Raw genomic sequence first — 144,179 nt, 5'->3', positions numbered from 1 at the left:
TGATATTTACAGAGAAAGTCGACCCCTAAAAATGAATGTCTTCAACTGAAGACTTTGGCTTTCTGAAGCCTTTGAAAGTGAAGAAATTGGTGTGATGTAGTTTCGTAGTTTCGTTTTTCTCTTTATTGAGTCATAGGAAACACCGTACTGTTAAAGGGGGTCGAGGAAAACTAAGGAAAAGTTACCAAGTGATGCTCATCTAAAAATCCTACACCTACCAATCCTTTCGAGTGAAGCCATTGGAAATCTCATACAGTTCAGTCAATTTCTTCAGTGACAGAGATGAAGATCTTCTGGTCTTTGAGGAATTAGTTCTGACTGAGGAGTTAGGAATTAGCCAGTGCGGATTGCCTACAAGTGAGGAACATGATATCCCTAAGGAATTTGATAGTCAAATTTCTGAACATTGCTGTGCTATGCGCCAGCTGTCCCAAAATATCTATCCACCTAACGGTCATATCATTGAAGGGCATTTATGTCTTATCATGTCAGGCTGCTCCCTAGGCTATAAATAGCGGGCCCCTACAACCACTAGCTGGTTGGCTGCTCCGAGAGAAACTAACACTTGTCATTGAGAGCATCCCATCCTCCGAGGACTTTGAGCGAAAATCATCAAGTGAGGAAAACCCAAACCCAAACACCTACAAACACAAAGTGATTGAGCATCACTGAAGAGATTGTTCCTGTGTGGATCCGACGCTTGTTACCTTTGAAGACTGTGCATCTTCCAGACGGTTAGGCGTCATGGTCTAGAGCATCGAAGAGGAAATTGTGGATTGCCGAGTGACTGAGTTTGTGAAGGTTTGGAAGTGACCTGAAGACTTACCACGAGTGATTGGGCGAGGTTTGTGTGACCTTAGCTCAAGGAGAATACGGTGAGGACTGTATGTTCGGGACTGTGTGTCCTCAGGTTTAAATACCTAGCCGCTCCAACCAGACGTACGACTGTCGCAGCAGTTGGAACTGGTATACCAAATCACCATCTTCACCGAGCTAACTGGTTCTATTTCCTCAACCCTTTCATTTCCTCATTACTGTGTTGTTGTTCTTGATTGTCACTGTTTGAAGACTTTGGCTGAAGACTTTCTCTATTTCCTCAGTTCAATTTCTTCAGTCTGTTTGTCTTCAGCCTGCTTATCCTGTGTTTACGCTTTCTGTACTCTGTGCTTGTTTTCATTTCATCATGATGTCTGTGCTTCTATTCTGTTATGCTTGCATCTGAGTACTTATTCCGCTGCTAGTCATTTGTGACTTAGGGATTTCCTCACCCCAAAATTCCTCAGTGACAAATTTGTAAAAATCGCCTATTCACCCCCCCTCTAGTCGACTTAACGCACTTTCAGGACCAATAAACCTGGACGGAGGTAGTAGTAACAGCATGCAACAGTGTAGTAGTTGTAACAGGAGCAACAGTAAAATAAAGCATAGGTATGGAAGTAGATTGTGTGTTTTGTTCGTATGAGATTCAATATGCAATGGTCATAACATAGAGCAACAATAAATTAGCTTCAATTCATCAATCATTTGTAGACATGCATTGCATAAATAGTTGTACGTGTTTGCGGTAAGAACTTGCATAACATCTATTCTTCTACCCTCCTGTGGCACCGGGATCCTAGTGGAAATTGTAATTAAGACGCTCCTTTTAATATAGATCTGGAACAAAATATTAACGTACGGTGAATACATGTAATCCTCAAGGTAATGTCATCCGCATCGATATCCCATGTATTGTCACTTTGGGGTTTAAGGTTCAGAACGATATCAGGTGCATACAACTTACATGTAAGATGAAGAACACAAATATATTCATGAAAACATAGAGAGTTCGGATGTGAAATCATGGCATTCGGACCCTAGTGACAAGCATTAAGCATAGCAAGGTCATATCAACAACAATCGCATAACATAGTGGATACTAGGCATCAAATACTAACAATCAGACATCGATTACATAAGAAATCTCATCCAATTCGTATCTACCTCAATATGACTACAACGGAATTACTCACACATGGGTGGAAGTATAATAGAATTGTTGTTGGAGAAGGGTTGACGATGACGACGGGGACGAATCCCGCTCTCTGGAGCCAGAAATAGAATCAAGATCAGATCTCCAAAGGAAGAACAAGAGGTGGGGGCGTTTGCGTATCGTGAAAAGTTTGCATGATTTTTCTGGTATATATGTGGATTTATGGTGGTGGAATCGTTGTAAGGCGGTAACTAGGGAGGCCACACGCCCCATGGTGCACCCTAGGGGGCTCCACCTGGTCGTGCCAAGGCCAGGTGACTCCCCTCTGGTCCATTTCCACTCCATAAGTTATTAAATATTCTAAAATAATTCTCCAGAAATCCCCGTCCGATTATGAGCACTTCTATTTCTGCACAAAAAATAACAAGAAGATAGTTTTTTTTGCTGAAAACAATGTTAGCACGGGTTAGTTCCATTCAAATCATGAAAATTCGAGGCGAAAACGACATCAAAAGTGTTTGAAAAAGTAGATCCATTGGAGATGTATCAGCACGATCAACACAATCATTTCTATTTCTGAATAAATGGAAGAAGAAAATAGAAAACTTGTAGACAATTACGCAATGCAAAACCTCCTTGGCGATCTCTTTATGCGTGTGTTTGGCCTCACCGGAGTCCATAGCTCCGGCCAATAGTTGGCATCAGAGCCAGCTTGAACCTGTTGGAAATATGCCTTAGAGGCAATAATAAAATATTATTATTTATTTTCATGTTCATAATTAAGTTTATATTTCTATGCTATAATTGCAATGGTTCTAGTATATGAGTTTTGGAGAAAAACTTAGTTGCATACATGGAAGGATGAACATCAAGTAGATCCCTAGTCTCACCTCTAAGACTAGCTCATGTATTGCAGATGATCTTGTTTTCCTGATCGTGGACATTGTTAAACAAACAAGGACGTTGGCAATAATGGGAACACATTGTTAGATAATGGGGCTGGACAGACCCAACTTATGAAATAACTACGAGATCACATCGTCAACATTGTTGTCGGTAGTTTCATGTTATGTGTTAAAATATAGGGATTTTTACATCTGTGCCCCTGGTTCCTTAGCTCTACTCATTCATCCCCACGCTCTTAACTTTTGCTCACTTTTCCCCACTCCCTTGCCCGAAACCCTCAGAAGAGGTCACAACGGACGTCGCCGTCGGGTCAGTGCTTTGACCGTTAACTCTGACGAGTGGGGCCATGTTGGGGGTGTAGCTGTTCGACAGTTGGGCCATGGTTTCGTTGGGCCGTCCCTTGCATTAAAACGCCTGCGCACGCCGCCACAACAGAAGCCTGCTATGCATGCACCCAACAAGCCTGTCTGCATGCGTCGATGCGCCGACCGAGCCTGCATGCACCGACCGAGCCTGCATGCGCTGATGCGTGCCGCCACGATGCACTGACCGAGCCGATTTCATGCACGCCAGCCGCCATGGATGCAGCGACGGTCGCTGCCGCTGGTTCCTCTCTTCTCGCACGCTTGTCTCCTCGATTTAGAGCATCGTTTTTAACGATCAGTTGCAGCCTTTTCGATCCACTCGCATGTGCACCCGTTTTGCTACGACAAATAAATTGAACAAATATGTTGTGGCTGCATGCACTAGCTAGGTGGCATCATATTTTTGGCTTGTGTAAAAAAAGAAGGGTTCGTTGTGGCTGCATGCACTAGGTGGTTACTAACAAAGCGAGCTCTCTAAGAAAAGAATCAACAAACATGTAGATAGGGCCAACAAGCCCATAGCATGATCACATAGTTGAAACTAGGAAGAACTTCATAATAGAATAGTTAGAAAACTTAATAATATAACTTGATAAAAGGGCCAACAATCCCATAGCATCTCCAACATAGTTCAATCACAACTTAACATAACATAGACTAAAAAAATAGATAGAGGGTTTAGAACCCTAGACGCCGCCTTCTCCACCTCGATCCTCCTCCGGTGCCCTTCACTGCTCCTCCTGGGCATTGTCGATGGGGTACAGAAGAGTGTGCATGTGGGACGCGGTGGGGAAGATGTTGGTGTACTCCGTGAACATGTTGTGGGTGGTGAAAGCGATGAACTCGCAGCCACACCAAAACACCCGGCCAAGGAGGTAGAAGCCGTCGAATGTGTTGGTGAAGTGGACAAGGAGAGCAACCACCACCCCGTTTTGGATGACCTCCTCGACATGGAACATCCTTGGAGATCCCCGCGGGAGGTGGTGGTAGCCGGACGCGAGGAAGAACTCGGTGAAGTTCCTTGCGGTCCTCCACCTTGAGATTGCCCACACACGTAGTGTGCACTCAACGTACACGCCAGGAGGGTAGAGCCTCTCCGGCACGGTGGGTGGGAAGTGGTAGGTTGGTCCGGTGTACTGCATGGCCGAGGATGTGCTAGAAGAAGGAGAAGTGGTCGAAGAGCAAGAAGGGCAGATGGCAGAGAGGATGGGAGATGGATGAGGGATGGTAGAGGCAGAGGGTGGCTTAAATAGCCGTAGTGCTATGTGCTGTTTGGCCATGGCAATAACGGGGTCAAATGTGAAGTAACCCGTTTTCAAACCCACCGCAGCATCGGGAGTGTACACGCGTGGGAAACGGTGGTTTGAAAAAGAAGAAGAAAAAGTAGCTAATTGCACGCGTGGGAATCCGTGGTCATATATATTATATGAACGAAAAGAGACATTTTTTGAATAGTTTGTGGCCATTTTGCATGATAAAAATAAATTTGGCCCTTAAAAATTTGGTCATTTGCTACGCAATTTCAAACGATGCAAAAATCAGAGCAAACGATGCAAAAATCAGAGCAAACGATGCAAAAAACAGAGCCAGCACGTCCACAAAAAACCAGAGAAAACGATGCAAAAAAACGACGCAATTCAACGGCCCAACCAGAGCTTGGTTTCCTTTTGGGCCCACTAACAACGTTTTTTCGCGGAGTCATTGGTGGGCGAGCAGCCGAGCACAACCAATAGGATCGCCTCTCGCGGATCGCCCCACGATCCAACGATGCGGAGCCGTCCTTGTGATCCAACGGCTCGGAGCCTGCACGCAGCCAGCCCACCTAATTCCTTCTAGAAGACCAGATTTGAGGGATGTCGCTTGGCGCGAGGGTATGATCGGATGGCTGATGTTGGGAGCTAGGGTTAGGCGAAACCTCGCGGGGTTTATAGGGGTTTTGAGCTGGTTAACGGGGTTTCGAAGGCTTTGACTGAGCATAACTAATTTAAAACAAATCGAAAAAATATGAAACCTTCGCCGTTCGTGGTTTTATAAGACAATCTAACGAGGAAAAATACTAAACTTGGTCTATGGTCATTTTCATGAAAAACCCTAGCTGGCGTCAAATGAGCACCATTAATTTCAAAAAAATAAAAAAATTAAACCTGCGCACAACGTTGTCTTATGTGACATGTTACCAACCAAAAATCATAAACTTGGTCTATGGTCATTTTCATGAGAAAACCTTCACACATATGAGCTATCATGTACATGATTTCATAGAGTTCAAGGAGAGGAGGTGGTGTTACCTTCTGTTTTTGAAAAATTTAAAAAAAATCAAAAAAATCACCAAAGCTTTATTTTAAAGTGAATAAGAAGGATTTGAAGTTAGTTTTCCATTTTCATAGTTCAAAATGTGTTTTTAATAGTTTTTATATTAAAGCATATGTTTTCAAAAGAAAATATAAAAATATGAAGATTAATTCAAAAATAGTGAGACTTCGAATCTACACTATGGAAAGTGAATATGTGTTAATAAAAACACATTTGGCTCATTTTGAATCTACACTTGATTACAAATGGGCTGTTTACCCTAGCCTGGGAGCTCATTTGGAGCACATTTCTCAAATTCAAATTTATTTGACCTCCTCTAAATCACTTCAAATTTTGCACACATGATCTCCTACACAAACATAGATGGTTTGCAAAGGTTTTACTTGTTTTTGCATTTTCATGAATTTGTACTGTCCAGGTTTGCCAAGGTTTACATGATCTCATTTGGAGCATGCATTTGGTTTCCTACAAAACATGTGTGATCATTGCAGCACCTAAAATCATACTCCCTCCATTCTAATTTACTCGTCGTGGTTTTAGTTCAAATTTGAACTAAAACCACGACGAGTAAATCAGAACAGAGGGAGTAGTTCACAACATCTAAACATAACTAACCATAGATTCATGACAGAAAAATATACCACAGGCAAATTTAAGGACAGACAAATATAGATAGCAACCAGATTACTAGCATAACCAACGAGATTCAGTTCAACAAACCATAACCAACGAGATTCAGTTCAACAAACCAAAAGTAACCCAACAGATAAACTTAAACATTCAGTTCACAGCATCACATCATCGATCACATCACGCCGGAATCAGGGCCTTCGCGAGGGCGGCATGCTGTCCCCTGATCATGTAGTCCTTCCCGCGAATCGCTACATCCTCAGCATGAGACAGAAGGTTAACGAAGCGGCCATCCCTTGGCTTTGGCCTTGTGGTGCAGTAGGGGCAACGCCACTTCTTGGTCTGACGGTTGTAGAAGGAAGCAACTCCCATGGCCTTGATCTTCACCACCTCCTTAGCTGTGAAGGATGCGACGTTGCCCTTGTACACTTCTTCTTTAGAATCATACTGCACACATGAATGAGTCACATTAATACATTATAGATTCATGCATGGATACACTATGTCAAAGGAACTAAATGAACAAGGGATAGGCTTACCTCATATTCAGAATCATCACTAAATGCCCCCTCGTACGGGTCGTAGTCAGCTAGCTTCCTCTTTCTCCCCCCAACCATCATCCTCCTGAATATACAATTACATCCATCACTAGTAGCCAATTGAAAATTTAGATATGCACACATGACACATTGATCATAGGGCTAATATACTTCCAATATCGGAAATGTTTTAGAAGTGGGGTTTTTTTTATTTCTGTTCCCCTTAGCTCTATGCATTCAAAAACCACATCCATCCCTAATATATCAATGTATTATATTTTTACACACAGTGATCAAAAACCCCAGTATGACATTCAAATAACACATTGATCATTGGTCATGCATACACATTGAAGAACAGAGCTAATATAACTACATATTGTGGACAAATTTATATACTAATGAATCAAATAACTTCTTAATCAATGGATTCAATTTGGGCATATGACATTCAAAACCCCAATCTGAGTAGCATTCAAAAAAAATCTAATAAGCATCATAGCATTAAAAACCCCAATCTGTTCACAACATCTAGCAGTTTTGCAATGCATTTATCCAAATCTAAAAACCACAATCATTGCAGCACCTAAAATCATAGTTCACAACATCTAGCATTTTTGCAAAGAATTTATCCAATAAACCCTAGTCCAAAAACCCCCCATCCCCCCAACCCATACAAAAAACCCCGGCCCATCCGTCAAACCAACTACTCTAACCATCTGAACTACCATATGAATCACAATCTAACCAATGCAACTAGGGAGCAACTAACTCTACAAGCTAAGAAAGTGCAAATACCTGCTCCTCCACGGCAGGAGGCGCATCGGGGGTATCGGGATGGACTGTGCCGCTCGATGCTACCTCTTGAGCATGCGTTGGTTTTCCCTTGAAGAGGAAAGGGTGATGCAGCAAAGTAGCGTAAGTATTTCCCTCAGTTTTTGAGAACCAAGGTATCAATCCAGTAGGAGGCCACACGCAAGTCCCTCGTACCTACACAAACAAATAAGAACCTTGCAAGCAACGCGATAAAGGGGTTGTCAATCCCTTCACGACCACTTGCAAAAGTGAGATCTGATAGAGATGATAAGATAATATTTTTGGTATTTTTTATAATAAAGATTGAAAGTAAAGATTGCAAAATAAACGGTAACAGAAATAGCTAGCTGACGGAAGACTAATATGATGGAAAATAGACCCGGGGGGCAGACGCGCGCTCCCTGCCTCGCGGCCTCCTCGATTGTTTCTTGACGTCCACTCCAAGTCCTTTGGATCACATTTGTTGCAAAAATCACTCTCCCGAAGGTTTCATTCCGTTTGGATTCCGTTTGATATTCCTTTTATGCAAAACACTGAAATAGGCAAAAAAACAGCAATTTGCACTAGGCCTTGGGTTAATAGGTTAGTCCCAAAAATAATATAAAAGTGTATAATAAAGCCCATTAAACATCCAAAACAGAATATATAATAGCATGGAACAATCCAAAATTATAGATACGTTGGAGACGTATCACTCGACGCCGTCACCTTCTGCAGCGATGAGGCGGAGCCCGACACATCTGCAGCGGTTGCGAGTTTCCTCGCACCGCCGTGGACGCCGCCGACATCCGCGGTCACCGCGCCTTCACCCTGCAGCTCCACCACATCTCCGGCCGCTGCGCCGGCGTCGCCACGAGCGTCGGCCATCTGACAGATGGAGGCGATGAAGGTGAGGAAGAGGATGCGGTGGGTAAGAGCGAGATGGTGCAGTGGAGGCAGTGGAGGAGAGCGATACGACGCCGGTGGGGAGAGGAAGACGATGCGGCAGGGAGGGGATTTGGGGGGAAATGGTAGGGGCGATGGAGGTGGTTGCCCCTCTTTATATGATGGGACGTTTCAGGCATGTCCTGTTGGGGAACGTAGTAATTTCAAAAAAATTCCTACGCACACGCAAGATCATGGTGATGCATAGCAACGAGAGGGGAGAGTGTTGTCCACGTACCCTCGTAGACCGACAGCGGAAGCGTTATCACAACGCGGTTGATGTAGTCGTACGTCTTCACGATCCGACCGATCAAGTACCGAACGCACGGCACCTCCGAGTTCAGCACACGTTCAGCTCGATGACGTCCCTCGAACTCGGATCCAGCCGAGTGTTGAGGGAGAGTTTCGTCAGCACGACGGCGTGGTGACGATGTTGATGTTCCACCGACGCAGGGCTTCGCCTAAGCTCCGCAACGGTATTATCGAGGTGTAATATGGTGGAGGGGGGCACCGCACACGGCTAAAATATCGTATATCGAGTTGTGTGTCCTTGGGGTGCCCCCCTGCTCCCGTATATAAAGGAGCAAGGAGGAGAGGGCCGGCCAAAGGGGAGGTGGCGCGCCCAAGGGGGGAGTCCTACTCCCACCGGGAGTAGGACTCCTCCTTTCCTTGTGGGAGTAGGAGATGGGAAGGGGGAAGGAGAAAGAAGGAAGGGGGCGCCCCCCTTCCCTAGTCCAATTCGGACCAGACCATGGGGAGGGGCACGACCACCTTTTGAGGCCTTTCTCTCCTTTCCCGTATGGCCCATTAAGGCCCAATACGAATTCCCGTAACTCTCCGGTACTCCGAAAAAGACCCAAATCACTCGGAACCTTTCCGATGTCCGAATATAGTCGTCCAATATATCGATCTTTACGTCTCGACCATTTCGAGACTCCTCGTCATATCCCCGATCTCATCCGGGACTCCGAACTCCTTCGGTACATCAAAACTCAATAAAACTGTCATCGTAACGTTAAGCGTGCGGACCCTACGGGTTCGAGAACTATGTAGACATGACCGAGACACCTCTCCGGTCAATAACCAATAGCGGGACCTGGATGCCCATATTGGCTCCCACATATTCTACGAAGATCTTTATCGGTCAGACCGCATAACAACATAGGTTGTTCCCTTTGTCATCGGTATGTTACTTGCCCGAGATTCGATCGTCGGTATCTCGATACCTAGTTCAATCTCGTTACCGGCAAGTCTCTTTACTCGTTCCGTAATACATCATCCCGCAACTAACTCATTAGTCACAATGCTTGCAAGGCTTATAGTGATGTGCATTACCGAGTGGGCCCAGAGATACCTCTCCGACAATCGGAGTGACAAATCCTAATCTCGAAATACGCCAACCCAACAAGTACCTTTGGAGACACCTGTAGAGCACCTTTATAATCACCCATTTATGTTGTGACGTTTGGTAGCACACAAAGTGTTCCTCCGGTAAACGGGAGTTGCATAATCTCATAGTCATAGGAACATGTATAAGTCATGAAGAAAGCAATAGCAACATACTAAACGATCGAGTGCTAAGCTAACGAAATGGGTCAAGTCAATCACGTCATTCTCCTAATGAGGTGATCCCGTTAATCAAATGACAACTCATGTCTATGGCTAGGAAACATAACCATCTTTGATTAACGAGCTAGTCAAGTAGAGGCATACTAGTGACACTCTGTTTGTCTATGTATTCACACATGTATTATGTTTCCGGTTAATACAATTATAGCATGAATAATAAACATTTATCATGATATAAGGAAATATATAATACTTTATTATTGCCTCTAGGGCATATTTCCTTCAGTCTCCCACTTGCACTAGAGTCAATAATCTAGTTCACATCGCAATGTGATTTAACATCAATAATTCACATCACCATGTGATTAACACCCATAGTTCACATCTCTATGTGACCAACACTCAAAGGGTTTACTAGAGTCAATAATCTAGTTCACATTGCTATGTGATTAACACCCAAAGAGTACTAAGGTGTGATCATGTTTTGATTGTGAGATAATTTTAGTCAACGGGTCTGTCACATTCAAATCCGTAAGTATTTTGCAAATTTCTATGTCTACAATGCTCTGCACGAAGCTACTCTAGCTAATTGCTCCCACTTTCAATATGTATCTAGACCGAGACTTAGAGTCATCTAGATTAGTGTCAAAACTTGCATCGACGTAACCCTTTACGACGAACCTTTTGTCACTTCCATAATCGAGACACATGTCCTTATTCCACTAAGGATAATTTTGACCGCTGTCCAGTGATCTACTCCTAGATCACTATTGTACTCCCTTGCCAAAATCAGTGTAGGGTATACAATAGATCTGGTACACAGCATGGCATACTTTACAGAACCTATGGCCAAGGCATAGGGAATGACTTTCATTCTCTTTCTATCTTCTGCCGTGGTCGGGCTTTTGAGTCTTACTCAATTTCACACCTTGTAACACAGGCAAGAAGTCTTCCTTTGATTGTTCCATTTTGAATCACTTCAAAATCTTGTTAAGGTATGTACTCATTGAAAAAACTTATCAAGCGTCTTGATCTATCTCTATAGATCTTGATGCTCAATATGTAAGCAGCTTCACCGAGGTCTTTCTTTGAAAAACTCCTTTCAAACACTCCTTTATGCTTTGCAGAATAATTCTACATTATTTCCGATCAACAATATGTCATTCACATATACTTATCAGAAATGTTGTAGTGCTCCCACTCACTTTCTTGTAAACACAGGCTTCACCGCAAGTCTATATAAAACTATATCCTTTGATCAACTTATCAAAGCGTATATTCCAACTCTGAGATGCTTGCACCAGTCCATAGATGGATCGCTGGAGCTTGCATATTTTATTAGCACCTTTAGGATTTACAAAACCTTCTGGTTGCATCATATACAACTCTTCTTTAATAAATCCATTAAGGAATCCAGTTTTGTTTATCCATTTGCCAGATTTCATAAAATGCGGCAATTGCTAACATGATTCGGACAGACTTAAGCATAGATACGAGTGAGAAACTCTCATCGTAGTCAACATCTTGAATTTGTCGAAAACCTTTTTGCGACAATTCTAGCTTTGTTGATAGTAACACTACTATCAGCGTCCGTCTTCCTCTTGAAGATCCATTTATTTTTATGGCTCGCCGATCATTGGGTAAGTCAATCAAAGTCCATACTTTGTTCTCATACATGGATCCCATCTCAGATTTCATGGCCTCAAGCCATTTTGCGGAATCTGGGCTCACCATCGCTTCTTCATAATTCGTAGGTTCGTCATGGTCTAGTAACATAACCTCCAGAACAGGATTACCGTACAACTCTGGTGCGGATCTTACTCTGGTTGACCTACGAGGTTTAGTAATAACTTGATCTGAAGTTCCATGATCATCATCATTAACTTCCTCACTAATTGGTATAGGCGTCATAGAAACTGGTTTCTGCGATGAACTACTTTCCAATAAGGGAGCAGGTACAATTACCTCATCAAGTTCTACTTTCCTCCCACTCACTTCTTTCGAGAGAAACTCCTTCTCTAGAAAGGATCCATTCTTAGCAACGAATGTCTTGCCTTCGGATCTGTGATAGAAGGTGTACCCAACTGTCTCCTTTGGGTATTCTATGAAGACACATTTCTCCGATTTGGGTTTGATCTTATCAGGATGAAACTTTTTCACATAAGCATCGCAACCCCAAACTTTAAGAAACGACAACTTTGGTTTCTTGCCAAACCACATTCATAATATGTCGTCTCAACGGATTTAGATGGTACCCTATTTAACGTGAATGCAGATGTCTCTAATGCATAACCCCAAAAACGATAGTGGTAGATCGGTAAGAGACATCATATATCGCACCATATCTAATAAAGTACGGTTACGATGTTCGGACACACCATTACACTGTGGTGTTCCAGGTGGCGTGAGTAGTGAAACTATTTCACATTGTTTTAACTGAAGGCCAAACTCGTAACTCAAATATTTTACCTCTGCGATCATATCGTAGACACTTTCATTTTCCTGTTACGATGATTCTCCACTTCACTCTGAAATTCTTTGAACTTTTCAAATGTTTCAGACTTGTGTTTCATCAAGTAGATATACCCATATCTGCTCAAATCATCTGTGAAGGTCAGAAAATAATGATACCTTCTACGAGCCTCAATATTCATCGAACCACATACATCTGTATGTATGATTTCCAACAAATCTTTTGCTCTCTCCATAGTTCCGGAGAATGGCGTTTCAGTCATCTTGCCCATGAGGCACGGTTCGCAAGCATGAAGTGATTCATAATCAAGTGATTCCAAAATCCCATCAGTATGGAGTTTCTTCATGCGCTTTACACCAATATGACCTAAACGGCAGTGCCACAAATAAGTTGCACTATCATTATTAACTTTGCATCTTTTGGCTTCAATATTATGAATATGTGTATCACTACGATCGAGATCCAACAAACCATTTTCGTTGGTGTGTATGACCATAGAAGGTTTTTATTCATGTAAACAGAACAACAATTGTTCTCTAACTTAAATGAATAACCGTATTGCAATAAACATGATCAAATCATATTCATGCTCAACGCAAACACCAAATAAGACTTATTTAGGTTTAACACTAATCCCGAAAGTACAGGGAGTGTGCGATGATGATCATATCAATCTTGGAACTACTTCCAACACACATCGTCACCTCGCCTTTTTACTAGTCTCTGTTTATTCTGCAACTCCCGTTTCGAGTTACTACTCTTAGCAACTGAACCAGTATCAAATACCGAGGGGTTGCTATAAACACTAGTAAAGTACACATCAATAACATGTATATCCAATATACCTTTGTTCACTTTACCATCCTTCTTATCCACCAAATAGTTGGGGTAGTTCCGCTTCCAGTGACCAGTCCCTTTGCAGTAGAAGCACTTAGTCTCAGGCTTAGGACCAGACTTAGGCTTCTTCACTTGAGCAGCAACTTGCTTGCCGTTCTTCTTGAAGTTCCCCTTCTTCCCTTTGCCCTTTTCTTGAAACTAGTGGTCTCGTCAACCATCAACACTTGATGTTTTTCTTGATTTCTACCTTCGTCGATTTCAGCATCACGAAGAGCTCGGGAATTACTTTCGTCATCCCTTGCATACTGTAGTTCATCACGAAGTTCTACTAACTTGGTGATGGTGACTACAGAATTCTGTCAATCACTATTTTATCTGGAAGATTAACTCCCACTTGATTCAAGCGATTGTAGTACCCAGACAATCTGAGCACATGCTCACTAGTTGAGCGATTCTCCTCCATCTTTTAGCTATAGAACTTGTTGGAGACTTCATATCTCTCAACTCGGGTATTTGCTTGAAATATTAACTTCAACTCCTGGAACATCTCATATGGTCCATGACGTTCAAAATGTCTTTGAAGTCCCGATTCTAAGCCGTTAAGCATGGTGCACTAAACTATAAAGTAGTCATCATATTGAGCTAGCCAAACGTTCATAACGTCTGCATCTGCTCCTGCAATAGGTCTGTCACCTAGCGGTGTATTAAGGTCATAATTCTTCTGTGCAGCAACGAGGATAATCCTCAGATCACGGATCCAATCCGCATCTTTGCTACTAACATCTTTCAACATAATTTTCTCTAGGAACATATCAAAAATAAATACAGGGAAGCAACAACGCAAGCTATTGATCTACAACATAATTTGAAAAATACTATCAGGACTAAGTTCATGATAAATTTAAGTTCAATTAATCATATTACTTAAAAACTCCCACTTAGATAGATATCCCTCTAATCATCTAAGTGATTACGTGATCCAAATCAACTAAACCATGTCCGATCATCACGTGAGATGGAGTAGTTTCAATGGTGAACATCACTATGTTGATCATATCTACTATATGATTCACGCTCGACCTTTCGGTCTCCGTGTTCCGAGGCCATATCTGCATATGCTAGGCTCGTCAAGTTTAACCTGAGTATTCTGCGTGTGCAACTGTTTTGCACCCGTTGTATTTAAACGTAGAGCCTATCACACCCAATCATCACGTGGTGTCTCAGCACGAAGAACTTTTGCAACGGTGCATACTCAGGGAGAACACTTTTATCTTGAAATTTTAGTGAGAGATCATCTTATAATGCTACCGTCAATCAAAGCAAGATAAGATGCATAAAGGATTAACATCACATGCAATCAATATAAGTGATATGATATGGCCATCATCATCTTGTGCTTGTGATCTCCATCTTCGAAGCACCGTGCTCGTGATCTCCATCTCCGAAGAACCGTCATGATCACCATCGTCACCGGCGCGACACCTTGATCTCCATCATAGTATCGTTGTCGTCTCGCCAACTTATTGCTTTTACGACTATCGCTACTGCTTAGTGATAAAGTAAAACTATTACATGGCGATTACAATTCATACAATAAAGCGACAACCATATGGCTCCTGCCAGTTGCCGATAACTCGGTTACAAAACATGATCATCTCATACAACAAATTATATCACATCATGTCTTGACCATATCACATCACAACATGCCCTGCAAAAACAAGTTAGACGTCCTCTACTTTGTTGTTGCAAGTTTTACGTGGCTGCTACGGGCTTAGCAAGAACCGTTCTTACCTACGCATCAAAACCACAACGATAGTTTGTCAAGTTGGTGTTGTTTTAACCTTCGCAAGGACCGGGCGTAGCCACACTCGGTTCAACTAAAGTGAGAGAGACAGACACCCGCCGGTCACCTCTAAGCAACGAGTGCTCGCAACGGTGAAACCAGTCTCGCGTAAGTGTACGCGTAATGTCGGTCCGGGCCGCTTCATCTCATAATATCGCTGAACCAAAGTATGACATACTGGTAAGCAGTATGACTTATATCGCCCACAACTCACTTGTGTTCTACTCGTGCATAGCATCAACGCATAAAACCAGGCTCTGATACCACTGTTGGGGAACGTAGTAATTTCAAAAAATTTCCTACACACACGCAAGATCATGGTGATGCATAGCAATGAGAGGGGAGAGTGTTGTCCACGTACCCTCGTAGACCGACAGAGGAAGCGTTATCACAACGCGGTTGATGTAGTCGTACGTCTTCACGATCCGACCGATCAAGTACCGAACGCACGGCACCTCCGAGTTCAGCACACGTTCAGCTCGATGATGTCCCTCGAAATCCGATCCAGCCAAATGTTGAGGGAGAGTTTCGTCAGCACGATGGCGTGGTGACGATGTTGATGTTCCACCGACGCAGGGATTCGCCTAAGCTCCGCAACGGTATTATCGAGGTGTAATATGGTGGAGGGGGGCACCGCACACGGCTAAAATATCGTATATCGAGTTGTGTGTCCTTGGGGTGCCCCCCTGCCCCTGTATATAAAGGAGCAAGGAGGAGAGGGCCGGCCAAAGGGGAGGTGGCACGCCCAAGGGGGAGTCCTACTCCCACCGGGAGTAGGACTCCTCCTTTCCTTGTAGGAGTAGGAGATGGGAAGGGGGAAGGAGAAAGAAGGAAGGGGGCGCCCCCCTTCCCTAGTCCAATTCGGACCAGACCATGGGGAGGGGCGCGGCCACCTTTTGAGGCCTTTCTCTCCTTTCCCGTATGGCCCATTAAGGCCCAATACGAATTCCCGTAACTCTCCGGTACTCCGAAAAATACCCAAATCACTCGGAACCTTTCCGATGTCCGAATATAGTCGTCCAATATATCGATCTTTACGTCTCGACCATTTCGAGACTCCTCGTCATATCCCCGATCTCATCCGGGACTCCGAACTCCTTCGGTACATCAAAACTCAATAAAACTGTCATCATAACGTTAAGCGTGCGGACCCTACGGGTTCGAGAACTATGTACACATGACCGAGACACCTCTCCCGTCAATAACCAATAGCGGGACCTGGATGCCCATATTGGCTCCCACATATTCTACGAAGATCTTTATCGGTCAGACCGCATAACAACATACGTTGTTGTGACACCCAAAAATTTTTTATTGGGTTTTTCAAACTTTTATTTTTATTTGAGGAGGGTATTTAAAATTTTCTTTTAAAGAACCCACCCTCTCAAAAACTTTCTTTTATGACAAGTGTTTTATTTGGATTCAGCCAAGGCTTGATCTTGGTCTTGGAGGTTTTCCCTTTTTATTTGGACTGAAACCAAAAGCCTTTCACTTGGGAAATCTCTTTTGAAAAATATTTTAAATAGCCCTATGGCATTTTGAAGTGATCTTCTCCTCTTCTCAAATATTCCTCTTGCCATGAGCTAAGTGGAAATCCACTACCATAACCCTTTCCCCATCTTTGGATCATGATACACATCAAATCCAGCAAGTTGAACCTCTCCATATAATTCTTCCCATTTATTTCTTATCAAAAACAATTTCTACCTTCTATCTTGATCCTTGGAGGTTTACAAACGAGCTACCCTTTCTGCTTTGAGTTTTGTCTCCAAACCAATTTCCCTAGCTAGTCCGTTGAACCCTCAACCAAGATCCATGAAGATCCACTGGTCTCCAGTTCAAATTTTTCAAACTATACTTGCTGCAAGTTTGGACCAGATTTGCCAAATTTGATGAAATTCATTCAAATTCTTCTCCTAAAAATCTGAGAAAAATCAGGCAGCCTCTGGGTGCATTGAGAGGTCACCTCACCAAGTCCCAGCTCCAGGAAATTTTTTCTGCTTGCCAAATCATTTCATCGAACACCTGCTGGACACTGTTGCTATCAAGTTCAGTCAAGTTCAGTTAACAGTGTCTGAAACCACTGTCGTTTTCTTCAGTGTTCGATCTCAATCTCGCCAGTGCCCCAGTGTCGCCTTGCTCCCCGTCCCCTTCCCCTTGTTCCTGCGCCGCACGATCCCCTGGAGCCTTGCGGACGTCGGCGACGAGCAGGAGGTGGTGCGCCTCCCCGTGAGCGATGGTAGCGGCGGCTTTGCGGCCGCCAGAGAGGGGCGCAGCGTAGACGGCGCCACCCAGCGCCGCCCAAGCCACCGGAGGCCGCCGCGTGGCCACCCACTCCCCAGTGCGCGCTGCCACCCTCATCGTGAACTGCCAGGCGCGGAGCGCGCTCTCTGCCGCCGCCGTGCCCGTACGGCCACCCCGTCGAGGACCGGCGCCATTACGCCAAGACCGACCAGGATTAGCAGGGGAACGGCACCAGTACACCTCCCTGATGCTGCCCGGCCACTTAAGCTCCCTGCCAAGCCACTGCCTCGCCGTAATTGCTCGCCGGAGCGATCCCGTTCACGGCCACCCCCTCGATCCGCCTATAAATAGAGGCCCCGAGCTTCAACTCGAACCCACACCATCTCTGCACTCCACCTAGACCACGCCAAGCCACTGGAAGAGCCCCGAGGGAGCTTTCTTCCCCAACTCCGGCCGCCGCGACCCGCCACGGGATCCAGCTCGATTCGCTCCCGTGCGTGCACCTCCACCCTTCAACTCTTGCCAGTAGCTTCCCTATGCATCCCCTCTCCTGGCCCGCGCACTAATTCGGAGTTTGCAGCACCCACCGGCGTTCTCCACCATCGCCCGAGCCGCCGTCCGCCGGAGAAAGTGTCGCCGTCGACGTGGTGCTCTCCGTCGGTCGAGTCCACCACCCACCGACGCGGAAGGACACGCTGAAGCTCTTGGTACACTCCGATCTCCCTGTCTCGCCGTGGTTCGACGCCGGCGACCACCGCAGTCTTCGGGCGCCGGCGAACTTTTTAAACCTGACATGTGGACCCACCCTGTCAGCCTCTATTCTCTTCTCCCTCGAAACGTTTTCTGTTGGCGCCTTCGGGCAAATACGTTTTCCCTTTGAGCTGGCGCGTTTCTTTCCGAAGCGTTTTCTGTTTTCTCAGTTAAGTCCCTGGATCTTTTCTGTTTCATCACAGATTAGTCCCTGGACTAAAACACTTATAACTTTTTAATAAAAGATGATTTTTGAGTGATTCTTTTTCTGACAGTCTTATATTTTTGTCTAGTTTTTTGTAGTATTTATTTGGAAGAAATTTGGGACAACTTTTATACACGCGTTGATTTTCACGTTAGTATACGTTTTCTCTATACCGTAGGTTCCGGAAGAGGTGACGGAGCCGCGAACTTCGCCGAGCTAGCCTCCGACTTCTCCGAACCAGGCAAGCATGTTTGAACCTTTGATATGACGGGTGTTTTGCATGTTTGCTTGAATGGTTGTGCATGGCATATGAGTATCGGTGAGCATCTCGTTGCATGTAAGGCAACTATCCGTGTGCTCCAAAGTTACTGTGATCTCTGATGAGAGATGGCCTAGTCATGTGGTGACATGAAAGGCAGTGAGGTGGTATTGTTGTAGCATGCCAGCCTCACGTTGTCCGATAAACTCCGACGTTAATGTGGACTGAGTCACGTTATCGTTCTTCCCCTTTCCGTGCCGCCACATGTTTTCTGCCAAGAATACGGTTTAGTAAGTTGGTAACCTCTTTCCGTGTACACACCAAATAGAGGGGCCGGGATGAGGGTTCCATGGCCCTAGATTAAAGCCAGTCATCTGGTCAGGGGGCATGGGTGTTTCCGGTTGGGACCGAGAGGGGGGCACCCCTTAGAGTGCGCATATATAAATTTGATCCCATGCTACCCGAGGTTGTAGCCTCCCCGTCTCAAGGTTTTTCTTGAACGTTGCCGAGGGTGATTCCTGGCTTCGGAATGTTGAATGGGTGTGTACTGGTTAGATGTGTTTCTTCCAAAACACCGTAAATGGAACTAGTCCCCATGACTACTGAAATCCGTTGGCTGTGGTTAAAGTACAAACTCTGCAGAGTCAAATTCTTTCCGAGTCACCGTACCTATGGTCAAGGACCACGGCCAGTATACCCATATCTATGTCAATCCTCGTGGTAAAATCCCCGGTGAACAAACTTGAGTGGTAAACTTGGTTGAACGTTATTCCTGTGGATGGACTAACCCCTATTGTTATCTCATACCTGATTATTCCCTTGATATGATTTAAATTCTTGAGCTACTGAGATATTAAGTTATGAAGCCCTTTATGTGATGTCGCTCAGACGTCCGACTGTGGCATGCACTGTTATTTATTCTTTCAATATAAGCCCTTTATGTGATGTCGCTCAGACGTCCGACTGTGGCATGCACTGTTATTTATTCTTTCAATATAAGCCCTTTATGTGATGTCGCTCAGACGTCCGACTGTGGCATGCACTGTTATTTATTCTTTCAATATAAGCCCTTTATGTGATGTCGCTCAGACGTCCGACTGTGGCATGCACTGTTATTTATTCTTTCAATATAAGCCCTTTATGTGATGTCGCTCAGACGTCCGACTGTGGCATGCACTGTTATTTATTCTTTTGATATAAGCCCTTTATGTGATGTCGCTCAAACGTCCGACTGTGGCATGCACTGTTATTTATTCTTTCAATATAAGCCCTTTATGTGATGTCGCTCAGGCGTCCGACTGTGGCATGCACTGTTATTTATTCTTTTGATATAAGCCCTTTATGTGATGTCGCTCAGACGTCCGACTGTGGCACGCACTGTCTTTTATATTCTATTATAAGCCCTTTATGTGGTGTCTCCTTGACGCCCGACTGCGGCATTGTTATTCTTGTATTTTCCTCTCGAGGAGTCATTCAGACACTCGTTTGGCCCTCAGTATTTATTTTGGGATTTCGGGAGGACTACCGCCCGACTTCTCTTTATTCTTCCCGTGCATGATTATTCCGTTGTCTAAGTGCACGTGTTATTCTGTTCATATGCATCACGTCTACATTTGTTATATCTTATGTCTGAACTGTCTTGCGAGTACTTTCATAGTACTCACCTGGCTTGTTGATTTGGCCAGATGTTGACGAAGGCGATCTCATGGATGAAGAGTTTGATAGTGAGTCCGACGCCTAGAGGAATCCCAGTCAGACCCGTGCGATCCTGGATATTGGTCACTTGTATCTTATACGCTTCCGCCACCCTCAATGAGTCTCCTCGAGCCTCACTCCGACGCTCGAAGAGCTGTTAGTTCTCAGGAGTCATATCACCCACTTTGCTGTGATATATCCACCACCGCTTTTATTGTGAGTCAGTAGATTTGCCACCCTATCCGCCTTTATGTATTATTGGCGTGTTTGTAATAAATTGTTGAGCAGTCTCCGCTCAACTTTGTATTTATTGAGTACTCCTGGTATTTTTCTTCTGTGATCAAGATTTTGTCTACCAGTAAGAAGGAATTCTTCTCTACTGGTCCGTAAAAGGGATCGGTCTCTCAATAAATATTTTTATTGGAAAACCGGTCGTGACAAGCTTGGTATCAGAGCCAGGCTGACTGTAGGAAGCCACTAGGTGCGATCGCTAATCGGTTATTAGCGTCTTTTGTGCTTTTTCAGCATTTTGCAAATGTAGCTATTTTCTGTTGGTCATCATAAATTTATGACATGACTACTCAGAATTTTTGCCTACTTTTGTAGATGGCTGGCAGCAACTGCGAGACTCGGGTGTTCACTAACGTGCCCGAGGGGTTTGCCAAACTCCTCGTCTCCATCACCAAGCTCGCGATCGGGCCAGCGACTCGTCCGGAGGTCACGCTTTATCAGCACAAGCTCAGCGACGACGTGTCTATGCACCAGGCCGTGGTGCAATTCAAGGGAGGACGTTCTGCGTCTCGCCACTTCTGTTTTGTGGGAAGGTCCATGCCTACAGAGAGGCATGCCATGCAGATGGCTGCCCGCGAGGCGATAGCTCGCCTTCGGGACATTCTTCCTATGATGAAGACTCGTCGCTACCGCTACCTCCCATGCCATGTGCCATATACTTGTCACTATGCATTCGCCTGCCATAGGGGAGAGCGAGATGAAGCCATCGAGATGGTTGTGGAGTATCTCAAGGCTCTGGAGGAATCTTTCGACAGCCTCGTGGACGATCTTGTGGCTGCCCGCATGGACTTAGTTCGGGACGGTCCTGCCAGCAGGAAGGAGCTTCTCCACACGGCACCGCCTCTGACATTCGTCTCATCCTCAGCATCTTATGCACCGGCCATTTTGGCCACTGCTCGCCGTCTGCCTACCACTGAGGAGTTCGACCGAGTCATCGCTCCTACTCCAGTCAGAGCTGCACCGCCTGCCGCACCTGCACTGCCGCCTGTCGCTCCCACACCATCACCGCAGCGCAGTGCTACGCGCCTAGAGCCCGCTAGAGAGGAGGTGGAGGTTGAATCTCCTGCACCGCTGAGTCTTGCCCTCGGCAAGGGAAAGGACACCGTCACCATCTCCGACTGAGTGCGCCGAGTAGCCGCGCGTTATGTCTGCATGTATGTTGTGTTTCATGTGCTTATGCTTGTAGTAGTTGTGTACGCTGCTTTCTGGAGAGCTGTGCTAGCTTTAATAACATGTCAGGAATGTGTACGCACATCCTGAGTGCTGTATCGTGCGTTTGCGTTTTGCGTGTAAGATTCGTGTTTAAGCAGTCATTACTCCGAGAAAAATTGTTTGTATTTTCTTGAAAAAATCTTGAGGTCTTTTAAATTTTTGCGTTTGCAAGATTTTCCTTGTGCGACACAGTTCTTCTTATGAGTTTTGCTAAATAATACCCCAGAGTGGAAAATGTCTCGTCCATGGACTCGTTCCATGCCCAATCAGCCAGAAGAAGTTTATGGGACACAGACCAGCAACAACTTCACACAGGGAAAGTCTAGTCAACAGGACAGCGAAGCGGCCTTATCTCAAGTATGCCGTGTTTTCGAACAGAGCCAGCAACAGCACCAAGAGATGATGAATCACGTCATCAATATGGGGAACCACCGTGAGACCTATCAACCACACTCCAAGTTGTCTGAATTACAGAAGACTCGCCCTCCAACATTTGCTCATACCGATAGGCCACTGGAAGCCGACGATTGGCTTCGTGATATCGAAAGGAAGCTAATTATTGCACAGTGTTCAGATCATGAGAAGGTGCTTTATGCACCCCACTACCTTACTGGAGCAGCTGCAGCATGGTGGGAAAACTTCCTACACATGCACCCCAGTGAACACAACATCACCTGGGAGGAGTTCAAGGAAGGCTTTCGTGGGGCACACATCCCCAGGAGCATCATTAAAATCAAGAAGAGAGAATTTGATGACCTCAAACAAAGAGGCATGTCAGTGACAGAATAAAACGGTCAGTTTACCCAGCTATCTCGTTATGCCTACGACGAGCTCATGACAGAGAACAAGAGGATGGAAAAATTCTTGGACGGCCTAGCACCAGTGTTAAGATGCCAACTGGTTGTACACACTTTCCCGGATTTTAAAACTCTGGTTGACAAGGCCATTACCTTGGAGAATGAGCGCCGCAGCCTGGAGGATATCCGTAAGCGGAAAAGGGACAAGATGACTCTTGCTCGCAACAACCGAAGCAGGACTGAGGCCCCGAGGACTGAAGCAAGGAAATCCACGACTACTGATCTAAGACCAAACAGGCAGTTCCATTCAAGGGACAAGGACTTCACGTACCGTCCAGGGGTCACTTGCTACGCTTGTGGTGAAGAGGGGCACTATGCCAAACAGTGCCCAAAGCCGAGGAACGCGGCCCCCAAGCCAAACAACAGTGGGAACAATCCAGCCCCCAAGCGCAACAATTTCAACCCCAGCAACAACCACAGGAAGGGTCACCTGAACCATGTGACCAGAGAAGAAGCGCAGAATGCCCCAGACATCGTGCTCGGTACGTTCCCTGTCAACACAGTACCTGCCACGGTTTTGTTTGATTCTGGAGCTTCCCATTCGTTCGTTTTGAAGAATTTTGTTTTGCGACATGGTTTTCCGATACTTCCCTTGGAAAAATCTATGATCATAAAGTCCCCCGGGAATAAGCAGATCGCTCAGAGTTACTGCAAAGGAGTAATCATTGAGTTCGAAGGACTACAGTTTCATGCTAACCTCATCGTGTTGGAAAATAAAGGACTGGATGTCATCCTAGGGATGGACTGGTTGACCACCAACAAAGGATTTATTGACTGTTTCAATCGGACCGTGATTCTCACTCACCATCACGGCAAGACGATTAAGGTTACAGCTCAAGAAAGACCACGGTCACGGCAACCAAAATTGAACAAAGTGGACATTTCAGAACTGAGAAAAGTTCCAGTGGTGTGCGAGTTTCCTGACGTATTTCCTGAATAACTACCAGGCATGCCACCAGACCAAGAGATAGAGTTCTGCATTGAGCTAGCACCTGGCACCACTCCCATCTATAAGAAACCTTATAGAATGGCACCCTCAGAATTGATAGAGTTGAAGAAGCAGATAAAGGAATTATTGGACAAAGGATTTATTCGAGCCAGCTCCTCACCATAGGGTTCGCCAGTATTATTCGCCAAGAAAAAGGATGGGACACTGAGACTGTGTATAGACTATCGAGCTCTCAATATGGTCACCATCAAAAACAAATATCCGATGCCACGGATAAATGATTTGTTTGACCAGCTCGCACAAGCCAAGGTGTTCTCAAAAATTGATTTAAGATCGGGATATCATCAACTGAAAGTACGGACAGAAGATATCCCTAAGACAGCATTCACTTCCAGATATGGATTATATGAGTTCACAGTAATGCCGTTTGGATTAACGAACGCCCCCGCCTATTTTGTCCACCTCATGAACAAAGTGTTTATGAAATTCATGGACAAATTTGTAGTGGTGTTCATTGACGATATTCTGGTTTACTCAAGGACACCAGAAGAGCATGCTGAGCATCTCAGAATTGTTTTGGGAGAATTAAGGAAACATCAGTTCTACGCCAAATTTAGCAAGTGTGAATTTTGGCTAAGGCAAGTTGGTTTCCTAGGCCATATATTAACCCAAGAAGGCGTGGCCGTAGATCCAGAAAAGGTCAAAGCCATACTGGACTGGAAGCCACCAACCAACGTAACAGATGTGCGAAGTTTCCTTGGAATGGCTGGATATTACCGGAGATTTATTGAAGGATTCTCCACTGTGGCAAAACCAATGACACAGTTGCTCAAGAAAGACAAGAAGTTTGTATGGACGGAAGCATGCAAGGAAAGCTTCCAAGAACTCAAGAAGAAACTAACGACCGCACCGGTCTTAACTGTGCCAGACATACACAAGAGTTTTGAAGTATATTGTGACGCATATCGGAAAGGCCTCGGATGTGTGCTGATGCAGGATGGCAAAGTTGTCGCGTATGCTTCCAGGCAACTACGGAAGCATGAGGAAAATTATCCAACTCATGACTTGGAGCTAGCCGCAGTCATCCATGCACTCAAAGAGTGGAGGCACTTTCTGTTGGGAAATCGTTGTGAAATATATACGGACCATAAGAGCCTTAAATATATTTTCACGCAGCCAGAGCTAAATTTACGCCAACGACGCTGGTTGGAATTGGTCAAGGACTATGATGTCGGCATTCACTACCATCCAGGGAAGGCAAATGTAGTGGCAGATGCCCTTAGTCGGAACCCCAGCCCGGGCAACGACAGCCCACAAAACTTGAGGCCTGAGTTTCAGCAGGAGTTCGTTAAACTCAACATGGTGTTGGTCTCTGAAGGCACCGTATCGAATCTGGAGATACATCCCACCCTAGTGGAACAAATTAAGGAGGCTCAGCAAGGGCACCCCAGCATCGAAGGAATAAAGAGGAAAATGAGCCTTGGCAAGGCTTCAGAGTTCGTCACAGACAGTAAAGGATTATTATGGTACGGGGACAGACTTTGCGTCCCGAACATTGAGGAACTCAAGCAACAAATCCTAACCGAGAGCCACACCGCTCCATACTCGATCCACCCTGGAGGAACCAAAATTTACAAAGACATTCAGGAAAGATTTTGGTGGCACGGTATGAAAAGGGATATAGCCACATTTATTGCTTGTTGCGATTCATGCCAACGCATCAAAGCCGAGCATCAAAAGCCAGCAGGGCTACTCCAGCCAAACAGGATACCTGAGTGGAAGTGGGATGAGATTGGGATGGATTTCATCGTCGGACTACCTCGATCTCAACGCGGAAATGATGCCATATGGGTCATAACAGATAGGCTAACCAAGGTAGCCCACTTCATTCCCGTAAAGACGACCTACTCCACACAAAGGCTAGCCAAGCTTTATCTCTCCCGTATAGTCTGTCTGCATGGAGTCCCAAATACTATAATATCCGACCGAGGCACTCAATTTGTCTCTAAATTTTGGGATCACTTACAACAAGCTCTGGGCACGCAACTAGCATTCAGTACAGCGTACCACCCTCAGACTAATGGACAAATGGAACGCGTAAACCAAATCTTAGAGGACATGCTGAGAGCCTGTGTGCTCACCTATGGATCCAGTTGGGAAGAAAGTTTGCCGTATGCCGAGTTTGCTTACAACAACAGTTACCAAGCCAGCTTACAAATGGCACCCTTTGAAGCATTATACGGACGGAGGTGTCGTACCCCACTGAATTGGTCAGAAACAGGTGACAGTCGTATCTTCGGCCCAAACATGCTCAAGGAGGCCGAGGAGAAGGTTAGACAGATCAGGGATAGACTCAAGACAGCCCAAAGCCGGCAGAAGAGCTATTATGATCAGAAACATCGTGAGGTCAGCTTTGAACCCGGTAATTTTGTGTACCTGCGAGTGTCTCCTATGAGGGGCCTGCAACGGTTCAAAATTAAAGGGAAGCTAGCCCCGAGATTTATTGGACCATTCTGTGTGATTTCGCGAAGAGGCATAGTAGCCTACCAACTAGACCTACCCAAGGAGCTGTCAGACGTCCATGACGTATTCCACGTCTCGCAATTGAGAAAATGTATGAACAACCCGGAAAAGCATGTATCCCATGAGAGCATTGATGTGCAACCAGATCTCACCTACAGAGAATGGCCAGTAAATATATTGGAAGAGTCTGAACGGAGGACCCGATAGAAAACAACTAAATTTTTCAAAGTTCAGTGGAGCAACCAGACCGAGGATGAAGCTACATGGGAAAGGGAAGATCTTCTTCAGGCAGAGTACCCATATCTATTTGAGGATCAGCAGAAATCTCGAGGACGAGATTTTTCCTAAGGGGGTAGGTGTTGTGACACCCAAAAATTTTTAATTGGATTTTTCAAACTTTTATTTTTATTTGAGGAGGGTATTTAAAATTTTGTTTTAAAGAACCCACCCTCTCAAAAACTTTCTTTTATGACAAGTGTTTTATTTGGATTCACCCAAGGCTTGATCTTGGTCTTGGAGGTTTTTCCTTTTTATTTGGACTGAAACCAAATGCCTTTCACTTGGGAAATCTCTTTTGAAAAATATTTTAAATAGCCCTATGGCATTTTGAAGTGATCTTCTCCTCTTCTCAAATATTCCTCTTGCCATGACCTAAGTGGAAATCCACTACCATAACCCTTTCCCCATCTTTGGATCATGATACACATCAAATCCAGCAAGTTGAACCTCTCTATATAATTTTTCCCATTTATTTCTTATCAAAAACAATTTCTACCTTCTATCTTGATCCTTGGAGGTTTACAAAGGAGCTACCCTTTCTGCTTTGAGTTTTGTCTCCAAACCAATTTCCCTAGCTAGTCCTTTGAACCCTCAACCAAGATCCATGAAGATCCACTGGTCTCCAGTTCAAATTTTTCAAACTATACTTGCTGCAAGTTTGGACCAGATTTGCCAAATTTGATGAAATTCATTCAAATTCTTCTCCTAAAAATCTGAGAAAAATCAGGCAGCCTCTGGGTGCATTGAGAGGTCACCTCACCAAGTCCCAGCTCCAGGAAATTTTTTCTGCTTGCCAAATCATTTCATCGAACACCTGCTGGACACTGTTGCTATCAAGTTCAGTCAAGTTCAGTTAACAGTGTCTGAAACCACTGTCGTTTTCTTCAGTGTTCGATCTCAATCTCGCCAGTGCCCCGGTGTCGCCTTGCTCCCCGTCCCCTTCCCCTTGTTCCTGCGCCGCACGATCCCCTGGAGCCTTGCGGACGTCGGCGACGAGCAGGAGGTGGTGCGCCTCCCCGTGAGCGACGGCAGCGGCGGCTTTGCGGCCGCCAGACAGGGGCGCAGCATAGACGGCGCCACCCAGCGCCGCCCAAGCCACCGGAGGCCGCCGCGTGGCCACCCACTCCCCAGTGCGCGCTGCCACCCTCGTCCTGAACTGCCAGGCGTGGAGCGCGCTCTCTGCCGCCGCCGTGCCCGTACGGCCACCCCGTCGAGGACCGGCGCCATTACGCCAAGACCGACCAGGATTAGCAGGGGAACGGCACCAGTACACCTCCCTGATGCTGCCCGGCCACTTAAGCTCCCTGCCAAGCCACTGCCTCGCCGTAATTGCTCGCCGGAGCGATCCCGTTCACGGCCACCCCCTCGATCCGCCTATAAATAGAGGCCCCGAGCTTCAACTCGAACCCACACCATCTCTGCACTCCACCTAGACCACGCCAAGCCACTGGAAGAGCCCCGAGGGAGCTTTCTTCCCCAACTCCTGCCGCCGCGACCCGCCACGGGATCCAGCTCGATTCGCTCCCGTGCGTGCACCTCCACCCTTCAACTCTTGCCAGTAGCTTCCCTATGCATCCCCTCTCCTGGCCCGCGCTTCAATTCGGAGTTTGCAGCACCCACCGGCGTTCTCCACCATCGCCCGAGCCGCCGTCCGCCGGAGAAAGTGTCGCCGTCGACGTGGTGCTCTCCGTTGGTCGAGTCCACCACCCACCGACGCGGAAGGACACGCTGAAGCTCTTGGTACACTCCGATCTCCCTGTCTCGCCGTGGTTCGACGCCGGCGACCACCGCAGTCTTCGGGCGCCGGCGAACTTTTTAAACCTGACATGTCGACCCCCCCCTGTCAGCCTCTATTCTCTTCTCCCTTGAAACGTTTTCTGTTGGCGCCTTCGGGCAAATACATTTTCCCTTTGAGCTGGCGCGTTTCTTTCCGAAGCGTTTTCTGTTTTCTCAGTTAAGTCCCTGGATCTTTTCTGTTTCATCACAGATTAGTCCCTGGACTAAAACACTTATAACTTTTTAATAAAAGATGATTTTTGAGTGATTCTTTTTCTGACAGTCTTATATTTTTGTCTAGTTTTTTGTAGTATTTATTTGGAAAAAATTTGGGACAACTTTTATACACGCGTTGATTTTCACATTAGTATACGTTTTCTCCATACCGTAGGTTCCGGAAGAGGTGACGGAGCCGCGAACTTCGCCGAGCTAGACTCCGACTTCTCCGAACCAGGCAAGCATGTTTGAAACTTTGATATGACGGGTGTTTTGCATGTTTGCTTGAATGGTTGTGCATGGCATATGAGTATCGGTGAGCATCTCGTTGCATGTAAGGCAACTATCCGTGTGCTCCAAAGTTACTGTGATCTCTGATGAGAGATGGCCTAGTCATGTGGTGACATGAAAGGTAGTGAGGTGGTATTGTTGTAGCATGCCAGCCTCACGTTGCTCGATAAACTCCGACGTTAACGTGGACTGAGTCACGTTATCGTTCTTCCCCTTTCCGTGCCGCCACATGTTTTCTGCCAAGAATACGGTTTAGTAAGTTGGTAACCTCTTTCCGTGTACACACCAAATAGAGGGGCCGGAATGAGGGTTCCATGGCCCTGGATTAAAGCCAGTCATCCGGTCAGGGGGCATGGGTGTTTCCGGTTGGGACCGAGAGGGGGGCACCCCTTAGAGCGCGCGTATATAAATTTGATCCCATGCTACGCGAGGTTGTAGCCTCCCCGTCTCAAGATTTTTCTTGAACGTTGCCGAGGGTGATTCCTGGCTTCGGAATGTTGAATGGGTGTGTACTGGTTAGATGTGTTTCTTCCAAAACACCGTAAACGGAACTAGTCCCTGTGACTACTGAAATCCGTTGGCTGTGGTTAAAGTACAAACTCTGCAGAGTCAAATTCTTTCCGAGTCACCGTACCTATGGTCAAGGACCATGGCCAGTATACCCATATCTATGTCAATCCTCATGGTAAAATCCCCGGTGAACAAACTTGAGTGGTAAACTTGGTTGAACGTTATTCCTGTGGATGGACTAACCCCTATTGTTATCTCATACCTGATTATTCCCTTGATATGATTTAAATTCTTGAGCTACTGAGATATTAAGTTATGAAGCCCTTTATGTGATGTCGCTCAGACGTCCGACTGTGGCATGCACTGTTATTTATTCTTTCAATATAAGCCCTTTATGTGATGTCGCTCAGACGTCCGACTGTGGCATGCACTGTTATTTATTCTTTCAATATAAGCCCTTTATGTGATGTCGCTCAGACGTCCGACTGTGGCATGCACTGTTATTTATTCTTTCAATATAAGCCCTTTATGTGATGTCGCTCAGACGTCTGACTGTGGCATGCACTGTTATTTATTCTTTTGATATAAGCCCTTTATGTGATGTCGCTCAGACGTCCGACTGTGGCATGCACTGTTATTTATTCTTTCAATATAAGCCCTTTATGTGATGTCGCTCAGGCGTCCGACTGTGGCATGCACTGTTATTTATTCTTTTGATATAAGCCCTTTATGTGATGTCGCTCAGACGTCCGACTGTGGCACGCACTGTCTTTTATATTCTATTATACGCCCTTTATGTGGTGTCTCCTTGACGCCCGACTGCGGCATTGTTATTCTTGTATTTTCCTCTCGAGGAGTCATTCAGACACTCGTTTGGCCCTCAGTATTTATTTTGGGATTTCGGGAGGACTACCGCCCGACTTCTCTTTATTCTTCCCGTGCATGATTATTCCGTTGTCTAAGTGCACTTGTTATTCTATTCATATGCATCACGTCTACATTTGTTATATCTTATGTCCGAACTGTCTTGCGAGTACTTTCATAGTACTCACCTGGCTTGTTGATTTGGCCAGATGTTGACGAAGGCGATCTCATGGATGAAGAGTTTGATAGTGAGTCCGACGCCTAGAGGAATCCCAGTCAGTCCCGTGCGATCCTGGATATTGGTCACTTGTATCTTATACGCTTCCGCCACCCTCAATGAGTCTCCTCGAGCCTCACTCCGACGCTCGAAGAGCTGTTAGTTGTCAGGAGTCATATCACCCACTTCGCTGTGATATATCCACCACCGCTTTTATCGTGAGTTAGTAGATTTGCCACCCTATCCGCCTTTATGTATTATTGGCGTGTTTGTAATAAATTGTTGAGCAGTCTCCGCCCAACTTTGTATTATATTCAGTACTCCTGGTATTTTTCTTCTGTGATCAAGATTTTGTCTACCAGTAAGAAGGAATTCTTCTCTACTGGTCCGTAAAAGGGATCGGTCTCTCAATAAATATTTTTATTGGAAAACCGGTCGTGACAGTTGTTCCCTTTGTCATCGGTATGTTACTTGCCCGAGATTCGATCGTCGGTATCTCGATACCTAGTTCAATCTCGTTACCGGCAAGTCTCTTTACTCGTTCCGTAATACATCATCCCGCAACTAACTCATTAGTCACAATGCTTGCAAGGCTTATAGTGATGTGCATTACCGAGTGGGCCCAGAGATACCTCTCCGACAATCGGAGTGACAAGTACCTTTGGAGATACCTGTAGAGCACCTTTATAATCACCCATTTACGTTGTGACGTTTGGTAGCACACAAAGTGTTCCTCCGGTAAACGGGAGTTGCATAATCTCATAGTCATAGGAACATGTATAAGTCATGAAGAAAGCAATAGCAACATACTAAACGATCGAGTGCTAAGCTAACGGAATGGGTCAAGTCAATCACGTCATTCTCCTAATGAGGTGATCCCGTTAATCAAATGACAACTCATGTCTATGTCTAGGAAACATAACCATCTTTGATTAACGAGCTAGTCAAGTAGAGGCATACTAGTGACACTCTGTTTGTCTATGTATTCACACATGTATTATGTTTCCGGTTAATACAATTCTAGCATGAATAATAAACATTTATCATGATATAAGGAAATATATAATACTTTATTATTGCCTCTAGGGCATATTTCCTTCATGTCCATGGACACATGCTACCCCACGACCGCGGTCTTGCATGCGCCCACGTATATGCGGCCCCACTCGTCAGCTAACGGTCAAAGGCATTGACCCGACGGCAACGTCCGTTATAACCTGTTCTAAGGGTTTCGGGCAAGGGAGTGGGGAAAAGTGAGCAAAAGTTAATAGACTGGGGATGAATGAGTAGAGCTAAGGAACCAGGGGCATAGAAATAAAAATCCCTAAAATATACTCACATCCTTAGACCATGAGAATATTGTGGACCTTCATATGAGATGGTTACTTTGGGTTGCAAACGTTACTTGTAAGGGCATCTATGAGGCTGACCCTCAAATGTCTCTGGTATATGTCTGTTTTTATGACGTGGTCTGCGGACATGATGCGGAAGGGAGCCATTCAATGCTAATAACAAAGTATCTGATTGGGAGGAGAAAAACTAGGTGGAGACCATGCATGTGGTGGAATATTTATAATTTAGTGTAGGGTTGGGAGAAGAGAGAGAGGAGAGGGGGCCATGTTGGGAAACGTAGTAGAAAACAAAAAAATCGCCCTATGATCAACAAAGAATACTAAGAAGATGCAATAATGGTTTGGATCAGATCGTTACCGACTCTGAGTTGAGCCAAGAGAAGACGAGTCTGTGTAGATCATACTTAAGGTCCCTCGAACCGTAGATGAATGATCCATCGAACCGCTCACAAATAGTTCCTCGAACGGAAGACCAAAAGCACGACCTCTCCACATTGCAAGCGTACGGTCTTCATGATCCAACAGTGCTTCGCCATCCAGAGCTAATCATCGCCTGAGAATTATAGGGAGGTGATTATAACCATACTAGACTTCTAATTATGAGGATTAGAGATCTAGAACTAGCTCTAATTATATCAACTAGAACTAGAACTAGAGGAGGCTCCAAAACTTGTGTGTTCAAAAGTGCCAAATACCTCTAGTATATATAGGTTGGAGGAGGAGGAGGGGCACCACAAGAGGGGGGAAAGTCCCCCCTCCTTGACTGGCCAAGAGGATGGGGATTCCCATCCAATTCGGCCTCCCCTCTCTTTCCATGGGGAGAGGGGGCGCCACCTATATTGGGCCATTGTGCCCTAATATGTTTTCCACCACTTGGCCTTTTAAGACCCATTGACATTAAATTAAATATAGAAGTCTCCTAACTATTATTAGAGTCTTTTATTATTATTTTAAGAGGTGGCAGTTTTTCCCTAAAAACTACTGCCACGGTAGAGTTTTTGAAAACAACAAGAAGGTTCTACGTTAGTCGAGCCTTTAGGTGGCCGTTCACTTCAACCTTCAGATCAAGGTCAAGCCATCATTCAATCAGCCTTCACTACTACCCCTAGCAGGAGACATGATTGATAACCCACAAGTATAGGTGATCGCAACAGTTTTTGAGGGTAGAGTATTCAACCCAAATTTATAGATTCGACACAAGGGGAGCCAAAGAATATTTGTAAGTATTAGCATCTGAGTTGTAATTTCAACCACACCTGAAGATTAATTATCTGCAGCAAGGTGATCAGTAGCAAAGTAGTATGATAGTTTTGATAATATTAGCAGCAGCAATAGTAACGGTAACAGTGATAGCGCTAGTTTTGTACCAAGTGCAACAGGAACGATAGCAGTAGTAACTTAGCAAGAACAATATAAGATAAATTCGTAGGCATTGGATCGGTAATTTGTTGGATGATATTCCTCATGTGACAGTCATAACCTAGGGCGATACGGCACTAGCTCCAGTTCATAAATATAATGTAGGCATGTATTCCGTAAATAGTCATATGTCCTTATGGAAAGAACTTGCATGACATCTTTTGTCCTACCCTCCCGTGGCAGCGGGGTCCAATTGGAAACTAAGAGATATTAAGGCCTCCTTTTAATAGAGAACCAGAACAAAGCATTAACACACGGTGAATACATGAACTCCTGAAACTACAGTCATCACCGGGAGTGGTCCCGTCTATTGTCACTCCGGGGTTGCCGGATCATAACACGTAGTAGGTGACTATAACTTGCAAGATCGGATCAAGAACATGGATATAATGGCGATAAAATAAATGGTTCAGATCTGAAATCATGGCACCCGGGCCCAAAGTGACAAGCATTAAGCATGGCAAAGTCATAGCAACATCAATCTCAAAACATAGTGGATAATAGGGATCAAGCCTAACAAAACTAACTAGATTACATGATGAATCTCATCCAACTCCTTACCAACTAGCGAGCCTACGAAGGATTTGCTCACTCTCGATGGGGAGCATCATGGAATTGGCGATGGAGAAGGGTTGGTGATGACGAAGATCGAATATCCCCCTCTCCGGAGCCCCAAACGGACTCCAGATCTGGCCTCCCGATGAAGAACAGGAGGTGACGGTGGATCCGTCTCGTGGAACGCGATAATTCTTTCTCCCTGATTTTTTTGGAAGTATGTGATTTTATAGCGTCGGTCTCAGGGTTTGCGGGGCCACCAGGTGGGGACAACCCACCTGGGCGCGCCTAGAGGGGGCGCCCTAGTGGGTTGTGCCCACCCAGGTGCTCCCCTCCGGTGGTTCTTGGCTCCAGAAATTCTCTTTTATTATGTAAAAAATCCTTGCAAAGTTTCGTTCCATTCCGAGAACTTTTATTTTTGCACAAAAACAACACCATGGTAGTTCTGCTGAAAACAACATCAGTCCGAGGTTAGTTTCATTCAAATCATGCAAATTAGAGTCCAAAACAAGAGGAAAAACGTTAGGAAAGGTAGATACGTTGGAGATGTATCAACTCCCCCAAGCTTAAACCTTTGCTTGTCCTCAAGCAATTCAGTTGATAAACTGAAAGTGAAAAAGAAAAACTTTTACGAACTCTTCTGCTCTTCTTTGCATAAATAAGCTTAAACAACACCCAGGTTTTCAGCCAATATTATAACTAACCATGCCGAGAATAACTCTTAAGAATTATATTAACTCATATCAATGACATAATCAGCTAGCGAGCAATATAAGATATCTCAAACAGCAACACGTTATCAAAACAACCATGATATAATATGACAATAGTGGTATCTCGATAGCCCTTTCTGAGACCGCAAAACATAAATGCAGAGCACCTCCAAAGTTCAAGCAGTGACTAAATATTGTAATTCATGGTAGAAAAGATCCAGTCATGATGCACCCAACATTAGCTACACACAATGCATCAGCATGACAACTGTGCTCTCAGATTCTGTCGCTTATTTTAGAAGGTGATGACACAACATAAAAGTAAATAGAAAGTCCCTTCGCAAAGGGAAGCACTTATTTGCAGCGGTGCCAGAGCTTAAGTTTTTAAAACAGAGGTAAATGATATTTTGAGACATGCACCCTTCTTGTTTACTTCACGGCCATCAGTTATCAATATCTTCCATCCTAAGTACGCTAGTGGAGGTTCCCAAGCGATAAAGTAAAGGTTATGACTCCGTAGGAGTTTTTGTTTGATTATTTGAAAGATCAATTCTTTTTGCAGTTTGGGACTGGGCATCCCTATTACCGCCGTTTTCTCGTGCGATGGTGAGTGAATAAACACTCATCCTGAGAATAACCCGCTTAGCATGGAAGATACCGACTACCTCCTGTCGTTCCATGAACGATCTAAGCACACAAAAAGGATATGAAGTTTTTAGAGATGGCACATGCAAATTTACTAGGACGGCAGGGTAATACCGCATATAGGTAGGTATCGTGGACTCATCTGGAATAACTTGGGTTCAAGGTTTTTGATGTACAAGCAGAATTCCCACTTAGTACAGGCGAAGGCTAGCAAATAGGTTGAGAAGTGGCCAGCTAGAGAGCAACAACGGTCATGAACATGCATTATGCTAAGTAACATTGGACACTAGCATGAGTAGGATATGAACACCATGAACATAAATATCATAGAGGCTATGTTGGTTTTGATTTAACTACATGCATGAACATGTGCCAAGTCAAGCCACTCGAACATTCAGAGGAGGATACCATATCATCATACTACATCACAATCATTTTAATGCAATGTTGATATCCAAGATAAATCATTATCCACTCCTAGCTACTTATGCATGGCATGAGAAACTATAATCTCTAATTTTCATTGCAAACATGTTTAATCATAATGGGCTGAATCATGGATACTAGGTTAAACATATTTACAAAAATAGAACAAGTCGAGTTCATACCCGTTTCTCTCTGCCACGGCCAGTTCATCAAATATCGTCATTATTGCCTTTCACTTGCACGACCGAACGATGTGAAAATAATAATAGTGCAAGAGTGCCATGGACTAAGCTGGAATCTGCAAACATTTTATTCAACAGGAGAAGACAAGGTAATATGGGCTCTTTGTCAGATCAACAGTTATGCATATGAGAGCCACTCAACATTTTCATCATGGTCTTTTCCTCGGTAAGACTCTATAAAAAGAAAACAAATTCAGAGAAACACACTAAAATATTTTTGGAGTTTCTGGTTTTCTTGAACAAGCAAATAAAAGGGAAAAGCAGAAAACAAGAAAAACTATTTACACGAGAAAGCTCCCAACAAGCAAAAGAAGAACAAGGAAATCTTTTTGGATTTTCTTTTTAGTGCTACAACTAACTATTGTAGAAAGAAAAATTAAAAAGAAGCAGGAAATATTTTTGTATTTTCTCAAAGTTTCTCAAACACACAAGAAGAAAGCAAGAAAATAAATTTAACATGGATAATAAAATGAAAAAGTGTGGACACCGACAACTGGGATGAAATGTGTGAACATGAATGTAATGTCGGAGGGAATACATACTCCCCCAAGCTTAGGCTTTTGGCCTAACTTGGTAATCAGTTAGTAGTCGAAGAAACCATGGGGTCCCATGTCGAACTGCTGAGGAGCGGGCACCTGTGGATCCCACTGCTGAGGCTCCTCCTCTGCTGCAGCCTGGTTGTTCCGGTAGGCGATGATATCCGTAGGCATAATTATGTATCCACCCCTGGCAATAGGATCATACAGTGGCTAATTTTTTTTAAATAATACATTTTTTATTAATTTTCATAAATATTACGCTGGGTAAATTTTTTTCAAAAATAATACACCGTCGGCCCGCTGCCGGCCGACTGGGCCTAGTCGGCCCACAGCAGGCCGATTGGACTCCAGTCGGCCTACAGCTGGCCGACTGGCCCCTGTCGGCCCACTGTGGGCTGATTGGGTCATGTCGGCCCACTGTGGGCCAACTGGAGCTAATGGGCTAATTGTATAAAAAATACATGAGTAACTTTTTTGGTGTCAACTTTTTTTCATACACATTCTATATTTTTTTATAAATAAGGAACTTTTTTATACACACATTTAACAATTTTTAAATACATGCTTAACACTTTTTAAAACATATTTTTATGTCAACTTTTTGCATATATATTGTACATTTTTTGTATACATCAGGAACATTTTTTTATACATGTTTAACATTTTTAATTACATAATTAACATTTTTTTTAAACATATATTTTTTATGCCTACTTTTTTTGCAAAAACAATTAGCCCATTAGCTCCAGTCGGCCTACAGCTGGCCGACAGGACCCAATCAGCCCACAGTGGGCCGACAGGGGCCAGTCGGCCAGCTGTAGGCCGACTGGAGTCCAATCGGCCTGCTGTGGGCCGACTAGGCCCAGTCGGCCTACAGCGGGCCGACGGTGTATTATTTTTGAAAATTTTTTATCCAGCGTAATATTTATGAAAATTAATTAAAAAATGTATTATTTAAAAAATAGCAAGCAGGTGCAGGCAATGGAATAATGTCACACATTCTCACACTGAAAACCAGGTTATACGGAATAGGGATGTTAGGGTAATCAGTAGCAATAAACTGGTGGTGTTCCATGGCCACGCGATCTAGGTAAACCTTAGGCAAATTATAATCATGCAAGCGTATCTCAACGTTAAAGCGAGCCGCCAAACGAGTGGTGTAAATACCTCCATGTATTTTACCCTTGGATTTATTAATGTGAAGGTGACGTGCCACAATAGCTCCCAAGCTATAAGTGTTGTCGCCTTCAAGTGCAAGACGTAAAACAACAAGGTCTGGGGAACTGAGTGCACCCACCTTCTCTCTAGCAAGCAAGCATTTTGCAATGAAAATAGTAAAATAATGAACAGCAGGAAAATGCAAGCCAACGCGGTGATACTTGACACCCCTCTCTCATCACCCACTGTCAGAGTACGATAAAAGCTTTCAAACTCTACAGGCCTAGGCTCTACCAAACTACCATCAGAAGGAAGCAAGCATATTTCACAAAATTCAGTAAGCGGTATCTGATGGGGTTCAGCATATAAATTAAACTACACCTCAGGGGGATTATTCCTAGGAAGTAAATTAAAATTTTGCACAAAGGTGTTTGTGAGGAGATGATACTATTCGCATTCAGCTGTGATGAAGTCGGTGAGGCCGACATTAGCATCATACTGTGCAAACTCTTGAAGCATTCCGGCCCCTTCCATGAATGGGGTATGCGGCCATTCGCACGGCCATAGCTTCGCCAATCTCTGGATGCGGAGGTCATTATCAGATGACTCCCCAATCACTCCCTTGGAGTTCTTCTTGGAAGCAAACTTCCTAAAGATACTCATCTTTTTCCTATGAACAAAATTCTGACATTTTTAGTCCACAAAGTTTTCTCAACAAAACTTTACAAGATTGATAGCAACTACTCATAGGGATACATAGAGGCCATAGCAAGCATTCAAACTACTTAGAACTCTAAGAATTCAACATGCAAGCTCATCTACAACAACACCGAGAGTAGCTAATTATTCAAAATATAAACCACTAAAACAAAAACTAATTGGACAAACGGAGGAGTCACATACCAAACAACAATCCCCCGAAACAGTTTTGGAAACGGAGCTTCGAGCAAAGAGATTGAAATCCACGGGTTTGGGAGCAAGAACATGAGAGAGAGAGAGCAATGGTGATTTTTTCTGGAGGTAGGTGATGAAGTGGTATGAAGGGATAAGTGAGGGGGCCCACGTGGGGACCACAACCCACCAGGGCGCGCTTGGGGGTCCTGGCGCGCCCAGGTGGGTTGTGCACACCTGGTGCACCTCCCTCTGATATTATTTGCACCAAAAATTCTTAAACATTCAGAAAAAATCGTATTAAATTTTCAGAGCATTCTGAGAACTTTTATCTTTGGGTCATTTTTTTATTGCATGGGAGATTCAGAAAACAGAAAAACATGGCATTTTATTTTATTTTATTTAACTAATAAAAGCAAAAAACAAAAATTAGGGACAGAAGGTAGTGCTCACTAAATTTATCAACTTCATACCTCTCAAAAATGATCCATTAATAAGGTTGATCAAGTCTTATTAACAACCACTTTCGATTAGCATGAAACCAAAGAACTTTCGTAAATCACTAAGTTACCTCAACGGGGATATGAATGTCCCCAACAATAAGTGTTTCATATTTCTTTTCAACAGTAGGTAGAGGTAGTCGAAAACTTCTAATAGTGATTGTCAGAGATTTTTCAATAACATTAATACCATTCACTTGGAATTGTTTCTTCGGAAAGTGCACTGTATGCTCATTACCATTGATATGAAAAGTGACCTTGCTTTTATTGCAATCAATAACAGCCCCTTCAGTATTCAGGAAGGGTCTACCAAGGATAATTGACATGTTGTCGTCCTCGGGCATCTCAAGTATAACAAAGTCAGTCAAAATAGTAACATTAGCAACAACAGCGGGCACATCCTCACAAATACCGATAGGTATGGCAGTAGATTTGTCAGCCATTTGCAAAGATATTTTAGTTGATGTGTGTTTATTCAAATCAAGTCTTTTATATAAAGAGAAAGGCATAACACTAACACCAGCTCCCAAATCACATAAAGCAGTTTTCACATAATTTCTTTTGATGGAGCAACGTATAGTGGGAATCCCCGGATCTCCAAGTTTTTTAGGTACTCCATATTTTAAAGTATAATTAGCAAGCATGGTGGAGATTTCAGCTTCCGGTATTTTTCTCTTATTGGTGATGATGTCTGTCATGTACTTTGCATAAGGAGGCATTTAAAGGATATCAGCCAAGCGAGTACGCAAAAGACTAGGCTCAGCATTTCAGCAAAGCATTCAAATTCTTCATCATCTTTCTTTTTAGTTGACTTAGGTGGAAAGGGCATAGGTTTTCGAGCCCAAGGTTCTCTTTCTTTACCGTGTTTTCTAGCAACGAAGTCTCTTTTATCATAATGTGTATTCTTAGGTTGTAGCTTATCAAGATCAACTGCAGGTTCTATCTCAACATCATTGTCTAGTTCTTTATTATTTGTTTGAGTGTCTTCATGACCCTTATCATTATCTATTTCATTATCAGAAGGTGAGTGTTCACTACCAGGTTGAGTTTCAGTTCCTCAGGATAAAGTGGTTCCTGAGTCATTTTACCTCCTCTAGTTGCTACTCTAACAGCAAAGTCACTTATGTTATTATTCATTTCATTAAGCAAGTCTCTTTGAGATTTAGCAACTTGTTCTAAATGAGTTTGAACCATAGAAGCATGCTTTGCCACACCTCTAACATCGTTTGAGATTCTAAATAACAAGTCATTCAAGGGAGCAATCATATCAGAATTGTATTTCAATTATTTCATAACATTTGCATTGAAGTGATCTTGCTTTCTAATGTAATTTTCAAACTCATAAAGGCATTGGCTAGGGTGCATATTGTGAGGATTGTCATTATCATTGAATTTCATTAGAGAATTTACCTCTACCACCTTAGGTGGTGGTGGTGGTGTATTAAGCCCATGTATTTCTTCAATAGGGGGTAAATTCTTGACATCCTCAGCTTTAATACCTTTTTCCTTCATGGATTTCTTTGCCTCTTGCATATCTTCAGGACTGAGATATAAGATACCACTCTTCTTCTGAGTGGGTTTAGGCGGTGGTTCAGGAAGAATCCAATCATCATAATTTTTCAATATGTTATTCAATAATTCTTCAGCTTGCCCAATAGTTCGTTCCCTGAAAACACAACCAGCACAACTATCTAGGAAATCCCTAGAAGCATTTTTTGTCCATTATAGAAGATATCAAGTATTTTATTTTTCTTAAGAGGATGATCAGGCAAAGCATTAAGCAATTGGCAAAGCCTCCCCCAAGCTTGTGGGAGACTCTCTTCTTCAATTTGCACAAAGTTAAATATTTCTCGTAAGGTAGCTTGTTTCTTATGAGCAGGGAAATATTTTTCAGAGAAGTAATAAATCATATCCTGGGGACTACGCACACAACCAGGAGCAAGAGTATTGTACCAAGCTTTAGCATCACCCTTTAATGAGAACGGAAACAATTTGTGAATATAGTAATAGCAATTTTTCTCATCATGAGTAAAAAGGGTGGCTATGTCATTCAACTTAGTAAGATGTGCCACAATAGTTTCAGTTTCATATCCATGGAAAGGGTCAGATTCAACCAGAGTAATTAACTCTGGGTCGACAGAGAATTCATAATCCTTGTCATCAATAAAGATAGGTGAAGTAGCAAACTTAGGATCATATTGCATTCAAGCATTGAAGGATTTTTTCTTTATACTTGCATAATAATTTCTCTAGATCATCTCTATCCTTACAAGCAAGAATATCTCTAGTTGTCTCCTCATTCATAACATAACCTTCCGGTACCTTAGGCAATTCATATCTAGGAGGGCTAGTTCTAGTAGGTGTTTCAAGATTTTCCAGTTTCAAGCTCATCCTCAGATTCAACAACATCATGTTGTCTTACTCTAGCAATTTGTTCATCAAGAAATTCACCTAGTGGCATATCATCATCAAGCAAGGTACTAGCACCATCATAAGTATCATTCATAGCAGAAGTAGCATCATCAACAACTTGCGTCAGGATTAATATCGTGTGGTGGTGTTGCAAGTTTACTTATAACAGAAGGTGAATCTAAAGCAGAGCTAGATGGCAGTTCCTTACCTCCCCTCTTCTTAGAGGGATAAATCTTAGTCTTAACATCCTCCAGATTCTTCATAGTGATAAGTTGATAATAATCCCAATTGACTCAACAAATATAGCTATGCTCCCCGGCAACGGCGCCAGAAAAAGGTCTTGATAACCCACAAGTATAGAGGATCGCAACAGTTTTCGAGGGTAGAGTATTCAACCCAAATATATAGATTTGGCACAAGGGGAGTCAAAGAATATTTGTAAGTATTAGCAGCTGAGTTGTCAATTCAACCAGACCTGGAGATTAATTATCTGCAGCAAGGTGGTCAGTAGCAAAGTAGTATGATAGTTTTGATAATAGTAGCAGTAGCAATAGTAACGGTAACAGTGATAGCGATAGCTTTGTAACAAGTGCAACAGTAATGATAGCAGTAGTAACTTAGCAAGAACAATATAAGAAATCCATAGGCATTGGATTGGTAATTTATTGGATGATATTCATCATGTGACAGTCATAACCTAGGGCGATACGGCACTAGCACCAGTTCATAAATATAATGTAGGCATGTATTCCGTAAATAGTCATACATGCTTATGGAAAGAACTTGCATGGCATCTTTTGTCCTACCCTCCCATGGTAGCGGGGTCCAATTGGAAACAAAGGGATATTAAGGCCTCCTTTTAATAGAGAACCAAAACAAAGCATTAACACATGGTGAATACATGAACTCCTCAAACTACGGTCATCACCGGGAGTAGTCCCGACTATTGTCACTCTGGGGTTGCCGGATCATAGCACGTATTAGGTGAGTATAACTTGCAAGATCGGATCTAGAACATGGATATAATGGTGATTACATAAACGGTTCAGGTCTGAAATCATGGCACCCGGGCCCAAAGTGACAAGCATTAAGCATGGCAAAGTCATAGCGACATCAATCTCAGAACATAGTGGATACTAGGGATCAAGCCCTAACAAAACTAATTGGATTACATGATGAATCTCACCAAATCCTCACCGATCAGCGAGCCTACGAAGGAATTACTCACTCCCGGTGGGGAGCATCATGGAATTGGCGATGGAGAAGGGTTGGTGATGACGAAGATCGAAGATCCCCCTCTTCGGAGCCCCAAACGGACTCCAGATCTGGCCTCCCGATGAAGAACAGGAGGTGATGGCGGCTCCATCTCGTGGAACGTGATAATTCTTTCTCCCTAATTTTTTCTGGAAATATGTGATTTTATAGCGTCGGTCTTAGGGTCTGCGGAGCCACCAGGTGGGGACAACCCACCTGGGAGCGCGTGGAGGGGGGCGCCCTGGTGGGTTGTGCCCACCTAGGTACCCCCCTCCGGTGGTTCTTGGCTCCAGAAATTCTTGTTTATTGTATAAAAAATCCTCGCAAAGTTTCATTCCATACCGAGAACTTTTATTTCTGCACAAAAACAACATCATTGTAGTCCTGCTGAAAACAGCGTCAGTCCAGGGTTAGTTTCATTCTAATCATGCAAATTAGAGTCCAAAACAAGAGGAAAAGCGTTAGGAAAAGTAGATACGTTGGAGACATATCAATGATCCATCGTTTGTACCGTGAGCAGGAGAAACCTCAGCTTTGGTTTCATCGAGCTTCGGAGACGAAGACAATAGTCGAAGATCAAATCAAGTACACAACATTGGACACGTACATTTGTTTCTATATCTATAAGAAGTGGATAAAGCGCAAGCGCCGAGAGCCCGAGACATGCGAAGACTCGATAAGGAGGATGAAGAGCAACAAAGAGGAATAGATGGAAATGATGACAACGATGAGTGAATTAGTGATAGAGTTGATTCTGGTAGATCTCGGGTAGGGGTTCTCGATCTAGTAGATTATATGCGATGGTAGCAAGACAAGGGATTTTACCTAGGTTTGGACTCTCTGAGGAGATAAAACACTATGTCTTGCTCGTGTTGTATTGATTTGGGTGGAGTACAAAGTAGAGACCGATCCACCAAGAGATTGATGATGTTGTCTATGAGCCCTACCCCCTGGTTTATATCGATACCGGGGGGATTTGGGTTACAACAAGGTTAGTTATGCATAAGGTAAATGTGTTCTAGACGACATCTAAGTCTTGGAGTATGCGGCAAATATTTGGAAATATTTCTTCTATGCACCATGGGCCGCCTTGACGTGTCCCTCCAATGAACCATCATGGGGTCCTTGGCCTAGCCCACCTTGCCGGGAGACGACGTGGTGAGTAACCACTAATCCAGGACACCATTGATGAGTGATATTTTTACACTTATTTCACCTTTGTTTAAACCGAGATATTTTAATTAAAAAGAGTTATTCGCTCCGATATTGATACTAATGACTAATGAATATGCAAATGATTCCATCCTATCTTTGATGTGTTTCCATAGGAAATGGGATGAAAATGAAAGAAATCATGTGTGGAAATGGAATGGAAGAAGAATGGAGGAGGAAGGAATCAACAGGAAGCGTCTGCATGGAAACAGCTAAAAAGACGACGTTCCATATGGGCGCGAGCGTATGGCATGAATTCCGAGGCAGATCGTCCACCTGACCAACTTTCGTTAAACGGACCCCATCAAAATTTCAACATAGCGAGTACGGGGAAGACGTACACAGAAGCTAGAACCTCTTCTGCATCATCCGCAAACCCTAGTCGTCGCCATCTCCACCACCACCATAGTGCTCATCCATCACAGTCATACTTGTATTCTTGCATCGCATAAGGCATCCATTGTAAGACATATTGCAATAAATCAATCTCAAGATGTGTTCTTCAATGTTTTCTTCCTGCGATCTAATCTCCATGTGTTAGTAGTTCGGTAAGCTATGGGTTGAGGCATAAGCCTTGCAACCCGAGGTATTGGTTGAGGAGATCAAGGGAAGACTTTTATATAATGTCCCGTATGTGTGAAATAAAATTGTTCTGTGAAGTTGTGTCTTGTCTTGTCCGCGATCTTCATCCCTGCAGGTACCCGGGATCATGGAGATCGAGCACCGGTGAGGCTAGGAGCAAGGAGGCCGTGAAGTGCTATACCGAACACCGGTGACAATAAGGTTTAGTAGGGTAACATGGATCTTATCCCTGGGGAGAATGAGGTTTAGTCATTAAACGCCCATAGCTCTTATATAATTTGATTATCTTAATATCAAGGCAACCCCGCGCGATGGATAGGGCCTGTGGTAGGACAACTGATTCTTGATGCAGGACTCGTGCCGGTCAAGATGTTATTTGGACACATCCCCCACTTTCCGTAACAAGCACATCTCGACGGGTGACTTCCAGCGCAGAAACTAATATCTTATTTGATCACATCGCAAATACAAGGTTGTAAGCATAAGACCTCATTGCGAGAGTCTTTCACAGGGTGGAGCAACATAAGCGACCTACGGAGCTTGTCATGAACATCCTAGGCGAGGTCATAGATTGGCGACATACGGCGGGTGGTGTTGGTGGTTTAGAACGTTTTGTGAGAAGTTACCCTAGGGTTTAGGGTCGGTGTTGGTGTTGGTGTTCTGTGAACGCCCGTATGTACGCATTTGGGCTACACTTCTTGTAAATATGCTCTCTCTTCTATCAAAATATGGTACGACATTGGTATACTCTCAAAAAAGCATAAGCCCTCATGCCCATACCCTTTTTATTATAAGTATTTGAATCGCTATTTGATTGTTGATCCAATCAAAAGTTGGATTTGAAACTTTGACAAAAGCTTGCTAGAGACCATCGCTTCAAGAGAATCTTCCTCTTGTGGGTTCGATAACCCAGGGTCACCTCTAGGGAAATAGGTGCGGGATACTCTTTTTTGTACCAATACCGAATCAATAAAAAAGAGATATCAAGCCATTTTTCTGGCGCCATTGCTGGGGAGGAGTTTAGTATTCCTAGTCTTTGTGTTTACAGGTTTTTATTAAAGTTAGTTTTTAGTTTTTGTCTTTACTTTTCTGGTTTTTAGTTTAAGTTTTATTTTTTAGTTGCAAGTCTTGTCAGTTGAAAAAAACAAAAAGATTACCATGGCTCATAATCTTGGGATTTTTGCTACTCCAAGCAACAACTTCATGCGTGAACCTATAGCACAACCTGAGGTAGCAGCCGCTGAGTATGAGATTAAACCGAACTTAGGTTCCATAGTAAAATATGACCAATTTGGAGGCTCTACTTCATTCCGGTATTTTTTACATATTAAATAAAAAATATTTGTGAAGTTTCAGATCATTTGGAGCTCCGTAGAATAGTTATCTCTGTTGTAGCTCTTTTAGGTCCAGAATTCCAGCTGCCAGATATTTCCCTATACATATAGATCATGTAAATTAAGAGAGAAAAGGCATTTGAATTGCATCATAAGTGAAATAATGACCAAAACACTATAAATAACAGTAGGAGAACATGATGCAAAATGGACGTATCAGCTCTCTAGCGAGCAACTCGTCGTGGATGCTGTGTTTGAAAGCTGCTATAGTTTCAGCATCTAGGCAGTCCACAATCTAGTTCTTCTTTGTCCCGAACGGGTTCCAGAATTTTTTGGCTGACTCTCCTTGCTCATGTACAATATGGCCGAGATCATCGGCATTTGGAGGTCGGACATGTGTTCCTTGGAAATTTGCTCGGAAAGCATCCTCCAAATCTTCCCATTTGCCGATCGAGTTCTCAGGCAGACTGTTAAGTTAGTGCCGAGCTGATCCTTTAAGCTTCAGGGGTAAATATTTGATGGCATGGAGTTCATAACCTCAGGCCATGTGTATGTGCATGAGGAAGCTCTCTATCCATACCGCGTCGTTCGTAGTTCCATCGTATTGTTTGATGTTTATGGGTTTAAACCATTGGGAAATTGGTGCTGCATCACTCATACGTCCATTTGCATCATGATTTCCTACTGTTATTTATGATGTTTTTATGTATAATAATGCTTTTGGGAGAAATCCTAATGCCTTTTCTCTCATAATATGCAAAGGTTTATACAAAGAGGGAGAATGACGGCAGCTGGAATTCTGGACCTGAAAAAGCTATGTCGGAGATACCTATTCCGCACATCTCCAAATGAGCTAAAAATTCACGGAGAATTTTTTGCAATATTTAATAAATATTGGAGCAAATAACTACCAGAGGGGGGGCCACCTGGTGAGCACAAGACACCAGGGCGCGCCAGGCCCCCCAGGTGCGCCCTGGTGGGTTGTGCTCAGCCCAGCCCACCTCTGGTGCCCATCTTCTGGTATATAGGTCATTTCGACCTAGAGAAAACAAGGGGAGGACTTTTGGGATGAAGCACCACCATCTCGAGGCGAAACTTGGGCAGGAGCACTTTTGCCCTCCGGCGGAGCGATTCCGCCGGGGGAACTTCCCTCCCGGAGGGGGAAAGCGAAGCCATCGTCATCACCAACGATCCTCTCATCATGGGAGGACCAATCTTCTTCAACAACACCATCTCCTCTCAAACCCTAGTTCATCTCTTGTGTTCAATCTTTGTACCGGAACTTCAGATTTCCTGTGGGTGACTAGTAGTGTTGATTACATCTCGTAGTTGATTACTATATGGTTTATTTGATGGAAGATTATATGTTCAGATACATTATGCTATTTAATGCCCCTCTGATCTTGAGCATGATTATCATTTGTGAGTAGTTACTTTTGTTCTTGAGGTCACGGAAGAAGTCATGTTGCAAGCAATCATGTGAACTTGATATGTGTTCGATATTTTGATGATATGTATGTTGTGATTCCTTTAGTGGTGTCATGTGAACGTCGACTACATGGCACTTCACCATATTTGGGCCTAAGGAATGCATTGTGGAGTGATAACCCACAAGTATAGGGGATCGTTTGTAGCCTTCTTCGATAAATAAGAGTGTCGAACCCAACAAGGACCTAAAGGTAGAACAAATATTCCCTCAAGTTCTATCGACCACCGATACAACTCTACGCACACTTGACGTTCGCTTTACCTAGAACAAGTATGAAACTAGATGTACTTTGTAGGTGTGATAGGATAGGTTTGCAAGGTAATAAAGAGCACGTAAATAAAATTTAGGGGCTGTTTAGATAAAGACACAACTAAGTTAGTTTTAGTAGAGAGCTTTTGTCAACAAGAAAGTCATTTGTCCCTAGGCAACAACTACTAAAGATCATTAAGGTCGTAAAAACCAACCATAGCATTAAGTATCAAGTCCTCTTTACTCCCATACGTCATACCCCACTTACTCGGGTTTAAGCTTCTGTCACTCTCGCAACCCACCATAAGCGAACCATGAACATATTGCAACACCCTACAGCGGGGGCCCCTCACGTTTGCGCGAGAACGGAGGGCACCGTAGGACAGCACCATAAATAAAATATACAATCATACCAACCAAGATCACGATTAACCCACAGGACAAAACGGATCTACTCAAACATCATAGGATAACCATAGATCATTGGGAAATAATATATGGAGTTGAGCACCAAGTTTAAGTAGAGATTATAGCGGGGGGAAGAGGTGTTACACCGCTGCATAGAGGGGTAGAAACTTGGTGTTGACGGTAGCAAGATTGTTGATGTAGATCGCCGTCCCGATCATTGCCCCGGTGGCACTCCAGCGCCACCCGAAGCGAGGGGGGGAGAACCCCACTCCTTCTTCTTCTTCCTTGGCCTCCCCCCTAGATGGGAGGAGGGTTCCCCCTCTGGTCCTTGGTCTCCATGGCGGCGGAGGGGCGGGAGCCCCTCCAAGATTGGATCTCCCTCTCTGTTCTCTTCTGTTTCGCGCTCCCCTGATCTGGCCGAAAACTGTTTCTTATATTCCTGGAGATCCGTAACTCCGATTGTGCTGAGATTTTAACACGATTTTTTCCGGATATAAGCTTCCTTGCGCCTGAAGTAGAGCCCCAACTGATGTTCGAGGAGGGCACAACCGACCACCACGCGCCAGGGGCCTCTGGCGCGCCCTGCTGCCTTGTGGGCTGTGTGGGCCTCCGTTTGCAGTGATTCCAACTCCCAAAAATCACATATATTCCAAAATAATTGTCTGTAAAATTTTATTGCATTTGGACTTCGTTTGATATGGATTTTCTGCGATACAAAAAACATGCAGAAAACAGTAACTGGCACTGGGCACTGGATCAATAGCTTAGTCCAATAAATCATATAAAAAGTTGCCAAAAGTATGTAAAAGTTGTATAATATTGGCATGAAACAATAAAAAATTATAGATACGACAGAGACGTATCATGGAGTAGTTATTAGATGATGGGTTGCTAGAGTGACAGAAGCTTAAACCCTAGTTTATGCGCTAGTTCATAAGGGACCGATTTGGATCCAAAAGTTTAATGCTATGGTTAGATTTTATCTTAGTACTTTTCTCATAGTTGCAGATTCTCGCGAGGGGGTTAATCATAAGTAGGAGGTTTGTTCAAGTAAGAACAACACCTAAGCACTGGTCCACCCACTTATCGAATTATCAAAGTAGTGAGCACGAATCAAACCAACATGATGAAAGTAGCATGGTGAAATTCCCGTGTACCCTTAAGAACGCTTTGCTTATCACAAGAGACCGTTTTGGCCTGTCCTTTGCCACAAAAGGATTGGGCTACCTTTCTGCACTTTATTTACCGTTACAGTTACTTGTCCATTATAAATTATCTTGCTATCAAACAACTTGTTACCGACAATTTCAGTGCTTGCAGACATTACCTTGCTGAAAACCACTTGTCATTTCCTTCTGCTCCTCGTTGGGTTTGACACCCTTAGTTGTCGAAAGGACTACGATTGATCCCCTATACTTGTGGGTCATCAAGAATCTTTTCTAGGACCATTACCGGGGAGTGAAGCGCTCTTGGTAAGTGGAAATTGGTAAGCAAAAATTATTACTACGTGCTGAAATTTATTGTCACTTGCTACTATGGAAAACTATCCTTTGAGGGGTTTGTTCGGGGTATCTTCACTTCGACCGGAAGCACAATTAGTTGCCCCTCAACCTACTGCACATAATGAAAATATTGGTTATGAAATTCCTTTGGGTATGTGAGGGAGTCCTGGACTAAGGGGTCCTCGGGCGTCCGGCCTGTTATCCTTTGGGCCGGACTGATGGGCTGTGAAGACATGAAGACCGAAGACTGTACCTGTGTCTGGATTGGACTCTACTTGTCGTGGAAGGCAAGCCTGGCAACTGACTATGTAGATTCCCTCTGATGTAACCGACTCCATGTAACCCTACATCTCTCCGGTGTCTATATAAACCGGAGAGCGTAGTCCGGATAGGCATATACGCATTACCATAGTCATACATGCTAGACTTCTAGGGTTTAGCCATTACGATCTTGTGGTAGATCAACTCTTGTAACACTCATATTCATCAAGATCAATCAAGCAGGAAGTAGGGTATTACCTCCATAGAGAGGGCCCGAACCTGGGTAAACATCGTGTCCCCCGTCTCCTGTTACCATCGACCCTAGACGCACAGTTCGGGACCCCCTACCCGAGATCCGTCGGTTTTGACACTGACATTGGTGCTTTCATTGAGATTTCCACTATGCCGCCGACGAAAGGTTCGATGGCCCCTTCAATCGTCGGCAATGACACTGTCCAAGGAGGAACCTTCCTCCCCGGACAGATCTTCGTATTCGGCGGCTTCGTACTGCGGGCCAACTCCCTTGGCCATCTGGAGCAGATCGACAGCTACGCCCTGGTCATTAGGTCAGATTTGGGAGCTTGAACTACGTCGCGGACATCCGTGGAGACTTGATCTTCAATGGATTCGGAACCGCGGCCATCGCACCCCTCCACCCCGATGAGCATGGCCTAAACCTGTCATCGGGCCCCATCCAGGAGATAGCTCTTGCAACAACTCTGGCCTTAGATCTGAATCAGATCGAGTCATCCGAAGATGGGAAGCTCAACCCCGTCACAGAGGCTGCTGATCCAGCGGCGTTGGAGTCGCACATGGATTCTACTTCATATGATATCTGCATCAACGGAACCCGGACTCGTCTCCGGCGACAAGTTCCGAACTCTGCGAGTCCGCAGATGTCGAACTCAATCGGTTATCGATCTTCAAGTTCAGCGCCGCAAACGTCTTCCAACACTCGCCCATGGAAGACGTACTAAATTCACTAAAAAACCTATCCTTGGCAGGCAACTCGCCGCCGAACTATGTTCGGTTCGAACTTGCGGCGGATGATGGAGAATTTTGCTTCCCACCCGCCACCCACTTCATAGCCACTGTCGAATACCCAACCAACACGCTTGGCCCCGGCTCCGAAGACATCGACGGTATGGACGGCGATGAGGGGCAAGGCCATAACTCACTACCCGCTAGACGCGGGATGGCCACTTCATGGTACGACGTGTGTATGGTAGACACACCCAACGACGCTCTCGACGATGACAAGGAGGACCCAGTCAAAGATGAACCTCCTGGTACATAGTACGAACATCGGCGCGCCCGGCGCCGCTCTAAGTCACGTCGCTCAAGAGAAAACAATACTAGCACCAGAGAAGATAACACTCCGGACGATGAAGACCCTGTCGAGGTAGGATCCGAATAGGAGGAACAGGGAGGAGGGAAAGATAGCCCTGATGAACAGGCCACATATGGCGACTCGGAGGATAACAATTATCTCCCACTCTCCGGTGAAGAAGAGACCCTCGGCAACGAGGATTTTATCGTGCCTAAGGAACCTATCGAACTGGAGCGCTTTAAATACCGGCTCATAGCTACTGCAAGGAGCCTAAGGAAGAAGCAGCTGCAGCTTCAAGCGAGCCAAGATTTGCTCAATGATAGATGGACCGAGGTCCTGGCCGCCGAAGAATACGGCCTTAGCAGCCCAGACATAAGCCACCCCAAGAGTAGGTGGCTCCCTCAATACGATGGCAGGGCGTTGGAGCCCACACCACCATCGAATAATGCGGTAGGCCGACCACAGTTCGATCCGGATAAAGAAATGGCCCAAGCAGAGCACCATACCAACCCATCCGACCATCAAAACAAGAACAAAACAGCTCGGGGAATACCCGCGACATCCAACAAGACCTGAAGGGTAGAACGGGACACACAAAATCAGTATACAGATCGCGGGGACATGCCCCGACCGGTGATGAGGGTTACCTATTCGGACACAACAGAGCCGACCACACCCGGTCCGAACACCGTAAATAGAGTCCGCCGGAGGTGCTTCATAGTGTGGCCCAACATAGAGGAGCCGCACACCCTCTCTGCTTCACTGACGAGGTAATGGAGCATGAATTTCCAGACGGGTTTAAACCGATTAACATCGAATCATACGATGGAACAACAGACCCCGCGGTATGGATTGAGGATTACCTCCTCCATATTCACATGGTTCGCGGAGACGACCTTCATGCCATTAAATACCTACCTCTCAAGCTTAAAGGACCGGCTCGGTACTGGCTAAACAGTTTGCTAGAAAATTCTATTGGCAACTGGGAAGATTTGGAAGACGCCTTTCGGGACAACTTCCAAGGAACATATGTCCGGCCACTAGATGCCGATGACTTAAGTCATATTGTCCAGGAGCCCGGCGAGTCAGCCAGGGAGCTCTGGACTAGGTTCTTAGTCAAAAAGAACCAAATTGTCGACTGTCCGGACGCAGAAGCCCTCGCGGCCTTCAAACATAGAGTCCGGGATGAATGGCTAGCACGTCACCTCGGCCACGAAGGACCCAAATCCATGACAGCCCTTATCGCTCTAATGACTCGCTTTTGTGCGGGAGAAGACAACTGGCTCACTTGTAAAAGCAACAACGCCAGCGACCCGGGAACTTCCGAAATCCGAGACGGCAACGGTAAGCCACGACGAATTGAACACAACAGTCACAATAATACTGAAAGATTACGCGACACAGCGGTCAAGGCCAGATTTCACAATCCGAAACTCGGTCAACGGAAGAAGCCACTAAAGGCAAACCAGGATGGACCATCCACCCTCGACAGGATATTGGACCGACCTTGTCAGATTCACGATCACCCTGATAAGCCAGCTAATCATACCAACAGAAACTATTGGGTCCTCAAGGAGGCAGGCAAGCTTAACGCCGATCACAAGGGGAGGCCACCAGGCGATAAAGACGACGGAGCGGCTCGCCAGCCGAACACCAGGGGCCAGAAACAGTTTCCCTCGGAAGTTCGATCACTCCCGAAACGGAAATAGCAGTTCGGTTTCCGCCACCCACCTAACATACTGGCAAGATTTACACCACGCGTACATCACCACGCACTCAAGATACCATGGGCATCGGCGGAAGAACAATACGGACAACCCTGCAAGCATTCTCATAATGTTTTTATCTGTTTTTCTTATTTTTCTGTATCATCTCTTAAGAACAGGTGACCAACAGGACAGCATCTACAATGGACTCTATCGGAGTTCGGATCTGTACACTCACCTAAGGGGCTACTTCCGTTAAGGATTCCCCTCCCCAAGGACGGGCGGCGCAGATGTGCGACAGGAGGTCCAAAATAACTTTTTGTAGACCGCACTCTTTATTCCGAGCCTGTACTATGCCCTTTTTCCTCTTTTCCCGACCCCGAGCATGTCAAATAGCCGGGTTTGTGGTTTCTTCTTTTATATATACATAAATTTATCATTGGCATATTGCTCCGCTCCCAGTAAACCTCGTCCGAACTAATCTCTTTCAACAATGAGTACGACCTCAACGGTTGCTTTACAGATGCACCTCGGCATACCCTGCCAGGGGCTCGGTATGGGAACGAATGAGTTGCCAGCAAAAGTCCGAACAACTCTATAGCGTACTTCAGTGTCGCAAGTTTGGCCTTATATGCATCAGCTCTGAATCATTGTCTTGGGTCAATAGTTGGGTTGCCCGGCTCCTGTGCTTGCTACCCTACGTTCCGCTCTATTGGCTAGGGTAGTAAAGGGATAACTACTGCGATTGTGCCCTGGTCTAAACCGGATGAGCACTTTAGTAGAGAAAGCCGAAAACTGACTGTCATGATGCGGCGAGAGCTGGTCAACCACTTGACGACTTCTTGGAATCCTTAGTGATTCTCCGTGTCACACGAGGGATCTTTTTCAGATCAAATATGTAAGGCACTATACGCCGCATACATACCAGGGGCTATGTCGTAGTCCCACCATAAAACTCCTATGGCTAAGTGAAAGTGTTAACGCCTTATAGTTCGATTGCCTGGTTCGCTGCATTATCACCTCCTTCACGGACCAAGACGTTGGATAAAGAGTGATTAAATGCTTTTCCGAACACCCCCGTACTTCCTACGAGAGGCTGAAGCCGACGACTGGAAAACTTTCAGATTATATTAAAACGGCCGCACAGGAGGAATTCAAGCTTTTGAGCAAAAATATAAAATAGATCAATTATAAAATTGTCTTTTACAATTCTAATACACCTCACTCGAACATTATGTTCTTCGAGCATTGACCCTCTACCAGGAGGGCGGCTTCCAGGACGTCTTCAAAATAATGCCCCGGCTCATTACGATCCTTGCCCTTGGGCGGACTCTTCGCCGCAACATCGACGGCCTTCATCTTACCCCAGAACGTCTTGACTCGAGCAAAGCCATCCGTGCACCTTCAATGCACGCCGACCACTTCGCAGCATCGATACGCGGCACCGCATCAACAAGACGCCGCACCAGGTCAAAGTAGCTCTTTGGAACAGGCTCATTCGGCCACAACCGGATTATGACGTTCTTCATGGTGTCGCCGAATATCCTATGAAGCTCGGCCCATTGGGACATCTGTTCATTCAGAAACAGAGGGCGCTTTGATGCGCAAAATTGTGACCAGAAAAGCTTCTCCGTGGCATACCCCTCTTGCGCTTGGTAAAATTGCGCCGCATCGAATGAACTCTTCGGCAAGTCCAAAAATTCAGCCGGAGAACTCCAGACCTGGTTCAACTGAGCATAGTCCGGATCGCCAAACTTAGTCTGAAGCAAAAAGGGCTTACCGGCCGCTATATCCTTAGCCTGTCGAATCTCTTCACGAGCTGCCCTAGATTCAGACCGAGCTTCACTCGCATCTCGTACGGCCTTATCAAGTTTAGCCATTTTGGCTTTATTCTCCTTCTCAAGGTATTCACAGCGGCTGGCAGTATTCTTTAATTCAACCGCCAGTGCGGATATTTTCTCCTCATTTTGGCGCCGAGCTGCTTGTTCGGCTCTTAGCTCAGCTGATGCCTTCTCAGCAGCCGCATCACTACACCGGGCCTGCTCCTTGGCCCGGGCTAGCTCCGCCCGAAGAGCTTCAACGGCGGCAGCACCATCTGCACTCATGCACATTTCATATAAAACTCTTTTCGGCGTCAGGCCTAAATAACAAACACATTGGTGTAAGGAACGCTCGAAATACATACCTTGCGAGTCGTCAATGCAATGTCATCTTCCGCAATATCCAGCTTTCGCTGCAGTTCGGCCACTTCCGTATTTCGGGTAACCGCGGGAGGAGAGACAGCCTGTATTCCAAGTTAAATCAAGGTTAGTACCTGAGCACATCTTTTTTATCCTGCGATCGCTTCCTTCGGAAGGCAACCCGAGTCTCAGGGGCTACTGCATATACAATAGGTGCATTCTGTCAATATTATTCAATTGGCAAAACTACATCACAAACCTCAAAACCTCTCAGAAGGCTCGAGAAGGCCTCGTTCAATCCGCTCTTCGCGGATAGAACCCTTTCGACCACCATAACCATCAAGGCACGGTGCTCCTCTGAAATGGACGCTTGTCGCAGCATGTCCGTCAGCATTTCCGGCGCTCCGGGGTCTTCGGAAACCGCCGCCGAAGTACGGCAATCCTTTGAAGGAATCCGTTTACTCGCCTCCAGAATCGTCTCCGGCTGTAAACCGGACTGTCCGGGGCCGTCATTCTTGATTCCTGAACCCTGAGTGACAGAGGCATCACCTTTGGGTAACGCCTTCTTCGTTTCCTGCACTACTTGACAATCGGGAGGAGCCCTTCGGGACAACACCTCGGTATCATCCCCCTGTTGGGCGAGGAGGCCGGAGAAGACGTGTCACTCTCCATCATCTCTGGAAGAAGGTGTCCCGAGGAGGAGGACGATTGAGAAACACCAGGCGTTAACCTGCGTGGATGTACATATGTCGGATGATTACTTCACTAATAGGAAAAGAATGAGGTACGTTTAAAAGTGCCCCAGCTTCACTTACGGTTTGGCCAGAGGTTCGTCCTCGTCATAAATCCCTACGGCAGCATCGCTCGCCCGGCCCGAGCCCCCCGCCGATGGCATTTTTCCTCTCTTGGAAGGCTTCCCCTCCCGATCTTCGAAAGCGGCCCTCTTTTTGCCATGGAGGGTTTCCTCTACACCTTTGCCCTTGGACAAAGGTGTTTCGGTTTCCCTGAACACAACGTATAATTCATCCTCGGGGCGGGTATCACCTCTGGGCTCCCTACTGTCGCCCCCCTCTGCGGACACGTGGTACGGTGTCGGAATCAGCATTCTCGTCAGCAGGGCGGTCGCATAGTCTTCGGGAAGGGGCGCCGGACACCAGATTAACACCGATTTCTTTATCCAGTCCTGTATAGGGATGGATTGTTCAGTATCTTGTCAAGAGATGCTTGAATGGAAGGTGTTTGGAGATTGAATACTTACCGCAGTGTCCGGATGATTGCAGACAAGGCCAACGTCTTCGGTGGTGTCCGGCCATTGCTCTCTTTCCCCGAAATACAATTTCCACATTCCTTCGTGTGTGGTGCCGAAGAAGTGTTGAAGACTCCGCCGCCCTTCTGGATTAAACTCCCACATACGAAGAGGCCGCCGCTGACATGGCAGGGTCCGGTAGACTAGCATTACTTGAACGACGTTGACAAGATCGATGCCCTTCTCGGTAAGGCTTCAGATGCGACTTTGCAGAGTCTGCACTTCATTGACGGATCCCCAGTCCAATCCCGTATTGATCCATGGAGCAAGCTGAATTGGAGGGTCGGAACGCAGGCATAGCCGCCCACTTGGAGCCTCGCGGCTCGTTGATGTAAAACCACCCCTGCTACCATAGGTCGGAAGACTTGGCGAAAGATCCTTCAAACCAAACCGCGCTGGCAAGCCTGCCTATTATGACGCTGCCGCACTCTGCCTGCTCCTCCTCTATCACCTGCGGCCTCACATCAAAGGTCTTGAGCCACAAACCAAAGTGCGGAGGAGTCCGGAGGAAGGCCTCACACGTGACGATAAATGTCGAGATGAGGAGAATAGAGTCTGGGCCAGATCGTGAAAATCTAGCCCATAGTAGAACATGAGCCCCCGGACGAAGGGGTTAAGCGCGAACCCTAACCCGTGGAGGAAGTGGGATACAAATATTACCCTCTCGCCGGATTTGGGGGTAGGAATAACCTGCCCCTTTGCAGGAAGCCGATGAAGGATTTCTGGGGTCAGATACCTCGCCGCGCGGAGCTTTGCGATATCCTCCTCTGTGACAGAAGAAGCCACCCACCGGCCTGGACGGCTGGATCCGGACATGATTGGGGCTGGTGGAGATTGGAACCCGAGGGTTAGAACTCGAGGTGGCAGGGGTTGAGGAAGAAACAAGCGCAAAAGAAAAAGACGAGACTGGGTCCCTATATAAAGACCCCAAATACTGAGCGTCTCCACCTGGGTCTCGAAACTTACCTATCCCCAAAGAGTTGTGCCCAGGTGACGGTTGGGCTACCCATGCCTGCATTAATGAAAATCCCGTGAATAAAGGGGACACGATCTCTGCCTTGACAAGACATGCCAGTAAAACCGCGCCCCGAGACGTGGGGCGACGTGCTAGCCAACGGTTGGAAATAGTAACTGGGCAGGCGTGATACGATGTCATAAACAGTTGTCAACAAATTGAACTCATGGAATATTGTATTCTCTGCAATTATATGCACGGGTCCGGATATACTTACTACATCCAAAGACTATTCTGGAGTTCGGAAGGAGGGAACCCGCCTTGCAATGCCGAAGACAAATCTGCGCGCCGGACTCCTCGTCATTGAAGCCAAGGTTCAGGGGCTACTGAGGGAGTCCTGGACTAAGGGGTCCTCGGGCGTCCGGCCTGTTATCCTTTGGGCCGGACTGATGGGCTGTGAAGACATGAAGACCAAAGAGTGTACCTGTGTCCGGATTGGACTCTACTTGGCGTGGAAGGCAAGCTTGGAAACCGACTATGTAGATTCCCTCTGATGTAACCGACTCCATGTAACCCTAGATCTCTCCGGTGTCTATATAAACCGGAGAGCATAGTCCGGATAGGCATATACACATTACCATAGTCATACAGGCTAGACTTCTAGGGTTTAGCCATTATGATCTCGTGGTAGATCAACTCTTGTAACACTCATATTCATCAAGATCATTCAAGCAGGAAGTAGGGTATTACCTCCATAGAGAGGGCCCGAACCTGGGTAAACATCGTGTCCCCCGTCTCCTGTTACCATCGACCCTAGACGCACAGTTCGTGACCCTCTACCCGAGATCCGCCGGTTTTGACACCGACAGTATGATAGAGCAACTTCTAGCTAATCCTTATGCAGGAGATGGAACCGAACATTCTGATATGCACTTGATCTATGTGGATGAAATTCGTGGATTATTTAAGCTTGCAGGTTTCCTGGAGATGAATCTAAGAAGATGGTTTTCCCTTTATATTTGAAGGGAAAATCATTGACATGGTATAGGCCATTCGATGATATTGGATCTTGGAACTGGAATCGATTGAAATTGGAATTTCACCAAAAAAATCCTATGATCTAGTTCATCGTGATCGAAATTGTATATATAATTGTTGGCCTCGTACAGGAGAAGGTATAGATCAAGCTCGGGGAGGCTTAAGTCAATGTTATATTCATGCCCCAATCATGAGATCTGTAGAGAAATAATTATTCACAATTTTTATGCTCGGCTTTCTCGTGATGATCAATCCATGCTCGATACTTCTTGCACTGGTTCTTTTATGAAGAAGACTATTGAATTAAGGTGGGATCTTTTAGAAAGAATTAAATGCAACTCTGAAGATTGGGAACTCGACGAAGGTAAAGAGTTAGGTATTAAGCTTAAGTTTAATTGTGTTAAATATTTTATGAATACCAATGCCTTTCAAAAGTTTAGCACTAAATATGTACTTGACTCTGAGATAGTAGCCTCTTTCTATGAATTTTGCTACTCATGGTGATCTCCCTAAGGATAAGTGGTTTAAATATCACCCACCTATTAAATAAGAAATTAAAGAACCGGTCATACTTAAAGATGAAACCATTATTTACAATGTTGATCCAGTTGTGCCTACTGCTTATATTGAAAAACCACCTTTCCTTATAAGGATAAAAGAGCATGCTAAGGTTTCAACTGTGGTTCACAAAAGTAATATTAAGGCACCTAAAACTTCTGAGCAAATTTAAGTAGAACCTAGTGTTGCTATGGCTAAAGATCTCCTGGTAGAAAATATTGACGGGCATGCTATTTACTTATGTGATGAAGCTGCTAGAATTGCCAAACATGATGATAAAGATAAACATAGACCCGTAGTTGGCATGCCTGTTGTCTCAGTTAAAATTGGAGATCATTGCTATCATGGTTTATGTGACTTAGGTGCTAGCATGAGTGATATTCCTTTTACTCTTTACCAAGAAATTATGAATGACATAGCACTCGGTGAGATAGAAGACATAGATGTTACTATTAAACTTGCTAATATAGACACCATCACACCACTTGGGATTGTTAGAGATGTTGAATCTTGTGTGGGAAATTAAATATCCTACTGATTTTATAGTTCTTGGTTCCCCACAAGATGATTTTGTCCCATTATCTTTGGTAGACCTTTCTTGAACACCGTTAATGCTAAAATAGACTGTGAAAAATAAATTGTCAGTGTTAGCTTTGGTGATGAGTCTCATGAGTTTAATTTCTCAAAGTTTAATAAACAACCTTATAAGAAAGAATTACCTAGTAAGGATGAAATAATTGGTCTTGCTTCTATTGCTACACCCCCTACCGATCCACTAGAATAATATTGGCTATACCATGAAAATGACATGCATATGCATGAAAGAAATGAAATAGATACAAATTTCTTCGAACAACGACCTCTGCTCAAACACAATTTGTCTATTGAAACTCTAGGAGGTCCTCCTCCACCTAAAGGTGATCATGAGTTTGAATAAAAACAATTTCCTGACACTTTGAAATATGCTTATCTTGATGACAAAAAGATATATCCTGTTATTATTAGTGCTAACCTTACAGAGCATGAAGAAGAAAGATTACTAAAAACTATGAGGAAGCATCGTGCTGCTATTGGATATACTCTTGATCATCTTAAGGGCATTAGTCCCACTCTCTGTCAGCACAAGATCAATATGGAACCTGACTAAACCCGTTGTTGATCATCAACGACATTTGAATCCTAAGATGAAAGAAGTGGTAAGAACTGAAATACTAAAGCTTCTTGAAGCAGGTATAATCTATCCCATAGTTGATAGTAGATAGGCAAGTCCCGTTCATTGTGTCCCTAAAAAGGAAGGTATTACTGTTGTTCCTAATGATAAAAATGAACTTATTCCACAAAGAATTGTTACTGGCTATAGAATGGTAATTGATTTTAGAAAACTAAATAAAGCAACTAGAAAAGATCATTACCCTCTGCCTTTTATTGATCAAATGTTGGAAAGATTATCTAAGCACACACACTTTTGCTTCCTTGATGGATATTCTGTTTTTTTATCAAATACATGTTTCACAACCTGGTCAAGAGAAAACTACCTTTACTTGCCCTTTTGGAACTTATGCCTATAGACGTATGCCTTTTGGTTTATGCAATGCACCTGCTACCTTTCAAAGATGTATGACTGCTATATTCTCTTATTTTTGTGAAAAATTTGTTGAGGTTTTCATGGATGACTTTTCTGTTTATGGAACTTCTTTTGATGATTGCTTGAGCAACCTTGATCGAGTTTCGTAGAGATGTGAGCAAACTAATCTTGTCTTGAATTGGGAGAAGTGCCACTTCATGGTTAATGAAGGTATTGTCTTGGGGCATAAAATTTCTGAACGAGGTATTGAGCTGGATAAAGCTAAAGTTGATGCAATTGAGAAAATGCCATGTCCTAAAGATATCAAAGGTATTCGTAGTTTCCTTGGTCATGCTAGTTTCTATAGGAGGTTTATTAAAGACTTCTCTAAAATTTCTAGGCCTCTTACTAATCTTTTACAAAAGGATGTTCCATTTGTTTTTTATGATGATTGTGTAGAAGCCTTTAAAACACTTAAGAAAGCCTTAACTTCTGCACCTATTGTTCAACCACCTGATTGGAACTTGCCTTTTGAAATTATGTGTGATGCTAGTGATTATTCTGTTGGTGTTGTCCTAGGGCAAAGAGTTGACAAGAAATTGAATGTTATTCACTATGCTAGCAAAACTCTAGACAGTGCCCAAAGAAACTATGCTACCACTGAAAAAGAATTTTTAGCAGTTGTGTTTGCTTGTGACAAATACAGATTTTATATTGTTGATTCCAAAGTAATTGTTTACACTGATCATGCTGCTATAAAATATCTTATGGAAAAGAAAGATGCCAAACCTAGACTCATTAGGTGGGTTCTCTTGCTACAAGAATTTGACTTACATATCACAGATAGAAAAGGAGCTGCGAACCTTGTAGCTGATAACTCTAGGTTAGAAAATATTTTTGATGATCCGCTACCTATTGATGACAGTTTTCCTGATGAACAACTAGCTGCAATAAATGTTTCTCATAATACTCCTTAGTATGCTGACTATGCTAATTACATTGTTGCTAAATATATACCACCTAGTTTCACATACCAACAAAAGAAAAAATTCTTCTATGACTTAAGGCATTACTTTTGGAATGACCCACATCTTTATAAAGAAGGAGTACATGGTATTATTAGATGTTGTGTACCTGAGCATGAACAGGAACAAATCCTATGGAAATGTCAATCTGAAGCTCATGGAGGGCATCATGCGGGGGATAGAACTGCTCACAAGGTATTGCAATCTGGTTTTCATTGGCCTACTCTCTTCAAGGATGCCCGTAACTTTGTTTTATCTTGTGATGAATGTCAAAGAATTGGTAATATCGGTAAGCGTCAAGAAATGCCTATGAAGTATTCACTTGCTGTTGAACCATTCGATGTTTGGGGTTTTGATTATATGGGACCTTTTCCTTTCTCTAATGGGTATACACATATTTTGGTTGTTGTTGATTATGTTACTAATATAAGTGGGTAGAAGCTATTCCATCTATTAGTGTTGATCATAACACTTCCATTCAAATGCTTAAAGAAGTTATTTTCCCAAGGTTTGGAGTCCCTAGAGATTTAATGACTGATGGTGGTTCACCCTTATTCATGGTGCTTTCGGTAAAATGCTTGCTAAATATGATGTTAACCATAGAATTTCATCACCCTATCATCCTCAATCTAGTGGCCAAGTTGAACTTAGCAATAGAGAAATAAAACTAATATTACAAAAAATTGTCAATAGGCCCCTAAAGAATTGGTCTAGGAAATTAGATGATGCACGTTGGGCCTACAGAATGGCATATAAAAATACTATGGGTATATCTCCATATAAAATGGTTTATGGAAAAGCTTGTCATTTGCCTCTTGAGTTAGAACATAAAGCATATTGGGCAATTAAAGAACTTAATTATGACTTCAAACTTGCCGCTGGAAAGAGGTTATTTGATATTAGCTCACTAGATGAATGGAGAACCCAAGCTTAGGAAAATGCAAAAAAATTCAAAGAAAAAGTTAAAAGATGGCCTGACAAAAGAATCCAAAACTAGGAAATTCAAAGTAGGAGAATGTGTTCTGTTGTACAACTCTCATTCTAGATTTTTTGGAGGAAAACTTCTCTCTAAATGGGAAGGACCGTGTATTATCGAGGAGGTTTATTGCTCTGGGGCTATCAAGATCAATAATGCCGAAGGTACTAACCCGAGGGTAGTCAATGGGCAAAGAATTAAGCACTATATCTCAAGTACGCCTATTAATGTTGAAAGCAATATTATACAAACCATGACACCGGAGGAACACATAAAAGAAACCTTTGGGAACACTCCAAAATTCCAAAAAGAGGAGGTATGTGATACGGTAAGTAAACAGACTCCAAAAAATCCATAAAAATATGTTTTGTCAGTTTTGGAATATTACAAAAATTAGGAACATAAGAAACAACCAAGAAGGCAACCAAGGATGGCACAAGACACCAGGGCGCGCGTGCCATGCCTGGCGCGCCCAGGTGGGTTGTGCCCACCTCAGGAACCTTCCTGACTCCATTTTCCTCTCGTTTGCTTGTTTCCCAAAATAAAACTTTATATACCCCCTGAACATATTGACCACCGTATCACGGAGAATTCTTCTGTTCTTGTTTTGCACATTTCTCTGTCAGATTTAGCAAATCCAGGCATCATGTCTTCTCCCTCTTCCAACAACGGGGAATAAGGTGCTTGGTTGATGAAGATAGAACTGAAAAGAGAAGAACCAAAGGAAGCCGTCAAGATAAATAAGGGCAATGGGGCAACGGAGGATCAAACTCAAGTAGGAGGGGAAGTTATTCCGGCGGAAGAAGAAGAAGATATCCTTCAACCTTACAACGCTCATCTTACCCCCCCACTGAATCTGAAGCCTTTAAGGCCTTCGAGATGGTTCGTGCTCAAAATAAGTACCTCACTCGTGAAAATATTCTGTTACAAGAACACATATCGCCCTCCGGAGCATCATCCGTAGATTGGAGTACCTGTTGAAGACTACTACCTCATCACCACCACCATCATGATCTTCCCCACCAAAGTAGACTTGTGTTCATGGTATGAGCACTCCCCTTGGCTTGTGCCAAGCTTGGGGGAGGTGTCCCGGTATCGTATCACCACCACTACCTTTGCCTTTATCTATTCTAGTTCGATCTTTAGTTATCTCATTATTTAGTTGCATAAAGTTTAGCAGTAATCTCCTTTCAAGTGCTTGCTTAGTGATCTTTCTATCTATGTAATCATGTGCGAGATATATAATAAAGTTTAGTTTGAGTTTTTGTTTCTTTACTTCCTTGTTGCAATCAAATAGAAGAAAAAAGAATAAATGAAAAAGATCATATGCTAATCTTATGGTAAGTAAAGACATCACATAAGGAAAAGTAAAAGTGGTAAAATTTATTGGAGATTGACAAACATAGCATTGGTCAATGATGCAACTCATGGAAGAATTAATAAGGGAAGAGAAGATTCACATGCAAATACACTATCTTGGACATCTATTATGATTGTGAGCCCCCACTAATATTATGTCAAAATTGTTGACATTGGACAAGGAAGACAACGTAATGAGTTATGTTTGTTCATATTCACATAGATGTTATATTGTCATAGATCCCTCAACATGTGGTGCTTGCTCAATATCTTTGATAGCGATAAAGTTTTATGTTAAAGTTCTTTGTTGTTTTAATAATAAGCATGATGCTTCTATGTCTGTATTTTGTTTTTTATCGACACCTCTCTCTCTAAGCATGTGGACATGTTTTTCGATATCAGTTTTTTGCTTGAGGACAAGCGAGGTCTAAGCTTGGGGGAGTTGATACGTCCATTTTGCATCATGATTTCCTACTATTATTTATGATGTTTTTATGTATAATAATGCTTTTGGGAGTAATTCTAATGCCTTTTCTCTCATAATATGCAAAGGTTTACACAAAGAGGGAGAATGCCGGCAGCTGGAATTTTGGACCTGAAAAAGCTATGTCATGAATACCTATTCTGCACATCTCCAAATGAGTTGAAACTTCACGGAGAATTGTTTTTGAATATTTAATAAATATTAGAGCAACTAACTACCAGAGGGGGGCCACCTGGTGAGCACAAGACACCAGGGCGCACCAGGCTCCCCAGGCGCGCCCTGGTGGGTTGTGCTCAGCCCAGCCCACCTCCGGTGCCCATCTTCTGGCATATAGGTCATTTTGACCTAGAAAAAATAAGGCGAGGACTTTCGGGATGAAGCGCCGCCGTCTCGAGGCGGAACTTGAGCAGGAGCACTTTTGCCCTCTGACGGAGCGATTCCGCCTGGGGAACTTCTCTCCCGGAGGGGGAAATCGAAGCCATCGTCATCACCAACAACTCTCTCATCTTTGGGAGGATAATCTTCATCAACATATTCAAAAACACCATCTCCTCTCAAACCCTAGTTCATCTCTTGTGTTCAATCTTTGTACCGGAACCTCAGATTGGTACCTGTGGGTGACTAGTAGTGTTGATTACATGTCGTAGTTGATTACTATATGGTTTATTTGGTGGAAGATTACATGTTCATATCCATTATGCTATTTAATACCCCTCTGATCTTAAGCATGATTATCATTTGTGAGTAGTTACTTTTGTTCTTGAGGTCACGCGAGAAGTCATGCTGCAAGTAATCATGTGCACTTGATATGTGTTTGATATTTTGATGATATGTATGTTGTGATTACTTTAGTGGTGTCATGTGAATGTCGACTACATGGAACTTCACCATATTTGGGCCTCAGTGAATGCATTGTGGAGTAGTTATTAGACGATGGGTTGCTAGAGTGACAGAAGCTTAAACCCTAGTTTATGCGCCACTTTGTAAGGGGCCTACTTGGATCCAAAAGTTTAATGCTATGGTTAGATTTAATATTAATACTTTCTCATAGTTGTGGATGATTGCGAGGGGGTTAATCATAACTAGGAGGTTTTTTCAAGTAAGAACAACAGCTAAGCACCGATCCACCCACATATCAAATTATCAAAGTAGCGAACACGAATCAAACCAACATGATGAAAGTAGCATGGTGAAATTCCTGTGTACCCTCAAGAACGCTTAACTTATTGCTACCTCTTGATCATGCGTTGGTTTTCCGTTGAAGAGGAAAGGGTGATGCAGCAAAGTAGTGTAAGTATTTCCCTCGATTTTTGAGAACCATGGTATCAATCCAGTAGGAGACTACACGCAAATCCCTCGTACCTGCACAAACAAATAAGAACCTTGCAACCAACGCGATAAAGGGGTTTCCAATCCCTTCACGACCACTTGCAAAAGTGAGATCTGATAAAGATAATAAGATAAATATTTTTGGTATTTTTGTTGTATAGATTGGAAAGTAAAGATTGCAAAATAAACGGCGATAGAAATAGCTAATTAACGGGAGATTAATATGATGGAAGATAGACCCGGGGGCCATAGGTTTCACTAGTGGCTTCTCTCAAGATAGCAAATTCTACGGTGGGTGAACAAATTACTGTCGAGCAATTGATAGAAAAGCGCATAGTTATGAGAATATTTAGGCATGATCATGTATATAGGCATCACGTCTGTGACAAGTAGACTGAAACGATTCTGCATCTACTACTATTACTCCACACATCGACCACTATCCAACATGCATCTAGAGTATTAAGTTCATAAGAACAGAGTAACACATTAAGCTAGATGACATGATGTAGAGGGATAAACTCAAGCAATATGATATAAACCCCATCTTTTTATCCTCGATGGCAACAATACAATACGTGCCTTGCTGCCCCTGCTGTCACTGGGAAAGGACACCGCAAGTTTGAACCCAAAGCTAAGCACTTCTCCCATTGCAAGAAAGATCAATCTAGCAGGCCAAACAAAACTGGTAATTCGAAGAGACTTGCAAAGATATCAAATCATGCATATAAGAATTCAGAGAAGAATCAAATATTGTTCATAGATAATCTTGATCATAAACCCACAATTCATTGGATCTCGACAAACACACCGCAAAAAGAATTACATCGAATAGATCTCCAAGAGAATCGAGGAGAACTTTGTATTGAGATCCAAAGAGAGAGAAAAAGCCATCTAGCTAATAACTATGGACCCAAAGTTCTGTGGTAAACTACTCACACATCATCGGAGAGGCCATGGTGTTGATGTAGAAGCCCTCCGTGCTCGATTCCCCCTCCAGTGGAGCGCTGGAAAAGGCCCCAAGATGGGATCTCATGGGTACAGAAGGTTGCGGTTGTGGAAATAGGGTTTCGTGGTGCTCTCAGATGTTTTCAGGATATATGAGTATATATAGGTGAAAGAAGAAGGTCGGTGGAGCCACGAGGGTGGGGGGCGCGCCTCCCTACCTCGTGGCCGCCTCGTTGCTTCCTTGACGTCCACTCCAAGTCTCTTGGATTGCGTTTGTTCCAAAAACGATCCCCGCGAAGGTTTCATTCCGTTTGGACTCCGTTTGATATTCCTTTTCTGTGAAACACTGAAATAGGCAAAAAAAACAGCAATTTGCACTGGGCCTTCAGTTAATAGGTTAGTCCCAAAAATAATATAGAAGTGCATAATAAAGCCCATTAAACATCCAAAACAGATAATATAATAACATGGAACAATAAAATATTATAGATACGTTGGAGACGTATCAAGCATCCCCAAGCTTAATTCCTGCTCGTCCTCGAGTAGGTAAATGATAAAAATAGAATTTTTGATGTGGAATGCTACCTAGCATAATTCTCAATGTAATTTTCTTTATTGTGGCATGAATGTTCAGATCCGAAAGATTCAAAACAAAAGTTTAATATTGACATAAAAATAAAAATACTTCAAGCATACTAACAAAGCAATCATGTCTTCTCAAAATAACATGGCCAAAGAAAGTTATCCCTACAAAATCATATAGTCTGGCTATGCTCTATCTTCACCACACAAAGTATTTAAATCATGCACAACCCCGATGACAAGCCAAGCAATTGTTTCACACTTTTGACATTTTCAAACTTTTTCAATCTTCACGCAATACATGAGCGTGAGCCATGGATATAGCACTATACGTGGAATAGAATGGTGGTTGTGGAGAAGACATAAAAGGGAGAAGATAGTCTCACATCAACTAGGCGTATCAACGGGCTATGGAGATGCCCATCAATAGATATCAATGTGAGTGAGTAGGGATTGCCATGCAACGGATGCACTAGAGCTATAAGTATATGAAAGCCCAACAAAAGAAACTAAGTGGGTGTGCATCCAACTCGCTTGCTCACGAAGACCTAGGGCGTTTTGAGGAAGCCCATCATTGGAATATACAAGCCAAGTTCTATAATGTAAAATTCCCACTAGTATATGAAAGTGACAACATAGGAGACTCTCTCTCATGAAGATTATGGTGCTACATTGAAGCACAAGTGTGGTAAAAGGATAGTAACATTGTGCCTTCTCTCTTTTTCTCTCATTTTTTGGGCCTTTTTCTCTTTTATTTATGGCCTCTTTTTTCTTTTCTTTTTTCGTCCGGAGTCTCATCCCGACTTGTGGGGGAATCATAGTCTCCATCATCCTTTCCTCACTTGGGACAATGCTCTAATAATGATGATCATCACAGTTTTATTTACTTACAACTCAAGAATTACAACAAAATATGACTCTATGTGAATGCCTCCGGCGGTGTACCGGGATATGCAATGAATCAAGAGTGACATGTATGCAAGAATTATAAAGGTGGCCTTGCCACAAATACGATGTCAACTACATGATCATGCAAAGCAATATGACAATGATGGAGCGTGTCATAATAAACGGAACGGTGGAAAGTTGCATGGCAATATATCTTGGAATGGATATGGAAATGCCATGATAGGTAGGTATGGTGGCTGTTTTGAGGAAGGTATATGGTGGATGTATGATACCGGTGAAAGGTGCGCGGTATTAGAGAGGCTAGCCATGGTGGAAGGGGGAGAGTGCGTATAATCCATGGACTCAGCATTAGTCATAAAGAACTCACATACATATTGCAAAAATCTATTAGTTATCAAAACGAAGTACTACGCGCATGCTCCTAGGGGGATAGATTGGTTGGAAAAGACCATCGCTCGTCCCCGACCGCCACTCATAAATCATGCTCCGACTTCATCACATAACAGTTCACCATACGTGCATGCTACGGGAATCACAAACTTTAACACTAGTATTTCTCAAATTCACAACTACTCACTAGCATGACTCTAATATCACCATCTTCATATCTCAAAACAATCATAAAGAATCAAACTTATCATAGTATTCAATGCACTTTATATGATAGTTTTTATTATACCTATCTTGGATGCTCATCACATTGGGACTAATTTTTTTTAACCAAAGCAAATTACCATGCTGTTCTAAAAGACTCTCAAAATAATATAAGTGAAGCATGAGAGATCAATAATTTCTATAGAATAAAAACCACCACCGTGCTCTAAAAGAAATAAGCGAAGCACTAGAGCAAAATTATCTAGCACAAAAGATATAAGTGAAGCACATAGAGTATTCTAATAAATTCCGATTCATGTGTGTCTATCCAAAAGGTGTGTACAGAAAGGATGATTGTGGTAAAATAAAAAGCAAAGAATCTAATCATACAAGACGCTACAAGCAAAACACATATCATGTGGTGAATAAAAATATAGCCTCAAGTAAAGTTACCGATAGACGAAGACGAAAGAGGGGATGCCTTTCGGGGCATCCCCAAGCTTAGGCTTTTGGTTGTCCTTGAATTTTACCTTGGGGTGCCTTGGGCATCCACAAGCTTAGGCTCTTGCCACTCCTTATTCCATAATCCATCAAAACTTTACCCAAAACTTGAAAACTTCACAACAGAAAATCTCATGAGCTCCGTTAGCGAAATAAAACAAACCACCACTTTAAGGTACTGTAATGAACTCATTCTTTATTTATATTGGTGTTAAACCTACTGTATTCCAACTTATCTATGGTTCATACCCCCCCCCCCCCCCCCCCCGATACTAGCCATAGATTCATCAAAATAAGCAAACAACACACGAAAAACAGAATCTGTCAAAAACAGAACAGTCTGTAGTAATCTGTATCAAACGCAAACTTCTGGAAATCCAAAATTTCTACCAAAAAAGGAAGACCAAGATAATTTGATTATTGATCTACTTCAATTGGAATCAGTATTTTACCACTTTCTGGTGAGTTTTAACAATTGTTTTCATGAGCAGAAAGTTTCTGTCTTTTTCAGCAAGATCAAATAATTATCACCCAACAAGATCCTATAGGTTTTACTTGGCACAAAAACTAATTAAAACATAAAACCACATCTAACCAGAGGCTAGATGAAATATTTATTACTAAACATGAACAAAAAGAAAGGAACAAAAATAAAATTGGGTTGCCTCCCAACAAGCGCTATCGTTTAACGCCCCTAGCTAGGCATAAAAACAAGAATAGATCTAGGTATTATCATCTTTGGTTGGCAATTCTTCAATAGAACACTTATAACCCTTAGGAGTTTCCTTCTTTTTATTAATGATCAAACTCCTAGGCAAGAAATCAAGAAATTTATTTGTAGCAAAAGGTTCCTTAATGATAGCGAAAAAGTTGGGGTGAACACTTATTGATTTGAGATCCGCATTTTCCTTACTAGAAGATTCACATTTATTTTTAGGCACATACATAAACTTGGCAACTTTAGTAGGAGGAGGATTTGGGGCATTTTTCGCGGAAGAAAAGGCAGACCCTAAATTGGTAATAATAACCTCAGGTTTATCAATTCTTATGGAATCTCGATCTATCTTCTCGTTAACTATGGGTTCATTTTCTTTAAAAAATTAAGAGCAACTCCTACCTTAGATCCGTATTGGGTAATTTGGTTGTAGATCTTTTTATCCAAATTTTCAATCAACTCAATAGTGGCAACTTTATTTCAATAATTTCAAGCCTTTGCATCACATGTTCCAAAGTTAAAATAGTTCCATTAACCAAAGGAGGTGGTGGGCCAAACAAATCTAACAAAGCATTATAAGAATCAAAAGTATGGCTACCCAAGAAATTTCCTCCAGTAATGGTATCAAGAATATATCTGTTCCAAGGAGTAATGCCTACATAAAAATTGTGAAGAAGAACGGAAGTAGATTGCTTCCTAGTAGATCTATTCTGAGCGTTGCAAATTCTATGCCAAGCATCTTTTAGATTTTCTCCCTCCCTTTGTTTAAAATTAAGAACTTCACGATCGGGAGTACTAACAATGATAGAAGGACTAGCCATGACGAAGAAACAAGCGATCTAACACACGAAGATACAAGAAGCAAGCAAAAAGAGACGAACAGAAAAATGGCGACTAAAACGGCAAAGGTGAAGTGGGGGAGAGGAAAACAAGAGGCAAATGGTAAATAATGTAATGCGAGGGATAAGAGTTTGTGATGGGTACTTGGTATGTCTTGACTTGAGCGTAGATCTCTTTGGCAAAGGCGCCAGAAATCGCACGTTGTCGGGAGATCAAATCTTGACTTGACTTGGTGTAAGCCTCCCCGGAAACGGCGCCAGAAATCCTTCTTGCTACCTCTTGAGCATGCGTTGGTTTTCCCTTGAAGAGGAAAGGGTGATGCAGCAAAGTAGCGTAAGTATTTCCCTCAGTTTTTAAGAACCAAGGTATCAATCCAGTAGGAGACTACACGCAAATCCCTCGTACCTGCACAAACAAATCAAAACCCTGCAACCAACGCGATAAAAGGGGTTGTCAATCCCTTCACGGCTACTTGCAAAAGTGAGATCTGATAAAGATAATAAGATAAATATTTTTGGTATTTTTATTGTATAGATTGGAAAGTAAAGATTGCAAAATAAACGGCGATAGAAATAGCTAATTAACGGGAGATTAATATGATGGAAGATAGACCCGGGGGCCATAGGTTTCACTAGTGGCTCCACCCAAGATAGCAAATTCTACGGTGGGTGAACAAATTACTGTCGAGCAATTGATAGAAAAGCGCATAGTTATGAGAATATCTAGGCATTATCATGTATATAGGCATCACGTCCGTGACAAGTAGACCGAAACGATTCTGCATCTACTACTATTACTCCACACATCGACCGCTATCCAGCATGCATCTAGAGTATTAAGTTCATATGAACAGAGTAACGCATTAAGCAAGATGACATGATGTAGAGGGATAAACTCAAGCAATATGATATAAACCCCATCTTTTTATCCTCGATGGCAACAATACAATACGTGCCTTGCTGCCCCTGCTATCACTGGGAAAGGAAACCGCAAGACTGAACCCAAAGCTAAGCACTTCTCCCATTGCAAGAAAGATCAATCTAGTAGGCCAAACCAAACTGATAATTTCAAGAGACTTGCAAAGATATCAAATCATGCATATAAGAATTCAGAGAAGAATCAAATATTGTTCATAGATAATCTTGATCATAAACCCACAATTCATCGGATCTCGACAAAGACACCGCAAAAAGAATTACATCGAATAGATCTCCAAGAGAATCGAGGAGAACTTTGTATTGAGATCCAAAGAGAGAGAAGAAGCCATCTAGCTAATAACTATGGACCCGAAGGTCTGTGGTAAACTACTCACACATCATCGGAGAGGCCATGGTGTTGATGTAGAAGCCCTCTGTGATCCATTCCCCCTCCGGTGGAGCGCTGGAAAAGGCTCCAAGATGCAAAATCACGGGTACAGAAGGTTGCGGCGGTGGAAATAGGGTTTCGTGGTGCTCTCGGATGTTTTCAAGGTATATGAGTATATATAGGCAAAAAAGTAGGTCGGTGGAGCCACGAGGGGCCCACGAGGGTGGGGGCGCGCCTACCCCCTGGGCGCGCCTCCCTACCTCGTGGCCGCCTTGTTGCTTCCTTGACGTCCACTCCAAGTCTCCTAGATTGCGTTTGTTCCAAGAACGATCCTCGCGAAGGTTTCATTCCGTTTGGACTCCGTTTGATATTCCTTTTCTGCGAAACACTGAAATAGGCAAAAAAAAACAGCAATTTGCACTGGACCTTCCGTTAATAGGTTAGTCCCAAAATAAAATAAAAGTGCATAATAAAGCCCATTAAACGTCCAAAACAGATAATATAATAGCATGGAAGAATAAAAAATTATAGATACGTTGGAGACGTATCACTTATCATAAGAGACCGTTTTGGCCTGTCCTTTGCCACAAAAGGATTGGGCTACCTTGCTGCACTTTATTTACCGTTACCGTTACTTGCCCGTTACAAATTATCTTGCTATCAAACAACTTGTTACCGATAATTTCAGAGCTTGCAGACATTACCTTGCTGAAAACCGCTTGTCATTTCCTTCTGCTCCTCGTTGGGTTCGACACTCTTACAATTCGAAAGGACAACGATTGATCCCCCATACTTGTGGGTCATCAATCACTTCGTCGGTAAAGCACATCGGGTGAGCTGCTCCTCAGACCCGCGTTGTGACGTGATGGGCGTCATGCATCATCATTGTATGATCGTATGTATTGTGGTGCGTACTAACATACTTGTTTGACCAAGTGATGCGGAGCATCCTACGGATGTCACCATGTCAAGAGTCCGTTCGGCAAGTGACACGTGCGACATCTACTTCACATACATAAAAGTTAATCATCTCCTTTACATGTTTTCATTTGACCCCTTCGAGGATGGTATACTACTTGACATCTCTCTCGTGTGCAAGTATAGGTATTACCGGAGCTTCATCTACACCATCCACGACGAGGAGGAGTTTAAGCACAAGACAGCATCTACACCATCCAAGAAGGGAGAAGGAGGAGGAAAAAGGACCCCAAGACGCGAACCATCGGAGGCCTCGGACCACCCCGGGTGCCCGGCCTCCTACGGCCCGGGTGCCCGGACCCCCGGCATGCACCAACCGGGCACGGCCTCTGACCACTCCGGGTGCTCGGGCTTTCACCTCCGGGTGCCCGCACCCCCGGGTGCCCGCACCCTGACCCCCCGGGTGCCCGACCCCTCACCTGGCGCTACAATGGGTGCCCAGACTTCATCCTCGGGTGCCCGTCCTCCTCATCCCAGCGACCCCTGGGTGCCTGGTCCCCTTTACCCTGGGTGCCCGGACACCTCCGGATGTGCCTGCGTGCACTATGGGCATAATGACCCTTGTACCCCCGTTTTTTCCCAATTCGTCCCTAGGCTATAAGTACTCCTCATCTAGCTCATTTCTAAGGTTAGCAAAGTATATGTGAGATATTGAGAGAGCTTTGCTCATCTTCCTCCTCTTCGAGATCATGACCTCCTAAGGGAGAAGATCCTCTTGTGGATATCAAGGCCTCCTCTTGGAGAAGGATCCCCATCGTAGGATCATCAAGACCTCACCTCCCTTAGGGGTGGGAAGAACTTTACCCTAGTGCTATTTTCCTTGGATTGATCTTGTATGCTTGTGGATCTCTTGTATGCTACTCTAGTGGATGTGTGATTGTGGTTTGGTTGAGTGTTTCCCCTCTTGTGTTCTTGTGTTCTTGCTATTTTCCCCCTCCAAGTGTGAAAACATCCTCCCTTAGGGTTTCACCCTACAACATCTTGGTACCATGAGCAAGGTTGATTCACATCTTGGAGTCCCTACCCCCCATTTGCAAGCTTGATTTTGTTGTTTTTCGTCCTAATTTGAAATTCCCACAAAAATAGCCCCAAAACATTTTCTTACAATTTGTTGGTTCTTGTGAGATTTTGTTGATTTGGTCCATGGATTTGTTCTTTGGCAAGTGGATCTAGCCTTCCCCCATCCATCCCCACCTTTCCCACCACGAAATCCACCGAAATCTTGCATTTCCCACAATTTTCGCCCAAATTCGGCCACCACCGGGTGCCCCCACCCCAAACCCCCGGGTGCCCGCACCCCCGGGCAAATTTTGCCCACCACCCCTATCGGCGTTCTGGGAACGGGGGTCCCCAGACTTGCCTGCCTGCGGCCCATGGCGTGGCTGAGCTAGCAGGCCTGTACGGCCCATCTTCATCGACAAGGCACTCAAGACCCTCGCGAGGGGCCAAGCCTCGCGAGGCGGACAACCCAAGACCTCCTCAGGAGCGGCCTTGCCAGGAAGGCTCACGAGGGGCGGAGAGATAAAGGCAAGGCAAACCTCACGAGGTTCTCGTGACGTGAGCCATGACGATCGAGACCAGGTGGGCGCCAACGCGCGCAGCGTCCTCGTTTCCTCTTTGGTGCTAAAGGGGCAAGCGCAGGCGCGGAGTACCGAGGCATCAAGCAAAGGTTTCCATATCGGTGCAACGAGACCAAGACCAGCAGGAAGGCAAGACGGAGGTCACCATGGAGCCTAAGGCGGCGTCACCACCAGAGCCTTTTGCAGGCGAAGACCGCTTTTGTCAGGATAAGTTGTACTGGTTGTCCCCTTTCAAATTGGCCATTGTTGGCTCCCTTTCCGCTCAATATTTGGGGAGAGGACCAGGGCCTATATAAGTAGAGCTAGCCACCGCCGTAGGGAAGAAATTCATTTAGAGGCATCTCACCCAACCCTTAGCCACACACCGAGCACAAGAACACCTCAACCTCAGGAGGCTGTTCTTCCCTTTGTATTGTTCATCATCAGCCCAAGAGGCAATCCACCACCACCACACTGGAGTAGGGTATTACACCACAACGGTGGCCCGAACCAGTATAAATCTTGTGTCTTTTGTGTTGTGAGTTCGTCGAGTTCGTCCGCGAGATCTTAGCGAGCTAGGGTGTGGATCGGTAGGGAGGAAATCTTCGCGCGCACCCTAGTGTTCGAACCTTGAGGGTTTTGCCGGAACCCGTGATCCGACATCTGGCGTGCCAGGTAGGGGTGCGCCGTAGCTTCTCTTCCGTCGATCTGCGCTCCGTCGCCACCGCGCTCCGCCCTCATGGCAGGCGCCCCGCTACCGACTCCGATGGCCGGCGTTGACGACGGGGCCAGAGGCTCCGAGCCCTGACCCCCGCCCTGCGGCAGGTGCGGTGGCCACCCAAGTTCAAGCCAGAGATGCCACCGCGCTACGACTGCGCGGCGGACCCGTCGGCTTTCCTACTGGCATATGAGGAGGCCGTCCTCGAGGCCGGGGGTGACGACAAGGTCATGTCCAACTGGCTTCCCATGGCCCTCGCCAGCGAGCCGCGCGCCTGGCTGCTCAACCTCCCCGGATCCCGGTGGCGTCCTGGGAGGAGCTGCGCGACCTCTTCACCGCGCGCTACGCGGCACCGGCGCACCACGCGGTCGCGGCCTTGCTAGGCGTCTCTCAGGCGCCGCCTTTAGATCGCCACATCAAGCCGTCCCTCCGCCAGATTGGTGCCGCTTCCAAGCGCTCGGGGGCTCTGCCCGGCTGGGCCGCGCCTGAGGCCGACCTCACCTTCAGCTCAGAAGACCACCCTGTCACTATCACCGGCTCGGGCATGCTTCTGATGTTCTGCACACCCACCATCTGCAACATGGTCGTCACCAAGACCCTCATCGACAGCGGCGCCGGCCTCAACTTGCTCTCCGTGGAGGCCTTCAGCCTTCTTCACGTGCCGCTTGAGCGCCTCAGCCTCAGCAAGCCTTTCTCAGGAGTTGGTTGTGGCGCTGCCCGCTCCCTGGGGCAGATCCGCCTCCCCATCACCTTCGGCACACGCGACAACTACTGCACCGAGCTGGTCGACTTCGACATCGCCCGCATCGGCCTCCCGTACAACGCCATTCTCGGGTACCCAGCTCTGGCCCAGTTCATGGCTGCGACTCATCCGGCCTAGAACCTTATGAAGATGCCTGGAAGCAAAGGCGTCCTCACCATCAAGGGGGACGCCAAGGAGGCCCTGGCGGCGCTCAAGCTTGCCTTCAAGACCGCTGCAGCGGCGCAGCCCGTCGGCGCCGGTGCCCCCGAAGCCCAGGAGGCCGCACCAACCAAGAAGAAGCAGTTGTTCACCCAAGACAAGGCGGAAACCAAGCAGGTGCCGTTCAATGAGGACGGGTCCTCAGGAGCCACTTATACCATAGGAGCCGGCCTCGACCCAAGCCAAGAGGAAGCATTGGTGAAATTCTTGCGCGTAAACAAGGATATATTCGCATGGGAGCCCAACCAGCTGGTGGGGGTTCCGAGAGAGGTGATTCAGCATCACTTAAGGGTATGCCCCAATGTGCGTCCTGTCAAGCAACGGGCGAGACGGCAGTCCATAGAGAAGCAGGCCTTCATCGTCCAGGAGACCCGCAAGTTGGAGGCAGCGGGTGCCATTCGCGAGGTTCGCTACCCCGAATGGCTGGTGAACCCTGTCGTAGTACCGAAGAAAGGAGGGAAGGAGCGAATGTGCGTCGACTTCACCAACCTCAACAAGGCGTGCCCTCAAGATCCGGTCCCTCTCCCATGCATCGACCAGATCGTCGACTCCACCGCTGAGTGCGACCTGCTGTGCTTCCTGGATGCGTTCTCAGGGTATCACCAAATCAAGATGCTGGTAGAAGATGTAGAGAAGATAGCCTTCCTGACCCCTTGTGGGGTGTACTACTACACCTGCATGCCCTTCGGACCGCGCAACACGGGTGCAACCTTTCAGCGGTTGATGCACATCGCCTTGGGGCGGCAGCTTGGGAGAAACACGGAGGCCTATGTCGACGACATTGTGGTAAAATCTCGGGAGGCAAGAAGCTTGATCCAAGATCTGGAAGAGACCTTCGCAAGCTTGCGCCAGGTGAACTTGCGACTAAACCCGGAGAAATGCGTGTTCGGTGTCCCTTCTGGCAAGCTGCTGGGATTCCTCGTGTCCCACAGAGGGATCGAGGCGAACCCGGAGAAGGTCAAGGCCATTGAGGACATGAGCCCACCGCAGACCCTCAAGGAAATGCAGAAGCTGGCTGGTCGGGTAACTGCATTGGGATGCTTCATCTCCAAGCTGGGAGAGCACGCCCTAACCTTCTTCAAGCTGATGAAGAAGAAGGGCCCATTCGAGTGGACCCCGGAGGCCGACCGAGCTTTTCAAGACCTCAAGAGATACCTGACCAGCCCTCCGGTGATGGTGGCGCCACGGCCTCTCGAGCCTCTAGTACTCTATCTTGCCGCCACTCCGTACTCCGCCAGTGCGGCGTTGGTGGCGGTTCGGGAAGAGCACCAAGCCAAGGGCGCGCCGCGCCAAGCTACGCCGCCAGCCGAGATGACGCAAGATCAAGAAGGCGCAGCAAGAGCCGTAGCGGCATCAATAGAAGACCAAGCTCGGCAGGACGACGTCATAGAGATTCCCGCAAACGATCAGGCGCCAGGAGTCCCACCACCTCAGGAGGCACCCCAACTTTCACAAGACGCGAGCCCCACCAACGCGCCTGTCCTTGTTGAGCACCCAGTGTATTTCGTCAGCACGGTGTTGCGGGACGCGAGGGCACGATATCCCATGCCTCAGAAGCTCCTGCTCACGCTCCTGGTGGCCTCGCGCAAGTTGCGGCACTACTTCCAGGGCCACCCCATCAAGGTCGTCTCAGCCTACCCATTGGAGAGGGTGCTCAGGAGCCCCAACTCTGCTGGAAGGGTCGCTGAGTGGAACATCGAGCTACAGGCATTCCAGTTGGAGTTCAGCACTACCAGGGTCATCAAGGGAGCCACGCTCGCCGATTTTGTGGCAGAGTGGACGGATGCCCCGACACTTGAAGTAGGCGAAGACCGGTCCACCTCACCAAGAAGCGAGGCGCCAGACGGTTGGGTCATGTATTTTGATGGCGCCTTCGCGCATCAGGGCGCGGGGGCTGGAGCAGTACTCATCTCGCCCACTCAGGACAAGCTCTACTACGCTGTGCAGCTCTGCTTTCAGCAGGGCGAGAAGGTCTCCAATAACATCGCAGAATACGAAGGCCTCATAGCTGGCCTGAAGGCCGTGGCAGCTCTAGGGGTGAAGCACCTCACCGTTAGGGGCGACTCACAGCTCCTCGTCAACTTCTCCAACAAAGTGTACGAGCCAAAGGACGAGCACATGGAGGCATACCTCGCGGAAGTGCATAAGATGGAAAAGCAGTTCCTGGGCCTGGAGGTGCAACATGTGCCCCGTGGCACCAACAAGGAAGCCGACGACATCGCCAGGAGGGCATCCAAGCGGCAGCCCCAAGAGCCTAGCGTCTTCGAGGAGCGGCTCTTCAAGCCGTCGGTGACACCACCACTTTCAAGGTCAGCTCAGCCTCGGGAGGAGCTCCCGCAGCCGCCTGCCACGGGAGCCCAAGCCTGTGGCCCGACCTTAGGAGCTCGCCTGCTCTTGGCGCTCGAGCCCCAGGAGGGATGCTAGACCAAGGAATTCAAGGAATATCTGATGCAAGCGGCGCTGTTGGAGAAGGAGGAGGACGCAGAGCGCGTGGCCCAGCAAGACACGACATACTACATCCAGGACGGTGAGTTGTACAGGAAGCGACCAAATGATGTTTCGTTGTGTTGCATTTCCAGGGACCAAGGGAAGGAGTTGCTGATTGACATACACGACGGGGACTACGGGCACCACTCGTCATCACAGACCCTCGTCGGCAAGGTATTCCGCAGTGGATTCTACTGGCCCACGGTGCTCAACGACGCAGCTGAGCTGGTGAAGTCCTGCGAAGCTTGCCAGTTCCACGCCAAGCAGATCCATCGGTCAGCTGAGGGCGTCCAGACTATACCACTCACATGGTCGTTCGCGGTCTGGGGGCTGGATATCTTGGGCCCATTCCCTCGAGCGTCAGGGGCTACCGCTACCTCTATGTCGCCATCGACAAGTTCACCAAGTGGGCGAAAGTGGAAGCCGTCCGCACCATCCCAGCTGGTTCCGCGGTCAAGTTCATCAAGGGCCTCGTGAGTCGTTTCGGGGTCCCCAACCGCATCATCACCGACAATGGCTCGCAGTTCACCAGTAATCTCTTCAAAACATAATGTGCTAACCTTGGAACACAGATCTGCTACGCTTTGGTGGTGCACCCCAGGAGCAATGGCCAGGCTGAACGCGCCAACGCAGAGGTCCTGAGGGGCCTCAAGACCAGGACCTTCAAGAAGAAGCTTGAGGCCTGCGGCAGGGGCTGGCACGATGAGCTCCAGTCCGTGTTGTGGTCCATCCGCACCACCGCCACTAAGCCGACGGGCGGGACCCCGTTCTTCCTCGTCTACGGAGCTGAAGCGGTCAAGCATCGCTCCGTATGGGTCCTAGCGTTCGATGAAATGCAGCAGGATGCCACGCGGGGGATGGACCTCGTGTTGGGGGAGGAACGTCGCCGCGAAGCTGCACTGAGGGCGGCGAGGTACCAGCAGGCGCTGTGGCGATACCACTGCCGCAACATCCGCTCCAGGACGCTCGAGGCGGGCGACCTCGTCCTGAGGCGGGTCCTCTCCAGGGAAGGGCTGCACAAGCTCTCCCCTATGTGGGAGGGCCCGTTCAGGGTCGTCCATGTCTCCAGGCCTGGCACCGCGTGCCTGGAGACACAGGATGGGGTGCCCATCCAAAACGCCTGGAACATCCTGCACCTCCGGAAGTTCTACCCATGAAGCAAGGCCCAGTGCCTGTGAAGAAAGGCCCAGTGCCTCTGAAGAAGGCCCGGTGCCTGTGAAGAATCGCCGCCCGTGACACTCTCACGTAATAATGAGTGGGGTTGTACACGCCCCGGAGTCTCCGGAGTGCCGCCCTCGGGCCTCGGGGGCTCCCTCCCACGCCTAGTGGCAACACTTAGCTCCGCGCTAGTGAGAAGACTTGAAAACTAGACTAGGTGCCAGACGCGGCTTTTCATTTGCTTTCCGTAGTTGGCTCGCTTTCTTTTAATCGAAGTTTGCTTTCGGTGTTCCTTGCTGATTTGGTTCCATCGCCGTTTGCCGCTATTCCCGACTTTAGTTCACATGTGTTCTCTCTCTCTCTCTCTCGCATACCTCGCGAGGGGGCTAGGCAGGTGCCCTCGCGAGCATTTTTTCCTTCTGTGTTGCTCCTTCTCTCTACCTTCGGTCTGCTTTCTCGCGAGGCACCCTCGTTCGAGCCCACAAGCTGGCGCATCTCTCCTAATCCGTGCCCCTCGGGTACCACGATATGAAGCGCTGGGTCAAGGCTCGGGTGAACGATAAGTCTCCTAGCGAGCTTCCTAACGATTTTTTTTTGCAGTTCCTGAGCAACCACTAAGCCAAGACGGGCACGAGGAAACAAGTGCCTCGTGAAGAGGAGGCTGCCCCGAACGCGCCAGGCTAAGTTATCTCTGCACAAAATAACGACACAGCACGGAAATAACAAGCATAGCGTAATGATTGAGGAAACACAGTTCGATACACGCCCCTCCGGGCCCATACTGGTTTCATTTTGATGCAGGAAAGAATAGAAGAACAAAACAAAAGTAGCGTTGCAGCAATCCACGGGGGCAGGCCCCTGGCGACGTCTCGAGCTTAGCCAGATCCCTCCTCGCGCTTCACGGAGGTGCAGCAGCGAGACGACCCGCTACCACCTTCGAAGCGAGCGCGGCGGCGTGGCGGCTGGTCGTAGCCGCCACTGCTGGAGCTTTCGCCAAGAGAAGAGCCACCGTAGCTGGACGAGGCGCGGCCGGCGGGCTCGCCCTCGCCCTTGTCGCGGCCATCGCCGAGACCGAGCACCTCCTCGCCGTCGTTCGTCTCGGGGCAGCACCCAGAGCGGCGACCATCTTCCCCAAACACCCTCACGTAGAGGGTCGCATCACTGTCGTACTTGAAATGGAGGGTGCACCGCCTGCCCAGGCCACGCGCGCGGGCGAACGTCTGCCAACTGCGGGCCAAAGCTATGTTGCCCGCGGCGGAGACCTCAACCACGACCCAGGAGGCCCTGCTGCAGCAGCCGTCAGCCTGCAGCCAGAGGCCGCTTGGACCAGAGGCCGGCAGCTCGTTGACGAAGAAGCCCGGAAGCTGAAGCCAGTTGTCGGCCAGATCCTCCGACCAGACAACGAACTCCGGCAGCACCTCTGCCGAGTGGAAGCGCGTCCGGGGAGGCCGCGCAACCATGGCACGTCTCCCTCATCGACGGGGCTGCCGTGACCGGAGCGACCCCCGCCACGCGCAGCGGCGCCACCCTGGGAGTGGGGGCCGTGGTGGGAGTCGTGGTGTGCTTACGGGGACGGCCGCGTCCCCGCTTGGGCGCCGGGGAGCCGGGCCCCTCGCGAGGGGCCTTTCCTTTCTCTGCGGCGGAGAACCTCGTCGACGGCGCCATTGGAGTCGGTGGTGGAGCAGAGGAGGAAGAAGCAGGTGGAATGGGAAGAAATGGGCGATGGGGGCTCCGCCCCCTCCCTCATTTATAGCAGGAGAAGGCCAACCAGCGCCCCCCACGATCACAGGTAATGATGGTTTTCCTTGCATGTCGCAGGGACTTGTCAAGTCGGGCAGTTGCCGAGGCAGTGTGGGGAAGCGGAGACGCCCACGTCCAATCAACCGCCACGTGTCGACCGAGGCCGCAGACTTTTGGGGCCCACGGTGCTCCGCGCTTGACCTTTGTCTTCGCCTCAAAGCCAAGCCCGAGCGCGCCTTGGGCCCGAGGGCTACTGTCGGTGTTCTGGGAACGGGGGTCCCCAGACTTGCCTGCCTGCGGCCCACGGCGTGGCTGAGCTAGCAGGCCTGTACGGCCCATCTTCATCGACAAGGCACTCAAGACCCTCGCGAGGGGCCAAGCCTCGCGAGGCGGATGACCCAAGACCTCCTTAGGAGCGGCCTTGCCAGGCAGGCTCACGAGGGGCGGAGAGATCAAGGCAAGGCAAACCTCGCGAGGTTCTCGTGACGTGAGCCATGACGATCAAGACCAGGTGGGCGCCAGGCGGGCGCCAGCGCGCGCAGCGTCCTCGTTTCCTCTTTGGTGCTAAAGGGGCAAGCGCAGGCGCGGAGTACCGAGGCATCAAGCAAAGGTTTCCATATCGGTGCAACGAGACCAAGACCAGCAGGACGGCAAGACGGAGGTCACCATGGAGCCCAAGGTGGCGTCACCACCGGAGCCTTTTGCAGGCGAAGACCGCTTTTGTCAGGATAAGTTGTACTGGCTGTCCCCTTTCAAATTGGCCGTTGTTGGATCCCTTCCCGCTCAATATTTGGGGAAAGAACCAGGGCCTGTATAAGTAGAGCTAGCCACCACCGTAGGGAAGAAACTCATTCAAAGGCATCTCACCCAACCCTTAGCCACACACCGAGCACAAGAACACCTCAACCTCAGGAGGCTGTTCTTCCCTTGGTGCTATTCATCATCAGCCCAAGAGGCAATCCACCACCACCACACTAGAGTAGGGTATTACACCACAACGGTGGCCCGAACCAGTATAAATCTTGTGTCTTTCGTGTTGTGAGTTCGTCGAGTTCGTCCGCGAGATCTTAGCAAGCTAGGGCGTGGATCGGTAGGGAGGAAATCTTCGCGTGCACCCCAGTGTTCGAACCTTGAGGGTTTTGCCGGAACCCGTGATCCGACAACCCCTGACCACCCCGGGCACCCGCACCCCGTACCCTCGGGTGCCCCCTCCCCAGAATCAGCCCACTTCCACACACCTTTTCGGCCATAACTTTCACTCCGGGAGTCTGCTATTGACGTTCTTTAGCTCGTTGAGTAGCTATTGGCATTCCCCATCCATCTAGATAGGTTCCACCACCATTTGGCTCCATCAAAATTTTGGCATTTTTGCCTAGGCCACCCACCATGTCATCAACAAACCCACCATAGCTTTCCGCAACCTAACCCATTTTGATCCTTATAGCATTTGTGGTTGCTTGAGGGGTGACTTGAGTCTCCTAAGATGTTTCAGCTACTTAGGGACGGTTGCTTCTTCATCAACTACCACCACCACTTCTGCGTTGCCAACTCTGGAACCACCAACGCATTCCGCTACCACCATTTAACATTTTCCGTTTGAGATTTTGAGTTTGCTGTTTTTCCGTTTCCTAGGGTGTTTCGGCTAACTAGGAACGGTTCGACATCGTCATCACCGCCGCTCAACTTCACCAAGGATTCGACATCGGCCACCTTCACCTTTTGACAACCTAACCGTAAGCAAGAACGGTAACCTCTATATCATCTTGGTATCGTGGTATCCCATCATTGTACATCCATACTTGCCATTGCTTTGTTAACCCCTAGCCCATTTTTGCGTCACTTTCCTATCGAGACTAGCCTTTTGAGTACTGGCGGGCCACGTTACTTGTGCACTTTAGTGATCATCGATACGAACCTACCATTGCATACATACCTCATCTTGGTATCACCATATCATCTATTGTGTCACAAGATTGTTCCCGCAGACACAATTGCTACCTTGGTTCGAGCATTTTGCAAAAGTGGCCAAAGAAAAAAACTTTTAAGCAAAAAGAGAAAAACAAAGAGCTTGTAAGAAATAGCCATAGCATCGGCACATTGCATATCATACTACCATATTGATCATCTTGGATCATCGTGTGCGAAACACCAGAACATCATACATATATAGCATACTTGGGATAGAAAGTTGATACTTTTTGCATCTCATAGGTTGTGCACAAGTGTCGTGTCCGCCTATTGAGCAATTGTGCTAACGGATCTCTAGAGTTGTGCAACACGAGCATTTTTCGTGGATTCCACATTTTGAGCTCATTCCTTGGTTGCACGACCCCGTTTATCTATCCGTGTGTGTGTTTCCGTGTGCCATTCTTTGCTATTGGTCTACTTGCTTTACTTGCAATTTTGTGAACCTTCTCAACATTTTCAATATCTTGACTAACATTTGCTTGAAATTTTGTGCCAGTAATTCTCACCAAGCTCCTCGATAAGCCCTTACCTTTGTAGGTGTGAGAAACAAACCCGGTACCAATTCTACTATTGTAGCATTACATTGAGTGATACTCGATACATCCTCAATCTTTGAAAAAGGTAACTTTGGTTTTGTTCTCTCATTTCATACTCACCTTTGCTGGAGACTTGTGATGGATAGGCAAGGCATGTCATCTTCGGTCTTCAACCGCATCGAGCGACTCGCCATCGACATATGACACTCCGAAGCAAGGAAAAGGGACTACATCAACAACAAGTTAGACGCACACATGGATGACAACCGACATGTGTGGGAAAACTACAAGTCTTCTTCCCCTTCATCATCTTCAAGGCGGAGACGCTCAAGTGGCAAATCTTCAACGCGACCATCCGATGAAAATACCAAGCGGCACCGTTATCATCATCGAGACGACCGCCAAGACGCCCGCAAGCCAAAGCTGAATGACAATGAAGAGCGCCATCGATTACAACGACATCGTCGCCATCAAGAGTAAGCTACGGCTACCACCACCACTTAGGCATCTTCGCCAAGTGTTATCAAGGCATCTTCGCCTTCGGACATAAGGCATCTTTGCCTAATTCCCGCAAGTACTCCTACGGCAAGTCCAATGCAACCACCCACAAGCAAGGGCGACACTTCCATCTTTGGAAGCCCCTCAAGGAGAATGGCCGGGCATGGGAAGTTCCCTACGGTCATGGAGAAGAGCTACGGGGTGCCACATCATATGGGCCTCATACAAGACAACGACAAGATGGTCGAGAAAGGGCCATCCCCTTCGACCATGGCAGCGAGCATGAACCTCTTCAACAACATGAAGACGGCACCCCAATGGGACTCATACTCCGAGTCAAGCTACGAGACCTCTCATGATACTTTATCTTGGGTCTTGGAGGAGAGTGATGACATGTGCCACCATATTGAGAGTGAGAGTGACTTCACCACTAGCCCCATATATGACGAGTTGCCCCAATTCCCATGTGAGGAGAGCCACCACCACCACCACTTGAGTGATTTGAGTGACTCCTCCATATGTGACATTGAGTGCACCTACCTTGAGGGAGTGAGTGAGCCACCACCACATAGAGAGAGTGAGGTAGTTGATAGGGCATGTGAGGCCATTTCGATTTCTAACAACTTAACCTCCACCTCTATTGTGTCTTCTCATTTGGCTCTAGGTCCCATATATGATGACGCGCCGATCCTCGATGAGTTCGTCCTTCCTTTGGACAAGATGATGGCCATGGTGGACTATGATGCACCCCCCACATGGTTCCATCACGATGATGACGTTGACCACAATTTGGTCTTTGACACCTCACCTACACCACATGAGTGGAATGACAAAGGTAACATAGGTGATGGTACTTCACTTGTCCCACTAGTGGCCTATCTTGCAAATGATTGCTTACATGATGTTGATCACCTTGTGGATTTATCACATACTACATCCTCTACTTGTTTCGACATGCCACCCATTTATGATGAATATTATGTTGAGCATGTCGAATTACCTAGTTGTGATGCTATGCTCCATAGGATATCATGTGAAAATTCTATTGGTCACATTATGTTTGACAATCCATTAAACTTGTCATATGCTATGAGTGAGATCTCCCATATTGCATCATTCCAATCTCATCATAGTGACTATGCATATGCCATTAAAATAAAACCAATTTGCACATATGGCATAGATGACAAGCCCATGGTTATTGGCATTTGTTTTTCTTGTGATGATATTGATATGCTTCATTTGCATCATTTATCTCATATGCCATGACATGACCACCTAGCTTCAGACATGCATTGTTTGTCATGTTGTCACTTTTCTCCATATTATGCTTCCGCTATTGCTCATGAGAAGACCCCCATAGTTTCCTCATACCCATTAGATGATTTTGCTACATCCTATGAATTGCATGATCCCCATGATTGTGTGCACCATATGCATCCCATGAATAAAAATGCTATTGTTGTGCCACACACTTGCTATAATTTGCGTCCAATCATGTTGAACACAATAATTACCATTGCATGATGGATGACATGTTTCTATATCATGCTACTCATTTATTTAAGCATTGGATATTTTATGATAACCAACACATACACGTGTGCATCCTAATGGATGATGTGTACATATACCATGCACACACAATTTTTCCCTTGCCTTTGTTTTGTGTAGGTACTCACGAATACTCGGCAACCTCACAATCCCATGAGTTGATGAAACGAGCTCTTGAGAGCAATGATCATTTGGGATTCCGTGGAGTATCCTTACTACCGTCCCCTTTGTGCAAGGACTACGCGCATCTCTTTTACTTGGCTCTCACGCGGCTATGGGCTTTATACCACTTGTCACCTTATGTCCATTTTATCGTGTTCACTTTGCATGGTATGCTTGCTTCTCTGCCCTTGCCATGCAATTGTGACCCTCGCTTGCATTTACCCATGATTCACCATTCTCTTACTTCTATGTGTATTTGCATGCTTGGTGGAGATCCTTGTCGCTATTACCATGTTTACCTTGTACCTAATGCTATTGCTCATTCTTCTGTTGGGAGAGTCATGATGTCCCATTGCTATTTTCATAGGATTTCTTGCCAACACAATGATGATACATTACTCATATCTTGCTTTCATGCTTGTGATATGTCATGTGCATTATATATGCTCACTGTTTGCTCACATGACATGATTGCCATGATTTCTTCTAGTATGTTGCATCTTCGCACTACTAGCTTGCACAGCTTGATTTCTATGCTTGTCTATGTTGCATCCCCATGATTCATACTTGCTCGTTTCATGCGGTTGATGGCATATATTTTCATGCTTGTCACATGATTGACTTGATTGCCTCACACATGATGAACAATTGTTCTTTCTACTATGTTGAGTGTCACACTATCTTCACTAGACCCTATGCATGTTATGCTTGGATTGTCTTGCACTTGATCCATGTGTTTAGACACTTCATATTATTTGGTATTGTGAATGATTCATATGCATACCATAGACCATTTGTTGAGCGCTTAATGCATGTTTTCTATGAACTTGAGGTAGATGCTTATTCTCTTGTCACGCATATTTGCATCACTACCTCACATTTACATGCTTGTTTCCATGATGACCTTGATTGTGCTCAATTTATGTGCTTTAATGCCATGTCACAATCCTTTGTTACACCATATGCTATGCATGATGACGACACTTGTTCGGCGAATCACCACTTGAATGCTTGGTTTTGCACTAATGCTAACCACATTTGTTTTTCGAAGTGTTTGTTGTTCGTGCTCCTTTTGAAGGAATCACTAGATGATGCGACATTGGAGAGTGCCCATTTCGAGCTTGAAGACTATGAGTACTTGGTGAACGTTCACTTCTACACGGTGACGCCATCTCTTTCCCATGGTGATTTGGTTTTCGATCCGAGGTCGGATCTTTCCCAAGGGGGAGGGGATGATGCGTAGCATCCTACGGACATCACCATGTCAAGAGTCCGTTCGGCAAGTGACACATGTGACATCTATTTCACATACATAAAGGTCAATCATCTCCTTTACACGTGTTCACCTGACCCCTTCGAGGATGGTATAATACTTGACATCTCTCTCGTGTTCATGTATAGGTATTGCCGAACCTTCATCAATGACGAGGAGGAGTTCAAGCACAAGAGAACATCTAAACCATCCAAGAAGGGAGAAGGAGGAGGAAAAAGGACCCCAAGACGCAAAGCATCAGAGGCCTCGGACCACCCCGGGTGCCCGGCCTCCTACGCCCCGGGTGCCCGGACCCCAGGCACTAACCGGGCGCGGCCCCTGACCACCCTGGGTGCCCGAGCTTTCACCTCCTGGTGCCCGCACCCCCGGGTGCCCACACCCCGACCCCCCAGATGCCCACACCCCCGGGTGCCCGCACCCTCACGTGGCGCTACCCCAGGTGCCCGGACTTCACCCACGGGTGCCCGGTCCCCTTTACCCCGGGTGCCCGGACACCTCCCGATGTGCCTGCGTGCACTATGGGCATAATGACCCTTGTACCCCCATTTTTTCCCCAATTCGTCCCTAGGCTATAAGTACTCCTAATCTAGCTCATTTCTAAGGTTAGCAAAGTATACGTGAGTGGTAACCCATAAGTATAGGGGATCGCAACAGTTTTCGAGGGTAGAGTATTCAACCCAAATTTATAGATTCGACACAAGGGGAGCCAAAGAATATTTGAAGGTATTAGTAGCTGAGTTGTCAATTCAACCACACCTAGAGATTAATTATCTGTAGCAAAGTGATTAGTAGCAAAGTAATATGATAGTTTTGATAATAGTGATAGCAGCAATGGTAACGGTAACAGTGATAGCGGTAATTTTGTAGCAAGTGTAGCAGTAACGATAGCAATAGTAACTTAGCAAGAACAATATAGGATAAATTCGTAGGCATTGGATTGGTGACTTGTTGGATGATATTCATCATGAGACAGCTCTAACCTAGGGCGATACGTCACTAGCTCCAGTTCGTCAATATAATGTAGGCATGTATTCCGTAAATAGTCATACGTGCTTATGGAAAGAACTTGCATCACATCTTTTGTCCTACCATCCCGTGGCAGCGTGGTCCATATTGGAAACTAAGGGATATTAAGGCCTCCTTTAAGTAGAGAACAGGAACAAAGCATTAACACATAGTGAATACATGAACTCCTCAAACTACGGTCATCACCGGGAGTGGTCCCGACTATTGTCACTCCGGGGTTGCCGGATCATAACACGTAGCAGGTGACTATAACTTGCAAGATCGGATCTAGAACATGGATATAATTATGATAACATAAATGGTTCAGATCTGAGTTCATGGCACCGGGCCCAAAGTGACAAGCATTAAGCATGGCAAAGTCATAGCAACATCAATCTTAGAACATAGTGGATACTAGGGATCAAGCCCTAACAAAACTAACTCGATTACATGATGAATCTCATCCAACACCTCACCGACCAGCGAGCCTACGAAGGAATTACTCACTCCCGGTGGGGAGCATCATGGAATTGGCGATGGAGAAGGGTTGATGATGATGATGATGAAGAACGAAGATCCCCCTCTCCGGAGCCCCAAACAGACTCCAGATCTGGCCTCCCGATGAAGAACAGGAGGTGACAGTGGCTCCGTCTCGTGGATCGCGATAATTCTTTCTCCCTGATTTTTTTGGAAAAATAGAATTTTATAGCGTCGGTTTCAGGGTTTGCGGGGCCACCAGGTGGGGACAACCCACCTGGGCGTGCCAGGAGGGGGGCGCCCTGGTGGGTTGTGCCCACCCAGGTGCCCCCCTCTGGTGGGTCCTGGCTCCAGAAATTCTTGTTTATTGTATAAAAATTCCTCGCAAAGTTTTGTTCCATTCCGAGAAATTTTATTTCTGCACAAAAACATCACCATGGTAGTTCTGCTGAAAACAGCATCAGTCCGGGGTTAATTTCATTCAAATCGTGCAAATTAGAGTCCGAAACAAGAGGAAAAGCGTTAGGAAAAGTAGATACGTTGGAGACGTATCAACTCCCCCAAGCTTAAACCTTTGCTTGTCCTCAAGCAATTCAGTTGATAAACTAAAAGTGAAAAAGAAAAACTTTTATGAACTCTTTTGCTTTTGTTTGCATAAATAAGCTTAAACAACACCTAGGTTTTCAGCCAACATTATAACTAACCAAGCCGACAATAACTCTTAAAGATTAGATTAACTCATATCAATGACATAATCAGCTAGCGAGCAATAATAAGATATCTCAAACGGCAACACGTTGTCAAAACAACCATGATATAATATGACAATAGTGGTATCTCGCTAGCCCTTTCTGAGACCGCAAAACATAAATGCAAAGCACCTCCAAAGTTCAAGCAGCGACTAAACATTGTAATTCATGGTAGAAAAGATCCAGTCATGACGCACCCAACATTAGCTACACACAATGCATGAGTCATGACAGCTATGCTCTCAGGTTCTCGCGCTTGTTTTAGAAGATGATGACACAACATAAAAGTAAATAGATAGTCGCTTCGCAGAGGGAAGCAGTGATTTGCAGAGGTGCCAGAGATCAAGTTTTTAAACAGAGGTAAATGATATTTTGAGACATGCACCCTTCTCATTTACTTCACGACCATCAGTTATCAATATCTTCCTTGCTAAGCACGCTAGTGGCGGTTCCCAAGCGATAAAAGTAAAGGTTTTGACTCCATTGGGAGTTTTTGTTTGATTATTTGAGAGATTAACTCCTTTTACAATTTGGGACTGGGCATCCCTATTACCGCCCTTTTCTCATGTGATGGCGAGTGAATAAACACTCGACCTGAGAATAACCCGCTTAGCATGGAAGATACCAACCACCTCCTGTCGTTCAATGAACGATCCAAGCATAGAAAAAGGATATTTATTTGAAGTTTTTAGAGGTGGCACATGCAAATTTACTTAGGACGGCAGGGTAATACCGCATATAGGTAGGTATGGTGGACTCATCTGGAATAACTTTGGGTTCAAGGTTTTTGATGTACAAGCAGAATTCACACTTAGTATAGGCGAAGGCTAGCAATTAGATTGAGAAGCGGCTAGCTAGAGAGCAACAACGATCATAAACATGCATTATGCATAAGTAACATTGGACACTAGCATGAGTAGGATATGAACACCATGAACATAAATATCATAGAGGCTATGTTGGTTTTGATTCAACTACATGCATGAACATGTGCCAAGTCAAGCCACTCAAACATTCAGAGGAGGATACCATATCATCATACTACATCACAATCATTTTAGCGCAATGTTGATATCCAAGATAAATCATTATCACCTCCCAGCTACTTATGCATGGCATGAGAAACTATAATCTCTAATTTTCATTGCAAACATGTTTAATCATAATGGGCTGAATCATGGATACTGGGTTAAACATATTAACACAAACAGAACAAGTCGAGTTCATACCCGTTTCTCTCTGTCACAGCCAGTTCATCGAATATCGTCATTATTGACTTTCACTTGCATGACTGAATGATAAGAAAATAATAATAGTGCAAGAGTGCTGTGGACTAAGCTAGAATCTGCAAACATTTTATTCAACAGGAGAAGACAAGGTAAAATGGGCTCTTTATTATATCAACAATTATTCATATGAGAGCCACTCAACATTTTCATCGTGGTCTTCTCCTTGATAAGACTCAAATAAAAAGAAAACAAATTCAGAGAAACACACTGAAATATTTTTGGAGTTTTTGGTTTTCTTCAGCAGGCAAATAAAAGGGAAAAGCAAAAACGAGAAAAACTATTTACACGGGAAAGTTCCCAACAAGCAAAAGAAGAACAAGGAAATCTTTTTGGGTTTTGTTTTTAGTATTACAACTAAGCATGCATAGAAAGTAAATTAACTACAACTAATTTTTTTGTTTTTTCTAAAGGTTTTTCAAACACACAAGAAGAAAGCAAGAAAATAAAATCTATGCATGGATGATACAATGAAAAAGTGTGAACACCGACAACTAGAATGAGTGAACATGAATGTAATGTCGGTGAGAAACACATACTCCCCCGAGCTTAGGCTTTTGGCCTAACTTGGTAAATAGTCAGTTGCCTGGATAGTAGTTGGCATGGTAGCTCACAGAGGCTCTTGGTGCGGATGCCTCGGCCTGCCGAACTACCTCCACTGCCGCGTTGTGAGCTCGGGCCTCGCTCTCAAGAACAAAGTATCTTCCTTTGTTGTGATAGTCAAAAAGAGCAGGCGCAGGCAAATATGTGTGCACAATAGATTTTTGGTTAAACAACAAATTGTAAGTGAAATTATGGACTTTTCCTGTGAGGATCTTATGACTTTTCAAAACATCAAAGTCTAAATACTGCGTGGGTAGGATAGGGTCAAAGGGAAAAGGTGAAACACCCAGCCCTCTTGCTAAACGCGTGGCATATATTTCATCGTAGAAATAGCCACTGTTAGCGTTATGCTGAAGTCTGCGTGCAACAATCGCTCCAAGATTATAAATCCTATCACCAGTGAGAGCGGTGCGTATGAGGCTCAAGTCCGGAGCACAAAGCATACTACAGTCTTGCTTGCCTACTATACATTTCCCGTTAAATAATGCAAAGTACTGAATTGCGGGAAAATGAATGCTCTTTATTCTACCTTGTGTCACTCCCCTCGTCTCACTGTAACAAAGACTAGTCAAGAATGATTGGAACTCAGCCCTTGGCGGTTCGTCGAGCGAACCCCAGAATGGGAGTTTGCAGTGGTAAGCAAAATTTTCTAGTGAGATGGTAAATGGATTATCATAAAGCATAAATGACACCCTAGACTCACGGGGATGGAATTTAAATCCTTTGACAAACGATTCAGTGAGAATGTGGCATTGTTCTTACTTATCTGAAATGTAGGGACCGAGACCGGCATTGTGAACATATTGCTCGAATTCCTCCTTAATGCCCACACGCATCATATAATCATCGCAAGGCCATAAGCATGTTTTGGTGGCTGCATCTCGAATGGAACTTTCACTTGGTTCGTCATAAGACAGACGAGCGGAGTTGTCACTAGAAGATGCCCCCGAGGATCTCCTCCTCGAAGAACTCCTTCCAAATAGGTTCATCATGTTCGCGTACAATTTTCTGAAAATTTTTGAGTGACAAAAATTTATCAACAAAACTTCATATAATTGATAGCAACTACTCATACGGATACATAGAAGCCATAGCAAGCATTCAAACTACTTAGAACTCTAAGAATTCAACATGCAAGCTCATCTACAGCAGCACCAAGAGTAGTTAATTATTCAAAATTTAAACCACTAAAACAAAAACTAATTGGACAAACGGTGGAGTCACATACCAAGCAGCAATCCCCCGAAATAGTTTCAGAAACGGAGCTTCGAGAAAAGAGATCAAAATCCGCGGATTTGAGAGTAAGAACACGAGAGAGAGAGAGCAACGGAGAATTTTTTCTGGAGGTAAGTGACGGTGTGGTGTGAAGGGATAAGTGAGGGGGCCCACGTGGGGACCACAACCCACCAGGGTGCGCCTAGGTGGGTTGTGCCCACCTGGTGCACCTCCCTCTGATATTATTTGCACCAGAAATTCTAAAATATTCAGAAAAAATCATATTAAATTTTCAGAGCATTCTGAGAACTTTTATTTTTTTGGGTCATTTTTTTATTGCATGGGAAATTCAGAAAACAGACAAAACATGGCATTTTATTTTATTTAACTAATAAAAACAGAAAACAAAAGTTAAGGACAGAAGGTAGTACTTACTAAATTCATCAACTTCATACCTCTCAAAAATGATTCATTAATAAGGTAGATCAAGTCTTATTAACAACCACTTTCGATTAGCATGAAACCGAAGAACTTTCGTAAATCACTAAGTTACCTCAATGGGGATGTGAATATCCCCAACAATAAGCATTTCATATTTATTTTTGGCAATAGGTAGAGGTATTAGAAAACTTCCAATAGTGATTGTCGGAGATTTTTCAATAACATGAATACCATTCACTTGGAATTGTTTCTTTGGAAAGTGCACCATATGCTCATTACCATTGATATGAAAAGTGACCTTGCTTTTATTGCAATCAATAATAGCCCCTGCAATATTCAAGAAGGGTCTACCAAGGATAATCGACATGTTGTCGTCCTTGGGCATCTCAAGTATAACAAAGTCAGTCAAAATAGTAACATTAGCAACAACAACGGGCACATCCTCACAGATACCGATAGGTATGGCAGTTGATTTGTCAGCCATTTGCAAAGATATTTCAGTAGGTGTGAGTTTATTCAAATCAAGTCTTTTATATAAAGAGTAATGCATAACACTAACACCAGCTCCTAAATCACACAAAGCAGTTTTCACATAATTCTTTTTGATGGAGCAAGGTATAGTTGGTATTCCCGGATCTCCAAGTTTTTTAGGTACTCCATCTTTAAAAGTATAATTAGCAAGCATAGTGGAGATTCCAGCTTCCGGTATTTTTCTCTTACTAGTGATGATGTCTTTCATGTACTTTGCATAAGGAGGCATTTTCAAGATATCAGTCAAGCGAGTACGCAAAAGACTGGCCTCAGCATTTCAGCAAAGCGTTCAAATTCTTCATCATCTTTCTTTTTAGATGACTTGGGTGGAAAGGGCATAGGTTTTTGAACCCACGGTTCTCTTTCTTTACCGTGTTTTCTAGCCACAAAGTCTCTTTTGCCATATCTTGTATTCTTAGGTTGTGGGTTATCAAGATCAACTGGTGGTTCTATCTTAACATCATTGTCTGGATCTTTATTATTTAGTTGACTATTTTCATGAACCTCGGCATTATCTTTTTCATTATCACTAGGTGAGTGTTCATTACTAGACAGAGTTTTAGCATCAGAGATAGAAGTTTCATTATCATTATCAGGAGGTTTTTCTATTTCAGGTTCACTAGAAGTATGCAAAGTCCTATCATTTTTCTTCTTCTTTTTCTTTCTAGAAGGACTAGGTGCATCAGTGTTATTCCTTTGTGAATCTTGTTCAATTCTTTTTGGGTATCCCTCGGGATAAAGTAGTTCATGAATCATTTTACCTCCTCTAGTTGCAACTCTAACAGCAAAGTCATGTTTACTATTATTCATTTCATCAAACAACTCTCTTTGAGATTTAGCAACTTGTTCTAACTGAGTTTGAACCATAGAAGCATGCTTTCCAACACCTCTAACATCATTAGAGATTCTAAATAACAAGTCACTCAAGCGAGCAATCATATCAGAATTGTATTTCAATTGTTTCATAACATTTGCATTGAAGTGATCTTGTTTCCTAGTGTAGTTTTCAAACTCATAAAGGCATTGGCTAGGGTCCATATTGTGAGGATTATCATTATCATTGAACTTCATTAGAGAATTTACCTCTACCACCTTAGGCAGTGGTGGTGTATTAAGCCCATGTATTTCTTCAATAGGAGGTAAATTTTTTACATCCTCAGCTTTAATACCTTTTTCCTTCATAGATTTCTTTGCTTCTTGCATATCTTCAGGACTGAGATATAATATACCCCTCTTCTTCGGAGTGGGTTTAGGCGGTGGTTCAGGAAGAGTCCAGTCATCATAAGTTTTCAATATATTATTCAATAATTCTTCAGCTTTCCCAACAGTTCGTTCCCCGAAAACACAACCAGCACAACTATCTAGGAAGTCCCTAGAAGCATCGGTTAGTCCATTATAGAAGATATCAAGTATTTCATTTTTCTTAAGAGGATGATCAGGCAAAGCATTAAGTAACTGGCAAAGCCTCCCCCAAGCTTGTGGGAGACTCTCTTCTTTAGTTTGCACAAAGTTAAATATTTCCTGTAAGGGAGCTTGTTTCTTATGAGCAGGGAAATATTTTTCAGAAGAGTAATAAATCATATCCTGGGGACTACGTACACAACCAGGAGCAAGAGTATTGTACCAAGCTTTAGCATCACCCTTTAATGAGAACGGAAATAATTTGAGAATAAAGTAATAGCGAGTTTTCTCATCATGAGTAAAAAGGGTGGCTATGTCATTCAACTTAGTAAGATGTGCCACAACAGTTTCAATTTCATAACCATAGAAAGGACCAGATTCAACCAAAGTAATTAACTCTGGGTCAACAGAGAATTCATAATCCTTATCATCAATAAAGATAGGTGAGGTAGCAAACTTAGGATCATATTGCATTCTAGCATTCAGAGATTTTTCTTTATACTTGCATAATAATTTCTCTAGATCATCTCTATCCTTGCAAGCAAGAATATCTCTAGTTGTCTCCTCATTCATAACATAACCTTTCGGTACCTTAGGCAATTCATATCTAGGAAGGCTAGTTCTAGCAGGTGTTTCAGGAGTTTCAGTTTCAAGCTCATCATCAGATTCAACAACATCATGTTGTATTACTCTAGCAATTTGTTCATCAAGAAATTCACCAAGTGGCACATCATCATTATCAAGCAAGGTACTAGCATCATCATAAGCATCATCCATAGCAGAAGTAGCATCATCAATAACTTGCGACATATTAGAATTGATAGCATGTGGTGGTGTTGCAAGTTTACTTATAACAAATGGTGAATCTAAAGCAGAACTGGATGGCAGTTCCTTACCTCCCCTCCTCTTTGAGGGAAAAATCTTAGTCTTAGCATCCTTCAGATTCTTCATAGTGATAAATTGATAATAATCCAAGTGACTCAACAAATATAGTTGTGCTCCCCGGCAACGACGCCAGAAAAAGGTCTTGATAACCCACAAGTATAGGGGATCACAACAGTTTTCGAAGGTAGAGTATTCAACCCAAATTTATAGATTTGACACAAGGGGAGCCAAAGAATATTTGAAGGTATTAGCAGCTGAGTTGTCAATTTAACCACACCTAGAGATTAATTATCTGCAGAAAAGTGATCAGTAGCAAAGTAATATGATAGTTTTGATAATAGTGATAGCAGCAATGGAAACGGTAACAGTGATAGTGGTAATTTTGTAGCAAGTGTAACAGTAACGATAGCAGTAGTAACTTAGCAAGAACAATATAGGATAAATTCATAGGCATTGGATCGGTGACTTGTTGGATGATATTCATCATGAGGCAGTTATAACCTAGGGCCATACGGCACTAGCTCTAGTTCGTCAATATAATGTAGGCATGTATTCCGTAAATAGTCATACGTGCTTATGGAAAGAACTTGCATGACATCTTTTGTCCTACCCTCCCGTGGCAGCGGGGTCCATATTGGAAACTAAGGGATATTTAGGCCTCCTTTAAATAGAGAACCGGAACAAAGCATTAACACATAGTGAATACATGAACTCCTCAAACTACGGTCATCACTGGGAGTGGTCCCGACTATTGTCACTCCGGGGTTGCCGGATCATAACACGTAGTAGGTGACTATAACTTGCAAGATCGGATCTAGAACATGGATATAATTATGATAACATAAATGGTTCAGATCTGAGTTCATGGCACCCGGGCCCAAAGTGACAAGCATTAAGCATGGCAAAGTCATAGCAACATCAATCTTAGAACATAGTGCATACTAGGGATCAAGCCCTAACAAAACTAACTCGATTACATGAATCTCATCCAACACCTCACCGACCAGCGAGCCTACAAAGGAATTACTCACTCCCGGTGGGGAGCGTCATGGAATTGGCGATGGGGAAGGGTTGGTGATGATGAAGAACGAAGATCCCCCTCTCTGGAGCCCCAAACGGACTCCAGATCTGGCCTCCCGATGAAGAACAAGAGGTGACAATGGCTCCGTCTCGTGGATCGTGATAATTCTTTCTCCCTGATTTTTTCTGGAAAAATAGGATTTTATAGCATCGGTTTCAGGGTCTGCGGGGGCCACCAGGTGGGGACAACCCACTAGGGCGCGCCCTCCTGGCGCGCCCAGGTGGGTTGTCCCCACCCAGGTGCCCCCTCTGGTGAGTCTTGGCTCCATAAATTCTTGTTTATTGTATAAAAATTACTCGCAAAGTTTCGTTCCATTCCAAGAACTTTTATTTCTGCACAAAAACAACACCATGGTAGTTCTGCTGAAAACAGCGTCAGTCCGGGGTTAGTTTCATTCAAATCATGCAAATTAGAGTCCAAAACAAGAGGAAAAGCGTTAGGAAAATTAGATACGTAGGAGACGTATCAGTGAGATATTGAGAGAGCTTTGCTCATCTTCCTCCTCTTGGAGATCATAACCTCCTAAGGGAGAAGATCCTCTTGTGGATATCAAGGCCTCCTCTTGGAGAAGGATCCCCATCATAGGATCAATAGGACCTCACCTCCCTTAGGAGTGGGAAGAACTTTACCCAAGTGTTATTTTCCTTGGATTGATCTTGTATGCTTGTGGATCTCTTGTATGCTACTCTAGTGGATGTGTGATTGTGGTTTGTTTGAGTGTTTCCCCCCTTGTGTTCTTGCTCTTTTCCCCCTAAGTGTGAAAACATCCTCCCCTAGGGTTTCACCCTACAACACCAAGCCTATTGTCCGACCTACTCTGCACATGGGCATTCCCTTGATCCATACATGGATCACGATGGGGCGGCCATCGCCGATTTCTTTCATAGGTCATATGAGTTATGAGGCAGAAGGTGACCTTTGCCATGATGGCGAGGTCCCTCGGGGGGTTGGAATATCCTCCAGCTGGTTTATCTCGGACTCGAGGGGGCATACTTGGGCCCAGCCGTGTTCTGATAGAGGGGTTCTAACGATCTCCTCGTCAAACTTGGAAAGTAGGCTTTTCCACGGATAAAACTGCTTATTTCCTCCGAACTGTCCTTTGAGCTCTTGCTTGACTTCGGTCCACTTATCCGTCAACCTTTCCTACTCGGCTCGAAGCTTTTGGGACTTTAGCTTCATGCTTCTGGCGGTGTTGAGCAGCCACCGGCGAAAGGCCTGTAACCAAGGATCGTCTAACGGTTCCTCTGGTTATCGAACTCATCTGGTCTGAGGCTTAAATCTTCCTCAGACTCTGGGTAATAATCGTTGTCCTCAGGGTCTTCATCATCCCCGTTGGGTGTGGTGCCATCCGTGGGACCATTGCCAGCATTGTAGCCTGCGTTCTGGTCATCGGCGCCATCTAGAGTATCGTCGCAATTGGTGGCATCACGGGTATCAATGGCCTCATGGCTGGCGTTGCCATTGCCTGCACCTTTATTACAGCGTCTTCGGCGTCAGCATTTGGGTGGCTCCTCACCTTTCTCCTCCTTTTTGTCATCCTTGGGAGTGTCTACCATGTAGACGTCAAAGGTAGAGGTGGCCACCTAGTTCCCAGTATAAGCGGATGTTAGAGGTGATGATGTATACGTCATCCTCTTCCATATTGACGGCCTCCTCGGAGGCTTAGTTCCAACACGTCAGTTAAATCCTCGATCGTGGCGGCTAAGTGGGTGGTGCGTGCGTCAAAAAGTTCCACATTTTTGGACCTAAATCCGATATGAACACGGGCAGTGGTCGGCCCATCCGAGATCCTAAGGTTTTTAGTTTGGTCTAGCATCTTGTTGAAAGCAAGAAGATTGACTTCACCCATCTTCCGACGGCGGGTGACACTGAGCCAGACCTGCGCCTGGGCGCCACAGGATGTTACCTCGGGGTTCCAATCAGGCAGGCTCAACACCTGGGCCAGTGAGGAAGTGCTCAGATCCGATCTTGAAGCTAGATCTGTGATAGTAGCTATACCGAGGGCCTACTTTGAGATTGAATTTGGGGCGTAGGCAATGGTATTCTTGGGCCAATCTGAGATCTGGCCTGGAGAGGTGAGCTTGTCGCGATGATCCGCGACATTTTCAAGATTGTCGAGCCAGCTGGCTTGGTCTAGAGGAGAATCCTCTATCTGGCCTAGAAGGCCAATCATGTCGGCACACAACATGATGCTGCCGAAGACACAGAGGTGGCCGGGGACGAAGATGTCCCCGTAGCCGGTGTCATCGTCAATCCGTAGATCCGCCATCAAGCTCGGACGATCACCTAGCGGGACCTGCATGGGACACCAATGTTGGTGCTAGAACTGGCAGATCTCGGGTAGGGGGTCCCAAGTGTGATGGTCAGAGCTAGATGGTAACAGGGAGAGTAGGGGGTAGGGACATAATGTTTTACCCAGATTTGGGTCCTCTTGATGAGGTAAAACCTTACATCATGCTTCTTATATATTGATTGTGATGGGGTACAAAGTATAGATTGATCTACCTCGAGATCGTATGAGTTTGTCTAAGCTCTAAACCTTGCGAACGTGCCTGCATCTAAACCTCTACAAACTAAACCCCACGACTTATATAGGCACCGGGGGTATCTAGGGTTTACAAATGGGTGGTTACAATCTTAGAGTTGTGCATGCCGGTTTAAGCATGCTTGAAGTGAACGCCAAGTCTTCATGAGATCTTCGTCTTGATCGCGCCGAGGGCTAGGGCTAATACGGCCATGTCAACAATCTTCAATGGGTCCTCGCCCCATCATTGGCGGCCCGACGTGGCAAGTACCCCCTAATCCATGACACCAACAGGCATATCCAAGGCGGGCTCTCAAACCTAAACTATATGTCCGGACCATAGTGTCCGGACCACTTTTCTCATCCAATGGGGACATGTATATGTCCGCTTAGCAGCCCGGACGTATAGATTCTGGTATCCAAGAGACAAACATGGGGGCTTTGCTGGAGTCCGGACATGCACTTTACCAATCACATGCATGGTCCCCCTCTTCTCTCTCCCCTCCCAATCGCACATGCATGATTCCCTCTCCTCTCTCTCCTCGCAATCGGACACTAAATTACAAATATTTCACCACATGCATTGTCCCCACTAACCGAATAATTTGTGATTAGCATTGGATGGCTCCCCGCATCATGTCCATTGTAACATCCCAAATTTTCAATTTGGAATGTTATACATTAGATCATCATTGCATAGCATATTTTATTGCATTTTGGCAAATCCTCGAAAATCCTAAGCAACTCAAGGACCCTCGGAGAGAGTTGGGGATTTTTCGCGGTTTCATATTTGACTTTATCAAATAATGAAACGAGGATTTTGGTTTTAATTGTTTTTCTCTCCGAAAAATATTTCATATTAAAATAAATGAGGAGAAAATATGACTTCTCCAAAATAATTGAAATATTGGAGGAAAAATATTAAAATAAAATATTTGATTTTATTCGGATTTTATTTGCAATTTTAATTGCATTAGAAAAATTGCACGTTTCAAAACTATATTTTTGGGCCAAGAAAATGTTCATCTCGTTCTAATTATTTCAATTAGACGGTGAAAATTTGTTTTGGCATTTTTGGATTTTTATTTATTTTTCTATGATTTTTCTTAGGTTCGGCGAAATTATTTTTAAAAAAAAAAGCCGCAAGCGCACCGACTGGGCCAAAGCCCAGCCGACGGCCCAGCTCCCCGCGCGGCCCAGCGCCCCGTCTCCCTCCCGAGCACGCCAGCCGCCGCCGCCCGTGTCCTGGTCGGACACGACGCCGCCGCCGTCGCCCCCTCCCCAAGGCAGCAGCACCCCCCCCCCACTTAAATACCCCAGCCCCGCCGCCTCCCTCTCCTCACCCCACCCCGATGCCCGAAGCCGCCGCCAGGAGCCACCAGAAGAAGCCGACCCCGCCGCCGAAGGAGGAGCCTCCGGAGCTCCCGAACGCCGCCGCCCGTCGCCCCTCGCCGAAGCCGACGAAGCCCGCACCCCGCCGCCCCTCGCCGCCCCCGTCCAGACCCTGCTGGAGCCCGTCCCGAGCCTCGCCGGAGGTTAGCCGCCACCGCCGTCCGCCGTCCGGTTTTTTTTAAAACCGCCTCGGTTTATTTTTTTTCGAACCCTAGGTTTATTTTAATAGATCGGTTTATTTTTATTTTTGGTTTAGTTAGTTAGTGAACGTTCACCGATCCGTTCGTTTTAACGAACGTGTTCGTCGGTTTGTCGCAGCTAACGAACGTCCGTTCGTTTAACTGTTCGTCAGTTTTCATTTTCGTCGGATTTTCCGCGATTATTCCAGATCACGATTTCTGATCAGATTTTCGTTCTGGTATATCTTTTAGCTCGTTTATCGGAATCAGGCGATTCAAGCGCCTAGAGTTTCGTCTCGAAATTCTCTTTCCATTTAACCTATTCAAACGAGTTTTTGCTACTGTAAAATTTGACCTAGATTCAGATTAGTAAACGAAGCTTGTTTCTTTCGCCGTTTGACTTTTGTTCCTTCGTTCGATTTGTTTCTTTTTGCAAACTGGAGTTCTTAAGTTGAACTTTCTGGTTAGATCTTTTATTTGAGTTTTACCTATGTATTTGATGATTGCTTATTGTATGCTTGTTTGTTTGCGATAGAGTACCCGGAGTGCGCCGCTTGCTACTTCGAATCTCTAGGTTTCACGGATCATCCGCAAGGCAAGTAACACTTTGATCATACTTCTTTTACTACCCAGTTTTATTGCATTAGACCAATTCTCAAACATTGCATCATTAGGATCTAATTAAATTGTGGGTATTGGGAAGTAGTTGAGGTAGTACCTATTACCTGTTTATTATCAAACCCTTGGGAGTTACTTCTATGTTTGCTTATATTGCTATGCTATGCTAGTAGATGTGGATTGGGTTTGAGTGTTACCATGACAGATGTGAGATTGTTAATTAATGGTTAACCTTAATGTGGCAACTAAAACTCACATCTGGGTGGATTGAGGTACCTGGGTATTCCAGGATTGCCTGTTTTTTTTGGACCGCCACCCAGGTTCAAAGGGATCATGAGATTATTCATGCTAGAAACTTCCGTGTGCAGCCGCAAGCTATTATGGGCTCTAGCATAGTTGACTAAGTTGTGTGAACTCTTACAGTGGTAGACTAGCAGATGTAGGGGAAAGTAGGTGTAACGGTCTACCCATTCGTAAGGTGCAAACACTTCTGAAAGACTGTGTCTCGGTCATCCGTTTCTCAAACATCATGTAGTGCGAAAATCAAGCGGAGGCGATCGAGTCTTGTGGGGGAAAGTGCACAAACCTCTGCAGAGTGTATAAACTAATCATGGTTAGCCGTGTCCCCGGTTATGGACATCTTGAGTATCTAGTACTTGGATTATCCTGTGAATCTCATCATGTTACTTTAATTAATTTTGTTGGGTTAATGATGATACTTAATTGGGATTGAGATGCTGTCAACCATCTCAATGTTTAACAACCACCATGATAGTTAAATAAAATTTATTCCTTTGCAGTAGGGAAAATTTGGCTTTTCGCAAAACTGTAACCATAGAGCCTTCTACCAGCCATATATGCATGTAGTATAGCATTATTTTGTTCATTACTCTCTATGTGTTACATTGCCAGCATATTCCATGTGCTGACCCGTTTTCGGGCTGCAACGTTTCATGTTGCAGACTTTTCAGACGACGAGTAAGGTGCCTTAGGTCGTGGTCTTATACTCAGTGATGCCGTTGGAGTTAATGGACTCACTTATCTTCCAAGTCTTCCGCTGTTATCGTATTTAGATGGCCTTAAGCCATATTTGTCATACTTATTTCTCTCTTGAGATACTCGATGTAATAAGTGTGTGATTTCTACTCTGTTATAAATCCTCCATTTGTACTGTGCGTGTCAGCATTACTGATCCAGGGATGACACTGGTGCACGGTAGATCAGACTATTTGAGGTCTGGTCGCTACAAAGGTGGTATCAGAGCACACGCTGACTGTAGGACACGACCACTAAGCTTAAACCCTAGAACACTACTCTCTTCTCATTTCTGACTCCTCTCCACTTTCTACTCTTTTAGGAATGGCGGATGCAAGGAACAAGTTCATGCAACCGGATGAAGATACACCTTTTGGACGACACTTGAAGGAAGTCACTAAGTACCTGAACATCGGAATACCAAGCTTCACCGGGACTTACAAAGCCACACTACCAGAAGAGGAGCGCTGGAAGATTCAAGTTCATGTTCCAGGAAGGACGTTTACGCCAGTCACTGAGCCTATAGAGTTTTCCTTTGATGCACCAACCTGGAGTTTAGGGAAGAGCATGGCAGCCCACATCTCTATGGGATGCATTGGAGAAGTCTACCATAGGGAGCTTAAGGATACTATTTATCATATTTGTGGACGCCGAGATGAGCAATGGGAGATGATCAGCACCAAGAAGGATAGATCAATTGCAGCTTTCATCCAGGAGCAAAACCAACACATTCATCGCCAGGAGAACCAGATGTGCGCAGACATGATAGATCTGAAGAAGGCATTGACCAAAATCACGGAGTTGGAGGAAGAACTCAAGTCTACGCGCGATGGATATGTGGAGGAGATCGCCACGTTGTTGGAGAAGAATGACGACCTGATAAAGAAGATCGGAGTATTCATGGGAGACTCAGCACCAGTAGGAGAAGATGATGATTCCACTTGCCCGGATAACTACATCATCATCGACGACACCGACTCAGACCCCAGTGAAGATGACTTTGTTGATGAAGCTGGAGCAGATATCATGGAGTCTTCGACCGATCAAAATTTCTAGTAGACCACCATAACAGTAGTAGTATTCCCCCATGTATATAGTATAGTCTGAGCACTTTGTAACGATAGTTAGATCGATTGTATGCCTTGTTTGATTGAGTGATATTGATTGTGTTTGTCTCATGAGCATATGGGTAGTGTTTTCTCTCTAGACCTCATTCTATTCTAAATTCTCATCTTTTCTAAACCTATCAGATGCCTCCGAGACGCGACACCGGATTTGTTTTCCCACCGGAGATTACTCAGTTGATTCAGCAGCAGAATGCCCTGATGCAAGTGTTAATATAGAACCAAGGCAACAACAACAACAACCCACCACCACCACCTGTTGATCGCTTAGCCCGTTTCTTGAGGTTGAATCCCCTTGATATGTATGAATGGATTTGTGGATAAGTTTAAGTTGCCCACCAAAGTTCTCAGAACACCTATGTTAGTAACCTCGCCAGGAGCAGAGTATATGGCAAGCCAAGGATGTTTTCAGATGCCATTGGCCATAGGTAGGCATGTTTTCCCCTCGGACCTAATAGTTTTGGAGTCGCAAGGTTTGGATGTAATATTGGGAATGGATTGGCTATCGATGTATGGGGGAAACATCGATTGCGCCAGTAAGACGATTTTGCTTACCACCCCAGAAGGGAGAAGGATTAAGTATGTATCCCGGCATGTGCCGAAGAGGACTCAAGTAAATTCCTTATCAGGAGTTGTACAGGAGGAAGTACCAGTGGTGAAGGATTACCCGGATGTATTTCCAAAAGAGTTGCCAGGCATGCCACCAGATAGAGACATAGAGTTTTTGATTGAACTTTTGCCAGGCACAGGGCCGATATCTAAGAGACCGTACAGGATGCCCGCTAAGGATTTGGAAGAAATTAAGAAGCAGATTAAGGAGTTACTGGACAAAGGCTATATTCGCCCAAGTTCTTCACCTTGGGGATCACCCGTACTTCTAGTGGAGAAGAAAGATGGATCGTTGAGTATGCTTGTTGATTATCGTGGATTGAATGAAGTGACCATAAAAAATAAGTACCCACTGCCGATGATCAATGATCTGTTTGACCGATTACAAGGAGCTAAGGTATTTTCCAAGATCGATCTACGATCAGGATACCATTAGTTGAAGATTCGAGAGCAGGATATACCTAAGACGGCTTTTACCACCAGGTATGGGCTATATGAGTATACCGTTATGTCATTTGGTCTGACTAACGCACCTGCCTATTTCATGAACCTGATGAACAAAGTGTTTATGGAGTTTTTGGATAAGTTCGTCGTAGTGTTCATTGATGACATTTTAGTCTACTCCAAGAATGAAGAGGAGCATAAGGAACATTTGCGTTTGGTACTTGAGAAGCTCAGAGAACATCAGTTATACGCCAAGTTCAGCAAATGTGAGTTTTGGTTGAAGGAAGTTGGATTCCTCGGACACGTTATATCCGGAGAAGGAATAGCAGTAGACCCCACCAAAGTTGACACAGTAACAAGCTGGGAATCACCCACATCAGTTGGAGAGATCCGGAGTTTTCTTGGACTTGCAGGATACTACCGGAGGTTCATTGAGAATTTTTCGAGGGTTGCTAAGCCCATGACAGAGCTGTTAAAGAAGGACACCAAATTCAATTGGACTGAGGAATGTGAAGCTAGTTTTCAAGAGTTGAAGAAGCGTTTGGTTACATCACCAGTGCTGATTCTGCCAGATCAACGCAAGGATTATGAAGTATATTGCGACGCTTCACGTCGAGGACTTGGAGCAGTGCTAATGCAGGAGGGAAGAGTTGTTTCATATGCTACACGACAACTCAAACTCCATGAGAAGAATTATGCCACGCATGATTTGGAGTTAGCAGCCGTAGTACATGCGTTGAAGGCATGGTGACATTTTCTCATTGGAAATCACTGTGAGGTATACACGGATCACAAGAGTTTGAAATACATCTTCACGCAGAAGGAGTTGAATCTCAGGCAAAGGAGATGGTTGGAGCTCATTAAGGATTATGATATGAGATTGCATTGTCACCCAGGGAAGGCTAACGTAGTAGCTGATGCGTTGAGCCGCAAGAGCCATGTTAACACCCTCATGACCGGAGAGTTACCGAAAGAATTAGCCGAGAACCTTCGCGAGCTATGTTTGGAGATAGTACCGAGAGGTTATGTAGCAACGTTGGAGATTCAGTCTACCTTGATGGAAAAGATCAGGGAAGCTCAGAAGACAGACAAGGAAATTGACGAGATAAAGAAAAGGATGAGTAAAGGAAAAGCCAAGGGATTTCGTGAGGATGAGCACGATAGCTTATGGTTTGAGGACCATGTTTATGTGCCCAATGATCCGGAAATCAAGAAGTTGATCTTGCAAGAGGCCCATGATTCACCGTATTCGATTCACCCAGGAAATACCAAGATGTATTTGGATTTGAAGGATACTTTCTAGTGGACCGGAATGAAGAAAGATATTGCGGAGTATGTAGTAGTTTGTGATGTATGTCAGAGAGTGAAGGCAGAGCATCAGAAGCCAGCAGGATTGCTACAGCCATTGCCGATACCCGAATGGAAATGGGATAAACTAGGCATGGATTTTATCACGGGATTGCCCAGGACTCGTTCAGGCTATGACTCAATATGGGTTGTAGTCGATCGTTTGACGAAAGTAGCTCATTTCATCCCAGTGAAGACCACTTACACCAGTGCTAAGTTGGCAAAGATATACATGACCAGGATCGTATGTGTGCATGGAGTTCCGAGGACCATTGTATCAGATAGAGGAACCCAGCTTACTTCGAAGTTTTGGAATCAGTTAGATGAAACCTTGGGTACCAGGCTAGAGTTCAGTACAGCCTTTCACCCACAGACAGACGGACAGACCGAGAGAGTCAATCAAATTTTGGAAGATATGCTGAGAGCTTGTGCGCTAGATTATGGATCTAGTTGGGACGACAATTTGCCGTATGCAGAGTTTTCTTACAACAACAGTTATCAAACCAGTTTGAAGATGGCCCCTTTCGAAGCTTTGTACGGAAGGAGGTGCAGAACATCCTTGTTGTGGAACGAAGTTGGAGACCGCCGGTTGTTTGGACCAGATTTGATTAAAGAGTCTGAACGGAAAGTGAAGTTGATTCGTGATAGGCTCAAGGTAGCCCAGTCCAGGCAGAAGAGTTATGCGGATTCTAAACGCAAGGAGACAGTTCACGAAGTCGGAGACAGAGTTTATCTTCGTGTATCACCACTTCGAGGAGTGAAGCGCTTTGGAGTTAAAGGAAAGTTAGCGCCACGTTTTGTAGGACCATACAAAATTTTGGAGCGTATGGGAGAAGTTGCTTACAAACTGGAATTGCCTGAAGTATTGTCAGGAGTTCGTGATGTATTTCACGTTTCCCAGTTGAAGAAGTGCCACGCAGGAATGGCTGAGATACCACTGAGAGATACGGTGCCATTCGAAGCGATTCAGCTGGATAGTGACTTGACCTATGAGGAGAAACCAGTTAAGATTCTTGAGTATGCCAGCCGAGTCACCCGCAGCAAGGTTATCAAGTTTTGCAAAGTTCAGTGGAGTCACCATACCAAGGACGAAGCCACCTGGGAACGAGAGGAAGATCTACGGAAGAACCACTCTCACCTATTTTCTAGCCAACCCGAATCTCGAGGGCGAGATTCATCTTAAGGGGCTAGGTTTGTAACATCCCAAATTTTCAATTTGGAATGTTATACATTAGATCATCATTGCATAGCATATTTTATTGCATTCTAGCAAATCCTCGAAAATCCTAAGCAACTCAAGGACCCTCGGAGAGAGTTGGGGATTTTTCGCGGTTTCATATTTGACTTTATCAAATAATGAAACGAGGATTTTGGTTTTAATTATTTTTCTCTCCGAAAAATATTTCATATTAAAATAAATGAGAGGAGAAAATATGACTTCTCCAAAATAATTGAAATATTGGAGGAAAAATATTAAAATCAAATATTTGATTTTATTCGGATTTTATTTGCAATTTTAATTGCATTAGAAAAATTGCACGTTTCAAAACTGTATTTTTGGGCCAAGAAAATGTTCATCTCGTTCTAATTATTTTAATTAGACGGTGAAAAATTGTTTTGCCATTTTTGGATTTTTATTTATTTTTCTATGATTTTTCTTAGGTTCGGCGAAATTATTTTAAAAAAAAGTCGCGAGCGCGCCGACTGGGCCGAAGCCCAGCCGACGGCCCAGCTCCCCGCGCGGCCCAGCGCCCCGTCTCCCTCCCGAGCACGCCAGCCGCCGCCGCCCGTGTCCTGGTCGGACACGACGCCGCCGCCGTCGCCCCCGCCCCAAGGCAGCAGCACCCCCCCTCTTAAATACCCTAGCCCCGCCGCCTCCCTCTCCTCACCCCACCCCGACGCCCGAAGCCGCCGCCAGGAGCTGCCTGAAGAAGCCGACCCCGCCGCCGAAGGAGGAGCCGTCGGAGTTCCCGAACGCCGCCGCCCGCCGCCCCGTTCGTCGCCCCTCGTCGAAGCCAACAACGCCCGCACCCCGCCGCCCCCGTCCAGACCCCGCCGAAGCCCGTCCCGAGCCTCGCCGGAGGTTAGCCGCCGCCGCCGTCCGCCGTCCGATTTAAAAAGAAAATGCCTCGGTTTTTTTTCGAACCCTAGGTTTATTTTAATAGATCGGTTTATTTTTTTTGGTTTAGTTAGTTAGTGAACGTTCACCGATCCGTTCGTTTTAACGAACGTGTTCATCGGTTTGTCGCAGCTAACGAACATCCGTTCGTTTAACTGTTCGTCAGTTTTCTTTTTCGTCGGAATTTCCGCGATTATTCCAGATCGCGATTTCTGATCAGATTTTCGTTCTGGTATATCTTTTACCTCATTTATAGGAATCAGGCGATTCAAGCGCCTAGAGTTTCGTCTCCAAATTCTCTTTCCGTTTAACCTATTCAAATGAGTTTTTGCTACTGTAAAATTTGACCTAGATTCAGATTAGTAAATGAAGCTTGTTTCTTTCGCCGTTTGACTTTTGTTGCTTCGTTCGATTTGTTTCTTTTTGCAAACCGGAGTTCTGAAGTTGAACTTTCTGGTTAGATCTTTTATTTGAGTTTTACCTATGTATTTGATGAGTGCTTATTGTATGCTTGTTTGTTTGCGATAGAGTACCCGGAGTGCGCCGCTTGCTACTTCGAATCTCTAGGTTTGACGGATCATCCGCAAGGCGAGTAACACTTTGATCATACTTCTTTTACTACCCAGTTTTATTGCATTAGACCAATCCTCAAACATTGCATGATTAGGATCTAATTAAATTGTGGGTATTGGGAAGTAGTTGAGGTAGTACCTATTACCTGTTTATTATCAAACCCTTGGGAGTTACTTCTATGTTTGCTTATATTGCTATGCTATGCTAGTAGATGTGGATTGGGTTTGAGTGTTACCATGACAGATGTGAGATTGTTAATTAATGGTTAACCTTAATGTGGCAACTAAAACTCACATCTGGGTGGATTGAGGTACCTGGGTATTCCAGGATTGCCTTTTTTTTGGACCGCCACCCAGGTTCAAAGGGATCATGAGATTATTCATGCTAGAAACTTCCGTGTGCAGCCGCAAGCTATTATGGGCTCTAGCATAGTTGACTAAGTTGTGTGAACTCTTACAGTGGTAGACTAGCAGATGTAGGGGAAAGTAGGTGTAACGGTCTACCCATTCGTAAGGTGCAAACACTTTTGAAAGACTGTGTCTCGGTCATCCGTTTCTCAAACATCATGTAGTGCGACAAACAAGCGGAGGCGATCGAGTCTTGTGGGGAAAAGTGCACAAACCTCTGTAGAGTGTATAAACTAATCATGGTTAGCCGTGTCCCCGGTTATGGACATCTTGAGTATCTAGTACTTGGATTATCCTATGAATCTCATCATGTTACTTTAATTAATTTTGTTGGGTTAATGATGATACTTAATTGGGATTGAGATGCTGCCAACCATCTCAATGTTTAACAACCACCATGATAGTTAAATAAAATTTATTTCTTTGCAGTAGGGAAAAATTGGCTTTTCGCAAAACTGTAACCATAGAGCCTTCTACCAGCCATATATGCATGTAGTATAGCATTATTTTGTTCATTACTCTCTATGTGTTACATTGCCAGCATATTCCATGTGCTGACCCGTTTTCGGGCTGCAACGTTTCATGTTGCAGACTTTTCAGACGACGAGTAAGGTGCCTTAGGTCGTGGTCTTATACTCAGTGATGCTGTTGGAGTTGATGGACTCAGTTATCTTCCAAGTCTTCCGTTGTTATCGTATTTAGATGGCCTTAAGCCATATTTTTCATACTTATTTCTCTCTTGAGATACTCGATGTAATAAGTGTGTGATTGCTACTCTATTATAAATCCTCCATTTGTACTGTGCGTGTCAGCATTACTGATCCAGGGATGACACTGGCGCACGGTAGATCAGACTATTTGAGGTCTGGTCGCTACATCCATAGACCACGTCCAAACATAAAAACGAACATATATATAGAGAAATTTGGGGTCAGCGTTCGAGATGCCAAGAGGCTACAGTTCTAAGAGCATCTACAGTCAAACTTGGCAAATCCGGCCCCTCAAACGCCCGCGGACGCGCTCGTGCGCGTCAGCGGACACTAACCGGGCACTCCTCAAATCGTGTCATCCACATCCATGTATCTCATATCCGAATCCCTATATCCATACTAAATCATGCAACGTCGATAAAACTACGTAGATCATCTGACCGGACATAGAATCAGACATAGGATAGCACAATAGTTCACAAAAGGATCATCAATGGTTGTTCAAAGGTCCACCAAAGTTCACATAAATGGCGGACAACTTTATACTACATCTAAAACTTGAAATGAAATTGAAATTTACCACTTTCGGGCCGGCCCTTTCCCCTTCTGGTCGTCGGCATAGTTGTAGCTGTCGGCGGCTGGTGGAGGATCGTCTGATTCGTAGGACAAGGAGTCGTGGTCGTCGGACGAGGAGGAGACGATGACAAGGCCCTTGAGGCGCTGGACGACCCGGCCCTGCTGGCGCCTGAGCTTGACCAGCCGAGCCGCCTCCATCGCCTTCTCCTTCGCCTCTCACTTGGACTACTTGATGGCAAGCCGGAGAGCCTTCGCGTTCTTCCGGCGGAGCCGCCGAGCGTCCGTCTCCGCCGTCGTAAGCAACCGACGGTAGACCCACGTGAGGAGCCGCTCGTCCTCGTCAGGCTCCACTGGTAACCCATGGCGGCGGTGAACAGAGCTCTCCGCTGCGTCCCTCTCCCTTGCCCGCTGCCTCTCATGGCGGGCGGCGCGCACCTCTGACTACGGCGTGCGCATCCGGGCCGGCGGGACGGGCACAAGCACCCACCGCTACCCACGAGGGGAAGCAGAAGCCGGTGGGGTCAGGGGACAGCGCAGGGGGGGCGTGGATTGCGTAGGCCGCATGTCGGAGTTCCCCCCGGGCCAGGAGGGGCCAGCGCCGGCATCTGAGCTGTGCCGCGGGGAAGCTGCGGCTGCGGCGAGGCTGCGAATCCAGTGCTGCCCTCGGTCTCCACATTGGACCGCTCCAAGGCGACGCGGAGGGCAAGCTCATAGTCCGGATCCAGCTCGTCGTCGGAGCGGCTGCCGGAGCTCGACATTGTGCCGGCTTCGATCAAAATCAGTGCGGGGAGAGGAGAGGACAGAGTGAGAGAGGAGAGTGATTGAGCTAGGGTTTCGGAGCGATGAGTCCGATAGGGATTTTTGGGACATCCGTGGGATCGGTGGTGGGCCGGGCTTGTCAGGTGAACGCGCCCGGGACACCCCATATCCGCCCTATATTTGGGCTGGATATGACGGGCGCCGGTCAGCCCGGGCGTTTGAGGTCCGTTTGAGGCGTCCGTCTAGATCAAAAAAAGTGACCGGACATTGACCGGGCGGTCCGCCTGACCGTTTAAGGAGGGTTTGAGGTGCCCGGCTGTAGATGCCTTAGGACAACTCCACCGTGCGACCCCAAACGGACGTCCGCTTTGTCCGGATTTTGTCCGTTTGGGTAGGGCAATGGGGTCGTGTCCGGGCAGTTTCTGGGATGCGGTGGCCGTGTGCCCAACGCACGGACGCATCCCGACCACATTCTGTCCGCATACCATTTTCTTTGCAAGCCCTTAACTTTTTTCTTCATTCATTTTTTGGTACATGGGGATACATCACCAAATTTTAACTAGAAAAGTAAGACCAAAGAAAACAAGAACCACAAGAATACATTTTAGAAGATATCCAACTTCCATAACTGCTCCTGTAAGTTGGATTAGTGCCTTCTCGATGCATTCATTGTTGATCTGTGGAGGAGCCGCCTCCATCTTGCGTGTTTCTTTCTTCTTCGAGTCTAAAGAAGTCGATGTTGCTTCCTCGCATCTAGTCTCGTGTCTAGCCTCTATTCTAGCAACAAGTGCACTAGTCTCATCTCTAGCCTCTATGCTAGCTAAAAGTGCACGCACATCTACTAAATTGCGCTCTATCAATATATCGATGTACTCTTCTTCCCAATACCAAAACTTGCATCCATTCTACACAACAAAATTTGAAGTTAGCACAACTAGTCAAATCTAGAGCACAAACCGAAGATAAAAAGAGCACATACCCCATCGTTTAAGCACTTGATGAACACCCATCCGGGATGTTCCGGCGTTGTAGACACGCGGCGCACTAACCTTCTTTGGGCAGTGGTCGCACTTAATGAGCGGCAACGGTGCGCCGACGAGCTTTTGGGCTAGCACCGAGCCCGGCCGGCCGCCATTCGTGTATCTGCCGGCGGACCACCGACGGTGTAGATCCGAGCGGCTAGAGGAGGAGCCACTGCCTGCATGTGGCCTTGCGGCCCTGCCAGGGCCTTCCGGCCCGGTGCCCGGCCAGTCCATGGCGCGGCGTGGCCTCCCACAGCCGGGCGAGCTCAAGACCGACCGGATCCGCCCCAAATCCGGCCGGCGGGTGCGCAAATCAGGTGGCCGTGGTTGGGTAGCTCGGGGGCGCGAGGGGAAGGGGCTGGGTGAGCGCGCGTCCGAGCTGCACAGCTACAATGGCAGCGGCGGCGACGAGGGAAGAGTGGGGAAGGGTGGAGAAGAATGGAGGGCGTGCGGCCGGAGGGAGGGAGGGGGTGGATAGAAAAAGGCGCCCCTGTGCCACCGACGGGCGGGCCAGGGGAGGACACGCGCGGACGGCCTGCACGTCCGCGTGCTGTCCGTTTCACCCCAAAAGCGGCGCAAATTTGGGCCGGGGATGGGTCGAAAGCGGACGGAAAACAGATAAAAGTCCGTTTACGCCCGCGCGCTGGACTGTTTGGTTCATCCGTTTTACCCCAAATGGACGGGGGCGGACAGGATGGGGTCACGCAGTGAAGTTGGCCTTAATGACGAAGAGGAGTCCCAAGTCTATACCGGATCTTTTGGTGAAACCCATACAATTGGGCAGTTGGCAGTTGTGAAGGCATATTACTATTCAATGTGTGGTCATATCACCACATGCACGCGGGTCTTATCAAGCATTTCTTTTGATGGAATGACAAGGACTGCGTTCTAGCCTAGGTAGGTCACTAAGAAAAGGTTAGCAGGTCACTATAATACGCGGCTAATTAAGCTAGCTCCTGGTGTGGGCTCACATGCTTAATGTATATATTCGGTGTCTTTTAAATAACTGATCGGTATGCGCAAAGTCTCCAGCGTAGAGTGACGCAATGATCATACGCGTTACGCGACCATCTACCGGTAGTTAACTAATACGGGGTAGAACAAATTCAGCAACGCGATGCTGTTTCGGCACTCCATTTTACTATTTCAAGGTAGGCACCCGATGTTCATTGACAAAGGAAGTACTCCCTCTGTAAACTAATATAAAAGCGTTTAGATGATTATTTTACTGAGGAAGTACAAATCAAGTACAAGCAGTAGCAAGTTTTTGCTTCTATCGGGAGCATTTGCAAATTTTCATTTGTTTGGTTCAAAAGTACTGCAAATCATTCTACCTTCTAGATGACACTGGTTGATGTACCAGGCGAGTAGCGGTCTAATTAAAGAGTCGAGACGACACAAGCATAGCTGACAGTTGCTGCATCAAATGCTATTTAATCTGTGGACCTAGCTACTAACAACTTCCCTCTCTCGTATTGTATTCCTCTGCTGTTTTTGTTGTTTCTTGCCCCTTTTTCAGGTGTGGATATATATGAAAAATTGCTTCCATCATGTGATTGCACCATCGTCATCAAGAGCGTGGGCATAACCTTATCATTTCAAGTGTAAGTCCTAAGACCTTTCCTTAGATTGGTATTTTGAATAGTGGGGGTAATTGAGCACAAGAATATGAACCAACGGTGGGTGGGATCATAATCCACTACTTCTATCTATACTTTCAAACTAGGCTTTTGTCGTGCTTTATATATAAAAGCAGCAATCAAAGTTCACGGCCAGACGAAACATAGTAGTAGTAAGGAAGCCCTAAAAAATGAATCAAGAACATCGAACAATAGAAATCGCACCGGAAAAGATGAATGGAGCCATTAAAACGAGACAAAGACGCCGCCAAACAAGCACATAGGGAAAAAATTGAATAAACAGTCACGAGCCAACCGACAGCCCCTGAGCTCCACAACAGCACCCGAAGAGGGTAACGACGTGAAGCATCACCTCTGTCGAGTCTGTCCGACAAGGATTTTCACCCATAGCTCGGAAGATCCACGACGACATCCTCGAAGCGGCACCCATGCATGGGTGTCGTCGGTGCCAACGCCAAAGCACCTTCGTCACCGCTGCGACGAAGTCCAGCACATCCGAATCAGATTTGAGTGTCGCCATTTCAGGCGAAAGAGAACGAGACAGAGCCACCCGTCGCTTGGCCCCTTGCCGCGCACACGACCAAGAGGCAAAGCCACCACTACTACCATGGAGCCTGCCAGAGAGCTGCCAGGTACCCCGCCATCCTGGCATCCTAAGCCGCACCACTCACCGCCAAAACACGCTAATGCCACCTACCAAGAAGGGAAGCAAGCACTTCCCACCCAACCTCTGAGTCCCCACCACAACATGAGACCGGATGGAAGCCAAAATCACCGACACGGTCGCCCGGTGAAGGGGCATCAGTCCACGCGTGGGAAGATCTAGACCTGGACAGAGGGGCAGCACCCCACCACTACATTGCGACAGGGTTTGCGTCGCTGACAAACTATCGGCAAGCACCACCGATGTCAGAGTAATGGGCCACGGGTAGCCTAACCCGAGCCCCCGAACCTTTCAAGACATCGGGGCCGGCTGCGCCCCTCAAGACGTCAAGATAGATCTCCACCTTCTGGCGGCCGGTTGGCCGAACGGCCGACTGTCAGAAGGCGGCCGAGTTCCAGAAGACGGCGTCACAACAGGCCGACTCCTAGTGGGCGGCCTCCAGAGAGGCCGGCTCCTAGCAGTCGGCCCGTGGCGCCCTCAAAGTCTGCGCCCTCATCAAGGAGACAAGACAGGGTGTGGCTATAGCGTAGCCCATCCCCCCAAATCCAGGGTCGGGCGTGGCCACAGTGCCCCGTACAGGCGGAGATCTCCGCACGACGCGGCACTGTTGCCACTCCCCCCTAAACGTCACTCCTGACAGGCGGAGCCCTGTTCCCACGACGGCCTGTCGGTACGGCTTGCAGGCGGCGGGCCCTACCAGGCAGAGAGAGCCCTGAAGACGGAGGAAGCCAGACCAGCCGGACCTGAGGAAAGCCGGCTTCCAGCAGGCGGCTTATCCCTCCCTCGGGCCCCGTGCGCCATCGACCAGATGAGACACGGTGTGGCTACAGTAATCTCCCATCAGGCGGCGGGACTATAGCCACGCTCCCCCAACCAAGCCTGCGTCATTAGCATCACGGGCTACAGTAATCAGCAGCCGGCAAGACCAGCGAGCGGCGGGAGCGGCTTGTCGGTTCCGTACCGGACCAGTCGGCGGGGCCCACTAGGCGGCGGGCCCTAGCAGCCGGCGGAGAAGCCGGCGGCCAGAGACACTGACAGCCGGGACCTACACCCGGCAGATTACCAATGTACCCCTAGGGGGTAGGCCTATATAAACCCCCAGGGCACCCATGCAAGGGGTTGGAACCTATTAGAACTAGACTCATACCTAGAGGAGGGGAGAGCGTGCCTGCCTTGTTCCACCTCTAGCAAACAGCTCAAGGAGCACCATTGTACCACTGGTGCCTTAGTGATCATGCGGAGACCCCGCAGAGCAGGACTAGGGGTGTTATCTCCACGGAGAGCCCCGAACCTGGGTAAAGTTCGCCGGCGTACGTGTCTACCCCTCATCCCGCTTCCAGGCACCGGCGACGTTCTACTCGCTCCCACCATGATAAGCCATCCTTTGGCATATGTCGCACCCAACCCCCGACATTTGGCGCCAACCGTGGGGCGAGGTGCACCGTCTCCCGGAGACCTGCTCTGGACGGGAACCTTGCTCCTTCCTGGCGAGCGCAGCCAGCCCGGCACGCCAGACGGCGTCTGCACCGACGCGCTGCGTGGCGCAGAGGTCGCCTGCGCGGCCAGCTGCCTCGCCGATCTTGTTGGCGAGATTCGCCTCTCCGACGATCCCGCATCCGATGTGGGCACCGATGGCCCCGAGAGCTGCCTCGTGAGCCTCCTCGATCAGCTCCACGTCGCCGGCGAGCCTACTGCCGACTTGGAGTCGGTTGGCTCCACCGACCCGATGTTGGTCGACTCCGACACAGCGTCGCTTGACGCGTTCCCCTCCAACGTGGTGGTCTATGATGAGCCGCTTCCTCGCGCGGACAGCGGCGGCAGCACCGTCACGGAGGTGCTCGTCATCAGCCACGGCGAGCACTCTGGCGGAGGTGGCTAGGATCCGTTGCAGGTGGCAATGCAAGACCTGGCTGCGCCTATCCCGAAAGACGCCGACGCTGAGACGCTGGAAGCGCGCCGCGTCCAGCTCGTCGAGAGAGCCAACCGGCTGGCCGGCATGAGACGCCTTTCGGAGGCCTACCAGTGGGAAATGGACCGTGCCGTCGGCGGCACGCCGGCTCCTAGTGGGCCTAGCCGCATTAGCTTGGTCCGGCAGCGTGGCGCGACCATCGCCAGCATGTTCAGGGCAGATCGTCCCGTCTACGCCACGCCTGCGGAGAACATACGAGCTGCCCAGGCGGCAGCGGACAAACTAGACAAGCTTGAGGGCGACGAGCGTCGCCACATGACGGAGCGAGTTCAGCAGCTCCTCGATGCGGCTGCTGAGCAGCAAGATGCCGGGTGCCGGACTGAAGCGCCCAACCGGCGAAACGACGATCCGCCTCCTCGACGAGACCAAGGCGCAACATCCCGGACGCCGACTGGTGGCGTCCGCGGCGGAAGAGACAAGGAGCCGGCTGCCAGCCGCAGCCGGACTCACATTACCATCGAGCGCGACCAAGACAGTCGCCCAAGAGCAGTGCGGCGGCGAGACGACTGTCCGCCTCCTCCTCCCCGCAGGGACAGGCGCATTTCCCCGCCGCCTGTTGATCACCCATCACTCGGCGACCGCCTTGGCCGCCGAGAATGAATCGGAGAAAACGATGCCCGCCACCGGATCGATCGCCTCAATCGATCCCTGGCACTAGAAGAGGAAGATGAGCTGGGTCCGCCTTGTTTTGGCCCCCGCATCCGAGATGAGCCATTCCCCAAAGGATTCACCCTCCCGAGAGACACACCCAAGTACACCGGCTCCGTGAAGCCGGAGGACTGGCTCGTCGACTACTCCACAGCCGTCAGCATTGCCAATGGCAACAAGCGTGCTACCGTGAAGTACGTCCCGCTCATGCTCCAGGGCACGGCCCGAACGTGGTTGAACAGCCTGAAGCCCCGCAGCATCAACAGCTGGGTTGATTTCACTGAAGCATTCACCCGCAACTTCACCAGCACGTACAAGCGGTCGCCCAAGCCTCGCCAACTCTCCTTATGCGTCCAAGGCCCCAACGAGTCGACTCGCGACTATCTTACGCGTTGGGCCGAGTTGCGCAACTCGTGCGAGGGTGTGCGAGGTGCAGGCCATCGAGTATTTCACTGCCAAGTGCCGAGAAGGCACCCTCCTCAAGCACAAGCTTCTCTGCGACGAGCCGGCGACCCTCGACGAACTGCTAATCATAGCCGACAAGTACGCCACGGCCAACTCCTCCATGAAGGCGGAGATTCAAGTCAACGTGTCGGGCAAGGTGGCCCCTCAAGCTCCTCGGACCCCGGCTGGTGACCTCAGTCGGCGACAGCAACCAAACGACAACAAGTGCAAGGCCATGCAGCCGGCTTCCACGAGCCAGGAGGTGGCGACAGTTGAAGACCAGCAGCCAGAAGGGCCGCCTCCTCCCAAGCGCCAGAAGGGCGGCAAGCCCAACTGGCTGCCCGCTTTCTCGTACGAGCAGACTCTTGATGCACCTTCCAAGTTTCATAGCGGTGCGAAGCCGTCCAATCACACCACTCGGAAGTGCCACTGGCTCACCAGGATCGCCAAGGGCGACGGACTCCAGCCTCCTCCGCCAGCCGGCCTGCCGCCTCCTCCTCCTCAGCAGCCGGCGGCCCGGCCAGTCGGCGCCATACAAGATGATTATCCTGAGGAGCATGGGGCCTATGTCGTGTTCACCGGCGTGGCCGGCGACAGGCGCAGCAGACGGCAGCAGCAACTAGAAGTAAATGCAGTAGCATCAGAGACCCCTGAGTTCATGCATTGGTCTGAGAAGCCCATCAGCTGGAGCCGAGCTGACCACCCGGAGGTGATGCCAAATCCCGGCTCTTATGCCCTGGTATTGGATGCCACGTTTGGCACAGAGAGGCGAGCTGCTCGCTTCTCCCGAGTCCTGATAGATGGCAGCAGCAGTATCAACATTCTGTACAAAGATACCATGGAGAAGTTGGGGATCAAGCAGAGACATCTTCAGCCCAGCCGGACTGTTTTCCATGGCATAGTTCCTGGCCTTTCCTGCTCACCGATCGGCAAGAGTCAGATAGATGTCCTCTTCGGGGACAAAAATCATTTCCGCCGAGAGCCAGTCTGGTTTGAAGTGGTGGACCTTGAGAGCCCTTATCATGCATTACTTGGCCGGCCTGCCCTGGTCAAGTTCATGGCAGTTCCCCACTATGCTTACCTAAAGATGAAGATGCTGAGCTCCAAGGGAATCCTGACCATAGCAGGAGACTACAAGAAGTTGTCTGCCTGGGCTGCAGAGAGCAGCCGGTTGGCCGAGTCACTCATGATCGCAGCGGAGAAGCGGCTCCTTGACCGGGTTGTGGCAATGGCAGGCGAGCAGCCGGAAATGTCACCCAACCCCAAGGAGTCAGAAGCTGAGGGCTCGTTCAAGCCGGCCAAAGAAACGAAGAAGATACCCTTGGACCCGGAGCACCCGGAGAGGTACGTTGTCATAGGTGCAAACCTTGACAGCAAATAGGAAGGCGAGTCTTCGATTTCCTCCGTGAGAATCGGGACATCTTCGCATGGTCCCCCAAGGACATGCCGGGTATTCCGACGGATTTCGCCGAGCACAAGCTACACGTCCGACCTGATGCCAAGCCAGTCTGGCAGCCCTTGCTGTAACGCCCGGATAATCATGCTACAGTAATCCCACGCTAATCATGCCACGTCACTTTGGTTACTGTTGCTAACCTCGCAATGATTCGAAACCGATTCAAATTGAAAATTAAAATATGTAAAACAACCAAAGTTTTCAAAGTTGAAACAAAAAATGTTCGGTGGGTGCCCAATATTACATAGGTAATTATTGTGAAGTAGACACAATTTTATAAAATACTTAATTGCCCTAAATTAAATAAAACAGAAAAGGAAAATAAACAAAAGAAATAAAAACAGAAAACAAACAAAGACAAAAAAAGAAAAAAAAGGGGTAAAAGCCCCCCCCGGCCAACTGGGCCAGACGGCCCAGCTCACAGGCCAGGCCGGCCCGCCTGGCCCAGCCCACCGAACCGCCACTGCCTTATCCCCACGGGAGGGGGAAACCCTAGCCACCTACCGCACCCCACTCCCCCTCGATCCCCCTCTCCCTCCCTCGTCCTGGATCGGGATCGGGACACCCGATGCCCGACGCCCCGGCTCGTCCCCGTCGTCTCGCCATTCGCCGGCGCCGCCCACCGGACCGCCCCGTCCTCATCTCCTCTCTGTCATCCCCTCTTCACCGAGCCGCACCCGCTCGTCGTCGTCGTGTGCCATCACCGCCACCCGAAGGCCCCGCCGTCGCCGACCACCGTCGCCGCTCGGATCGCCCTCCGCCTCGCGTCCCCGACCTCGTCGCCCGCTTCCCCTTGACGCCGTCGTCCCCGTCCCCCACCACGAGCACCGCGGCCACGATCCCTACGGCCCCAGTGAGCCTCGCCCCTCTCCCCTTTGCCTCCCTGCTCGCCCCACACCGGCAATGTCGCCCCGCGCACTCCGCGCGCAGGCAAGCCGATGGCCGCGCGCACCCCGCGCCTGACCCTGGTTGTCCCCTCTCCTCGCACGCCCCCTGCCCATTCGGACACCGCGTCCCGGCCGCGCCCTCGCGCCGGCCTGCGCCCTCCCGGCCTCGCCCGTTCGCGCCCACGGCCGCGCCTCCACTCGCCTCTGTCTGGCCTGCGCCTGACGCCCTGGCCTCGCCCTACCCCGCTCCGGCGCCGCTCGGAGCTCCCTTTCGCTCCGGCCACTGGCGGCCGGCCTCGCCGCCGCCGTGGCCCCCTCGCTGGCCACCGCCCACTCGCCGTGCCACTTCGGCGCCCGGCTGACGTCGACGCCGTTCCCCTTGTTGGCCTGGGCGGGCGCCCATTCGGGCTGGCGCCCGTCGCCCGCACGCCCGATCCACTATGGCCCCTCGGGCCTATGACACATGGGCCCCGCCCAGAGAACGTTTTAATAAAAAAAGATTTCAAAAAATTAAATTAATAAAAATAAATAAATAATTAATTAAGATAATTAATTAACTTAATTAATCATGTTCATATTAATTAATTAAGATTAATTAACCTAATAACTAATTAACCTAATTAACTACTGTTAATTAGCTAACAGTCCCTGACAGGTGGGACCCACCTGTCAGGTTGACCAGGTCAACGGTCAACGTTGACTGCTGACGTCATGCTTACGTCATGCTGATGCATTAATTAAATTTCGAATTAAATTAATTTATTAAATTCTAAAAATGATTTAAATCTTTAAAATTTAATATAAAATAAACCGTAGCTCGGATAGAAAAACTTTGTACATGAAAGTTGCTCAGAACGACGAGACGAATCCGAATACGTAGTCCGTTTGTCAGCCACACGTTCCTAGCATAGCGAACATGGAACTTTCCCCCTCCGGTCCATCTGTCCGGAAACGCGAAACATCAGGAATACTTTCCCGAATGTTCCCCCCCTTCGCCGGTATCACTTCTTACCGCGATTAGGGCACACCTAGCAACGCTCATTGTCATGTCATGCATCGTCATGCATATGTTTGCATTATATTTATTGTTTCTTCCCCCCTCTCCTCTCGCTAGACACCGAGACCGACGCCGCTGCTGGTGCCCAGTTCGACTACGGAGTTGACGACCCCTCCTACTTGCCAGAGCAACCAGGCAAGCCCCCCCCCCTTGATCACCAGATATCGCCTATTCTTCTCTATACTGCTTGCATTAGAGTAGTGTAGCATGTTACTGCTTTCCGTTAATCCTATCCTGATGTATAGCCTGTCCTTGCTTCTACTGTTGTTACCTTTACCTGCAATCCTACATGCTTAGTATAGGATGCTAGTTTTCCATCAGTGGCCCTACATTCTTGTCCGTCTGCTGTGCTATACTATCGGGCCGTGATCACTTGGGCGGTGATCACGGGTATATACTTATATACTCTATACATGACACCTGTGGTGACTAAAGTCGGGTCGGCTCGTAGGAGTACCCGCAAGTGGATCTTTGTGGCGGAGCGACAGGGTAGGTTGAGACCACCTAGGCGAGACATGGGCCTGGCCCTGGACGGCGTCCGCGGTTACTTCGACATAACACGCTTAACGAGTTCTTGGTATTTGATCTGAGTCTGGACATTTGGTCTATACGCACTAACCAGCTACGCGGGAACAGTTATGGGCACTCGGCGTCGTGGTATCAGCCGAAGCCTTCGTGATGTCAGCGACCGCGCGGCGCGCGCCGGATTGGACTGGAACGCCACTAGTCTAGGTCTGCTTCCGGCCACGTACGCAACATGCAGGTGTGCAATGGGCGATGGGCCCAGACCCCTGCGTGCATAGGATTTAGACCGGCGTGCTGACCTCTCTGTTGTGCCTAGGTGGGGCTGCGACGTGTTGATCTTACGAGGCCGGGCATGACCCAGAAAAGTGTGTCCGGCCAAATGGGATCGAGCGTGTTGGGTTATGTGGTGCACCCCTGCAGGGAAGTTTATCTATTCGAATAGTCGTGTCCCTCGGTAAAAGGACGACCCGGAGTTGTACCTTGACCTTATGACAACTAGAACCGGATACTTAATAAAACACACCCTTCCAAGTGCCAGATACAACCCGGTGATCGCTCTCTAACAGGGCGACGAGGAGGGGATCGCCGGGTAGGATTATGCTATGCGATGCTACTTGGAGGACTTCAATCTACTCTCTTCTACATGCTGCAAGATGGAGATGGCCAGAAGCGTAGTCTTCGACAGGACTAGCTATCCCCCTCTTATTCTGGCATTCTGCAGTTCAGTCCACTGATATGGCCCTTTACATATATACCCATGCATATGTAGTGTAGTTCCTTGCTTGCGAGTACTTTGGATGAGTACTCACGGTTGCTTCTCTCCCTCTTTTCCCCCTTTCCTTTCTACCTGGTTGTCGCAACCAGATGCTGGAGTCCAGGAGCCAGACGCCACCGCCGACGACGACTCCTACGATACTGGAGGTGCCTACTACTACGTGCAGTCCGCTGACGATGACGACTAGGAGTAGTTAGGAGGATCCCAGGCAGGAGGCCTGCGCCTCCTTTGATCTGTATCCCAGTTTGTGCTAGCCTTCTTAAGGCAAACTTGTTTAACTTATGTCTGTACTCAGATATTGTTGCTTCCGCTGACTCGTCTATGATCGAGCACTTGTATTCGAGCCCTCGAGGCCCCTGGCTTGTATTATGATGCTTGTATGACTTATTTTATGTTTTAGAGTTGTGTTGTGATATCTTCCCATGAGTCCCTGATCTTGATCGTACACGTTTGCGTGTATGATTAGTGTACGGTCAAATCGGGGGCGTCACAAGTTGGTATCAGAGCCGACTGCCTGTAGGAATCCCCCTTCCCACACTCCTTGGCCGAAGTTGAGTCTAGACATTACAAAACTTTTACTAACATGGCTGTGTGTCTTATGGGCCCACGTCGCCATTGGGTGGTACTAGGATCTTTTACTCCTTGACCTTTACTCTGGGACTCTGAACTCTCTTCTACTCGGGTTAAACGAATTTACTAACTCTAACACTAGGATCCCGTGACCGCATTCACCCCAAAGTTTGATAAGCCATAGTTATTTCTTAGAATAGTATTTTGAACAATTCACACACTGTCATTTGACTCCTTGGAAACATCTTTGCTTTCAGATGGAACCCACGAGGCAGGTCGTGCGCCACACGACGGCCATTGGTGCCTCGGGATCACCTGTTGTGCTAGCTGAGATGATGACCTATCTGGGTTATCGCTGGCACCCTGAGTACACCGTCTACGAGGAGTACCAGGACTTTAACCAGGAGCAGTACCGTGCCATCGTCCACCTCTACTCGCGGGAGTATGACTCCACTATTGTGCTGCACACCGCTCATGGTGTTGGAGTGACCATCGATATGGCTGTCCACGATGCTGCCTATGCTGCTCTGACATGTCTTCGTGGAGAGTATCGGGAGTTGGACACCTCCCCTTTCAGGCACATTGCTATCGCATCTGATGTTGGTGCGGAGGGATACTATACTGCTGCCTACTCCACTGTCACCCGAGAGCCCTTCTACCATCAGAACCTGGTTCTGCATGCTGATGGGCTGGATCGAGCTAACCGAGCTCTTCGCCACGAGTTGTACACCACCCGTCAGCACCTTTACCGTGCTTTGACGATGTTGCACCCCTTTGTCCGATCTAGGGAGCTGCCTCGTTCTGCGATCTACCCAGCCAGGACTGTGATGCCCCAGGGTGTCGGCTGGCCAGATGTGGGAGGCCACTCTCCCGCACTTGGACCTCTTCTGCCACCTGAGCGTCAGGTTCTGCACCAGAGTATTCGCGGACCCCAGGTTGCTGATGTGGAGTTCCCGATGCGACACTACCAGCTTTCAGGCTACACCTACCTCCACAGTACCTCTTGGGACTGATGTAGGCTTGCTTGTTAGTGTTAGATGCATTCGCCGCGAGCCTGTGTGCCGCCTATGTTGTTTTAGTCTATGTACTGAACTCTGTGTACTGAACTCTATGCATGACCCCTTTTGTAAGTTATGCCGACTGCTATGTAGTAGCTATCGTGCTCCTTTCATTATGCATGTTTCATCATGAATGATTCTTGTCTTTGCAAATTTCTCAATGCTGAACTACCCCTGTTATATATTAGCAGGATGGTTAGACCAGGTGGTCGTGGTAGTGGTGGCAATGCCCCACCACCACCTGAGTACATGGCTGGTATGATCCAACAGTTCAAACTGAACCGCCAATTCATGGAAAATATGATGGCTCAGTTGCCTCGCCCCAATATGGACCAGCAACCAACCCCAGTAACTCTGCAAGATTTCATGCGCCTCAATCCAACTGTGTACCGCAGCTCAACTCAGCCTCTGGATGCTGATGACTGGCTCCGTGACATCACCTATGAGATGGAGTCTGCCGATGTAGCCCCTGCCAGCTATGTCACCTTTGCTTCCTTCTTCCTGAAGGGACCCGCAGCTCAATGGTGGGACAGCCACAGGCGTACTCTGCCAGCTGGAACAATCATCACCTGGCCAGACTTCCAAGCTGCTTTCCGTGCCCGCTTCATTCCTCAGGGAGTCATGGACCGGAAGAAGCGTGAGTTCCGCAACCTCACCCAAGGCAACAAAACTGTTGAAGCTTATCAGCGGGAGTTTTTGGACTTGTCTCGCTATGCTGAAGAGGACATTGCAACTGATGCACGCAGACAGGAGAAGTTCCGTGATGGCCTTCAAGCTGACATCAAGCTCGCACTTCTAGTGCATGACTTTGCTGATTTCGCCACCTTGGTGAACAAGGCCATCAATGTCGAAACTGGTCTGCAGGAATACCAGAGCTCTCACAGGCGCAACCGTGACACGGGCTCATCTTCGGGCCCGCCCTCACAGAAGCGTAAGATATGGATCCCGAATAGCATGTACCGTCCAAATGCATCTGCCCCAAGGCAGACCTATGCTGCACCTCGTCTGCCTCCACCACCATCTAGGCAGTCAAGACTTCCAGCTCCACCATCCCAAGCTCATGTTCCCACTCCCAATAATGGCTTGTGCTTCAGGTGTGGTCAACCAGGACACCGTGCTAGAGAATGCAACCAGAACCAGAATCAACTGGCCCTTCCAGCAACTGGCCATGGAAGCAACCAGCCCCGCAGCAACAAGGCCAAGTCTTATGGCCGTGTTCATGCCAACCACGTTGATCTCAATGAAGCTCAAGACCAGCCTGCTACTGTGATGGGTACACTCCTCGTAAATTCAGTACCAACATCTGTTTTATTTGATACAGGTGCATTGCATTCATTCATGTCAGAAGATTTTGCATACAAGCACGACGTTAAATGTGAGGAGATGAACACCTCGGTATTGGTCAAAACCCCCGTGGGACAGTGTCAAACCTCCCTGGTTGGCATCGATGTCCCCGTGGAAATCGAAGGGCTGGAATTCTATGCCTCTCCCATTATCCTGAAGTCGTCTAACATCGACCTCATTTTGGGGATGGATTGGTTGAAAGCGCATGCTGCTTCTATAGTTTGCGCCACTAAGACCGTCCATCTACTTCACCCTTCAGATGAAATAGTTGCTTACCAAGCTCATCTAGTGCAAAATGCCGAGGCCAGGCTCTATGCATTGAATGCCTTGAACGCCGCACCACTCGAGGGCATTGAAAACATTCCCGTCGTGCGTGAATTCCTCGACGTCTTCCCTGAAGAACTTCGAGGGATTCCCCCTTCTAGAGTTGTCGAATTCATCATCGACTTGAAACCAGGCACCACTCCTATAGCCAAGCGACCCTACAAAATGCCGCCGCATGAACTCCTTGAGCTTAAGGAGGAAATCGACAATTCTCTTCGCAAAGGATTCATTCGCCCAAGTTGCTCTCCTTGGGGAGCACCTTCTCTCTTTGTCAAGAAGAAGGATGGGACAAACCGATTAGTTCAAGACTACCGTCCTATAAACCAAGCTACCATTCAGAATAATACCCTCTTCCTCGGATCAATGATCTGTATGATCAACTGGCGGGTTCATCAGTGTTCTCTAAGCTCGACTTGAGGTTGGGTTACCACCAGATCCGTGTTCGCGAAGAGGATATCCCAAAGACCGCCTTCATGACTCGATATGGTTCATACGAGTACACTGTCATGTCTTTCGGTTTAACCAATGCTCCAGCCACCTTCTCTCGTCTGATGAACTATATATTCATGGATTACCTCGGCAAGTTCCTCGTGGTTTATCTGGATGATATCCTGGTATTTTCCAAGAATGAAGAGGAACATGCTGAACATCTTCAGCTTGTGCTGGAAAAGCTACGAGAGCATCAACTATATGCCAAGTTCTCCAAATGTGAATTCTGGCTACCCGAAGTAACCTATCTTGGGCATGTCATCTCTAAGGATGGTATTGCCGTCAACCCTGAACGAGTCCAGGCTATCCTTGATTGGACTCCTCCCAAGAACGTTAAGCAAGTCAGAAGTTTTCTCGGTCTCGCCAGCTATTGCCGTCGATTCGTCGAGAACTTCTCCAAGATCGCCAGGCCTCTGACTAACCTGTTGCATAAGGGCGTCAAGTTCCAATGGACAGACAAATGTCAGGAAAGTTTCCAGGCACTCAAAGACAAGTTGACTTCTGCCCCAGTTCTAGCTCCACCTGATACTAAGAAGGACTTCGTCATTTACTGTGACGCTTCCCGTCAAGGATTAGGCGGTGTCCTAATGCAAGACCGCAAAGTGATTGCTTATGCCTCTCGGCAATTGCGCCCTCACGAAGAGAACTACCCAGTTCACGACCTCGAACTTGCTGTTGTCATTCATGCGCTGAAGCAGTGGCGACATTACCTTCTCGGTAATCGTTGCGAGATCTTCACTGACCACCAAAGTCTGAAGTATCTGTTTACTCAGCCAGACCTGAACCTCCGTCAGCAGAGATGGATGGAGCTTGTTGCAGCCTTTGACTGGGGTATTTCCTATACGCCAGGCAAGGCTAATGTAATGGCTGATGCCTTGAGCCGCAAGTCTTACTGCAACCACCTCCAGGTTCATAAAGTTCAGCCCTTGCTTGTTGAAGAATTCAGGAAGCTGAACCTCCATATTGTTCCTCCGGGTGCACTCGCTCCCCCTCCTAAGGAGTTTCGCAAGATGAACCTCCGTGTTGTTTCCCAGGCTTCCCTCAATACCCTGGCCGTCGAACCAAATCTCTTGGACTCCATCAAGAGAATACAGGGATATGAATCTGAAGCCCACAAGATTAAGCGCTACCTCGCAGAAGGAAAGCCCTCATTCTTCACTATTGCTGAAGATGGCACTTTATACTTCAAGGGCCGCCTAGTGGTGCCATGTGCAGAGAAAAACCTGGATATGACACAGGAAGTTATGAAAGAAGCTCATGATACGCCTCTATGTATCCATCCTGGTAGTACAAAGATGTACCAAGACATCCGTCAGAGATTCTGGTGGTCTAATATGAAGCAAGACATTGCTCGTTATGTTGCTGAGTGTGACGTTTGTCGTCGTATCAAAGCAGAACATCAAAGGCCTGCTGGAACTCTGCAACCTATCTCTATTCCTGAATGGAAATGGGACCATGTTGAGATGGACTTCGTCACTGGATTTCCCAAATCACAGAAAGGTAATGATGCTATTCTTGTCGTCATTGACCGGCTTTCCAAAGTTGCACATTTCCTGGCGGTCAAAGAAACGATCACTGCTAGTCAGTTGGCAACGCTCTATATGTCCAGGATTGTTTCACTCCACGGTATTCCATTGGTTATCAGTTCAGACCGTGGCAGCTTATTCACTTCAAGATTCTGGGCAAGTTTCCAAGAAGCTATGGGAACTCATCTGACATTCAGTACTACGTTTCATCCTCAGTCGCAAGGGCAAGTTGAACGCGTCAACCAAGTTCTCGAAGACATGCTTCGAGCTTGTGTTATTTATTTTGGCAAGAAATGGGAGGAATCTCTCCCGTATGCCGAGTTCTCCTATAATAATAGCTATCAAGCTAGTCTGAAGATGGCCCCCTTCGAAGTGTTATATGGACGAAAGTGCTGAACCCCTCTGAACTGGTCAGAAACTGGGGAGCATCCACTCTTCGGTCCGGATATTATCCAACATGCCGAAGAACAAGTCCGCATTATTCGTGAGAATCTCAAGACTGCTCAGTCACGTCAGAAGAGTCAGTATGACCGTCATCATAAAGAGATGGTCTATCAACCTGGCGAAAAGGCCTATCTTCGAGTTACACCAATGAAGGGTGCTCACCGCTTCGGGATCAAGGGCAAGCTAGCTCCTCGCTATATTGGCCCATTCACTATTCTCGAAAGGCGTGGAAAAGTGGCATATCGACTGGAGCTTCCGCCGTACCTTTCTCAGGTTCACGATGTGTTCCACGTCTCACAGCTTCGCCGTTGCTTCAAGGACCCAATCCGAGCAGTGGATCATGAAGTGCTCGAATTGCAGCAGGACCTCTCCTATAAAGAGCATCCGGTCCGCATTCTCGACCAAGCTGAGCGCCGCACCCGTCAGAAGGCTATCAAGTTCCTCAAAGTCCAGTGGTCGCACCATTCTGAAGATGAAGCCACTTGGGAACGCGAGGATCGCCTGCATGATGAATACCCCGCGTTGTTTCCTTCTACCTCATAAATCTCAGGACGAGATTTCTTGTAGTGGAGGAGATTTGTAACGCCCGGATAATCATGCTACAGTAATCCCACGCTAATCATGCCACGTCACTTTGGTTACTGTTGCTAACCTCGCAATGATTCGAAACCGATTCAAATTGAAAATTAAAATATGTAAAACAACCAAAGTTTTCAAAAGTTGAAACAAAAAAATGTTCGGTGGGTGCCCAATATTACATAGGTAATTATTGTGAAGTAGACACAATTTTATAAAATACTTAATTGCCCTAAATTAATAAAACAGAAAAGGAAAATAAACAAAAGAAATAAAAACAGAAAACAAACAAAGACAAAAAAAGAAAAAAAAGGGGGTAAAAGCCCCCCCCCCCGGCCAACTGGGCCAGACGGCCCAGCTCACAGGCCAGGCCGGCCCGCCTGGCCCAGCCCACCGAACCGCCACTGCCTTATCCCCACGGGAGGGGGAAACCCTAGCCACCTACCGCACCCCACTCCCCCTCGATCCCCCTCTCCCTCCCCCGTCCTGGATCGGGATCGGGACACCCGACGCCCGACGACCCGGCTCGTCCCCGCCGTCTCGCCGTTCGCCGGCGCCGCCCACCGGACCGCCCCGTCCTCATCTCCTCTCCGTCATCCCCTCTTCACCGAGCCGCACCCGCTCGTCGTCGTCGTGTGCTATCACCGCCGCCCGAAGGCCCCGCCGTCGCCGACCACCATCGCCGCTCGGATCGCCCTCCGCCTCGCGTCCCCGACCTCGTCGCCCGCTTCCCCTCGACGCCGTCGTCCCCATCCCCCACCACGAGCACCGCGGCCGTGATCCCTACGGCCCCAGTGAGCCTCGCCCCTCTCCCCTTTGCCTCCCTGCTCGCCCCGCACCGGCAACGTTGCCCCGCGCCCTCCGTGCGCAGGCGAGCCGATGGCCGCGCGCACCCCGCGCCTGACCCTGGTCGTCCCCTCTCCTCACACGCCCCCTGCCCATTCGGACACCGCGTCCCGGCCGCGCCTTGGCCGCGCTCGTGCGCGCCCTCGCGCCGGCCTGCGCCCTCCCGGCCTCGCCCGTTCGCGCCCACGGCCGCGCCTCCGCTCGCTTCTGTCTAGCCTGCGCCTGACGCCCTGGCCTCGCCCTATCCCGCTCCGGCGCCGCTCGGAGCTCCCTTTCGCTCCGGCCACTGGCGGCCGGCCTCGCCGCCGCCGTGGCCCCCTCGCTGGCCGCCGCCCACTCGTCGTGCTACTTCGGCGCCCGGCTGACGCCGACGCCGTTCCCCCTGTTGGCCTGGGCGGGCGCCCATTCGGGCTGGCGCCCGTCGCCCGCACGCCCGATCCACTGTGGCCCCTAGGGCCTATGACACATGGGCCCCGCCCAGAGAACGTTTTAATAAAAAAAGATTTTAAAAAAATTAAATTAATAAAAATAAATAATAAAGATAATTAATTAACTTAATTAATCCTATTAATATTAACTAAGTAAGATTAATTAACCTAATAACTAATTAACCTAATTAACTACTTTTAATTAGCTAACAGTCCCTGAGAGGTGGGACCCACCTGTCAGGTTGACCAGGTCAACGGTCAACGTTGACTGCTGATGTCATGCTGACATCATGCTGATGCATTAATTAAATTTCGAATTAAATTAATTTATTAAATTTTAAAAATGATTTAAATCTTTAAAATTTAATATAAAATAAACCGTAGCTCGGATGGAAAAACTTTGTACATGAAAGTTGCTCAGAACGACGAGACGAATCCGAATACGTAGTCCGTTTGTCAGCCACACGTTCCTAGCATAGTGAACATGGAACTTTCCCCCTCCGGTCCATCTGTCCGAAAACGCGAAACATCGGGAATACTTTCCCGGATGTTCCCCCCCTTCGCCGGTATCACTTCTTACCGCGATTAGGGCACACCTAGCAACGCTCATTGTCATGTCATGCATCGTCATGCATATGTTTGCATTATATTTATTGTTTCTTCCTCCCTCTCCTCTCGCTAGACACCGAGACCGACGCCGCTGCTGGTGCCCAGTTCGACTACGGAGTTGACGAGCCCTCCTACTTGCCAGAGCAACCAGGCAAGCCCCCCCCCCTTGATCACCAGATATCGCCTATTCTTCTCTATACTGCTTGCATTAGAGTAGTGTAGCATGTTACTGCTTTCCGTTAATCTTATCCTGATGTATAGCCTGTCCTTGCTTCTACTGTTGTTACCTTTACCTGCAATCCTACATGCTTAGTATAGGATGCTAGTTTTCCATCAGTGGCCCTACATTCTTGTCCGTCTGCTGTGCTATACTATCGGGCCGTGATCACTTGGGCAGTGATCACGGGTATATACTTATATACTCTATACATGACACCTGTGGTGACTAAAGTCGGGTCGGCTCGTAGGAGTACCCGCAAGTGGATCTTTGTGGCGGAGCGACAGGGCAGGTTGAGACCACCTAGGCGAGACGTGGGCCTGGCCCTGGACGGCGTCCGCGGTTACTTCGACATAACACGCTTAACGAGTTTTTGGTATTTGATCTGAGTCTGGCCATTTGGTCTATACGCACTAACCAGCTACGCGGGAACAGTTATGGGCACTCGACGTCGTGGTATCAGCCGAAGCCTTCGTCACGTCAGCGACCGCGCGGCGCGCGCCGGATTGGACTGGAATGCCACTAGGCTAGGTCTGCTTCCGGCCGCGTACGCAACGTGCAGGTGTGCAATGGCCGATGGGCCCAGACCCCTGCGCGCATAGGATTTAGACCGGCGTGCTGACCTCTTTGTTGTGCCTAGGTGGGGCTGCGACGTGTTGATCTTACGAGGCCGGGCATGACCCAGAAAAGTGTGTCCGGCCAAATGGGATCGAGCGTGTTGGGTTATGTGGTGCACCCCTGTAGGGAAGTTTATCTATTCGAATAGCCGTGTCCCTCGGTAAAAGGACGACCCGGAGTTGTACCTTGACCTTATGACAACTAGAACCGGATACTTAATAAAACACACCCTTCCAAGTGCCAGATACAACCCGGTGATCGCTCTCTAACAGGGCGACGAGGAGGGGATCGCCGGGTAGGATTATGCTATGCGATGCTACTTGGAGGACTTCAATCTACTCTCTTCTACATGCTGCAAGATGGAGATGGCCAGAAGCGTAGTCTTCGACAGGACTAGCTATCCCCCTCTTATTCTGGCATTCTGCAGTTCAGTCCACTGATATGGCCCTTTACATATATACCCATGCATATGTAGTGTAGTTCCTTGCTTGCGAGTACTTTGGATGAGTACTCATGGTTGCTTCTCTCCCTCTTTTCCCCCTTTCCTTTCTACCTGGTTGTCGCAACCAGATGCTGGAGTCCAGGAGCCAGACGCCACCGCCGATGATGACTCCTACGATACTGGAGGTGCCTACTACTACGTGCAGTCCGCTGACGACGACCAGGAGTAGTTAGGAGGATCCCAGGCAGGAGGCCTGCGCCTCCTTCGATCTGTATCCCAGTTTGTGCTAGCCTTCTTAAGGCAAACTTGTTTAACTTATGTCTGTACTCAGATATTGTTGCTTCCGCTGACTTGTCTATGATCGAGCACTTGTATTCGAGCCCTCGAGGCCCCTGGCTTGTATTATGATGCTCGTATGACTTATTTTGTGTTTTAGAGTTGTGTTGTGATATCTTCCCGTGAGTCCCTGATCTTGATCGTACACGTTTGCGTGTATGATTAGTGTACGGTCAAATCGGGGGCGTCACACTTGCGCTGCCTGTCAGAAGAGAAAAAAAGAGTTGTTGGAGAAGAGATAGCCCGGCTTCTGGCAGCCGGCTTCATCATGGAGGTGTTCTTTCCGGAGAGGTTATCCAACCCGGTCCTAGTGCTGAAGAGGAACAAGCAGTGGCGCATGTGTATTGATTATACCAGCCTCAACAAGGCATGCCCCAAAGACCCATTTGCTCTGCCAAGAATTGACCAAGTGATTGACTCCACAGCCGGATGCGAGCTGTTGAGCTTTTTGGATGCATACTCCGGGTATCACCAGATCAAGCTGAACCCGGCCGACAGGCTGAAGACTGCCTTCATCACGCCATTCGGAGCCTTCTGTTACCTGACCATGACGTTCGGCTTGAGAAACGCCGGCACCACGTTTCAACGTTGCATGCAGAAGTGTCTCCTCAAGCAACTCGGCAGAAACGCCCATGTCTATGTGGACGATGTGGTGGTGAAGACGGAGAAGCGTGGAATGCTACTAGAAGATCTCAAGGAGACCTTTGAGAATTTGCGCCGATTTCAGATCAAGCTCAACCCGGAGAAATGCGTCTTTGGAGTACCAGCCGGCCAGCTTCTTGGCTTCTTGGTCTCAGAACGCGGCATAGAGTGCAACCCTGCGAAGATCAAGGCCATCGAGAGGATGGAGGTGCCCACCCGACTGCTGGACGTGCAAAAATTCACCGGCTGCTTGGCATCCATCAGCCGTTTCATCAGTCGGCTGGGCGAGAAGGCTCTTCCCCTGTACCAGCTCATGAAGAAGACCACTTTTTTGAGTGGAACGACAAGGCGAATGAAGCTTTTCTCCATCTCAAGAAAATGTTGACCACTCCGCCTATCATGGCGGCCCCGACTCCTAAGGAGCCCATGCTCCTCTACATTGCCGCCACCAGCCGGGTGGTCAGCACAGTCATAGTGGTGGAACGCAAGGAAGAAGGCAAAGCCCTACCAATCCAGAGGCCGGTATATTACCTGAGTGAAGTACTATCCGCTTCCAAGCAGAACTACCCCCACTACCAGAAGATGTGCTATGGCGTGCACTTTGCTGCCAAGAAGCTGAAGCCATACTTCCAAGAGCACCCAATCATTGTGGTCTGCACAGCTCCACTTGCCGAGATCGTTGGAAGCCGAGATGCCTCGGGCCGAGTGGCCAAATGGGCCATAGATTTGGCCCCCTACACCATCTACTACCAGCCTCGCACCGCCATCAAGTCACAAGCACTGGCCGACTTCCTCGTCGACTCGGCCGAGACCCAGTACCTGCCGCCAGCGCCAGATTCCACCCATTGGCGGATGCATTTTGATGGTTCAAAGATGCGCACTAGTTTGGGAGTCGGCATCGTCCTCACCTCTCCCAAAGGCGACAAGCTCAGATATGTGCTGCAAATTCACTTTGCCGCCTCCAACAACGTAGCTGAATACGAAGCACTCATACACGGGCTCTGGCTTGCCAAGGAACTCGGCATTCGCCGGATCCTGTGCTATGGAGACTCCGACTTGGTGGTCCAGCAGTCGTCAAGCGATTGGGACGCCAAGGATGCAAATATGGCCAGCTACCGTTTCCTCGTACAGCAACTCAGTGGATACTTCGAAGGGTGCGAGTTCCTCCACGTGCCAAGAAATGACAATGAGCAAGCCGACGCCTTGGCACGAATTGGCTCCACCCGGCAAGCAATACCATCCGGCGTCGCCCTGCAACGTCTCCTCAAGGCCGGCTGTTTCAGGAGGAGCCGGCATAAAGATGGAATCTGACTTGAGAGCCCCAGCAGCCGGCACGGGAACTTCGGCAGGTGGCCCAGGGACTGCGGCAGTCGGCCCGGGGAATTCATCAATTCAGCAAGCGGCGTCCGACTCCAACCCACCGCCTCCCAGCCCAACCGCCCTCGTGCAAGTAGCAGTCCTAACAGTCGAAGAAATTGCAGCACCTTCATGGGCCCACCCCATCCTCAACTTTCCGGTGAACAAAAAACTACCGACTGATGAGATCTCGGCCCGGCAGGTGCAACGCCGGGCAACAGCGTACACCATCGTCAACAGAGAACTTGTGAGGCGCAGCGTCACTGGTGTTTACCAGCGCTGCGTGGAGCCGGAGCAAGGCCAAGCAATCCTCAAAGATATCCATCAAGGCGAGTGTGGTCACCACGCGGCTTCAAGAGCACTTGTTGCCAAAGCTTTCCGCCACGGTTTTTTCTGGCCGACTGCTCTAGAAGATGCCAAAGACTTGGTCCAGAAGTGCAAAGGGTGCCAGAAGTTCCGCTCCAAGCCTCATCAGCCGGCTTCTGCACTCAAGACTATCCCCATTGCTTGGCCCTTTGCTGTCTGGGGCCTGGACATGGTGGGACCATTCAAAACAGCACGAGATGGCATGACTCATCTGCTTGTCACGGTGGACAAGTTCACCAAGTGGATAGAAGCAAAACCAATCAAGAAATTGAATGGTCCGACTGCTATGACTTTCATCTCCGACATCACCATCCGGTATGGCATACCACACAGCATCATCACCGACAATGGCACAAACTTCGCCAAAGGCGCCTTGGCCCGTTTCTGCGCGACGCAGGGCATCCGACTGGACTTAGTGTCTGTAGCCCATCCGCAGTCAAACGGCCAAGTGGAGCGAGCAAACGGCCTTATTTTGTCCGGCATCAAGCCCCGACTGGTCGAGCCTCTGGAGCGTTCGGCCGGCTGGTGGCTCGACGAGCTGCCGGCCGTCCTCTGGAGTCTGCGCACAACCCCGAACAAGTCAACGGGCTTCACTCCTTTCTTCCTCGTCTACGGTGCCGAAGTTGTCATCCCGACGGACATAGAATTCGACTCCCCTCGAGTCACCATGTACACCGAAGAGGAGGCAGATGAAGCACAACAAGACGGCGTCGATCTGCTTGAAGAGGGCCGGCTGTTGGCACTCAGCCGGTCCACCATCTACCAGCAGAGTCTGCGCCGATACTACAACCGAAAGTTCAAGCCAAGATCCTTCCAAGAAGGAGACCTTGTGCTCCGGCTGATCCAGCGAACAGCCGGCCAGCACAAGCTCTCGGCACCTTGGGAAGGCCCCTTCATCATCAGCAAGGTGTTGGGCAACGACTCCTACTACCTCATCGACGCTCAGAAGCCTCGAGCACGCAAAAGAGATGATTCCGGCAAGGAGACGGAGCGACCATGGAATGTGAATCTCCTTCGAAGGTTTTACAGTTAAAGCAGTATGTACCACGCCAACTTTTGTATTAAGTACAAAGACTCCGGGTCCCCCGAGAAGAGCTCGGGGACTGCCCTCTTTTATCTATATGATAAGTATTACGCCTGTCATTTGTGTTACCCCATTAGACCGTCTGGCACCGGGTTCGACCAGTCGACCCAGGGACTTGCCACTTTGTACTATGAAATGCTTCCTGCAGCCGGACAAATAATGTGTTGGCACCTTAGCTTTCTCCTGCCAGAGGCCGCAGCTCGCAGAGCGACTGTTCGGTCGGCAGGAGCTAAGGTGAAAAGGGTGTCTGCATGAAAAAATGGCTAGGGACCTAAAGCATACACATAGTCCAAGCCGGCTTCTTGCCTCACCGACCGGCTGTCGAGCAGCCGGCCAACCAGCTTCTACTTAACTTGCTAGAAAACTCTAGCCGGCTAAATACTTGCCTTCCTGAAAGTGGCTAAGTACTTGACCCAGCCACAGTCCGCAGAGCGGCTGTTCGGCTGGCAAGACGGCAACCAAGGGAAGGCGGCAAAGGAAAAAAAGCCAAAAGAGCAGAAAGCAAGGAAAGATAGAACTCGGCTAAGATATTTACACATCAAAAGGCCCTTGGCCGATATTCAACAGAAGTTTGAAATACACCCCGCGGGTGGAACTGTGCGAAATTAACAAAGTTTGTTGAGACTGATAAGCAGGAAGAAGCAAAGGTAAATGGCAGCCTAGGAAGCAGCAGACGGAGTCGGCGGAATGGTGGAGTCGGTGGTGCCGGCTGGTTGGGCGGCCGGCTAGTCGGTGTCCGCTTGGTCGCCCTCGGCAGCAGCCGGCTCGCTCGGGCACGGCTCGTTGGTGGAGGCGCGGTCGAGTTGAGGCTGGCCGTCCGCTCCGACCTCTGGCGCCTCCTCTTCACCTTCCTCCTCCTCTTCGTCTTCTCCCTCGTCGCTGGAGTCGACCACCTCGGCCGAGTCCTCGCCATCCTCCGGGTTCAGCCCAAACCACTCCGGTGGCGCCTCGGCACCGTTCTCGGCCAGCTCCGGGACGAAGATGCTGGTGTTGGTATACTCGGCGATTGCCGCCGCTCGCTTGACAAGGTCATCCTCCACCGCCACCAGCTCCTCCTGGGCTTCCAGTCGAAACGTGGTCAACTGGGCTAGATCTAGCCCAGGGTACCATGCCTTGACGAACTCCAAGGCCCGGCGTGCTCCGGCCCGGGCCGAGGAGCCCTTCCACGCCTCAAGACGGCCGGCCGCCACCTCCAGCCAGTCGGCAGTCCGGCTGGGTGTGCGTGGAGTCGGCATGTCTGGCCACAGGGCGGCGATCGCCTGGGCGCCGACACGCTGAAGGCGGCGCAACATCCGATGAGCCGGCCGAAGACGAGCTTGGATGTTGAGAAGTTGCTCGCCAAGAGTGCGGGGGGTGTCGGCAGCGATCTGCTCGCCTTCTGCCCTCCGTCCTTTGCGATCGGCCTCGATGGCCTGGTTGGCGGCACCAGAGTGACCTGGGAAGAAGTCTGCTCGGACAAAAAAGCAAAGAGTCAGATCAGAAACAAGAAGTCGGCTTGATCAGAGGCCGGTAGTTTGAAGAAAGAGTAAAGAAGGCAACCTACCGTCGACCATGTCTTCAACCTCGCCGAAGCTGGCAGTCAGCATTGCCTCCTTGTCGGTCCAGGCGGAGCGTTCGGCCGCGAACTCAGCAAGGAGGCCGGTCTCCTTGTCTTCCGCCTCCTTCTGGGCCTTCTTGAGAAGCTCCGCCTGCTCCGCCAGCTGCGTGACCAGCCGATCACGCTCCTCGGCCAGCTTGTTGCAGTCCGCCTCCTTGGCGCGCAACGCGGTGTTGGCTTCTCCCAGCTGCTGCTGCAGGGTGGCATTGGCTTCTGCAAAAGAAGAAGAAGAAAAGGACATCAACAATCAGCGAAGAAAGATGAAGTTGCCAGGAAGATCCGGCCCGACTGCTCAGCAGTCGGCCCGAATCTCGGGGACTACAGCCCGCGGGTGCGCCAGCGCGCCCCCGCAGAGAAAGAAGAAGACTTACTCCGGCTCTCCGACAAGTCGACGGCACATTGATCCAACTCCTGGACTTTGGAGTTAAAGGCGGTCGCACGAAGGTTATGATAGTCCTGCAGCAAAGATATTAAGTACTCAGAGCTTGCCAATTAAAGTTCCGAGCCGCCTGCTCAGCAGCCGGCCCAAAACTCGGGGACTACACCCAGTGGGTGCGCAGGCGCGCCCCCACGAAGCAATATAAGAATTAAAAACAAAAGAAGCAAGAAGCATACCCGGATGGCCTCTTGTGATTCCAGGAACGCCTTGTTGCAGTGCTTGAGAGCGTCGGCTTCGGCGCGGAGTTTGGCTTGAACGTCCAGGATCGCGTTGTTCAGAGGGCCCGTCCCGCCTCCCCGCACCCACCCAATGGGCGCGGCGCTGGTCGCCTCGGTGTCCGGGATCGAAGAGCTGGCGGCGCCGGTCTCTAGTGGGCGTGGCGCCGAGGCCGCCTTCGCGAGCCGGCGGCGTAAGGGTGTGCGGACCCCGGGAGTCGGGCCCATCACCATCTCGTCTCCGGCTGGTGGCGCTGGTGGGTCGGCCGGCTGCTTGTCTCGCGCCTCCTCAGAAGGTGGCGGCGGGGGCACGATTACATCCGGCATGGCAACGTCGAAGCTGTCCCTCTCCATGATAGGGTGCTCGCCGCCGGCTTCCCCAGTCTGCGCCACGAACTCCAGTGGTGGCGGCTTAGAGTTCAGGGGGTGACAAACATCGCCGACTGACGGCGTGCAGCTTCCTCGGCCTGCTTCTTCGCTGCGGTGGCGGCCTCGGCCTCCGCCAGCTTCTTCAAAGCGGCAGCCTCCACCCTGTCCGCCTCCGCCTTCTCCAGGCGGGCGGCTTCCTGCTCCTCGCGCGCGTTCCGCTCCGTCACTATAACGCCCACGATGCGGCTATATCTCCCACGTGTCGAGGCACGACTTAGAGGCATAACCGCATTGTAGTTTTGTCGCAAGAAGGGTCATCTTCACACAATCCCATGTAATGAACAAGAATGGGATAAAGAGTTGGCTTACAATCGTCACTTCACACAATACATAAATGAAATCATACATCAATCAGAGTATGCACATAGGTCCGACTACGGAACCAAAAGAAAAGAAGACAACCCCAAATGCTAGATCCCCGATCGTCCCAACTGGGCTCCACTACTGATCATCCGGAAAAGAAACATAGTAACGACCACGTTCCTCGTCGAACTCCCACTTGAGCTCGGTTGCGTCATCTGCACTGGTATCGTCGGCACCTGCAACTGTTTTGGTAGAATCTGTGAGTCACAAGGACTCAGCAATCTCACACCCGCGAGATCAAGACTATTTAAGCTTATGGGTAGGAAAGGGTAGTGAGGTGGACCTGCAGCAAGCACTAAGCATATATGGTGGCTAACATACGCAAATAAGAGCGAGAAGAGGAGCAACGGAGCGATCGTCAACTAGTAATGATCAAGAAGTGATCCTGAACTCCTACTTACGTCAAACATAACCCAAAAGCCGTGTTCTCTTCCCAGACTCCGCCGAAAAGAGACCATCACGGCTACACACGCGGTTGATGCGTTTTAATTAAGTCGAGTGTCAAGTTCTCTACAGCCGGACATTAACAAATTCCCATCTGCCACATAACCGCGGGCACGGCTCTCGAAAGTTTATACCCTGCAGGGGTGTCCCAACTTAGCCCATTATAAGCTCTCACAGTCAACGAAGGATATTCCTTCTCCCGGGAAGACCCGATCAGTCTCGGAATCCCGGTTTACAAGACATTTCGACAATGGTAAAACAAGACCAACAAAGCCGCCCGATGTGCCGACAATCCCGATAGGAGCTGCACATATCTCGTTCTCAGGGCAACATCGGATGAGACATCCTACGAGTAAAACCAGACCTCGAGTTTCCACGAGGGGGCCCCGCAGTCTACTCAGTTCGGACCAGCACTTAGAGAAGAACTGGCCCGGGGGGTTAAAATAAAGATGACCCTTGAGTCTGCAGAACCCAAGGGAAAAGGGGATAGGTGGTAGCAAATGGTAAAACCAAGGTTGGGCCTTGCTGGAGGAGTTTTATTCAAAGCGAACTGTCAAGGGGGTCCCATAAATCACCCAACCGCGTAAGGAACGCAAAATCAAGGAACATAACACTGGTATGACGGAAACTAGGGCGGCAAGAGTGGAACAAAACACCAGGCATAAGGCTGAGCCTTCCACCCTTTACCAAGTATATAGATGCATTAATTAAATAAGAGATATTGTGATATCCCAACATAAACATAATCCAACATGGAGCAATCTTCATCTTCACCTGCAACTAGCAACGCTATAAGAGGGGCTGAGCAAAAGCGGTAACATAGCCAAACAATGGTTCGCTAGGAAAGGTGGGTTAGAGGCTTGACATGGCAATATGGGAGGCATGATATAGCAAGTGGTAGGTAGCGCGGCATAGCAATAGAGCGAACAACTAGCAAGCAAAGATAGAAGTGATTTCGAGGGTATGGTCATCTTGCCTGAAATCCCGCAAGGAAGAAGAACGAGTCCATGAAGAAGACAAACGGACGAAGTCGAACGAATCCTCAAAACTCCGGAACGAAACCGAAGCTAACGAGAGAAGCAACCCGGAAAGAAACAAACAACATAGTAAACAACCATCACATAAGCATGGCATGATGCAAAAACAAGTATGATGCATGTCCGGTTTAAATATGCATGGCATGGCAAAGTGCACCAAACAACACTACAAATTAAATGGAGCTCAATATGCAACGAGTTGCATATTGAAGAAACACCACATCAATTATTTAGTTCTCTCTCGTTTATGTACCCAACAATATTAAATGTTATTAAACATGGCAAGAGGTGAAGCATAGTAAGACTATCTATCTAGGCAAGCTTAAATGAGGCCGGAACAACAAACAACAATTTCGGAAAATCCTCATATGCATATTTTGGAATTGGTACTGTTCTGCCATAAACACAATTTTAATGTTGTTAAACAGCAAAATAAAGTGCACCATGTTAAACTAGGCATTTTTCTACCCCATTTACATATAAAGTTTATTTAAATCCGAGTTACGGTTAATTAGTTATGAAATAAATCATTTTAACATGGCATTTAAGCAAATTAAATAAACAGCAAGTTTAAACATTTTAAACATGGATGAGAGTGGCATATTATGAAACTAGATGAAAATCTAAGCATTTTACATGTTTAAAACATTTCAATCCGATGCACGGTTGTTGAGTTATTATATGCATGAACATGAGGGGTTTTTCTGTAAAACATTAAATCCTGGGATAATTGATTAAATCCGTCCAGAGGTAAAAACACTATACGGGCCGAAACTGGCTAGCCCAACAGTGCACCGGGGGGGGGGGGGGGGCTGCTCACAGTGGGCTGGCAGAGCTGGGTTCGCGCGGATGGGCCGAGGGGAGGCTGGGCCTCGGCGCTGTGGATAAGGCAGCCCACGCAGCAGGGCGACTCGTCAACGGCGCGGGCGAGCGCTCTGCTTGACCAAAACGAAGCAGGTGGCAGCGGGTGAAGCAGGGGACTTGGCGGGCGGCGCAGGCGCAGGGGCTTGATGCAGGACGGCGACGCTGGAACTTGGGGCTCCGGCAGCGCCGGGAACACGAAGACGGGTGGATCCGGTCAGCTGGCGCCGGATTCGGGCAAACGGCAGCGCGGACGGAGGAGCTTGGGCACGGCGGACGAGGAGCCTCTCAGGCGACGGCTCTGTTATAGAGGAGACAGAGGGAGTCCGGTGAGAGAGAGAGATGGGAAGGAGGGGACGGAGAAGAGGTGCGGCGACCTGCTGGTGGTGGGGAACCCCGGCGACGACGAACTGCAGAAGGCGGGCCTCGTAGCGCTGGAGCTCAAGGCGAGGGGCATCTTCTCGAGGAGGAGGAAGAAGTAGAGAAGGCCACGGGCTCCTGGAAGAAGATGGTGGCGGCTTGAGGAGTTTCCCATCGCAGATCGAGGGAGTCAGGCGGCGCTCCGGTTCCTGTGGAGAAGAGGCAGAGAGATGAAATGGGAGGGAGAAGGGAAGAAGAAAGGAGAGATAGGGAAGGAGAGGGCGGCCCTGCTGGTGCTCGTCTTGGCAGGTTCGGGCGGCGGACGGAGCAGCTCCGGCGGCGCGGGGTCCTGGAGGTCACCGGAGCTTGCTGGGGGTGGCGGAACGGCGGCGAGGCCGAGCAGAGGAGGCGCACGGGAATGGAGCTGCGGGCACTGCGCTGTTGCTGCGGGCTCGAGGAGAAAACAGAGGAGGAGCTCCTCTCTTGTGGGCTTGATCGAGGCAAGGAGGAGGATTTGGTGGTGGCTGGCTGGTGGATCGGGAGGAGGCTGCGGGATTGGCCCGATGGAGAATTCGGGGAGAGGAGGTGGGTGCATCGGGATGGATCCCGAGGAAGATAGTGGCGGCGGCCGAGAGGAATCGATGGGACATCTCCCTAGATTCTAGGGTTGGTCTAGTTTATATAGGAAGTGGATCTAAATGTAGACTAATGGAAGCCCTTTGATCTAAATCGAACGACTGAGAAAATATAGGTTAGGAAGTCCAATTAAGAAAACGGAGATGTTTTAGGGATGTTAGGGGATAATCTGAAAGCAACGGTGATGACTGAGCAGTTCGGGTTCGGGGCAGTTTCCAGACGCGTGTGAGGGGTTTGAGCATTGTGTAGAGAGGGTCAAACGGCCGGGCAACAAAAGAATTGTCGGCCTTGAGAAAGGTCAACAGAGACGAGGAAGAAGCGGCAACTATCAACGGGTGCAAGTTTTATGAAAACATGCGATGCAAAGCTCATGATGACATGATGAATGCAACAAACAAAATAAAACACACGGCGAACACGAAATATATGGAAGGCGTCTGGAGCGTCGGTCTCGGGGCGTTACAGTCACCTCCCGGAGGTCGGCGGCCGGATCAATCCGCCGGGTGGTGGTGGAAGTCTCCGCCGACCCCACGATGGAGGCGGCGGCTGACTTCTCAAGAGAGAGCGGGGCCCTAGATCAAGGGAAGCGAAGCGAGGAAGCTCAGACAAGATCAGCAAGGAAGGAGAAAGTACGAGAGGAAGACAGTACTTACGTGGAAACCAGCTGCGGCTCCTTCACCGCCTTGCAGAAGCGGATGGCCTTCGCGGCCGCTTCATCCCGCTTGGTCGCCGCGGGGTGGACGTGAGATCGTGGGATTAACCGTGCCCACGACCCCACGCTCTCGCCTTTATCGCGCGAGTTACTGCGCGTAGTAACTCCACAGGGAAACCCAACCGCCCGCCTCGGCCGCAGCGAATCCGCTCGCAGGCCGAGGCCCGGTGGTGGCGGGCCCAGCCTGCGGTCGCGTCCCGTCACGCGCGTGGGCTGGCAGGTCGACCAGGCTGGTTGGCGCCATGTGGCACGCCCATGACGGGCGGCGGGCCGAGAAGCTTAGCAAGCACGCCACCTGGTTCCCGCCGATGCATTCGAAATTCCAGAAGGATCCGACTAGACATACCCAACTCCTGCCGACCAGCTCCCCAGAAGTCGGATGGAGCTTCCTTCAGAGCACCCGGAGGAGGAAACTGTTGAGGCTCCCCGGCTCCTCAACCGTGGCCCCTCACCAGCTTCGTGGACTACTGTCGGAGTAATGGGCCACGGGTAGCCTAATCCGAGCCCCCGAACCTTTCAAGACATCGAGGCCGGCTGCGCCCCTCAAGACGTCAAGATAGATCTCCGCCTTCTGGCGGCCGGTTGGCCGAACGGCCGACTGTCAGAAGGCGGCCGAGTTCCAGAAGACGGCGTCACAACAGGCCGACTCCTAGTGAGCGGCCTCCAGAGAGGCCGGCCCCTAGTAGTCGGCCCGTGGCGCCCTCAAAGTCTGCGCCCTCATCAAGGAGACAAGACAGGGTGTGGCTACAGCGTCACTCCTGACAGGCGGAGCCCTGTTCCCACGACGGCCTGTCAGTACGGCTTGCAGGCGGCGGGCCCTACCAGGCAGAGAGAGCCCTGAAGACGGAGGAAGCCAGGCCAGCCGAACCTGAGGGAAGCCGGCTTCCAGCAGGCGGCTTATCCCTCCCTCGGGCCCCGTGCGCCATCAACCAGATGAGACACGGTGTGGCTACAGTAATCTCCCATCAGGCGGCGGGACTGTAGCCACGCTCCCCTGACCAAGCCTGCGTCATTAGCATCACGGCTACAGTGATCAGCAGCCGGCAAGACCCGCGAGCAGCGGGAGCGGCCTGTTGGTTCCGTACCGGACCAGGCGGCGGGCCCCAGTAGCCGGCGGAGAAGCCGGCGGCCAGAGACACTGACAGCCGGGACCTACACCCGGCAGATTACCAATGTACCCCTAGGGGGGTAGGCCTATATAAACCCCCAGGGCACCCATGCAAGGGGTTGGAACCTATTAGAACTAGACTCATACCTAGAGGAGGGGAGAGCGTGCCTGCCTTCTTACACCTCTAGCAAACAGCTCAAGGAGCACCATTGTACCACTAGTGCCTTAGTGATCATGCGGAGACCCTGCAGAGCAGGAC

This window comes from Aegilops tauschii, chromosome 4 (assembly GCF_002575655.3).
Source record: "Aegilops tauschii subsp. strangulata cultivar AL8/78 chromosome 4, Aet v6.0, whole genome shotgun sequence".
NCBI classification, from domain to species: domain Eukaryota; kingdom Viridiplantae; phylum Streptophyta; class Magnoliopsida; order Poales; family Poaceae; genus Aegilops; species Aegilops tauschii.
Note: the sequence above shows the minus strand (reverse complement) of the source record.